Source organism: Papaver somniferum, chromosome 4 (genome assembly GCF_003573695.1).
Source record: "Papaver somniferum cultivar HN1 chromosome 4, ASM357369v1, whole genome shotgun sequence".
NCBI lineage: Eukaryota > Viridiplantae > Streptophyta > Magnoliopsida > Ranunculales > Papaveraceae > Papaver > Papaver somniferum.
Window position 1 is genome coordinate 4282079 of NC_039361.1, and position 144179 is coordinate 4426257.

At 37.0% G+C, this 144179-nt stretch overlaps 10 protein-coding genes and 2 long non-coding RNA genes across 16 annotated transcripts; 5 read left to right on the top strand and 7 right to left on the bottom strand.

Moving 5' to 3' along the window:
* Positions 1–33143: 33143 nt before the first annotated feature.
* LOC113274611 (putative septum site-determining protein minD homolog, chloroplastic) lies at positions 33144–34774 on the top strand. Its single transcript, XM_026524006.1, has one exon. It carries the CDS (start codon positions 33256–33258, stop codon positions 34255–34257), a length of 1002 nt encoding a protein of 333 aa, XP_026379791.1. The 5' UTR covers positions 33144–33255; the 3' UTR covers positions 34258–34774.
* Positions 34514–39427, bottom strand: LOC113274610 (UDP-N-acetylmuramate--L-alanine ligase-like). 2 transcript variants are annotated; one of them, XM_026524004.1, is made up of 14 exons: positions 39123–39427; positions 38834–39036; positions 38686–38756; positions 38468–38556; positions 38219–38269; positions 38041–38136; positions 37887–37963; positions 37464–37650; positions 37178–37252; positions 36798–37048; positions 36598–36667; positions 36435–36527; positions 36143–36221; positions 34514–36010 (listed from the first exon to the last, which is right to left on the bottom strand). In XM_026524004.1, the coding sequence occupies exons 1-14, from the start codon at positions 39411–39413 to the stop codon at positions 35949–35951; spliced, it is 1695 nt and encodes a 564-aa protein (XP_026379789.1). In that variant the 5' UTR covers positions 39414–39427; the 3' UTR covers positions 34514–35948. The 2 variants fall into 2 exon arrangements, with proteins under 2 accessions (XP_026379789.1, XP_026379790.1); XM_026524005.1 differs by having other exon boundaries at positions 38834–39026; positions 39123–39260.
* Positions 39428–41280: 1853 nt separating this feature from the next.
* Positions 41281–42864, top strand: LOC113271840 (zinc finger CCCH domain-containing protein 17-like). Its single transcript, XM_026521764.1, has 4 exons — positions 41281–41334; positions 41504–41779; positions 41979–41983; positions 42126–42864. The coding sequence occupies exons 1-4, from the start codon at positions 41281–41283 to the stop codon at positions 42862–42864; spliced, it is 1074 nt and encodes a 357-aa protein (XP_026377549.1).
* Positions 42865–43103: 239 nt separating this feature from the next.
* LOC113274612 lies at positions 43104–44974 on the bottom strand. Its single transcript, XR_003323098.1, has 6 exons — positions 44675–44974; positions 44435–44594; positions 44276–44346; positions 43955–44047; positions 43600–43820; positions 43104–43356 (listed from the first exon to the last, which is right to left on the bottom strand). It is a non-coding gene; the product is annotated as an uncharacterized LOC113274612 (long non-coding RNA).
* A 5446-nt stretch (positions 44975–50420) lies between these two features.
* Positions 50421–53257, bottom strand: LOC113271841. The gene is made up of 4 exons (XM_026521765.1): positions 52797–53257; positions 52600–52735; positions 52188–52515; positions 50421–51457 (listed from the first exon to the last, which is right to left on the bottom strand). The coding sequence occupies exons 1-4, from the start codon at positions 53255–53257 to the stop codon at positions 50421–50423; spliced, it is 1962 nt and encodes a 653-aa protein (XP_026377550.1).
* Positions 53258–59322: 6065 nt separating this feature from the next.
* On the top strand, positions 59323–60876 carry LOC113273444. Its single transcript, XM_026523159.1, has 2 exons — positions 59323–60450; positions 60610–60876. Exons 1-2 carry the CDS (start codon positions 59798–59800, stop codon positions 60641–60643), a joined length of 687 nt encoding a protein of 228 aa, XP_026378944.1. The 5' UTR covers positions 59323–59797; the 3' UTR covers positions 60644–60876.
* Positions 60877–74508: 13632 nt separating this feature from the next.
* On the bottom strand, positions 74509–76471 carry LOC113274613 (beta-carotene 3-hydroxylase, chloroplastic-like). The gene is made up of 6 exons (XM_026524007.1): positions 75783–76471; positions 75618–75689; positions 75387–75521; positions 75171–75296; positions 75022–75078; positions 74509–74745 (listed from the first exon to the last, which is right to left on the bottom strand). The coding sequence occupies exons 1-6, from the start codon at positions 76296–76298 to the stop codon at positions 74659–74661; spliced, it is 993 nt and encodes a 330-aa protein (XP_026379792.1). The 5' UTR covers positions 76299–76471; the 3' UTR covers positions 74509–74658.
* A 7252-nt stretch (positions 76472–83723) lies between these two features.
* On the bottom strand, positions 83724–86014 carry LOC113274615 (mitogen-activated protein kinase 4-like). Its single transcript, XM_026524008.1, has 6 exons — positions 85670–86014; positions 85432–85561; positions 85095–85232; positions 84485–84817; positions 84200–84383; positions 83724–84108 (listed from the first exon to the last, which is right to left on the bottom strand). The coding sequence occupies exons 1-6, from the start codon at positions 85840–85842 to the stop codon at positions 83936–83938; spliced, it is 1131 nt and encodes a 376-aa protein (XP_026379793.1). The 5' UTR covers positions 85843–86014; the 3' UTR covers positions 83724–83935.
* A 959-nt stretch (positions 86015–86973) lies between these two features.
* LOC113274616 (UPF0496 protein 4-like) lies at positions 86974–89751 on the bottom strand. 4 transcript variants are annotated; one of them, XM_026524009.1, is made up of 3 exons: positions 89617–89741; positions 89416–89531; positions 86974–88345 (listed from the first exon to the last, which is right to left on the bottom strand). In XM_026524009.1, the coding sequence occupies exon 3, from the start codon at positions 88333–88335 to the stop codon at positions 87277–87279; it is 1059 nt and encodes a 352-aa protein (XP_026379794.1). In that variant the 5' UTR covers positions 88336–88345; positions 89416–89531; positions 89617–89741; the 3' UTR covers positions 86974–87276. The 4 variants fall into 4 exon arrangements, with proteins under 4 accessions (XP_026379794.1, XP_026379796.1, XP_026379795.1 ...); XM_026524011.1 differs by having other exon boundaries at positions 89472–89531; positions 89617–89740; XM_026524010.1 differs by lacking the exon at positions 89416–89531 and having other exon boundaries at positions 89617–89751.
* A 16395-nt stretch (positions 89752–106146) lies between these two features.
* Positions 106147–106703, top strand: LOC113273445 (luminal-binding protein 4-like). Its single transcript, XM_026523160.1, has 2 exons — positions 106147–106250; positions 106359–106703. Exons 1-2 carry the CDS (start codon positions 106210–106212, stop codon positions 106567–106569), a joined length of 252 nt encoding a protein of 83 aa, XP_026378945.1. The 5' UTR covers positions 106147–106209; the 3' UTR covers positions 106570–106703.
* A 160-nt stretch (positions 106704–106863) lies between these two features.
* On the top strand, positions 106864–109903 carry LOC113273446. Its single transcript, XR_003322404.1, has 10 exons — positions 106864–106894; positions 107401–107625; positions 107845–107937; positions 108066–108194; positions 108292–108359; positions 108482–108554; positions 108642–108741; positions 109042–109114; positions 109478–109681; positions 109808–109903. It is a non-coding gene; the product is annotated as an uncharacterized LOC113273446 (long non-coding RNA).
* A 16606-nt stretch (positions 109904–126509) lies between these two features.
* LOC113274617 (probable serine/threonine-protein kinase At1g01540) lies at positions 126510–129402 on the bottom strand. The gene is made up of 7 exons (XM_026524014.1): positions 128530–129402; positions 128084–128188; positions 127850–127972; positions 127587–127757; positions 127369–127498; positions 127064–127282; positions 126510–126888 (listed from the first exon to the last, which is right to left on the bottom strand). Exons 1-7 carry the CDS (start codon positions 129168–129170, stop codon positions 126712–126714), a joined length of 1566 nt encoding a protein of 521 aa, XP_026379799.1. The 5' UTR covers positions 129171–129402; the 3' UTR covers positions 126510–126711.
* Between the last annotated feature and the right edge of the window lie 14777 nt (positions 129403–144179).

The window sequence follows — 144179 nt, forward strand, 5'->3', positions numbered from 1 at the left end:
CAAAACCTAAATTCTGATTGGGAAAACCTTCGTATGGCAGATGAAGATTCATTTTATGAGTTTAATCACAAAGTGTCTGAAATTGTTAATGCATCTTTTGCATTGGGCAAGACTATTCCTGAAAAGGACGTTGTGATGAAAATTCCCAGATCGCTGCCATCTAGATATGATTCTAAGAAGCATGCCATCGTTGAGGGAAATAACCTTGATGCTCTCTCCATAGCTACATTGGTTGGAAAGCTAAAGATATTTGATCATGAGCATACATCCAAAATCGGAAAGGATGTTGCTTTCAAAGCACAGAAAAATACTAAAATACTTGATAAAAGTAAAAGTGTTTGAATCTCTGAAGAAGATCTTTTTGAGACTGATTCATCAGATGAAGATCTTGACAAGTCAGTATCGTTGATCACGAGACATTTTAGGGACCTTCTTTTGAAGAGAAGTAAACGTTTTTCCAGAGTTAAATCCAGGTCATCAGATAAACCCCATAATCGTGTTCCTCTTAAAAATAGGGATAATGATGAGACTGATGACGAGGATATGCCTCAGTTCTTTAAGTGAAAAGGTTTTGGTAATTTTGCAAATGAGTGTCCAAATCGGAAGAAATTCACTAGGAACATAGGTCTTGCTGCAATTCTTGATGAAATGTCTGACAACTATGATTCTAATGAAGACGAAAAATCAAGTATTGCACTTCTTTGTGAAAATATTAATTTGATAATTGTAGCAATACTTACATCAATCTTGATATTCTTCCAGAAGAAAACTCAACCAATCTGGAAAAAAAATTGATATGTATGTTGGAAACTCTCTGTTTAATTTTTCAGGATCAACTATGTGCTTAGCAGCTTGCACATCACAGGCGCCTGAATCATCTTATGCGTTGACATGCTCTTACTGTTCACTCAAGGTTCATGAACTTTCAAAGTGTTTCAAGTACAAACACAAGATGATATATGTCAACAAGCTTCAACGAAGAGCAGATCGTCTAGCAAACAAGCTTAAACTTTCTCAGAAAACTGCTTAGGTATGTAAGATTTTATCTTTTTCAAAGAAGTTAGTTTCCAACGATAAGTCTAGGCCACTAAATAAGAAAGTATGGTTTAAACATTCAAAAAGACAGGGTTCTATGGATTCCATCGAAAGAGGTTATGGTGGACAGGTTATTTTTCACCGCAGCACAACTTGATTGTGTTGATTAGTGCATTTTTATCATAAGCCTGATCAAAAGAGACAAGATCGTGCACACTTCAGGCTTTAAGAAAAATTTGAGTTTTCTTTCTTAGCATTGTGTCTTTGGAATTCCTCCATGTCTAATTGATATTGGAAAGGACTAACCTATTCGGTCAATAAAAGAGGGTTATTCTTGACAATTCTAATCTTCATAAGGTTGTGAGTTGTGTGTACGAACCTGTTTAAAGGCTTCGAAACCCTACATTCCTTTTTCCTTCTCTGATAGTCTTTATATCTTAAGACTGCTTCTTGAGTTTAAATTGTGAATTTCTCTCACAAAACCGTTTTCATATGGATACTCCAAGCATCATATCTTCTGATGAAAAAGATGTCAATATGATTGTTAATCCATCAATCACTAATGAAAAAGAAAGATCTCTGTTACCTCCAACTTTGAAAACAAAAAGAAGGAATGCGAGGAAGCCAAGAGTTGTTCCTTTAAACTCTCAGAAGTTTTCTGATGTTCTTGAAGAGTTGAAGGAAACAAGGAAGGAGATTCAACAAATAAAGGCTTTTGTGTTAAGATCACTAGAAATTCAGAAGGCCCTGGTTCGACATCACTGATGAGTGCCAAATATTGTATATATTTATCCCTTTTTGTTGGCATTTAACTCATCTTTTGTGCACTAACGCTCCATTTTATCCCATATTCTGTGTTTTCGTTGTTTTCAAGAATAAATACTTTTATTAATTAATTTTGCATTTTTAGGTACCAAATAAAGCCTGGTTAACTCACGGAGCAAAAAGAGCAAAGAAACGGCAAAGGCTCCCCGCAGAAAGGCATCGAAGAATGATGTTCGCAAGAGCCGGATCAACTAGAGGTGGGCTTGAAGAGGAAGAAATTACTCTTAAGAGAAGAAGTGGGCTAAGAAAAATTAAGGCCCAAGCTCAAATTCTAAACCTAAGTCCAAGACCAAGCCCAAAAGCCCGCCTCAGCTCTCATCCGTCCGATCTGATCCATCATCTACGCATCCTACGGTTTCGTATTCGTTGGACATCAAACTTGCTGCTCTCGACACATACTACAGCACCTAACTCCATCTGGATCCATCAGTTTTGTTGTGCTACACAATCCAACGGTCAGTCAGAGCACGTTCTATCGTAGTCGTTCGATTCAGCCCAGTTGACGAACCATCATCATCCACTCGCTGCGCATCAACTTCAGATGATCCGCTCAACACCGTATCATCAAATATCCCATCACCTACACCAGTCGAGCCAACATTCGTTTTCACCCAAAAACCCTTCTTCCCCCGACAGTTGCAGACCCCTGCAATTTCTCCTTCTCGAACTCCTGTACCACTTCACCATCTCGAGCCTCTCCAACCACACAACCCCTCTACCCTTCCCCCATAAACATCACTCTACTTCTCTCACCTCTATCTCATTCACCCTATGAGATAAATCTAAGAGAACTAGGGTTTGAGTACGAGTAGCAGATGGCTTTCATACACGATGGAGACGAGTGGCAGAGCAATTGGGAGCATGGGTTGTCGACAAAAGGCAGAGGGGACAACGAAATCAGTGAGTAACTTTGGGAATTTGAGAAAACCCTAATTTCAATTTAGGGTTTCGAAAAATTAGGGTTTGTTGTAAACTATAAATATGGATGTTGTTGCCACTGTTAAAACTTGTTCTTGGACTAGCCAAGTTTCCACCCAATTTGGGTTAGCTTAATTTCAATTGTTACTGTTATTATCTTGCTCCTGTTACATTGCACTGTTAACCATTTGCATATGTTTTTTATTGATGTGTATGATGTTGTTGTGTGTATCTGTTTGATGTTTTAGCATGTTCTAATTCACCACTAGGGTGAAGATGAAACCTTAAAGCCACTGTGTAGGAGAGTACAATTTTTGCTTTTCATCACTTTGCTCTCACATTGTATGTCAGGCATACTCTGTAGTTAGGATACCCCTGTGACTGAAAGTGCAGCAACCCATGTGAATTGCTTATGGTCCAAACCTCAGACTAGTTATGCTTTAATCAGATAACTAGTACCTTGGGAGGACATTTTGGTTGCAATTGGAATATCCAACTTAGTCTAGGTTAAGAGGTGGAATCAATGCCCTAGTTTGCCATCCATCTTCAACTGTTAGTATTGTTTTCTTTCATTTGTTTGGTTTACATGCATTTTCTGTTTTGCATTTTCACTGCTTACTTTTGCTCCTGCTGCATTTCTTCTATTTGCTACAATTGCTGCTGCAGCTCTTGTGCTGCTGTGCAGTTCTTTTTCTGTCACTTTTGCTGCTGCTGCATTTCTGCAACTGCTGCTGTCAAGCTGCAGCTGCCTTTCTCTTCTACTGCAGCACTTGTGCTGCTTTGCTTCCTCTCCTGCCCTGCAACTGCTGCAGCCCTTGCTCCTGCTGTTGCTTCCCCTGCTAGTGCTGCTGCTGAAGCTGCTGCTGCAATCCCTGCTGTGCACCTGCTCCTGTTGTGCATTTCCCATGCAGTTGCCAAGCCAAGTCCAAATCACTCCCAAAGGCCCAGATTCTTTACTAAAACAGAAGCCCAAGGTCTAGACCAACTGTAAGACCAAGGCCAAAGCCTAGTTCTCTGTTAAGCCCAACTCATAGTTGAACTGCTGAGCCCAAAGCTCAAATCAGCTCACTGAAACAGAGCCCAACTTTCAAAAACCAAGCCCAAATCAAATTGAACTGTTGAGCCCAAGGCTCAAACCAGTTTCCCAAAACCAAAGCCCATTTGCACTTTAAATATAACTGAGCCCAAGCTCAGTTCATTTTATGTTTAACAAACCCACTAAGCCCAATCCATTCAAAGGGTATTCAAACCCAGTAGTACATTAAGCCCAACACTTCCAAAGGGCTTCTAAGCCCAAAGCAAACTTAGGAACCCAATTAGCTAGAAACACTCTCTAAAACACACCCGATCTCTGTGGATCGACCCGTACTTGCACGAGCTACAACTGACGACCGTGCACTTGCGGTATTACTGTAGGCCCGCGTTTTCATCGCATCATTTTACACACTTTTTAGAGCCTGCCAAGTTTTTGGCGCCGCTGCCGGGGATTGGTGCTGTGTTTTATCTGTGTTTTTCTTTAGCTATTTTGCATTTCATTTCATAGCATTTGCTTCTGCATCTGCTTCATTTCATTTGCTGTTGGACCTGCTGATTCTGAACCTGTTTTTCCTCTGCTGGGACGCCACCAAGGAAAAGAACCAAAACCCAACTGGGTTTTTGCAACAATATCAGAGCAGCTGGGCTGTGCTAAAAAGGTAAGCCTAAACCCATTCAATTGAGAGAACCCAACCTGTGGGCTTCCAAATTTCTTTAATTGTGGGCTTGTAATAATTAACCCAATTCTTTGGGCTTTTTATTTTTCTATTTTGGGTTTGTAATAATTTATTTGTGGGCTTGTTTGTTTAATTTGTGGGCTTGTATTTATTTTGTGTGGGCTTGTTTAAATTCTTTCATTGGACTTGTATTTTGGACTCTGGGTTTAAACCCAGCTGAGCTTATAACCGATTGTGGACTTGCTTCCACTCGAGAGTGGACCTCGAAACCAAAGTTTTAAAACAAACGTCGGGCCTTAACCAACTGGGCCAAATTAAAATTTCAAAATTAAAACTTGGATTTTCGTAGGCCGCAGCCTTCCTTCCATTTCATTAGAGGCTTGCACAGTGGGCTTGCTCCCATTCAAAAACCAAATTTTATTTTCTTAAAAAAAAAAAAAAAAAAAAAAAAAAAATACTTTTCTCCCATTTTAAACCAAATTTTTTCTTTCTCCCATCTTAAACCAAAAGTTTTCTACTTTGCTCCCATTTTAACAACCAAATTTTTTCTAAAATATCCCATTAAAACCAAACTTGCCAAAAAAATGTCTCCCACCAAAACCAAATTTTTCCCAAAAATCCAAACCCTTTAAAAACCAAATTTTGGGCTTTGTAACATAGTTACTTAGCTTTTGAGCCCAATCATGTATAGATCTTTTTCTACAGTTGGGGAATACAACAAATCCCTTAGAGAACTTGCGTGTGGACAAACTTCACGTTATGAACCTTCCACGGACCATGATGTCAATAGTCATAGGAATTATTATGGACATTTTCAAAGTCCCGAGCCTCAATACATGAACCCTAATGACTATTCACACATGCATCGTTTGCCACAACGTGAAAATGAACATTTTGCTAGTGCCTCACTCACACAATCATCTCTTGTGGATCAATTAGAAGCTCGAATCGCAGCTTTAGAAATGCAATCACATGAGGAATCTGTCACATCTAATTTTCTTAGGCAACCTGAAATCTATGCATGTCCCGCATGTGGTAGTTTAGACCACCCTGTTGAGCATTGTCATATTTTGCATAATTTTAGGCAATCAAGAGAAAATCCAATGTATGAAATGCCCATGAATTGTGAGAATGGTAGTCATTGGGACCATAATCAATCCTTTGAGGGTTGCGATCAATATTTTGTAGACCCTAATGACCATGCATACATGTACCATTCACCACAATTTGAACATGAAGAATTTTGTACTCCCATGAATTTAGACTCCACCACGGAAGCTTTAAGACTTAGTGAGCAAAACTTCGATAGATCTACATCACGAATTCAGGCATATTTAGATCAGATTTTGCTTCACCTACAAAAGGAGGAAATTCATGAGGAAATGTATGTTGTCCCTAATGAAGTGTCTAGTCCCATTCATATAAATAATGTTGAATATGAACCTAATTTAGAGGAACATGAATCGACTAACGACACCACCACTTTTAATGAGGACCAATATGCATGCTACCATGATGATGATTATGATGATTATGATGATGTGTTAGAAGAACATGAAAATATTGTGGAACCTATTGGTTCAATAACATATGGCTTCTCGCCCTCGACCTTCATGAATGTTGTTTTTTCTAATACTCATTGTAATTCATATGATTTTGATATTGACATGGGATTCGTACAATTATTCTGTGAAGATGAACATGACATAGGAATAGTTGAATCTTCTGTAGACACTAATATGCATGAAAATATATTTGATGTGTCTGATTCTCTACCTAGGTCACATTGTGATATTTCTCCTGATTTGCCAATGCATGAGAATGAATCTGTTAATGATGTTGATGACTCTGATTGTGATCTTGCCAATGTGTTTGATGATTGTGAGCATGATGTGACATGTGTAGATGATTTAGAAGATTTTGATTTGATTGATAATGATATGCCTATTCTTCTACCTAAGTCACAATCTGTTGGCCTTCCACCCTACCTAGATTTGGTTTGTGCCAATATTGTAAAACCAATTTTTCTGAAAATTCCTAACCTAGGTTTGGAACTGTGTGCTTCCCAAGTCCTCTTGGACTATTTTGCTTCCAAATATAATACAATTGAGGAACCACAGTTGGAAATTGCATGTTTGCCCGTCCCTAGCACAGTTCATTTCGAGCTAGACCTTTTGCATGATGAACCCCCGAAACTGCGCGATTTTGTTTTCAAAACTATATCTTCTGTAAAATCCAGGTTTGGGGGTAGCTCATTTTGTTTCACAGTTTCACTTGCGTTTCTTTCCTGTTATATATGTGTGAAGCTGTTGAAATGTCTACACTTCGTCTTTTGGGTTGATCCTCAACTCTTTAGATTGTTAGTGTATGGTGAATTTTTTGTATATAATCCAGTAGATAAAATTTCTTAAAAACCCCTTTTGTTCGTTTTGTATATATTTTGCTAATCCAATATGATCTCGGCTGAAATATGTTGGATTTTTGCCTTGAATAACGGAGTTTTAATTCTGCTTTCGCCGAAATCGGGTATTCTCTCTCTTTTTACTCTACTCAGCATGTCCCTTTCCATATGTTGCATTTTAATTCTTTCCATGTTTTGAAACATTGAGGACAATGTTTAGTTTAGGTTTGGGGGTATAGAGTAGATACCATGATAATTTGCCATAATTGAAAACAAACTCCTTCTTTTTGAAAAATTAAAAAATTCCATCTTTTTGAAAAAAAAAAAATTGAAAAATTCCAAAAAAAAAAAAATTAAAAAATTAGAAAAATCATAAAAAATGGAGCTCATTTACCTTGAAATGTTGACTCTTGTGCAAATATGTATTTTTATTAGGAGTCTTAGTCTAGATATTTAGGCACCCTGATTCTAGCACAATTCACATAGTGATAAGAAATTTGCACGCGCACGATCTACCAATACATGTATGGCCTCGATCTTCAAGGTGTTTGATAGGAAGTTACGATTGCCAATCACTTTAGAATACTGAACGAAACTTGACTAGCTTGTTCTTTGGTTGGTTGGGATAGAAGGTGGAGGTTACATTAAGAAAGACAACCATCGAATTTAACTAGGTGCATCAAAAAGGGCTACCTCTTGCAAAGTGTCATGTAATCTTTTGTTTCCTTTTGTAATTATATCAAAAGTGTTTCCTTCTTCTAAAAAAAAAAAAAAAAAAAAAAAAAAAAAAAAAAAAAAAAAAAACGATGTATATATTCAGAAAAAAAAAAAAAAAAAAAAAAAAGAGAAAAAAATCAGAAAAAACAAAAAAAAAAATTCAAGTATTTATCAATTCCATCATCTCTTGTTCCAAAAATAAAAGAGAATAGTCAATGTAAATAAGAGTCATGTAAATAGTCATCTTTTGTTATTTCTTTTGTAATAAGCAAGGAAGGGTGTATGCCATTGATGTACAACGCGAGTAATTGTGAAATACCTCCAACTCATTCACAATTCTCGTAAAGTCCGGACAGCTAGCTAGATTTCGACCTCAGTTCTTAGCCTGAGAAACTATCTCTTGGTGATTAGTAGTCATGATTTCAAATCTTTCTTTACACATGTGTAGATACACTTTACACTCTTATCACATGTCCTTATTTGTTATCAGTGCTAGGATTGTGCCTTCGATAGCTAGATTGACATCTCCATTTTGCTGTGAGCTTAAACTGTTTTGCACATGTCACATTTGACGGAATATGAGCTTATATTTTGTCCTTAGGTTTTGTAGGCACACCTCTGGTAAACCTTCACGAGACTTCAACTCGTCCACTAGGGACACTTAGTGGTTTAAAAGGCTTAGTGCATACGCTAAATGCATTCGAGAGACCAGCGACAGTGGTATAGTTAGGATTTCCTTAGTTTTGTTTTACTTGAGGACAAGTAAAATTCAGGTTTGGGGGTATTTGATGAGTGCCAAATATTGTATATATTTATCCCTTTTTGTTGGCATTTAACTCATCTTTTGTGCACTAACGCTCCATTTTATCCCATATTCTGTTTTTCGTTGTTTTCAAGAATAATACTTTTATTAATTAATTTTGCATTTTTAGGTACCAAATAAAGCCTGGTTAACTCACGGAGCAAAAAGAGCAAAGAAACGGCAAAGGCTCCCCGCAGAAAGGCATCGAAGAATGATGTTCGCAAGAGCCGGATCAACTAGAGGTGGGCTTGAAGAGGAAGAAATTACTCTTAAGAGAAGAAGTGGGCTAAGAAAAATTAAGGCCCAAGCTCAAATTCTAAACCTAAGTCCAAGACCAAGCCCAAAAGCCCGCCTCAGCTCTCATCCGTCCGATCTGATCCATCATCTACGCATCCTACGGTTTCGTATTCGTTGGACATCAAACTTGCTGCTCTCGACACATACTACAGCACCTAACTCCATCTGGATCCATCAGTTTTGTTGTGCTACACAATCCAACGGTCAGTCAGAGCACGTTCTATCGTAGTCGTTCGATTCAGCCCAGTTGTGACGAACCATCATCATCCACTCGCTGCGCATCAACTTCAGATGATTCCGCTCAACACCGTATCATCAAATATCCCATCACCTACACCAGTCGAGCCAAACATTCGTTTTCACCCAAAAACCCTTCTTCCCCGACAGTTGCAGACCCCTGCAATTTCTCCTTCTCGAACTCCTGTACCACTTCACCATCTCGAGCCTCTCCAACCACACAACCCCTCTACCCTTCCCCCATAAACATCACTCATCACTCTACTTCTCTCACCTCTATCTCATTCACCCTATGAGATAAATCTAAGAGAACTAGGGTTTGAGTACGAGTAGCAGATGGCTTTCATACACGATGGAGACGAGTGGCAGAGCAATTGGGAGCATGGGTTGTCGACAAAAGGCAGAGGGGACAACGAAATCAGTGAGTAATTTTGGGAATTTGAGAAAACCCTAATTTCAATTTAGGGTTTCGAAAAATTAGGGTTTGTTGTAAACTATAAATATGGATGTTGTTGCCACTGTTAAAACTTGTTCTTGGACTAGCCAAGTTTCCACCCAATTTGGGTTAGCTTAATTTCAATTGTTACTGTTATTATCTTGCTCCTGTTACATTGCACTGTTAACCATTTGCATATGTTTTTTATTGTGATGTGTATGATGTTGTTGTGTGTATCTGTTTGATGTTTGTTAGCATGTTCTAATTCACCACTAGGGTGAAGATGAAACCTTAAAGCCACTGTGTAGGAGAGTACAATTTTTGCTTTTCATCACTTTGCTCTCACATTGTATGTCAGGCATACTCTGTAGTTAGGATACCCCTGTGACTGAAAGTGCAGCAACCCATGTGAATTGCTTATGGTCCAAACCTCAGACTAGTTATGCTTTAATCAGATAACTAGTACCTTGGGAGGACATTTTGGTTGCAATTGGAATATCCAACTTAGTCTAGGTTAAGAGGTGGAATCAATGCCCTAGTTTGCCATCCATCTTCAACTGTTAGTATTTTTTTCTTTCATTTGTTTGGTTTACATGCATTTTCTGTTTTGCATTTTCACTGCTTACTTTTGCTCCTGCTGCATTTCTTCTATTTGCTACAATTGCTGCTGCAGCTCTTGTGCTGCTGTGCAGTTCTTTTTCTGTCACTTTTGCTGCTGCTGCATTTCTGCAACTGCTGCTGTCAAGCTGCAGCTGCCTTTCTCTTCTACTGCAGCACTTGTGCTGCTTTGCTTCCTCTCCTGCCCTGCAACTGCTGCAGCCCTTGCTCCTGCTGTTGCTTCCCCTGCTAGTGCTGCTGCTGAAGCTGCTGCTGCAATCCCTGCTGTGCACCTGCTCCTGTTGTGCATTTCCCATGCAGTTGCCAAGCCAAGTCCAAATCACTCCCAAAGGCCCAGATTCTTTACTAAAACAGAAGCCCAAGGTCTAGACCAACTGTAAGACCAAGGCCAAAGCCTAGTTCTCTGTTAAGCCCAACTCATAGTTGAACTGCTGAGCCCAAAGCTCAAATCAGCTCACTGAAACAGAGCCCAACTTTCAAAAACCAAGCCCAAATCAAATTGAACTGTTGAGCCCAAGGCTCAAACCAGTTTCCCAAAACCAAAGCCCATTTGCACTTTAAATATAACTGAGCCCAAGCTCAGTTCATTTTATGTTTAACAAACCCACTAAGCCCAATCCATTCAAAGGGTATTCAAACCCAGTAGTACATTAAGCCCAACACTTCCAAAGGGCTTCTAAGCCCAAAGCAAACTTAGGAACCCAATTAGCTAGAAACACTCTCTAAAACACACCCGATCTCTGTGGATCGACCCGTACTTGCACGAGCTACAACTGACGACCGTGCACTTGCGGTATTACTGTAGGCCCGCGTTTTCATCGCATCATTTTACACACTTTTTAGAGCCTGCCAATCACCAGCCAAGAAGGTTTATTTGTATTGACTCCTTTCTCCATGAACCATATTTCCAATGGCTGTTGACGACAAGGAGTTCGGGGACGATAAATAATTCTTCAAAGGTCTTAATGTCTAGGAAATATTCTTATGAGAATTTTATTCTTGTGTGTTTTAGGAAGAATAACTAGAGGTCGGAATAGCCATTATTGTGATTACACATATCTATGTCCAACGTTTTTCATCTTCAATGTTTTTAGATTTATTTGTTTAAATTCTAAAATTTGTTTGGAAGATGATTTTTGCAGTATTAATCTTTATGGTTTTATATATTGCAATTTGCTATGGGATATGTGTTTGCGTCCGTGAAATTTGATTGTCCCATACTTTGTCAAAAGTTATCTCGTTCATATGTCGATATGCAAGTATTGATAAAAGATTGAATGAACTTTTGACTTACAAAAGTTAAGCCTTTCTGTCATTATTTGATAGAAGAAAGATAAAACTTTTGTTTACAGGGATTATGTCTATTGTATGTCATTGTGCAAATAGTGATGGAAAATAGAATGAATCCTTGTTTATTCTGCAGTATTGATTTTCCCTGATCCATTTTTTATGTAAATATTGTGGGGATCCGTAAGTTCTCTTATGTGAGCATTTCCATCTAGATTAATCATGAACCCTTTTGTGGTTAATTTGGTTGAGTATTCCAATTAAATTAATCATGGGTTTCTTGTGGTTAGTTTAATTGATATTTTTGGATACAAAATCATTTCCTTTGTGATTTTTGGGTGTCCAAAGAAATCCTTCTTTTCTCGTAAAAAGTAAGATCACTCTTGTTGTTCTTTCGGGAATGACATTTTATGGGGGAGAGTTCTTTTTGAACTTGCGCTTAATTTCCATATCTTTGTGGGGAGTGCGGTTGTGGAATATTATAGGGGTTATCTTGTATCTTTATAAACTCCTTGATGAATGCATTTAGCTTCGACTTTATGATTGCATCTAAACAAGTTGATATGTGTTTTTCTTTGGTCTTGAAGCATCTCCATGGAAATTTCATTAGGATTCCACTAGTTTTCGTACCTTCGCCAATTTTATAGACAAAAAGGGGGATAATTAATGTGTAGTTCACATTACAAATACATATTGTTTTCGGATCATTATGTAAGGGGGGTGGTTTTCATGTTGAGATGAAAGTATTGACTAAGGGGGAGTGATACATATCACCATAGTATTGTTGTCGAAGTTGTGATACAATTGAATTTTGAAGTTGTGTAATAATACTATGACATTGTATAACAATAATTGAGAGCACTTATTTTCTAATTGTTATGGCTACGGATTTTAAACAACGATGATGCTGAACTTACAACCTTTGGAATCATTGGAGTACTTGGAAGTGACGAAGATTTCGAGTAATGTTGAAGAACCAAGGAGATCATGCATGTGAACGACAAGCTATAAAGTTTTACTTATTTTGTAATCCATATGTATTGATAGTTTTGTCACTAAAATTGACAAAGGGGGATATTGTTAGAGCATTTCTCGGTCGAACTCGCAAGTGTTGCTATCTCAAGCTTGTTTGTCAAATTTAGTTGTCAAAACTACATGTCTTGATTTCTAGTCTACTTATAGCTAAAGTCTCGGACTAGGATAGTTAAGTGTAGTTGAGCTCCAGACTCCACCGCGATCATCATATGAAGACTAAGAACTACTCAAGGAACCAGTGGAACTTCATCGACTAAAAGGTATGTGGAGACTTGAACTTATCTATCACTCAAAAGTCTATCTACTCTATCTCCTACTCTTGAGACAAAAGTCGTATAACTATATAGATTTCAATTATACACATTTGTTATTTCGAGCCTTAAATCGCCTATCTATTTTCTCGAAGTATGTGTTGGTAAGCTTTCGCTTTAGCCAAGTTCATCTTTACTCGTGACGAAAGTCATGATGATATTTCAATATCTTGAAAATCGCTTTGATGAAAAATAGTTTGTGAAGTGTAGAGTTGAGATTATGTAACCATCTTTGGATAGAAGCATATATAGTGTGTTCGCACATTAATGTATAAATCCATGAACCGGGAACCAAGTGTATGCATATGTGTGTGTACGAAATTGGTGAAGGAGACGGGTTAAGTATGCATACCCTACGCATACTGGTGGAAGTTCACGTCCGTGAATATCTATTGAGTTTGGGAATTGACAAACTCTTAACCAATCACCTTAAGTAAGCGTACCCGTACGCATACTAATGGAAGTTTTCTACCCGAGAATGTCTGCTGAGGTTGGAAACCAAAACCAACTCAAATCTGGTTGCTTAGGTACGCATACCCGTACGCATACTTAAGCTGGTTACTTTATCAAATCGGTCAGTTCATGAACTTAAACATTTAAATTATAAGGAATGCAATCTTTGCAAACCGTGGCTATAATGTTCATGAATCGATTCAAGTGAATCAAACCGATTTTGTTTCAATCGTGTCTTCCAAAAGATCTAAGCAATTGAACAACTCTTTAACTGGTTCATTTGAGTCATTTGAACTAGTTATGGTAAATAAGAATATGGTTGATATGAAAGTGCTCATATGGATAACCATTTGGTTAACTGTTGTGAACCAACTAAGTGTACACGTTTAGGTACGGTTACTCAAACCTAAATGAAATACATTTCATTTGTGTATAACGAGTTAAGATTCGATCTAACGGTTGAAATATATTAGCTTGAAGCTAATCAGGTTTTCATCTAACAGTGGATATTTAATGTTTTGTTACTAAGGTAACATTGATTGCAAACCCTGATTTGAAAACTATATAAAGGAGAACTCTAGAAACTGGGAAAACTAATCCCCACACCTCCTGTGTGATACTAGTTGTGTTAGCTAGAGTCGATTCTCCTTTAACCTTAGGTTTCTTCTCGAGACCCTGTAGGTTAACGACTGAAAGACTTCATTAGGATTGTGAAGCCAGACTGGACTAATTTTCTTGTAGTTGTGTGATCTGATCTTGTTCTATCTATCGTACGAGTACAATCGTAAAATTATCTTGAGATTGATATCTCCGATTGTCAAGATAGAAAAGAAGTCACAAACATCTTCTCTCATCGTTTGTGATTCCGCAATATCTTGTTTCGCTAGTCGATTAAGATTATTATGAGGTAATCGATAATTCCAGGCTGTTCATCGGGAATATAAGTCCAGGTTATCGATTGGTTCCTGTTCACCTTGATTTATCAAAAGACGGAACAAAACTCGTAGGTATTTCTGTGGGAGACAGATTTATCTATTATCGTAGACTTTTCTGTGTGATACCGATTTGTTTATTAAAGTCTTCCACTTTGGGTCGTAGCAACTGATTAAAGATTTAATGGGGGTTGTAGTAATGAGGTTCAAACTCTCGGACTTGCGAAGGATAATTCTTTTAGAAAATAAATATATATACAAACATTGACAAATTGGTAGAGAGTTACTGGGACTAAGGACTTGGCCAATTATCATGCATATGGTACATTTTATTTATCCTTAACAATTATCGCTCAAAACATAAAATGTAAGGACTCTTATTTTGCCAATATAGATTCTCAGAATATTAGTTATAAATCATAAGCATGGGACATCAAACATTTAAGCAAGCATGCCGCATCAAATAAAATGATAACTAATTAATCAAAATCATTTTTCAATTTTAAATCAATGCAAAAGTCATAAAAAGAATAAATTAAATTTACCAGAATGACGAAAATCGCCTCCTCCGTTGTCCCAATGTTGGGTTTAGCTCATCATGGTGAAATACCTCTCAAAATATTTTATTAAGCTCAATTGGTGTTTACAATAAAGAGAAGAAAAGAAAATGGTGTGAAACTGTAATCTGCGACGCACAAAAGGCGTCCGGAGTAAACGATAAAATCTAACTGCTGTTGTCGCTATGGTTCTAAGACCCACACCTACGACCCACGAGCCACTGTCGTTGTCACTGTTGAAGAACGACAGTTTCTGAGAGTCTGTTCTTCGTGTTCTTCATCTTCATCAGCAGCATAAAACAGCAGCAGGAAGCTTGCTGTTCATGGTGATTTCTTGCTCCTCAGTTCTCCTCAAGCCCCCAAACTCTCGACAACCTTTCTCTGACCTACAAGGACTCTATTTAAACCCGAAGCATGCATCGAATCTCCTCCATAACTCCACAAATCCTCGGTAGTGAAAGAAAATATTTTCGGATATTTTCTTTCCTATTTTAGCTTTTCACGCGTTTGCTCTGGTCCAGCACGCTCCAATTCGACTTATTCACGCCTCAACACTCTTCCAACTCCAGCAGAACTCCCCCATGCACACAAGAACTTCAATTTTGCTCGTGTTACAGTCCACATGCTCTGTTTTGGGTGTGTGAATCATACCGAAAATTCCAGCCAAATTTGATCGATCATGTCACCCATACTATGTTCCTTAACCTATATCACATCTCTATACCAAATTTCAGCCATTGAATCGACCCATAACCCCTTCATTTTGACGATCGAAATTCTGCCAGAACTGTTTAGAAATTTCCCGCCAAAATCGTTTCAAATGGGGAAGAAACTGGTAGCCCCCTATCCAGAGTAGGGGTGTGAATAGCAGCTGCCTTGGGGGTGACCTGGGGGTTCCCCTTAGTGATTAGGTTACCCCTTATCCAAAAGCGAGAGTCCGAATAACACTTGTCCTCCGGGTGCCAAAATCAACTTTTCGAGCCGAATTTTCCAAAAATGTTTATTTCCTAAAAATACATAAAAACACAATATTAGTACAAAAATAGAGTTCCAACAATACGGACATTGAGGACAAATTAGACACAAAAATGTGTCTATCAAATACCCCCAAACTTATTATTTTCTAGTCCTCGAGCAAATTTATTCTAGAAAGGAAAATCATTTGAACCCCTAGGTGGCCCTAGTGGCGGAGTGTTGTCTCCGGAGGGTTTACCAGAGGTGTACCCACAAAACCTTTACTCCAGACCCTAGCTATCTACGCAGAACCTTGGAAGGCACTAAAGAATCTCCTTGGTTGGCATACTTATTGACTACAAGAGGAAGTACCCTGGTGCGAAATTCCAATTGATGTACACGAGTTTGCACTCAAGCATACTAAAATTCATATATAAGTGACAGAGCTCTACTCAGATAGTTGCACTATAGACATCATATTCGGATTTAAACTAATCACATGGAAATATTAAGAGATGGATATAGAAAAACATAGATGGTTTTGATGTTTACTAAGTGAACGGCGTTTCCCATATCTGTCTGAAGGCCTCCGCCAAAATGAACCTATCCTAATGGATTGAGATACTAGTCTGACTAATATCAACACACTGGCATATACAAGGGAACCAGTGGTCGATAACCTAACTCTAGGTCAACACAACTGGCATATACAAGGGTACCAGTGGTCGACTTTATTGAATTTATTCCTTTTGGTCAAATGGTCTGGTCTCAATTTTTTTTTTTTTCAACTTTTTGGTAACTACCATTTTTTTTTCATGGTATCTCAATCACTCTAATTCACCCTAGCATTGGTAACAACTTGAATCGTGGGTCCCACCTAATCACTTAGAGTACATAGTTTAAAAACAAAATAAAAATAGAAGTGAAAAGGACTCAACGAGATATGGTGCAACTATCATGTTATTTCTAACACATGAGCTCTCTTCTTTTATGAATAGACTCTTTAGATGTTTCCATCTATTCAGATTGGTTCCTCAACTCATACAACCAAAATGCTTCCATCCACTTAGATTGGTTAGTGCCATCCTAAATACGCATAAATTTCTAGGCTCTGGAGTTTATTTATTGCAACTAAAAAGTTTCTCCCGTACCCCCAAACTTAAATCTAACATTGTCCTCAATGTTCTAAAGATGAAACTAAAAGCATGAACAAGGAGAAACTGTTACCATTTGAAGCAAAAAGAGTTAAGGAAGGATATTACCGTGTTGCATGAGATTGGGTTACCTCCCAAGAAGTGCTAAGTTTAAAGTCTTCAGCCATACGTAGGAAAGGTTTAGTCAACTCGAACCGTATAACAATAGCCGGAATAACTGTGGGTCTTTAAAACCAAAAAGAGCTGACAAAAGGAAACTGTAGTGAACCAACGAAATGAACAACACTAGCATGCCCTTACCTAGTTTCCTGATAACTATTGCTAATTGTGGTTCAGGTTCAGGTTCTATGAAAGGGTCTAAATAGAATATTTTCATTGGCTGCGTTTCTTCATAGGTTGGATCCAAATTATAAGGTCCTAGAGTCTGGAAAAACTCAAATATGATCTTAGAAGCGCACAATAATAACCTAAATAACTGAGGATCCTCTAAGTCAATAAGATTTGACTTACATAATTGACCAAAATGAGAGTAGTGGTCATTCTTAAGCAAATGTGTCGATTCTAATTTCCTAAAGCATTTAGGTTTAGTCTCACAACTTAATATTCGACACATTTGGAATATAAACGTTCCCACAGTTGGAAGGAAACTATTTGGTGGGAAAACAAAGTCAATCTGGGGATCATAGCTTGGGCAAACCACATCAACCAGAGTATGGGTTTCTAACGATTGAACTCCTTCATGGACATCATTAGGCTCGGGAAAACGAGTATGAAGGTAATCCTGTAAAATGGACGAGGCACAGATATCAAGTCCTAAGTGTGGGGACTTTCTGAGAGTTAAAGGTAAGGCACTAGGGAAGTGTTAATCACCCCCAAACTTAGAGTTTTCAGTGTCTCTAGATAGACCTCTAATTATTTCTTGAATTTCCGTATCTTCAGAGTCCTTAAAATATTCAAGAGATTCTTCTAAGTTATTATCAGGTAGTGCATCTTTACTCATCTCTACGGGTATATCTTCTTCTTCCAAGACTATTGTTTCTAAGTCGCGAGACTCTAAAACAGTATTTTCGAAATGAACCCGTTCCTCTAAACCACTATCGGCTTCGTAATCAAAAGGAAAATCTACATCGTCTAAAACGGTGGTATCCCTAATCAAATCCTCGTCCTTTTGAATAGGTGAATAATCATAAAAATTATTTGGATTTGAATTAGAAATAATATAATCACTATACAGCTCAATTGGAATACTAGACTCCTGATCACTATACCTACATATTTCAGATTCTTCATCAATACTATCCTCAGCACAGTCCTCATTATAATAACATGAAAAAGGTCGAACCTCATCAAAACAAGTAGTGTTACCAATTCTAACCTCGTCATCTTGATTATGTGAATAACTATCTTCATTATCAAGGGTATTATTGGATACACTATATTGGCAATTCAAGTAATTTCGAGCAATTCTTTCGTTCGTCTCAGCTATCCACTTGAGGTGGTCTTCTAAAGAAGGTTCACTCATTATTGTAGTTCTTTCGTCTATAATTATACTATTCATCTCAGCTAACTTACGCGTCGACTCAGCTAACTTCCTGAGGGACTCTTCTAAAGGAGGAATATGAACAGAGGGATCATAAAAAGGACTACTTTTCAATAGTTTGATTGTATACTCTAGAGACGAAGAACTCGTACTATAATCTTCTTGCTCGTAAGACTGATGCATGTGTGGATAGTAATTGGGCTCACCAGGGTATGACCCATATCCTTCCAAAAGATGGCGTTCCCAACCACTATTCCCAACACGGTCATAAAAAGGATGATGTCCATATTCAAATTCAGGTCGATACTCATTGTATTGGCTTCTATCATACCAGTTCGACATTCTTAATTGCAAGGGAATTCTACACAATCACAAACAAGGCTGACTCGACCAAATCAAACCTATAAAATCTAGCAAACAAAAAGCATGATGGCTCCACTTAGATTGTTTCTAGACCAGCTTCTATCTTTCGAAAGGGAATTCGTTGCAATTTGAGAAAACCCCTCTGGAATCAATCCGAGCTAATGTAAGTTGAATCGAGGCGAGGGAATCTTAGTAGAGCTTTGATACCCAAGGCCTCACCGCATTAGAAGGCGGCGCAGTCACGCATTCAACTCACAGAAACCATCATGAACTTTGAAGTGTGCTTAAAGAGCAACCAATATTTTTCGAACGAGTTTCCTATTAAGCTCGTTACCCTATAGGTCTCGTTCTATTCCAAATTTTAAAGCTTGGGTTCGCGTTAGGTTTCGTTTTCCTAAGGCGGGCAAGAAGGGAGCGGTGATGAAATCCGAACCCTTATCTTGTATTTGCCAGGCCTTGCCCTTTACTAGGAATTTAAAAACAGTCCAAATTCGTCCTCAATCAATGAATCACCTTAAGGAATACAGTAAACCCGCTGACAGGAGATTCGCGAGTGTTTCGATGGACTTACCTCCCGTACCAGACGGGGGATGAACCGTTGAAGTCGACTCGGGCCACGACTCCTATGTCATATACGAACCCGAGGGGCCGAGACGATATAGTAATCGTCGTCCTTCCCTGCACACAGTTTATATAAATTTTTTCTTTTTTAATAATACCCTTCCGTAGGGTTAAAAAAAATTAAAGTCCAAATGTCCAGTCCAATTAAAAAGTCCAAAAATTACAAAAATTATGAAAAATAAAGCCTATTTACAAAATCTAAAAAAAATAAATAAAAGCTATATACAAAAAAATAATAATAAAAAAATTAAATCCTAAAAAAAAAATTATGTCTTTTTTTTCTTCTCTTTTAGCTTTTAGGTTTAAGTTTTTTGTTCCCAAGTCCTTATTATTCCACTTCGAACCTGTAAATCAAAGACACAAAAATAAACGTAAAAAGGAACAAATAATAGTAAAAAAAAAATAATAATAATAAACCTAAAAATTCTACCTAAGTACAAATCCGCGTCGGCGGCGCCAAAATGATTAAAGATTTAATAGGGGTTGTAGTAATGAGGTTCAAACTCTCGGACTTGTGAAGGATAATTTTTTTAGAAAATAAATATATATACAAATATTGAAAAATTGGTAGAGAGTTACTGGGACTAAGGACTTGGCCAATTCTCATGCATATGGTACATTTTATTTATCCTTAACAATTATCGCTCAAAACATAAAATGTAAGGACTCTTATTTTGCCAATATAGATTCTCAGAATATTAGTTATAAATCATAAGCATGGGACATCAAACATTTAAGCAAGCATGCCGCATCAAATAAAATGATAACTAATTAATCAAAATCATTTTTCAATTTTAAATCAATGCAAAAGTCATAAAAAGAATAAATTAAATTTACCAGAATGACGAAAATCACCTCCTCCGTTGTCCCAATGTTGGGTTTAGCTCATCATGGTGAAATACCTCTCAAAATATTTTATTAAGCTCAATTGGTGTTTACAATAAAGAGAAGAAAAGAAAATGGTGTGAAACTGTAATCTGCGACGCACAAAAGGCGTCCGGAGTAAACGATAAAATCTAACTGTTGTTGTCGCTATGGTTCTAAGACCCACACCTACGACCCACGAGCCACTGTCGTTGTCACTGTTGAAGAACGACAGTTTCTGAGAGTCTGTTCTTCGTGTTCTTCATCTTCATCAGCAGCATAAAACAGCAGCAGGAAGCTTGCTGTTCATGGTGATTTCTTGCTCCTCAGTTCTCCTCAAGCCCCCAAACTCTCGACAACCTTTCTCTGACCTACAAGGACTCTATTTAAACCCGAAGCATGCATCGAATCTCCTCCATAACTCCAAAAATCCTCGGCAGTGAAAGAAAATATTTTCGGATATTTTCTTTCCTGTTTTAGCTTTTCACGCGTTTTCTCTGGTCCAGCACGCTCCAATTCGACTTATTCACGCCTCAACACTCTTCCAACGCCAGCAGAACTCCCCCATGCACACAAGAACTTCAATTTTGCTCGTGTTACAGTCCACGTGCTCTGTTTTGGGTGTGTGAATCATACCGAAAATTCCAGCCAAATTTGATCGATCATGTCACCCATACTATGTTCCTTAACCTATATCACATCTCTATACCAAATTTCAGCCATTGAATCGACCCATAACCCCTTCATTTTGACGATCGAAATTCTGCCAGAACTTTATAGAAATTTCCCGCCAAAATCGTTTCAAATGGGGAAGAAACTGGCAGCCCCCTATCTAGAGTAGGGGTGCGAATAGCAGCTGCCTTGGGGGTGACCTGGGGGGTGCCCCTTAGTAATTAGGTTACCCCTTATCCAAAAGCGAGGGTCCTAATAACACTTGTCCTCCGGGTGCCAAAATCAACTTTTCGAGCCGAATTTTCCAAAAATGTTTATTTCCTAAAAATACATAAAAACACAATATTAGTACAAAAATAGAGTTCCAACAATACGGACAATGAGGACAAATTAGACACAAAAATGTGTCTATCAGCAACTCTTAGTTGTGGGTGAGATCAGCTAAGGGAATCAAGTGCGTAGTATCCTGCTGGGATCAGAGTAAGGAGCACAACTGTACCTTGGATCAGTGTGAGATTTATTTGGGTTCAACTACAGTCCAAACCGAAGTTAGTTTGTAGTAGGCTTGTGTCTGTAACGGCTTAATACAATGTGTGTTCAATCTGGACTTGGTCCCGGGGTTTTTGTGCATTTGCGGTTTCCTCGTTAACAAAACTTCTGGTGTCTGTGTTATTTTTTTTTCGCATTATATTTTGTTATATAATATAAATATGACCGGTTGTGCGTTTTATCGATCAATTGTGAAATCCAACCTTTGGTTGTTGATTGAAATTTATTGATCCTTGGATATTGGTCTTTGATACCATCCAATTTATTTCTCGTGTATTCAATTAGACTCGCATATTTCTGTTTGCTTGAGTAAGAATTGAATCGAGAAATTGAGATATTAACTCTTTGATATATCTTTCTTAAGATTGAGTCTAACTGTCTAGTTGATTCTCTGTATATTGGAGTTAGTCCATACAGATTGCTAATCGAAATATTATGTGAGGTTGTTAGACCCCCGCTTTTTCAATATTAATCTACTTTGAAATTCTTCATATGATTATCATTTGTTTATACTATAATGAATATTTATGATTGATTAATAGATTGTTTAGGTGGCTAACTAAATTGATTTGTTGATTCAATTTATTGCTAGTATTGAGTTAAAGAATAAGTAATCGCCGAATAACTTATACACAAGTAGAGAACACAAAACCTTACAGAGATATTTTGTGGAGATATTGTATGTATAAACAACACTAAAAAGTGGACCTTGATCTAAGAGTCTAACTAGTAGGATCAACCTACAAATTCACAAAAGATAAAGCATTCGACTAAATTACACCTTGAGTGATCTACTACTAGGTGGTTTAGGTGAATAGAATCTGGTAGGCAAGAACTTCTGTATCCGGTTATATAAGGAATTTAGGGGATAGCACTGATCTAGCTGTTATTCCACGGTTGGTGATAATCTATGATTAACAACGAGTTGGCAACTATAATAACTCATTGGCGGTTTATTAACGAATAAGGATTCATTGATCATATCTCTGTCTATTGATTACAATACAATTTTATTTTCTTCGATTATTTATTTTGTTCACAATCTAAAAAAAAAACCCCGTTTGTGACACTTTGACAACTAAAACTCACTTCTCTTCGTGGGAACGATCCTTGCTTCCATTATATTACCAGTTAATTGTATGGAAATAAGATTATTAATTTGTTGAGCCTACGACACCCATCAGATTTTGGCGCGCTGCCGGGGAGCAGTCAGTAGCTTTATTTGTTATTTTTATTACTTTTATTCTTTTTTTTTAAATTTTCTTTTTATTTTTTAATTTTTGTTTTCTAGGTTTGTGGTTCCAGGTACTTAATCTCTGGCACCAAAAGACTGGGAATACCAGAGGTGCGGTATTCAAACTCGTAAAGGAACGGTACTTCAGGCACGACAGCAGTTGCAACAAGAACCTCCTTCAGAAGAGATGGTAGACGGAGCACCACCTCCTCCTCCTCCTCCTCCGAGAGGAAAATGTTGAGAGATATAACATCCCCATGTTTGGATTCTCAACCATTGTGTATTACTTTAAATGACACAGTGGAACTTAAGTCAAATCTTCTTCATTGGATTCCAAAGTTCAAGGGACTACCGAGTGAAGATCCTAATCGACACCTGCAGCAGTTTCAGAATACAATAAGAAGTATGAAAATGAGCGAGGATAATGAGGATACAACTTTTCTACAAGCTTTTCTGTTTTCATTAACGGACCAAGCAGACCCATGGTTATATTATCTCCCTCCTGGAAGTATTACCACATGGAACAGAATGAAAAAACTGTTTTTGGAGAAGTATTTTCCTGCTTCTAAAGTTGCATCTATTCGTAAGGAGATTAATGGAATTGTGCAAATTAATGGAGAATCTTTGTATGAATAATGGGAGAGATACAAGATATTGTTGGCGAGCTATCCACACCATCAAATACCACCGCAACTTATTATCACACACTTTTATGAGGGTTTAGTACCACATGAGAGACACTTGATTGATGCGGCTAGCAGTGGTGCAATGGTTAATAAAACTATCAAGGAAGCTACTAGTTTGATTGAGATCATGGCTGCAAATACTCAACAGTTTACACTCGAGATTCCTCAACAGTTAGAAGAGTTAGAGAAATGTGAGATTCTTCACACATGGAGTAACGAATGATTAATACGGAAAAAATGGCACAACGTATAGCATCTGCAGTTGTTCCTTCATATGAAGAAGATGCCGAGGTAAATGATATATTTCCTAATCAGAGGCCAAGGTATGTTCCCTACTCTAATACTTATAATCCAGGTTGGAAAGATCATCCTAATTTCAGTTATGCTAACAAGCAAGCAGCAGCTCCTAATCCGTATGTTAGACAAGGTTATTTTCAACAATCACAATTCTAACCACAACTTCAAGCTCCAAAGGAGGAAACCTTAGAAAAGATGATCACCATGATGCAAGGTCTCACATCTATGTTTCAACAGAATCAACAAAAGAATGATACCATTATTAAAGAATTGCAAACTCAAATGGGGCAATTGGCTACAATAGTGAGTAAGTTAGAAGAACAAGCATCAACAAAGTTGCCATCACAACCTTTTGTGAACCCAAGAGAGCACGTTAATGCAGTAACTTTAAGAAGTGGGAGACAAACTGAAGAGCCACATAAACAAAAAGAGGTTAGTAACGACATCGAAAAGGAAGTAGAGGAGGAAACCATCCCAAAGGAAAAGCCAACCTCAAACGGCCAACCTAAGGACACGGTTCCCAATTTTACCATACCACCTCCTTTCCCTAGTCGTTTTTCCAAGTCGAAGAAGCAAGCTCAAGACAAGGAGATCATGGATATTTTCAGCAAGATACACATCAACATTCCATTTATTGAGGCCATCAGAACCGTAACCAGGTATGCTAAGGTTTTGAAGGATTTTTGTACAAGGAAAGATAGGTTGATTGCTAATGAGATCACTCAAGTGGGGGAAAGTGCTACATCTATGTTACTTAAGAAGATGCCTATAAAGTGTGAAGATCCTGGTGGTTTCGCAGTACCGGTTACCATTGGTAACCGACAATTTGAGCGTGTTTACTTGATTTGGTAGCATGCATAAGTGTTATGTCAGCCGATGTTTATGATTCTTTGAATCTCGGACCTTTAAAAGAGGCAAAGATCACTATTCAATTGGCTAACAAGTCCAATACATATCCTAAGGGAGTCGTGGAGGACGTGTTAGTTCAAGTGAAACAGTTAATCTTTCCAGTTGACTTCTAAATTGTGGATATTCACAATGGAGATAATTGTTCATCTACTTCGTTACCTCTTGGGAGACCGTTCATGAAAACTGCAAAGAAAAAGATTGATCTTTATAGTGGTGCACTCACTATGGAATTTGATAAGGAGATTATACGGTTCAATATTTTTGAAACCATGCGCTATCATAGTGATGTTCACTCAGATTTCTCCATTGATGTTATTGGTTCGTTAACACAACAAATGTTTAATTTGAATAGTGAAGATGAACTTGGAGTTGTGCTACGGAATAACATTGATTTGGACGTTCATGGACAGCCGAACCAGGAAGTTTAGGTAGCTAAAGAACTGGTGGAAATGTGTGGTTCATTAACAGCACTACAAGAAGCAAAAACGGGCAATATTTCTTATATTTTGTTTCCCATAACTAATGAGGTTACTTTACCTTCTATTGTGAAGGCACCGAAACTAGAATTGAAGCCGCTTTCAGACCACTTAAAGTACGCGTACTTGGGTGATAATTAAGAATTTCCGGTGATTATTGCAAACAACCTCACCCCAATAAAAGAAGAACGTCTCCTTAGGGTTCTGAAAGAGCACAAAACGGCTATTGGTTGGACAATTGCTGATATCAAAGGCATTAGTCCATCCATGTGCATGCATATAATCCTAATGGAAGATGATTTTAAGCCTGTACGTGATGCTCAGCGTAGGCTTAACCCCCCAATGATGGAGGTCGTGAAGAAAGTGATCCTCAAATTGTTAAGTGTGGGGGTGATTTACCCAATTTCTGACAGCTAATGGGTTATCCCGGTTCAGGTGGTGCCTAAGAAATCAGGTGTTACCGTTGTTAGAAATCAAGATGATGAACTTGTTCCTACAAGAGTTCAAACTGGATGGAGAGTATGCATTGACTACAAAAAAGATTAATACAGCAACCCGAAAGAATCACTTTCCTTTGCCTTTCGTTGATCAGATGTTAGAGAGGTTAGCGGGACATTCACATTATTGCTTTTTGGATGGTTTTTCGGGCTACAATCAGATTGTCATTTCACCGGAGGATCAAGAGAAAACTACTTTTAACTACTTGTCATTTTGGTATGTTTTCCTATAGACGGGTGTCGTTTGGTTTTTGCAATGCGCCTGCCACTTTTTAGAGGTGTATGGTTAGTATATTCTATGACTACGTGGAACGCATCATTGAGGTATTTATGGATGATTTTAGTGTTTATGGTGATTCATTTGATATTGTTTTACAAAATCTTGAACTTGTGCTTAAAATATGCATAGATACTTGTTTTAAATTGGGAGAAATGTCACTTTATGGTAAACCATGGAATAATGCTCGGTCATATTGTGTCCTCTCGAGGGCTTGAAGTCGACAAAGAAAAGATAGACTTAATAAGAAACTTACAATATCCCACTTCGGTGAGATTCGTTCTTTTCTTGGCCATGCAGGATTTTATAAGCGGTTTATCAAGGATTTCTCCAAAATCTCAATGCCGATGTGCAAATTATTGCAAAAGGAGGTTATTTTTGACTTCAATAAGGAGTGCAAGGATGCCTTTGATAAATTGAAAGAATTGTTGACAACTGCACCAATTATCAAGTCATCGGATTGGAGTTCACCATTTGAATTAATGTGTGATGCAAGTGACTATGCAACCGGAGCCGTTTTGGGTCAAAGAGTAGACAAGTTGTCTCATGTGATTTATTATGCATCTAGGACCCTAAACAATGCACAAATCAACTATTCTACCACCGAGAAAGATTTTTTGGATATAGTGTTCGCACTACAAAAATTTAGATCATATTTGGTGGGTTCAAAAGTGGTTGGTTGTGTATTCTGATCATGCAGCACTTAGGTACCTATTAAAGAAGAAATAAGCTAAGCCAATACTTATACGGTGGATACTGCTATTGCAAGAATTTGATTATGAAATCAAGGATAAAAGAGGTGTTGAAAATACTGTTGCAGATCACCTTAGTAGACTTGTTGTTTCCGAAGAAGAACTTCATTTACAAGATCGTTTTCCAAACGAACAACTTTTCTCAATTGAAGATTCAACACCTTGGTACGCGGATATAGTAAACTACTTGGTTACAAGACAACTACCTAGTACAATGTATCTAATTTTCAAAAGCTTAAGCTTAAGAAAAGAGCCAAGCAGTATGTGTGCGATGAGCCCTACTTGTGGAAATACGGTTCTGATCAAATCATCCACAGGTGCGTACCTAATTCTGAATTTCAATCTATTTTTACTTTTTTCCATACTTATGCATGTGGTGTTCACTTTGGTTCTAAACGTATCGCTTTCAAAGTACTTGAAAGTGGATTTTATTGGCCTACCCTATTTGAGGATGCATATATTTTTTGCAAATCTTGTGATAGATGTCAAAGAACGGGCAATCTGGATGCTCGAAATCAAATGCCACTCACACCAATTCTTGTTGTTGAAGTATTTGATGTGTGGGGAATTGATTTTATGGGTCCTTTTGTCAATTATAATGGAAGATGTTATATACTTCTTGTTGTGGATTATGTTTCGAAATGGGTGGAGCTAAATCCACCCCTACTAATGATTCTCAAGTTGTTTGTGAGTTTGTGAAGGAATATGTTTTTTCTAGACATGGTACACCCATAGTGGTTATCAGTGACGGAGGCTCACATTTCCAGAAATCCTTCCATGTTCTACTCAGGAAGTACAACATAACATACAAGGTTGGTACGCCGTATCACCCACAAACTATAGTGGCAAGACGAAATCTCAAACCATGAGATGAAATTCATTCTTGAGAAAACCGTAAACACTACACGGAAAGATTGGAGTTATAGGCTTAACGATGCGCTTTGGGCGTATAGAACGGCGTACAAAACACCGATTGGTATATCTCCATGTTGTTGGTCTATGGAAAATCTTTTCATCTTCCGGTTGAACTTAAACACAAGGCATATTGGGCAATAAAGATGTTTAACATGGATTATGACAATGAAGGGAAACAAAGAAAGTTACAACTTAACAAGCTAGAGGAGATACGTAATGATGCTTATGAGAGTTCTCGTATATACAAGGAAAAGACGAAACTTTTCCACGACAAGATTTCTCGAAAGAATTTTGTTGTGGGGAAAAAAGTTCTTTTATTTTATTCTTGTCTTAAACTATTTCCTGATAAGCAAAGATCCAGATGGATTGGACCGTATGTTGTTACTAATGTTTATTCTCATGGCGCAGTTGAAATTTCTAGTCTTAGAGATGGAACAAATTTAAAGGTGAACGGCCATTGATTGAAGCCATATTATGAAAGAATTGCTTATGTGGATATGTATGTGCAAGAATTTCGTGATTATCTCCCTCTGGAGGAGTAATTGAAGGAATGCCAAGTCGGGCTGAGGACATTAAACTAAGCGCTACATGGGAGGCAACCCATCGGTTTTGTATCTCTATCCCTTTTGTTTTTAATTTTCTTAGTTATGCATATCATATCTTGCATTCCCATCTTAGATTTTACAAGTCTTATATCTATAATGAAAGTTTTGACGAATTCTCGTCAGAAAATTCTGACTACGCAGTTGTCACGAAAATAGCTCTTAAGACTACATATGGAGTCCGGTTTGAGTGCTTGACTCCAAATTTTAAAGAGGACATACATACCTTTCTTTTACAAAATTAAAATATGAATTCAGAGTCTGTCAAGTTGGAGCGATAGGCCTGGACATTTGAGTTTCGGTATTTTTCCAGAACTTTTTCAGATTGCATGTCTTTCAGTACGGAGGACATAAAAGTTATACCGTTTATCGAAATATTGTGAAACTTTGACACTTTATAAAAAAGACGTAGGAGAACAACTTTCTTTTAGGATGTTTTTCCTAGTTCCCTACCCATTGTTACATTTTTTGAGTTTTTCAGGGATGTTATGTCAGCAATCAGAATTTTCGGTTTTGAACATTGAGGACAATGTTGAGTTTAAGTGCGGGGGAGTAGTTAAGCATGTTTGGATTGCATATAAAAAAAATGTAATACTCTTTGATTTCTTGCATTCTTGAGACTTCATATTTTGGAGTTAATTATGAGCTACTTAGGATGACACTCTAAACCTTTTAAGGTTGAAACAGTTCTTATGGCTATAGATTGAGTTCCACTTTATCATTCTACAACACTTAAATATATACGTTCATAATTGATTGTGAAACTAAGTTTCTAGCAATAGCATGGTAGTCGTTTGAAAGATTCATCCTCGCAACTAATCATTACTGAATCACTTTCTTTTTTATTTTTGCAGTTATATGTTTCTCTAAAGTGATTTGGTAGGATCCTGATACTTCCATGGATGTTGTAGCAAGGTAATCATTGGTTGAGTATATAAAAGCCCCATAATACAATTGTCTTACACTCATAAATAGTGATCCGGAAAAAGTAAAAAAAAAAAAGCATATTTATTTAAGGCTCCTATTCTTTTATCGACATTAATAATTCTATGATAAGTCCGGAATTTCGGAGTAATCATGAAGTCGATGAAAACAAAAACCTATCATCATTATTTAGCAAGTCAAAAAGACTATTGATGAGGTTCTCGACACTTGGATAGCAGTATGTGTGAGACGTTGTCCCTGTCTCTGTCTCCTAAACAAGCGTGGAACGCAGGATCCAAGGTAACTATCACATACTTGCTGAAAAGGAACATGCACATAGAGTATCTAATCATGTGGTCGAGTTAAATGGGTGCTTCTCTCAACTATTGTGTTATAAATAAGAATTCTTTGACGACATTCATACAAGTATTTTGGGTAACATCTCTCTCTTTAGTCAACATTTGCACACTTCACTTTTCTATTTCCATTTTCTTATCTATCCATGTGATTTCAGTATGCGAATGTTGTGACAAACGTTGCAACAAGTACGATGACTATATTAGTAGAGTTTTGCAATCATGTTGAATGTCACACGTAAGTAATTGCTTGTGTATGATGATTGGAATGTATGTGGGATGTTTGCAGCTAAAGAACATATGTAGGATGATTATCTTATTAGCTACTACTGTGTGTATATCCTTAGTGGTCCTTACAAGGCGATAATTTGGAGTAAGTTTTGTGGGTATACCTCTTGTAAACCCTCAGGAGACTATAACTCGTCCACTAGGGACACCTAGGGGTTTAAAGGCTTGTTATACATGCTAAGTGTAACCGTTTTCTCAACGACATGGAGTTGTTGTATTTAGGATTAGTTTTATTTAGTTTTCTCAAGCACTAGCAAAAGCTAAGTGTGGGGGAATTTGATAAGTGCATAATTCATATGATTTTAGTGTTCATTCCATACTTGTTTTAGCTATTATCCTTAAATATTTTCGTACTATTACTCTTGTTTTCTCTTATTTTCCTATATTAGGTGAATCATACAAAAAGGAGCTACAAAGTGATGAAAATAGCTAGGAAGAGAATTATTCCAAGTATCCAAGTGCCCAAGTCCAAGAGAAGTGGAAGAAGTGCGACGAAAAGGAGCAACACGCTCAAAATCAAGAGAAGGGCCAAAAACCAATCTTAGCTCATTCAAATTAAGGATTTCTCATCAACAACTTGAATATAATTGAAAGATGAAAAGAATGCAAAAAGAATGAGGTCATTCCGAGTTCGGACGAAGAAGTTGTGGCCAAAACAATCTTTTTATCCAATACCGAAGGCAAGCAAGTATGCAAACGGCTACGCATACTTAGTTCTGAAAATTCTGGAACTTGAGGTACACATACTTAACAAGTACGCAAAAGGGTATGCATACTTATGAAGGCCTAAGGTCACGTTTGGGGTCGTTATTTCGTATTTTCTGGTCGGGATCTTGAACCAAACTAAATACGTGAACGCCAAGCAATGTAAACTTATAAAAGGAGGTATTAGGTCATGAATGAATTATCATCAAGGGATCACGAAATTGTAAGACTTGGAGAGACGAAATCACACACGGATCGAAAGCTAGGGTTTCAGAGCGGTTCTTCAATCGTAACGATATCTCTAAACTTCTCTTATATGTATAACATGGATGTTTGTACATCCATGAGTAGCTAAACACCTATTCATTGATGATGAATTCTAAGTTGTAAACAAGATTTGAGTTATTATATTAATCTACTTTGAAGTTCTTCATATGATTATCGTTTGTTTATACTATAATGAATATTTATGATTGACTGATTGTTTAGGTGGCCAACTAAATTGATTTGTTGAGTCAATCTATTGCTAGTATTGAGTTAGGAGATAACTAATCGTCAAACACAAGTAGAGAGCACAAAACCTTAGAGAGGGATTCTGTGAAGCGATTGTGTGTATAAACAACACTAAAAAGTGTACCTTGATCTAAGAGTCTAACTAGTAGGATCAACCTATAAATTCACAAAATATAAAGTATTCGACTAAATTACACCTTAAGTGATCTACTACTAGGTGGTTTAGGTGAATAGAATCTGGTAGGCGAGAACTTCTGTATCCAGTGATATAAGGATTTAGGGGATAACACCGATCTAGTTGTTATTCCACGGTTGGTGATAATCTATGATTAACGACGAGTAGGCAACTATAATAACTCATTGACGGTTTATTAACGAAGAAGGGTTCCTCGGTCATATCTCTCTCTATTGATTACAATGCAATTTTATTTGCTTCGATTATTTATTTTGTTCACAATCTAAAAAAAAACCTTTGTGACACTTTGACAACTAAAACTCACTGCTCTTCGTGGGAACGATCCTTGCTTCCATTATATTACCAGTTAATTATGTGAAAATAAGATTATTAATTTTTTGAGCCTACAACACCCATCAGAAGGGTACGTAGGCGGCCGCAATGAGTTGCAACATTGACGGTCCAATACATTGTCGCTCATATCATATAATTACGAGATGATTGTGGCATATTTGCCTCTCAGATCGTCTAAGCTCGATGATGCGATGCAAGAGATGATTGTGGCCATACTTGAAGAAGTTAGTTGTATGTCATTCGATGGATGCTAATACTACGTATCGACCTACATGGAGTAGGCATATACGCCAATTGCGAATTGGGCATGGCCAAAAGAGTAAGCTAAATCAGGAAGCGAAGTAAGGGAATTACAATAGGCTTACAGTGGTCTATGTGCAAGTCAGAGGCATGCCTTGTGCCTGGGAAAGACTCGAAAAACCAATGATGCATGAAACATGCATTCGCATCAGCCTTTGTGGCTTTATACCCTTCGCAGAAAAAGGTTAAGCTGGAACGGTATGTAAGCTAAGTTTATGGAAACATGCATGCCAAGCACGCTTGTAAGAGAAAATGAACGTGCACTTACGAGGCTAAAAGAAAAGCTTTAAGGCCCGATAGTTGGCATCAGAATAGCGCACCGGGGAGTCATGGCATGCGCGTCCTGACGGTAAAAAACCGAGAATCCTCCTTAAGCCGCATCTTGATAAATAGGTTTTAAAATTCTTAGGGTTGCCACTTCTTTAGCTTCAATAGTAATGTTCATTTGTTTCATTTTCTTTTCCCAATTAAAAGCTAGCCAGAATTGCTCTGTCCACAATCAACCTGTCTGTAGTATCCGAAATCGCTCAATGCAGTTCCATGTAGAATCATGAGCTATCAATGAGGTGTATATGTAACGTTTGGGTATGAGGATCATCAAGGGTACATACTTAGAAAGTAATCCCCAAAGATCCTATATACAGTAATAGTAGAAGAAAAGTCATTGAATTGGAAAATATTACGACCTTGGTCCTTTAAGTCCACATCATGATTTTGTTTCTAAATTGAAAGAAAATTTGTTGAACTCATCCATTTTTTTTGAGCATCGGAGATGAATTTTGGATAAAAAGTTTTCTCATTATTTTTTCCTGTCATATAGTAATGACCATAAAAGAAAAATACCCATTATTTAGACTTCCAGATAAGATAATCTTTTTGTCATTTAATGAGGACCATAAAAATAAATACGTATAATTTACACCTATATTAAGGAGGCGAACTATCTAGTAGACTGATGGTTGGCATGCTCCTTCCCACTGTAGAGATAGAGGTAGGAAACCAACTATCTAGTAGTCTGACGGTTGGCATGCTCCTTCCTACTGCGGAGATAGAGGTTTGAACCCTCTAATTATCCGAAATAACTCCTCCAGGAGTTAACGATGTAGTTCAAGACAAAAGCAAAAATGAAGATAAATACTAACGACGCTTGGAATCTAAACTCTAAAGAAAAAGGAATATGGTTCATTATCAGAAATTCAGAACTGGAGTTCATTTTTGCTCAAACAACTTACTTTGACTTCCCAGCAAAAGAAGCCGAGATTCGAGCCATTAGAGGTGCTCTTAAATCATGTGTGGGAGAACAAACAGGATCAAATTATCATTGAAAGCAATGTTATGAATACCTTGCAGCAAATCAATGAGAAGACATTTTTGTGAAATTAGAGAACTCACTTTTTCAAGATGTGGAAAACCTAATCCCTAAATTCAAGTCTCTTCGTTTCACTTGTGTAAATCGAACTGCTAATAAAGTAGCACACGATCTGGTGGGCTAAGACTAATGTGAGTTAGATGGTCTGGTCTATCAGCCACCGAGGGCAGTGTAGTCTAGTTGGTGCCATTTAGCCGAAATTGTGCCCTATATCCAACAAAACTATTCCGGTTTAGTGTCCTTTGGTCATTTTTCTTATCAGCCATCAAAATTATGCCCTATTTTAACTTTCCCCTTCCTCTCTGAGCTCTCTCAGTCCCTCACTGCCTCAGAGCAATGTTCTCACTCTCCTCCATGATTTCTCTCACTACAAAACCAAACCCACTTTCATTTCACTCTTCAATCCCATCTCCTCAACTCTTCAATCCGAAAAAGCCATTCAAAACCCCCAAAAATCCAACCTTTAAGCCCTCCACAATCGTTTCAGTACTTCAATGGAACAGAAAGCCAGAACTATCAGGCGAAACACCAAGAGTGGTCGTAATTACATCAGGTAAAGGTGGTGTTGGTAAAACAACAACCACAGCAAATGTAGGTCTTTCATTAGCTCGATTAGGGTTTTCAGTTGTTGCAATTGATGCTGATGTTGGTTTGAGAAATCTTGATTTGTTATTAGGTCTTGAGAATCGTGTTAATTATACTGCTGTTGAGGTTCTGAATGGTGATTGTAGATTAGATCAAGCTTTAATTCGTGATAAACGTTGGTCCAATTTTGAGTTGCTTTGTATTTCGAAACCTAGATCAAAATTGCAATTAGGGTTTGGTGGAAAAGCTTTGATTTGGGTCGTCGATGCGTTGAAAGCGCGTGCCGAAGGGTGTCCTGATTTTATAATTATTGATTGTCCTGCTGGTATTGATGCTGGTTTCATTACTGCTATTACACCTGCTAATGAAGCTGTTCTTGTGACAACACCTGACATTACTAGTTTGAGAGATGCCGACCGTGTAACGGGTTTGTTGGAATGTGATGGGATTAAGGATATTAAAATGGTTGTTAATAGAGTTAGAACTGATTTGATTAGAGGCGAAGATATGATGTCTGTGTTAGATGTTCAGGAGATGTTGGGGTTGGCATTGTTGGGTGTGATTCCTGAGGATTCTGAAGTTATTAGGAGTACGAACCGTGGGTATCCGCTTGTATTGAATAAGCCACCTACATTGGCTGGACTTGCATTCGAACAAGCTGCTTGGAGATTAGTTGAACAAGATAGTATGAAAGCTGTTATGATTGAGGAAGAGCCGAAGAAGCGTGGATTCTTTTCGTTCTTTGGCGGCTAAGGATGCAATTCTGAAATGGGTTGGTTAGTAATGCCAATGGTGACGAAGCAATCAGTTCTGTTCTTCTTTGCATTGTAAGTTAGTTTTCAGTCATGGGTTTTGTTGGGATAGACTCGGTATGTTCAGGGGAAGAATTGGAAAGGTGCATCTTTGTTTTTTCTTTTTCGTTCTTCAGTGGGTAGGTACTAGGAATTGAAGTTGAATGGGTTACCAATCAGCACAAATCGATCAAGTTCTGATGTTTTTTGGTTGTAGGCTTAGTTTTAAGACATGGGCATTGCTGGATGGAAGGTAGTATCATTTGGGTTTCTTAAAGAATGTGTACAGTGAGGTGTAAGCTTTAAAATTTTCTTCATTTTGATGATTCTAAGCATTTAAAGGTTTGTTTCTATTGAATTTTTCGGTTTCCTTTTTTAAATTTCCACCCCCTGTATTTCTGTGCTTTTGGTAGAGATTTTAGATCAAATGGCATTGTAAATGAACACGGCAGAAATGCAAAAAACTGGTCCTTTTTTTTGTCAGTGCTCTTATTTTGAACATTCTTGAGCTTCTGTAAGCATTGTCATACAACAGAAACTTCTATATAAAACTGGAAGGCAATTGAATTTCTAATAGATTTATTCGTTTCAGTACATACAGAATTGGAAACAGAAAATTACATGAATCCAAAGTACTGCCTATGTGGCCACTCTAAAAATCTGACAAAAAAAGAAGGCTTTGTACTACATTCTCTGCAGAAGCCCTAGCTAGTATGGTACCACTTTTTTGCCAGTCTATTCTGCAGAAAAATTGGTCTCATGGCAACTGTGGAAATTCCAATTCTACAACGGACTCCTTAATAAATAATAACTCCCCATCTTGAAATCACTGATCAGCAGCTTCTCAGATTCAAAGGCGGCAATGACAGAACTGGAATCTGATTGCAGCAGAACTTTACCCAAATGTTTGTAGAGAATCCAGACCAGAGCACATATGATGGCCAGAAATTCTGTAATAGAGATAGTGGCAATAGCAATTCCACCTGCAACAGCTTCTAAAACAACACCCACACAATTTCTGATGATGAAACCACGGCCGGCAGGACCAGGATTACCTCTATCTGCACCATCAGAACAAAGTACAAACTATGGACCAATCTGGAGGAGGTAGTTCCCAGAAAATATGTCTAACAACCACGATACACTTCAAACAAAAAAAAATTAAAGATCATACACCCCATTCCACATCCAAACCATTAAATCTAATCCCACCGTCCTTTGTAAGTAAGCAGATTTTCATGTTAACTCCTCCGCTTGAAGGCTGAATACGACCAAATACCACTCTTTCTTTGATTGTGCATAAAGCATACTTAACCACGATTTCTTTAATAGCTGGACTAGAGTATGCTTAGCCAGTTTCAGCACCTCATCAAAGTTATCTGGACTTCTAAATGAAAGATTGCACCAAGCCAATTCCAAATCACCCTACTAAACTCACACCCCGTAGAATAGGAATCATATGATCAATGCAATCAATCCCAATACCAATTGAACATTCTTCCATGCTGCTGATGTAGGCTAGCTGGATATGGTTGACGACTGAAATCCTGCTTTATACTGATCGCTGGTTGCACCATTCATTGTCTCCTTCGATCTTGATTGTGAAGGGTCCTGGTCTGAGGACTGCAGTTGCAGATTTGTTTTGATTGCCAGTTATACTGGGAGTTTTGATTTTAATCTGTGGAGCAGCTTTGGACCTAATGCTGTAATATCACCTGGTACATTCATTCAGATGCAGAAAATCAATAGGATGAGAAACTCATCTTTGGTGACCACCAGAAAAAAAGCCACGCTTCTGATTTTATTTAAATTGCTATTAGAACTGTTATATGGAGAGATATGAATACCTGCTCCAAGTGTAAAGACAACAATTTCTCGCTCAGGGTAGGTGGAGATCTCCTGAACCAACTTGTCTATGATGTCTTCCTATATAAAGTGCCAGTTATAACAAATGACACTAAAGAGGATAAAACAGAAAGTAACAAAGAGAAACCAATAGGTTTTCTAGACAGGTTTAATAAATTGGACACCAGAAGCCGAGAGTGTAAGGAATTCATGGGCATGCTTCAGCAGCAGTGTCCAGAACTGACATTCATATTTAATCACATGGAATTTAAGCTAATTATTATTCTGGCATACCGTGAAAGGGATGTATTCAGATGGAGGGCCAATATATGTAGCCAGTTCTCTTCCGCTGACATCGCATACATTCATTTCTCTAGCAGCCCAAACCTAAAATTGAAACTAAATTATTGAATTTGCTGTACTAAGAAATGTGGAAGAAGGGGTTAGGATAGTAGACCTGTGTAATTACAACTCGATCTGCATTACTTAATGCATTTGAAAATTCATCCATAAATGCTGCAAGTCGGCTGCCAAAGTGAAAAAGCGAACTGGATGAGTAATTTTACTACATGTAAGAGTAACAATGTTGAAATCACATATGAAATATCTTTCGTAATCACATATGAAATATAATTCATTTCAGATTCAAAGTCAAACCTGAACGTATGTGGCTGAAATATCACCCATAGATCCTTGTGTGGGTATCTTGTACGAGCGGCTTGAAGAACTGCACGAACCGCTGTTGGATGATGAGCATAGTCATCGTATATTTGGCATCCATATATTTGACCAATCATCTCAAACCGTCTAGAAACACCAAGAAAGTTGCTCAAGTGTGACTCAACTCTATCAACAGATTCATAAGATAAGCTTTTATCACCTATCAGCGCAGTAACAGCAGCTATCACCTTCGAATTCAGAAAAATGAAGTCAAGCAAACATATTTCTGAAACAACTTCAAAGACCTCATTCACCCATCTGACGCCAACTGTATATAATGACAAAAGGTTGGGATAGAGATTAAAGGTTGAACTCACTGCTAATGAGTTGAGGACATTATGAGTTCCTGGTATTTTTAAGCTGATGTTTGCCACTGGATACCCTTTGTGATTCTGCAGGCACTTAAAAATAGTCAGAATGCACCACCAGTATCTATACATATCATTAGCAATCAATAAGCATCAGATACTTACAACAATGGAGAAATGAAGTTCTTTACTGCTATGAAATATACTTTTAGTAATGCAAGAGAAAACTCTGAGCACTTCTACTTCCTGTTAAATTTCGCAAGTGAACAGATATGGTAGGGACGAGGAATTTTACCAGGACATAGTCAACACCACCTTGCGAGTTGGGGACAATAAAAGATGCATTCCACTCATTGAGACTTGAAATTCCATACGTGGTAACTCTGTGGTGTGCAGTCGACTCTGTGGAACTTGGAACAAATTGCTCATCATTGGATGCAGTTTCTATATCTGCCTCCCTCAGCAGAGAATATGCACCCTCACTGCAAGGCCCCTTACAAAAAATTTTGAATCAGAGACTAAAGAGAAGATCCAGTATTGTGAGGCTGTTTTCTTTAGGCCCCTTAAAAGTCGCATTTGACAACAAAAATATTCCAGTCTCTGGTTACATTATAGGACTAAATGTAAAGCATACGTAGCTTGCTACAAGACTTGAAAGTTGTAATAGTCTAGTATGTGCTGGTGTACTGTGATGAGGAACGAGTTAGACAATTCATACCTATCCCCACATAAGATGAGATATCCTCCTACTCTGATCTGCTTCAAAAACTTTCTGAATGATTTTCTCACTGCTTCCTAATTGAGAAAAGCGCGTCAACAAGACCATGGATAGATATAATATGAAATTCAGGCCGAGTTTTCAAGTAGCCAACCTCATTTTTAAATTGGTCAACATGCTCCCATTCAACATTTGTTACCACAGCAATGTAAGGTGATAATCCCAGAAAACAGTCATCATATTCATCAGCCTGCGTTGTATAAAAAGTGTTTAGGATACAAACCATCAGCATCTAGTAGTCGAAATGGTAAAAAAGAGACACTACAACTAACCTCCAAGACAAAATTGTGCCCCTTCCCTGAGAGAATATTACCTCCTGAAAACTGAAAACAGAAAGCTTGATTAGCTTGATTTAATATTGACAAATTCAGCAATCCTTTTCTAATATGAAATCATTAATCTGAGAACCACAACTTGAAAGTAAAACCAAGATAGTTATACCATCAACTCCTGTTACCTCCAAACTTCTGCCTTGAAAAGAATATAGTGTTTCACGCTAAGAAAATTAACAGGGAGAATACCTGAGGCACATTTGCACCAACAACAGCAGTAAGATCATCTCCCATTGATTTCAAAACATAAGCAAGCATAGCAGTAGTTGTACTTTTTCCTACAAAATATCAAAGTTCAGAAATGTCAGAGAACTTTGGATACATTATGCATGAACTGCAAACATTTTAAACAAGAATCGCATCAAGGGTGTTCAAATTTACACTCGAAAGAATGAAATCTTGATTACCATGAGTTCCACTGACAGCAATAAGATTGTAATCCGACGTTACCATTCCTAACCACTTATCCCTCTTATATCTGTATTCAAAGCAAAAATGCATCACATTCTACTGGTATTATGAAAATGTTTGCAACTGAAGTAAAAAAATACTCACACAGGTAATCCGAGCGACTTCGCGTGCAAAATCTCAACATTATGTGAAGGAATCGCACTTGAAAGAACAACAAAATCAGGTAAATTTCCAACCCCGTTTCTTAAATTATTAGCTGAATGACCTAACCATACTTTTGCACCAGCTTCTTGTAATCCGTTCAATGACTCATTCCATACAATATCTGATCCACTGACTTCAAAACCCTAACAAATCCATAAAATCAGTAAACAAAAAAAAAAAAAAATTGACCAAAATTTATTATAAAGACATAAATGAATTTAACTTTTACTTGATTGAGAGCAAGTTTAGCAAGTGCTGATAATCCAGACCCTCCGATTCCAATGAAATGAACCCGTTTTCTTAAACTAGGGTTTTCAATTTTGAGAGGAGAATTGATGGTTTGATCTTGATTGGAGACTGATATAAGTTTTGCTGGGGCATGGTAAAAGAGGGATTTGAATGGGGTGGAATTGAAAGGAGAGTGATGGGATTCCTTAATACTAAGTTTAGGGTTTCGGTTGTGAGACTTCGGTTGAAAATCGGATACTGATCTTGAGATTGATATCGCCATGGATTTCATTGCTGCTCTTTGATTAGAAATTTTTTGCTTTGTTTTCATTTCCCGGTATTAAATTTTGTATTTTAATACGGTGTGGGTGGGCTTGGGTTAATTTGCAGTAATTAATTTGGATTCTCAAACTCTTGTCTTTATTTGTTTTATACCTCCTTTATCCAAAAGGCTTCGACATCTACTCTTCCAGAAGACTGATTTTTAACCCGAGTTTCGGCGTGCCATGCTTTGGTGATGGATAGATGTTCATTTGAATCAAATGATGTCATTGTTGTATGTATTGGGAGAGTTAGAAAGATTCGATTATGATATGAGTTTTGGATAGTATATGCATCTGCCTCGAGATCCGTATCTGGATCCGAGTCTCGCATAGAGGCAGATGTCAGACCCGTTAATATATTAGTTTTTGTCAGAACCGATTCGCTGATTCAGACCTAATCTCTTATTCAGACCGAACAAAATACTCCTGACCAAACACATTTTTGTGTTAGATTTAACTCAAAAGAAAAAACATTGAGTCAGAACAGGCGAATCGGGCAATTTTTGTAAATCCATACAAGTCAAATCCGGATGCATCGGGTAATTTTTGTAAATTCAAATGAGTCAGATCCAAAAAAAAAAAAAAGATTATGATGTTAGAGCATAGCAGAGACTTGTGTGTCTCAATAACTATGAGGATCGGATTCTCGTATTTTGAAGTCAGTGGTTTGAGTTTTTTTTGCTGAAATGCTTAGTTGATGAAAATGTCGAGAATTAAATTTATTCTTTATTGTTCCGCAAAGACCTATTATTGAGAGTGATGCTGAAAGAACAGTGAAGGTGCTGATAGATGAGAAAGACTCTGATACTTACTGATTAAATCACTTAACTTTTTGAATCAAGAGCTCAAGTTGAGAAAGTTAGCTGATGTTAAATTTATGTTTAACAAAAGAGATATGGGCCTATGACATACGATGGATGGGCCTTTAGGTTTCATTTGCACAATTTTGGGCTCAATAAAGTTTCATGTACATAGGTACGGGGTCAGCATTTGGCCCGTAATCCGAGGATTTAACCGGGACCAACCGTTCATTTGCGGATGGATGCACGGACCGTTCGTTAATGGTTGGATGCGGATGGAATTTTTGAAATCCAAAGGCTTACGGATCGGACCAGGATGCAACTTTGAAAATCCGTTGGACATCCATATCCGTTAAATTAAGTGCATTTATATAGTTCTATAAAATATTATGGGTCATCTAGGAATTCATAAAGTGTTTACTTGTGGTGTTGTACATGGCATTTTTATCTTCCTATACATATATAGGATATGTAGGTTTTATGAGGAGTCATTTGTGTTGGCTTTATTTTTTTTATTATAAGTTTTAACTAAAACAAATTCATTGGATTATCCGTATCCAATCCGTCCATCCGTGTATCCATTGGATGCAAATCGGTTGGATGTAGATTGGATGCGGATGCCAAATTGAAATCCGTAATGTACTGAATTGGATGCGGATGGGGTGAAAACCGGTCCATACTTGCCCATGCTCACCCCTATACATAGTAAGGAACCAAGAAGGCAAGAATCCGAGATTCAGAAACCTACATAAACTCAGAAAGGGTCTGTATTTTTACTCCTCAAGTTAGCGTCATAGTTCAAACTTCAAGATTTAGAAGCTTACTTAAACTCAACAAAGGACTTACTAAACAGAGAAAGGGCTTACTCGTAATTAACACAAGTCCATCCCTATATAAGGCAAACTGAATATCCGAAATCCACAGTTTTACAATTCCAGTTTTGGTTCCGAGGCTTCTTTATTTTCAAAGTTTAGCATTTTCATTCCGTCAAAGGTTAATTCAGATACTGCCGATCGGATTTTATTTCAAATCAATAATGGATGTCAACAGATTAGGAGGAGGAGGTGGAGCCGTCTGCATTCATTGGAGGGCAGGTAGATGTACAAGGAATCCGCGTCGGTTTAGCCAGTGAACTACCTTCAGATCAGGTGAATTTCTCTGCTCCGAATACCTACAATCGAGCAGATACACAGGCTTCAAACTCGGGGAGAGATCAAGGAGGACCTAGAAGTTCATGATTAATTACGGATCCTCCGAAGACTATTTGCAAATTTTGGATGGCTGGTAAATGTTCTTTCGGTAAAAGATGCAAATTCTTGCATCAGTGGTTTGTCAGTGATGATTTCACAATGTTGGCGCAACTTGCTGGGCACGAGAAGAAGGCCATTACTGGGCACGAGGAGAATAAGGCCATTACTGGGATTGCTTTCCCAATGGGGTCTAACAAATTATACTCTGGTAGCAAAGATGGAACTCTTCAGGTCTGGGACTGTCAAACTGGCAAGTCTGCTGCTGTAATTAGCCTTGGATCGGAAGTTGGCTGTGTCTAGGGCTGCACAACGGGTAGGGTGGGTAGGATATGGACTATACCCGTCACCCTACCCGTTTACTGGCGGTTAAAAAAATCTTTACCCGCCACTCTACCCGCCAAATAATGGATAGGGTAGGATACGGTTAAGAAACTGGTGGGTAGGGTAGGGTTGGCGGGTATGGGTAGGGTATGTGCACTCCTAGGTAGGGTGGGTAGGATATGGCATATATCCGCCACCCTACCCGTTTACTGGCGGTTAAGAAAATCTTTACCCGCCACCCTACCCGCCAAATAGTGAATAGGATAGGATACGGTCAAAAAACTGGCGGGTAGGATATGTGCACCCCTAGCTGTGTCATCAGTGAAGGCCCCTGGGTTGTTGCTGGAATCAATAAGTCTGTCAAGGCTTGGAACATTCAAACACATAATGAACTCAGTCTTAGTGGTCCATCTGGACTAGTTTATGCCCTGGCTGTGGAAAAAGAAATGCTATTTGCTGGAGCACAGGATGGTAGCATATTGGTCTGGAAATTTGTTGCTGCAACCAATGGTTTCGAGCCTGCTGCTGCTCTAAAGGGTCATAGTGCTTCTGTTCTTACCTTAGTGGTAGGCAATAAAATACTCTACTCTGGATCCATGGATAGCACAATAAGGTTGTGGGCACTTGAGACATTACAGTGCATTTATACTCTGACAGATCACACATCACCCGTAATGTCTGTTCTTTGCTGGGATCAGTTTTTACTGTCATGTTCTCTGGACAAAACAATAAAGGTCTGGGCAAAAACCGAGAGTGGAAAGTTAGAAGTCACTTACACCAAACAAGAAGAACATGGTTTGTTAGCGCTCTCTGGGATGCCTGATGCACAAGGAAAACCTGTGTTGCTGTGCTCATGCAATGACAACACTGTGCATCTCTATGACCTGCCATCATTTAAAGAACGAGGAAAAATTTGTGCCAAAGGGGAGACTCGAGCTATTCATACTGCACCTGGTGGTTTGTTTTTTACTGGTGATGGAAATGGTGAATTAAAAGTGTGGAAGTGGAATGAACAATCACCAGAAGCTGCAACAACAATCCAACAGTGACATAAACTGCAAACTGACAGTCGGACAATATATCATCGCAGGGAGTAAGAAATTTTTTGTCTGAGCAGTAAACACCAAATGAAGATTTAAGGCAGATTGAAGATTGTTGTCAGCAATTAATAACTACTTTCGGTGAAGTTCACAAAAGTGAAACATTTTTCCGATGAACCAAGAATGAAGACAAAAAGATGTGGCAAGGAAGACATGAAAACATCAAAGCTTCTTTCTTTCAGTTTGGCTTTCATTATTGATGAGAGTTTGTAATCTTTATTCTCATTTACATGTAAAATTGTATTAACAGCAAAAAGCAGAAAGACGATGAATGAAAGCAATTCTTTCTTTCTAAAGAAGTTGTTTTAAGAGTGAGACATTATATTACCATATTTATTGGCCCCTAAGATACGTACATTCTCCTGTTTCAGTTATCCATTCCGTATGATAGCCTTGAGTCCAGCAATACGCTCTCAGCCTCCTCTATGCACGGGCATGTTCCTGCATTACAATAAAATATTTAATCCACTCTGTTCCTTAGAAATCAGATTTCTTTCATTGTGCAAAGCAGAAATAACCCAGATTTCTTTGATAGCTGAACTAGGATGCTAATTAGCCAGTTTCAGCATCTCATCAAAATATCTGGACATCTAAAATGAAAGATTCACCAAGCCAATTCCAAAGTCACAGCTACAAAGAATATGATCAATGCAATCTATCCCAATACCAATTGAACATTCTTACATGCTGCTGATTTATGCTAGCTGGATATGGGGGACAATTGAAATCCTGCTTTATACTGATCATCAGTTGCACCATTCATCTTCTCCTTCGATCTTGATAGTGAAGGGTCCTGGTCTGAGGACTTCTGTTGCAGATTTGCTTTCGTTGTCACTTGTCAGTTATACTGGGAGCATTCATTTTTAAGCTTTGGAGCAGCTTTGGTCCTAATGCTGTAATATCACCTGATACATTCATTCAGATGCAGCAAATCAATAGGATGAGAAACTTATCTTTGGTGACCACCAGAAAGAAAAAATCATGCTTCTGATTCTATTTAACCTGCTAATAGAAGTGTTATATAGAGACATATGAATACCTGCTCCAAGTGTTAAGACAACGATTTCTCGACCGGGGCAGGTTGATTTCTCCAAGACAAAAAATTTCCCCTTCCCTGAGAGAATATTACCTCCTGGAGACTCATAATATAAAGGTTGATTAGTTTGACTCACTGTTGACATATTAAGCATTTTCCTCTATCGTAACACTAAGAACCATGACATGACTTGGGAGCAAAACCGAAATGGTTATATCACATTAGCACCAACTTCTTGTCACCTCATGACTTAGGCCTTGAAAAAGAACCTGGTATACGATTTCGTGCCCAGAGAAATAAGAGGGAGAATAAGATTCTGATTACCATGAGTTCCGATGACAGCAATCAGATTGTAATCCGATGTTACCATTCCCAACCATTTACCCCTCTTATATCTGCATTCAAAGCAGAAACGCATCACATTCTACTGATATTATGCAAATGTTTGCAACTGAAATGAAGAAATCGATCAGAAATACTCACACAGGTACCCGAACGTGCAAAATCTGAAGAAATAGCACTCGAAACAACAACAAAATCAGGTAAATTTCACCCCATTTCTTAACAATACTTTTGCACCAGCTTCTTGTAATCTATTCATTAGCTCATTCCATAAAATATCTGATCCACTGTCTTCAAAACCCTAACAAATACATAAAAATCAGTAAACCAAAAAAATTAACCAAAATTTATTACAAAGACTTGAATGAATACAAGTCTTACTTGATTGAGAGCAAGTTTAGCAAGAGCTGATAATCCACACCCTCAAATTCCGATGAAATGAACCCATTTTTGAAACAAAGGTGTTCAATTTTGAGTGGAGAATTTATTGTTTGTTCTTGATTGGAGACTGATATCAGCTTTGCTGAGAAATGGTTAAAAGAGGGATTTGAATGGAGTGGAATTGAAATGAGAGTGATGGGGCTTCTTAATACCAAGCTTAGAGTGATGACGAATATCGGATACTGATCTTGAGAATGCCATGGATTTCATTTACTGCTCTTTGATTAGAAACTGCTTTGTTTTGTTCCCTGGTACTGTATTGAATTTTATATTTCAATACGGTGTGGGTGGGCTTGGTTTATTTGCATCACTTACAGCATGTTGTTTGCATATGCCTCGTAATTTTTTAGTTCTTGTCGGATCTGACTCGGTCAGACATAAATTTTAACTTGCTTGAGTAATGGAACAAAGTACCCTCAAACAAGGAAATTGAGTGTGTTGTTAAGAGTACTAGGTGTTTTGCCCGTGCGTTGCACGGACTTGAGTTTGGATTTCTTGGATATTAAACGTTTTTTGTGTTGTTAAGAGTACTAGGTGTTTTGGATTTCTGCTTTAAATTGGTTGGCAGGGTCCTTCTACAAACTGTTGGACAATTGATCTTTGTGCGATGAATTAGGAGTACCAAGAAAATAGTGAACACACAAATAAATTCATGGACTTAACTTCAAATAAAAAGCAAATGTTACACATAATTAAAGTTAAAAATACGTACAATTTTGCTTAACAAATTCTGCTTGACTTGTCACTCTGCAAAAGAAGGGAATTACCTTCATTTCTCAAGGATGCCGCATAAAAGAACTTGGAGAGTAAGTAAGATTCAACATCTCACGGAGAAGGATCTATAAATTATAAATTTCGTTGAGTAGTATATAATTTAGAAGTAAATTAAATTCCTACTGGAGTCAATTGATAGAATATCTCTGCCGCATCTCATACACAATCATTTGATGGAAAGCTTGAGAAGAGGTTCTTCTGAAGGGTGTTACCTTTACTTCTTGGTGAGATGAATGGTTGTTCATAATTATGTTTCTTCATTTTGTCACTTTGATTTTTGATGTTGAAATGAATTGTTGCTGATAACTAACCAGTATAATTCTTCTTTTTATAGCCTTGGTTTGCTGAGCATTCAAAGAAATTAGAACCCAAGTGGCAGGTGAAGGAAAAAGTAGACTACCGTTCAAGATTTGCAAGGTGTAAAATAGATACCATTTGAAAACACTTAACATCCAAGATGAATGTTGAAGATTTTGGAGAGGTAAAGATCTAGTTTAACATGGTACCATTATATTGTACTCAATTTCACATAATGAATGAACTATGCTACAAGGAATGTTTAATGAGTATGCAGTTGAGTTTGTTGGACTTCATTTTTAGAATGAAGTCTAGAAAAATACCATGTTTTATGAGTTTGCTAGACTTCATTTCTAGAATGAAGCCTCTAGAAAAATACCATGTTTTATGAGTTTGCTGGAATTCATTTCTAGAATGAAGTCTTATTTGATGAATAATACCATGTTTTATGAGTTTTGCTGGACTTTATTTCTACAATGAAGTCTAGAAAAATACCATGTTTTATGAGTTCATTTAGTTAATGTTGATTTCTCTGACATTCTGGTTCATTCTCCTTATAATGGATACCTACAAGGAATGTTTAATGAGTATGCAGTTGTGTGTTCATTGTGTGAAATGAACTCAATTTTTTTTTTTGTGTGTGTGTGCAGCTGTCAGATAATTTCTTGGAAGAATATACAGATGCTGAAAACAAGCTCATGCAAAAGAAAAAAGCCAAGACAAAAGCTGAGTTGCTTGAGGAAGAATTCAATCAAATGAATGCCCAGATAGAAGAAATGAAAGCTACACATGTTCAAGAAATAGAGGACCCGAGAGGTAAACATGCTCAAGAGATACAACTGTTGACAACGAAGCATGCTGAGGAGATGAGGGATCTTTTGTTAAGGCAGGAATACCTTGACAAATCACTTGCAGAAGCCACTACTAAGAAGACACTCTTTGATAGAAAGATGGAACTCCTTCAAATATACTTGGCTTCAAAGCAACCTGAAGGGATGTATTGCTAGCTCAAGGAGGGAATGTGGTGAAATTCATGGCAGACCAAGCATCGGAGTACATGCGTACTACACTTTTCGTTGATGAGCATAAGAGTGCATTATCGAATGAACCAGTGGAAGCTGCTGCTGGAATGCACAGTACTGCTAAGGATATGCAATTAGTACCAGATGCTGGTGTGGATAAAGACTTGGAAGCTGCTGTTGGAAATGTGAATGATGATGTTGCAATTCTGAACCCAGATGCTGTTTTGGATGATGGAATGCAAGCAGTACCAGATGCTGTAAATGAAGCTGCTGGAGGTTCTGTTCATCTCTTTCCTGTTTTATCTGTTGGAGATCCTTCTGTAGAAGTTGATCCAAGTCATATTCAGAACCTTGATGAGATGACTGAAGTAGAGCTTCCTTCAATCCCAACAAACAACACCACAGCTCCTTTGAGTATTGATAAATGTATGAACCTGGGTAAGAATTCTAAGTTTTCCCGTCTTATTTAAGTTTTTTTCTTTCCAAATATTATGTGAAATGAACTCTTACTTTTCAAGAAGTGGTTGGAGGTCATTCTCATGGATGAACTCTGGCTACAGTATAGAAGTTGGATGAATAATACCATGATGTTTAATGTTTTTGAGTTCATTCTTCTGAATGAAGTTGTATACCATGTTTTATTAGTTTCTTCTTTGATGTTTGCTGGACTTCATTTCTAGAATGAAGTCTAGCAAAATTGTACAGTGAAACATGTTTATTCTTTGATGTTTACTGGACTTCATTTCTAGAATGAAGTCTAGCAAAAAATGTACTGACTTCATTTCTACATTTGTATACCATGTTTTATGAGTTCATTCTTTAAAATGAAGGTCTATACCATGTTTCTTCTTTGATGTTTGCTGGACTTCATTTCTAGAATGAAGTCTAGAAAAGGTTGTAAAGAGTTCATTTCTACAGTGAATCATGTGTTCTCCTTTGATGTTTGCTGGACTTCATTTTGTATAATGAAGTTAGTAGATCTATATGACGAAGTTGTAGAACGAAGTTAGATATATTTATGAGTTCATTCTTTAGAATGAAGGTGTATATCTGTTTGATTTATGCTTCTTGAATTATTTTTAACAACAAGTAACAAATATGATATATTCATGAGAGAAGAGCATGTGAGTCTGCAGCTTATTGATGACAAGAATGAGAAGAATGAAGATTTGAATGATGAAGAAGCTGACACCGTCATCAAAGCTACACTAAAGGCAGTCACAAACGACTGTAGTCCTCCTAGTTTTTCGATTGGAATGACACAGTACCAGCCTTCCCCTGTGTCACGAGAAGCACCTGGAGTGGTTACTAGGTCAAAGAAAGCAAAGACAACTGTCGCAGATGTGGAATCACACCACATCATATAGATCAACTGCCGCAGATGGCTACTAGATCAAACAAACCAGTGAAATGGATAGGGAAGGAATTCATATCAGGATCATATTACAGTTCAAAGAAAACAAGAATCGGACTGACATTGAACAAAGAAGGGAATGTAGTGTCAAAAAAATCACCTGAAGCTGATAGAGATAAAGAAGAGAAGAAGAAAAATGTAAAGAACCCTGTTGGTAAGAGGAAAAGAGGATCCGAGCCTGCAAATGTTCAGCAAGAAGATCGGATTCAAGAAGCAGCAGCACAGGCTCCTCGAAGAGTAAGACAAAAAAATAAGCCAAATCTACCAGAACTGAGAGGATCTCCTTTTTACCACAGTTTTGATAATGTTGCGCTGGCGTATTTGGTGATTTCTTCCGCAAAGCTATGACTAAATATGTTTCTCTTACTAACTCTTTATATGTTTCTCTTCAACAATTCTTTTTTGGTATAAACTTTTAACAGTTCATTTTTCATTGTATTTTTGCAGTCAAGAAGCTTGGAAAGCAGAGAATCACAAGCAAATTCCAATTTCAGATCAAGGGAGTGAAATCTTTTCTCTGTTGTTCAATGATTACTTGGACACCACCTTGTTGGACTACTATATATACAGAAAGTATAAAGCTGCAAACAACGATAGAATGCTCAACGATAGCGAGGACAGTGAGACTCGAAGAAAATATATCAACTTCGAGATTATGAATTCAACAACATTTGTAAGTGTGTTTCTTCTTATTCATTGATAAAAGTGAACTATTTTCAAAGCATGGCTATGAAGGTTATTTGATTTTTATCTATTTGAACTGTATAATCCAGCATGCATAGAATGAACTGCTTATCTAGTTCATTTCTCTTTTTGCTTTTCAGACATTTTTTGCGCAACACAATGAACTTAAGAGAACAGAAGAAGTTGATCAGTTTATAAGTGGCATGCCTGACAAAACCAAAAAGCTGCTCATCCCTATAAATACTGACCCACACAGTGGTAATGTGAAATCAAAAAGGCCTCTAGGTGAACACTGGCATCTGCTGGTTTTTGACGTTGGCAACTACACATGGGAGCATTACAACTCCATCAGAAAGGGAGAGCTTGGTAAGCAATGCAAGGCTGACGCAGAAAGAATGGCTATGTACTGCATGAAACACAACAACTTGTGGCTAGAATCTCATGGTAGGGAGAGATGCACCAAAATCAACTATGAAAATCTGCCAGGAGTACCAGAACAAGGAGCATTCCCAGATTGCTTGTTGTACACCTGCTATTAGATCAAGAGAAGTGTCAAGTGAACCACAAACAAGTCGCAGAGTGTGATGAAGAAAGTTGACATGATACAGAAGATGCAAGCAAGAAGAGTTGGGATGGCCTACAAACTTCTTACTGCATTAGGAGATGAAGAGAGCTGGGTGAATTTTCCAACTCAGAATTCCTTAGAAATTGCTTACTTGGAACACATTGAACAGAAAAAACTCTTTTTAACTGTAGTATATTGTACAGTAGATTACTTGTTACTGCAACAGAAAACTCTTATGTCTAATATCACCTGAATTAGCTTCTAATGTAATTGATACTCAAGTATGTTTTATATTTTCATCTATCATATTTTGGATAGTAGATAACATCAATGTTCTATCTTATGCCTTGTCTTACTGTCTAATGGATACTTTTTCATTCCAGTAATGAGCTTCATTCCAGAAATAAAGTGGGCTCATTCCAGTATTTCAGTGTTTTATCTTGCTGTCTTATGTATACCAGTTCATTTACAAAATGAACTCTATGGAATACAAGTTTATTCCAGTAAATAACCTGATTCAAAAAAATCAGTACATATCCCATTGAATAACATTATCATTTCAGTAACAATTCTAGGAAAAGTTGTGTTCATTCCTGAAAATGAAGTTCATTTCAGTAAATGAACTGATAGAGTGGTAGTTCATTCCAGATAATTAAATACATATCCCAAAGAAAATCACCTTTAAAAAGGTAGGAAAAATACCATAACCTGCTACAAAATACAATAATGAAATACATATCCCAAAGAAAATCACATTTAGCAGTTCTACAGAAAAAAAAGGGAGTTCATTACAGACAATGAAGTTCATCCAGACAATGAAGTTCATATCAAAAGTTGAAACAAAAAAATACAACCAGTACATAATCAAAAAGTAATAGAAGTTCATAAAACATAAAAAAACATAAACTAGAAATAAAATGTTCAAGCATACTACTGCAGCATTAATACACGACAAGTAGCTTTGTTGTGGTTCCCAATCTTCTTGCAATTTGAGCACTTCATAGGCCTCCTCTCCTTCTCATAGGAACTGCGAATACGCTTCTTTGGTGGTCTTCCCTGAGGTGTCCTTGGAATACCAGGAAGGACTCTCTCTTCAGGTTCATACGCTTCTGGCCTGTCATAGTTGGGAATGGGTCGAATTGCAGGAGCATAAGAGTTGCGAAAGTGGTTTGAACCAAAGTAAGGCTGAACCAACATCAACATATCAACACCACTCATAGTAATAGCAGCAGTGGCGTGAGCACGGGGGAAACCAAACACTTTCCATCTCTGGAAAGTGCACGTCATATGCATCACATCAACAACATGAGAGCTGGGAGAGTGAACCTCATCTATACCATTACCTGACTCTGTAACACTCCATGGACGCCCTATATCGACATGTGACTTGAGTAAAGCTTTATAGATGGGAGTCAAACTATCACTATAATTTCTATCGAGCTCACGCCTTTCTGCACTCATCCTCATAATCTTTATCCTGATCTCATCAACAAGAGCATCTGGAGGCAGATCCCTTTCAGGAAGAATCCAATTATTGAAAGACTCTACAATACTTGATGAGTGTGTCCCATACCTACATCCTACGAAGAAAGCATTTTCCCAGTGCTTGGGATCGATATTTCTAATGTACTTGGCAACCCAACCACATCGTATGATACACATCTCATTTAAAGCAGACTCATATTTAGCAACACTATAGCAGTATGCGGCTTTATGGAACAAATCTTGAACTTGTTTATACTTCTCATGTGATTTCTTGATAGGGAGGTTATTATTCAAATGATAGAAACATAAACTATGATAAGGGTTGGGAAAATATTTGGGAATACTTTGCTTAATCCCTTCATGACGATCAGTGATAAAGGTGATAGGACGAGAGTCGACACAGTGCTGCAAGTTCTCCATAAACCACTCCCACCCTTCAATGTCTTCTTCAAGAACTAAAGCATACGCAAAAGGAAAAAATCCTACAGAATGAAAATAACACAAAAAAGAACTAAAAGTGTCAGTTCGTTAAAAAATATCTACAAAAAAATGAAGGTTTCATTCTTAAAATGAAGTCCATTCTGTAGCATGAACTGTATAATCAAAATATTTATAACTTTTCTACACTTCATTCCAAAAATGAAGTCCATTCTGTAGCATGAAATGTAGAATCAATATCTATAACTTTTCTAGACTTCATTTTCCAACAATGAAGTCCATTCTATAACATGAACTAAGACCTTCTTCTTCAAAAAATAACAAAGTAAAACATAAATAAAGCAGCAGGAGTTCATTCCCCGCTTATGAACAGCTAAAAAACTTAACAGAGAAAGTTTTATTCATTCACATTGCTATTAAAAATCAAAAAAATAAAGGTTTCATTCTATATAATGAAGTCCATTCTGTAGCATGAACTGTATAATCAAAAAATCTATAACTTTTCAACACTTCATTCCAAAAATGAAGTTCATTTTATAACATGAACTGTAGAATCAAAGCAGCAAGAGTTCATTCCCACTTATGAACAGCTAAAAACTTAACAAAAATAAGGGTTCATTCTTAAAATGAAGACCTTCTTCTTAACAAAATAACAAAATTAACTGATAGGAATTACTTCTTCTTTAACATAAAATGAGTTTCATTCATTCACATTTCTCTTAAAAATCAAACAACAAACTAATATGAGTTATTCATAAAAGAAAGAAAATTTACCTTGGTTTCCATTCACACCAGTGGCATCCATCAATGTTCCCTTGAATCTCCCATTGAGAAATGTTGCATCACAGTAAAGCATAGGGCGAATGAACCGGTATCCTTCCATACAGGCAGCAAAACATATAAAAAGCCTCTCAAAACGTTTAGTCTCTTTATCATACTCAAACTTAATATAGCTGCCAGGATTGGTAGCCTTTATTGCTTCAACAAACCAAATAAGATCTGTATAACTTTTTACATCATCGCCATATATCTCTGCCTTAGATGTTTCCTTCTCTTTATAAGCATGATGGTATTTTACGTCAATACCGTAACAACTCTTCACCTGAGCAACCATATCATTAGGCTTTATCGACGGATTTCACTGTATTTGATCCTTAAATAGATGCTTAATCAATTTCTTCTTCACATGTGGGTTCTTCAAATTATAAGCACCACCACATTTATGCTCCCCATTGAATTCCTTGATAGAAAAGACACTTTTAGCGGTATCGATTGGAATACAGTCCAGATACGAAAGACATTCTGCATTCCTACCACACTTGCTGCAGTATTTGCAACTGTATAACCAGACTTGCTGCAGTATTTGCTGACAGCTAAGCGAACCTCATCAACACCACCATAAAAACTTGACTAACACCTTTAGAAATATCCTCCCAACCTTCAGATAAAAGAGGTTTCAATTGCTCATGACCTTCCGTCAGGTAATTAATCTTTGAAGTCTCAGTGAACCCAGTACATGATTCGTCGTCACTGAGCGACTGCGTGGAAATAACATATGGAGATCTAGAAGCAACACCATGACAAGCCTCCTCCACAAACAGATCAGAACTTGACAATTCCCTTGAACAAGCAACAACAATTAGACCATGAAGAGAATAATCACAATTGATGAGAGTTTTATCATAACCTTTGCCACTAATAAATCTTATGCTCCGAGGAGTCAAGTTTCTCCAATAATCACAAACAAAGATTTTAAAGTCACGAATCATAGTATCTAAAGAAACTTTCAACGGAATACAATCCCCTTTGTAGTACACAACAACATAACAACTGGATAAGGCCATACTGAACCTGAAAAATGAACACACTCACATAAAATAGTTCATTATTGGAATGAAGCTAAAACAAAATAGCTTCATTCAATAACATTCTAACAGATAAACAAAAGCATCAAACCCTACTTCTCAATTAACAAAACAAAAGCCTTAACAGAATGATCTCATTGATTAACATCCTAACATATAAACAGAGCAGCAACAATACTTCTTCCATGGAAAAATAAGAGTTCATTCTCGGAATGAAGACTTAAAAGAATGACTCCATTCGTTAACATCCTAACAGATAAACAAAGCACCAACAGTACTTCTTCCATGACAAAAGAAGAGTTCATTCTCGGAATGAAGCCTTAACAGAACAACACTAATAGATTCTTCCTTAACAAAATAAAGAGTTCATTACAAGAAATGAAGCCTTAATAGAATGACTTAATTTCGTTAACATCCTAAAAAAGATAAAAACAAAGCACCAACAGTACTTATTCCATGATAAAAGAAGAGTTCGATCTTGGAATGAAGCCGTAACGCTATTAATAGCTTCTTCCTTAACAAAATAAAGAGTTCATTCTAACAAATGAAGCCTTAACAGAACGACTTCATTCATTCTAATCAAAGTAAAACTTGGTTGATCTATATAATTCAAGGAAAGGATTAGCGTGAAAACTCACTAGAAACAAGAAAAATTCAAATCAAAACTCCAAAAAAAAAACACCGATCTACGAATCTGTAATTCCAAAAAATCAACTCCAACTAAATCAAATCTTCACAAAAGCCTCAATCAATCTTCAAAAAGCCTCAATCAAATCTTCTGTAATGAAAGCCTCTGAATCAAATCTTCTGTAATCAAATCTCGAATCAAGCCTCGACTTAACTCAAAATCAAACACCGTAATCAAATTCACTCTGTAACCAAATCAATCTTCGTAACCAAGTCAATCTGCTGTAAATCGAATCGATCTTGGTATCAAAAACGAAATCGATGAAGATTTCGTAAACCCTAGAAAAAAAAATCTGCAGCAAAAGAAGAAAACCGAGATCGGAGTAGGAGAGAGAAAATTTTCTTGAACTTGAAATTTATTGTTGTTGTTTCTTGTTTATATATGTTGGTAAAAGGACCAAACAATAAAATTTTAGGACCATATCATAATTTTTGCACGTGCAGGGATATTTTGGTAACAGAAAAAGAGTATTCCGTGTGGATGGACAAAACCCTAGGACCAAACTATAAATTTCATGACCAAACTACAATTTATATTACCAAAATGGACCAAACAGACAATTGACTAGATCAATTAAATTAGACTCTTTCTAATATATTATTTCTAGGACCAATTGGTATTTCCTACAAACACAAACTTCCAAACCGTAATAACAAAGAAACTGCATTTCTGAAGGCCCAAAAAAAAACCATTTAGAGCTACCCAGGGGATTGGTATTTTAAAACGGTAGGAAGCCGGAAAAAACCTTAGAGACTGAAAACCTAATTGACAACAATCTTCTCCACCTGACTTCGTAATGGGCAGAATAGCGGATCGATATCCCTTCAGCGTATTTTTCAAGAAAACTGATGATGGTAAAAGAAACAATGAGTCTCCTATGGTTAAAAAAATCTTTCATGATACTGATGATGATAAAAGAAACCATGAGCCTCCTATGTTAAATATAATACTTCATGATATACTTGATGATAAGGAGTTTATGGCAAAAGTTGAAAACAGTGCGTCTACTATGTTCCAAGAAATCGTTCGTGATACACTTGAAGATGAGCAGTTCATGGCTAAGGTTAGACATCAAGGGGTAATTTTTGTAAGAGAGATATTGAATGGTATAGTTGATGATATGGCTAAAGTTAAAGATCAAAAGGTAATTTCTGTAAAAGAGAAAGTGAATGAACCGGAAATTATGATCCCGGCTAAAAACACTGGGTTTGTAAAAGAGAAAGTGAATGAATCGGAAATCATGATTCCGGTTAAGAACACTGGGGCTATTGCGATATTGAAAGAAAAATTGGCGGATCCCTTTTTTCAAATAACGGCTCCATTGTATATCATTGCAGGTTTATATGGTATTGAAACAGCGTTATTTGTATTGAAGACAAGGAAGAGGAGGTATCTTGCTGTCTTTTTTCTTAATCTTTTTATCTTTTCTTTTCTGAACGTCCCTTTATTTTTATGAAAAGTTGGTTCTTTACAAGAGAAGAGATTCATTATTATTGGCACCATGCTGGCATATATACATATGGGATATTTAACATAACGAAATTGATATGTACATTTTGGTGAAAATGAGGTAAATTGGTAAATCATAGATGAGTTGTGTTGTCAAGTAAATAAGAGAGAATCGAAAAAACAGTATGATGTGGTTACGTACTATGATATGAGCTCCCTAATATGTACATGGGTGTCCATTCAAAACAATGACTTACACGAGCTTTATTTACATATCCATGTCACCACAATGATGAACATCGTTTGTCTACAATGATGCCTGATATCTGCTAGTCTATCCTAGTATAACATTTCTAGTAGAGGAGATAGCAATATTGTGTTCTGGGTTACGGATATTTAGTCGACTAGTTCAATGTTTAAAGATTGATGCATCGTGATTTGTTTTGTTCACCTAATGTTAAGGTTAATTATATGGTAATAGGCCCCGGACAACCCTATTTTGCAAGCTGATTTTCGAGGATAGTTAGGCACATGGGTTGCTAAGGCTTTCATTTATGGTTACTTGTTTTATTTTAACCTTTTATGACTTAAGCGGTGGAGCTGCGCCATCGGTTAGTGGAAGATACAGATCACTATCGCAAGGAAGGGCCGGAGCTGCTTCAGCACCATCACCACAAAGCAGAGGGGCTGCACCACAAACACCACAAAGTAGAGGCAGAGTTGTCGCACAACCACCACCTCCACAAGGAAGAGGCAGAGCTGCTTCACCACCACCACCACAAGAAGGCAGAGCCAGAGTCGTTGAACCACCACCACCACAAGGCAGAGGCAGAGGTTTTGAACATTTGTTGTTTGGTACAACGACAACAGTACCACAAGCACTAGGAAGAGGCAGAGGGAGGTCTGCACCACCAATGTCTCCTACAACAATTGGTAACCTGATGGATTGAGATAACTAAACAAGACACGACCTCATGTCTTCAAACCACCAAGATTGAGTTATTAGTTCACTTATTTATTCTAGTTCATTTAGGATTTATTTTGTTCAAAAGAAAACTATAGAACTTTATTTGGAGCTTCCTTTTTTTATGGGTTACAGATCACATTTCATACTAGATATAAGACATGAAATTTAACTAATAAATACATTTTGTTTAGATGATCCTTGAAACTTGTCACAAATTTCTCCAAGTATCACTAACACTTGATTCCATGATCATTTTGATTGGAGTTGTTTTTTTAAATAATCATAAATATTCTTGCTTGCTTTCTTGGATGCAGGTAAAATTTTGGACATTGTAAAATCCAATATAAACCACTATTGCACATTTGAAGCACCCATTAGTTAACTGTTGCCTGGGAGTTCTTGGTGATTCTACATCTTTACCTTTATTTTTTTAACAATCGAACCCGTACTTATATGAGAACGGAGGCATCTGTTGGAATTGTTTGTTGATATCCAACAAGTATCGTAAGTGCTCATTCACTTATGTTAGTTGGAATCCATTCAAACTGAATTAAGGTTCCAAGATTTACACAATTCAGATTGGGAATGGTTGCCGTTCCTTTTTCCCATTGAAAATGATGATGAAATGAGCCTCCTTTTTCTTTTATCTTTGTTCCTTGATAGGTAAATAATTTCCATCGCAGCGTACCATTGCCATTCGTAGTTAGCTAGGAATAGCGCATGTATGGCTTGGCAAGATAGTATCAAGATGCGACATACTTGAACCGCTCAACGCAAATTTGCAAGATAAATCGAATCGTGGGTGTATTTAAAACTACGAGTAAGTACCATTAAAAAATATCTCTTCCTAGGTAACCATCAGTCTTTAAAGACACACGTCAATTAAAAGTTCACAAAGTCTAAGGTTTTTGTTTTGGTTTAGTTTTATTAAATTAAATGAAAGATAGCAGCATTCATGAGTGAACCATAATGCCCGTGTCCACGTTGGTCCATGTCAGTCCTTTAACACCTTAAAAGGTTCTGCAACAACCACGTCAAAAACCCTACTAGCTTAGTAATAATATATTTAGTGTAATGCGGTGGTGGTGGTTTTACTAGTATTTTACATGGCTTGAACTTCTTTGGACGGTAGTGGATTCATTCGCTGGCATAACTCCTTCCGTCATAAGCTTCAACTAGTGCTAGAGAACCCAAATATTGCGATTAGAGATCTTAGTAAACTACAATTCTTGCCTCTTTTTATCATTTCTACCGTCACTTTATGTGCTTAAAACCTTTTTGCACCATTTATTTGGCTTGTTTTTGCCCGCAAAATTTTTCTTCAATACTTCTTTATGTGTTTGTGCTTAAATGCTTACGGGGCAAAGTTTTTGTACCAAGTTGTTTTGCAAACAAGTCTGCTCCATAGACTTGCCGCTGGCTTTTGGTATACCGGTTGCCTGTCGGTCGAGAAATCATGCTACGTTCCAAACAAAGAAGTGATTCTTAATGACCTTTTGGATGACCTTTCCTCTAAGTTAGAAAGCCATCTCTGAATTCTTATGGGTAAACATTGCTCTTCTTCCCTCTCTCCTCTCTAAAAACACTACTAACGAAAAAACAAAATCAACCGCCGTTCCTTTCTTGCTCGGATTTAGTTTAATCGGACTAGATCCGAGCAAGACATCCGTTTTAGTTTAATGTAGTCTTTAGTTGTTTGTTGGAAATCCCAGGGTTGTTGTAGAGAATCAGGTAGTCATGATACTTGACTTCTCTCTCTCCTATATCTCTCTTCTTCCCTGGATTGAAGAAGATCCCCTTTTCTTTTTCCCAAGTCTCATCTCACCTCATCTTAGTTTGAAGAATGGTGGTATATTTACCTACCACTTCTTTACCTCGTCCATATATTCTCTGAAACCCCGTAATCATCTTCATTAATCAAAATTGATACATAAAAACCACTTAATTTTAACCTAAATCAAATCTCCTTCAAACATTTCTTTGTAATAAAATCTTGCTCCATCAAAAAATCTTATTCCATCAAAAAATTGCTTCTACCACCCATCTCATAGATCTCCTTCACCCATCCACTACACATCCCTTCACCCATTTTCAGTTCTAAATCAACAATAGTGTTGGATTCTGATGAAGAAAAGGCATGGATCAGTTCTTAATAATCATTAATTGTGCTGGTTCTGTTGATATTCAGGGTAAAGTCCTCATTTTCAGTTCTAAATCAACAATGGTGTTGGTTTCTGAAGAAGAAAAGGCTTCCATCATCAGTTCTTAGTACTCATTAATGGTGGTGGTTTCGTCCATACTCAGGGCAAGTTTTTGCAATGGTGGTGCAAAGGGTGGCTTGGTAACGATTAGGGTTTCATCTTCGCTGGACTTCTACTTTATGGGCAGTTGCTATCCGGGTATCTGGAACTGGTCTTGGGCTTCGATGAGTTTGTGTCCCCTGGGCTTAGTTTTCTTACGGCTTGCAATTGTAAGGATTCTTTTGATCTCCTTGGTCATCTCTGCCCTTTCGATTGAAAGGTGTATCCATTTGTAATTTGCTATTCAAAGTCTGGTTGTAACAATTCTTATTTCTTCAATCAATATATTCCCCTTTCACGATCAAAAAATAAATAAAAATCAAATGACAATTTTGTTGCATTATGTTAGTTTGAGTGACGTAGTTAATAATCTCTTTTGTTATCATTCTTCTTCTTTCTCTTTTGATATTACGTGTTGGATTTGTGTTCTCACACTTCTTAATCATACATACACTGTTTGACGCTCTTTCTCTAATAAGAAAAGAAAAGCGACATATATACTAGTGTTACTGTGGTTGATCCATAGATTGGGTTAAATGACTCGCTAATGATATTGGGTCTTGGTTGGTTAGTTATAAAATTGACTGTGAATTTAAAATGAGATTTGTTTGGTTAAGCAAAGAGTCAAAGTTGGAGCTTTCCTAGCCATCATGTACAAACATGTTGGCCATGCCAAATACTGTAATTCCTAGCCCCTGCATTAACAAAACTCAGTGTCAACTCGGTTTTTCTCTGAGTTGATTTAGTGAGTTCGTGGTGAAAAGCGAGAGAAGAAGACTTACAGCTCCGAAGCAAAGACCAGGAACGAGACCTTTATGAAAGAAACCATATTTCACAGTGAAACTAAGAGACGGGTGTTCACCTGCCAAAATAGTGAATGATGTATCCAAGAGTATGATGTTCTGCTCATCCCTAGCTCACGGATGGGAGGTGTCCAAGGGATTTTAGAGGTGTCGCCAAGTTGCGAGTTGGGTCCGGTGAAATCTCCGGAATTTAGTGTTTTGCTCAGCCCTATATATATATATATATAGGGATTGTTTAAAACGGATGGAAGCCGGAAAAAAAACTCGTCGAGATTAAAACCCTAATAAACGTCAATCTTCTCCATCTTCGTGATGGGCGGCCGGCTGGCGGATCGATTTCCATTCAAGCAAATTTTGAAAAAATCTGGTAACAATACACTTGAAGATGAGAATGTTATGGTTAATAAAGATACACATCCAGAGGAAACTTTTGCAAGAGAGATAGTGATTGATGAGAAATCGGTGAAAAACAAGCGGGCTACCATGTTGAAAGAAATTGTTCGTGATATAGTGAATGATAAGGAGTTTATGGCTAAAGTTAGACATCAAGGGTGTATTTTGTTGAAAGGAATTGTTCATGATATAGTGAATGATGAGGTGTTTATGGCTAAAGTTAGATGTCAAGCGGTAAACTTTGTAACAGAGATATTGAAACGTATAGTTGCTGATATGGTTGAAATTAAACATCAAGAGGTTAAAAGCACTAGAGTTGTAAAAGAGCAAGTGAATGAACCGGAAATCATGAATCCTGTTATAAACACTGAAGTTGTAAAAGAGAAAGTGAAGGAACCGGAATTCATGATTCCGGTTAAAAGCACTGGGGCTATTGCTACATTGAAAGAAAAGGTGGATATTGCACTGGGATATTCACTTGTTCAAATGATGGTTCTATTATATATGATTGCGTTGTACATAGAATATTGTCTTCAAACAGCCGTATTTGTACTGAAGACAGTGAAGAAGAGGTATCTTGCTGTTTTTTTTTTCTTTTTTTTGAATTTCCCTTTCCAAAGTTTGTGTGCCTAGGAAACCCATACATTTGAAAATCCATGACTTGTTGTTCGTTCACATTCGATGAGAGCGTTTTATTATATGACACTGATCTAATACTTGATTTTATGCAGGTGGATAGATGTGGAAATAAAGACATCAGATTAGGTCCTTGGGAATTTCGGAACATCGAATAGCAAGTTCAGGCAAGACGAAACCATGAATAGTAAGGTAAAGTCATTTTTCCCCACTTTTTTACATCTTGGAAAAAAGTATGGACAGATGATCTTCCCTCTTTTGTTGTTAGGGAGGATGAAAAATACATAATCACATTTTAAATATGTCCAAACCTTTAAAGTATATGAAAACCAATCTTATGGGATGCCTGTCATTTTAACCTATATTTGTGTTGATCTTGTATTTATCCAAATGAATTTTAATGGTCTTGGTGTGTGATCGAGATTTTTTTGCTTGGATATACCATTCATGTCCCTTTTCGTAAATTCTTAGAAACAAGACATCTTTTTTGAAATTGGTACTGTAAGAAAATTATATTGGTTTGTGTATGATCCAACAATGTGTAAGGAATCCTAGATCAGTTTAAGTGTTCCATCTCTCCAGGTCCAGGGTCTACACTTGAGTTGAAAATTCAGGGTCTACACTTGATACTAGCAGAATGGTATCACCAGTCAGAGCAACATAGAACGTTGAAGGAATGTTTGTCTCCATAGTAGACTGTTCATTTTTTAGAACGACATATCCTTTAAAATGGCGAACTTTCTTTTCTTCACCACTATGCTTAGATCCGTCAGAGAGTGTGGAGACCATCCTCCATGAATGAGTTGAGTTATTGAATTGTTGAAAAACAAGTTAAATCTATAAACAAATGGTCAACAATGAGAACAGAATAAGGGAAGATACGCACAGGATTCACCATTGTTGACCTTATTCAAGACGATGCCATAGTTGAAGAGGTAAGAGAGAAAAATGTGTTGAAGTCGTTATAAACAATGTTGTTGCTTATAACGCTGCGCTAAATTTGCTTATGTGGAAAAGGAGAAGATTATATTGTACCTCTACTCTGCACATTGATCTAATGATTGAGAAGTTGTTTGAATTACCTCAGATGAAAAATGCTCGTCTAAAATTGACGAAAGTAGTTAACAACATGTACTTGCATGGTAACATATTTGCTAGTGAGAGCTTTACAAAGAGAGAGTCGATTCGTGACAGAAACACTCGATCCACTACTGCAAACCCCAGCATCTTTGGGAGAATGGTCTTGCTTTCTCTAATACACTTGGATCAGTTGGAGAGTATTGTCGTGGGTTGAGACTGCACCTGAGTATAGTTCTTTGATTCTTAAGAAGTGGTTAAATCGGCAAACAAAACGGTCTTTCTTTGGCTAATCAACGAAATGGTTAAATACGAATCCACTACTTTAAGTATGTTTGTTTACTGTTAAAAATACAAATTAATTTGTGATTATTATTCTAGAATAATCTTGAAGTTCCCTAGACTAGGTAAAGCCCAATACATTCTAGAGTTTTTGGGCCTCTAGAGTCTTCTTTTTAGTCACATGTAATCTAGAGAATTCTTTCTCTAGAATTCTCTTAAGGCATAGTAGATCATAGTCTCTAGAATTTTCATTTCTAGAGTTTTCTTCACTAGGCCTATAAATAGGCACTCCATGGTTTCATTTTGATCATCCACAACTCAAGTGAGTGAGTAAGTAGTAAGAGTGAGAGCTAGAGTTTAGAGTAAGAGCCAAAGTGCCTCTTTGTAAACAACTAGTATAAGCCAAAGTTGCTACACAAGCCTCTTGTAATATTTTCATTTTCATATTAATATAAGCCTCACCTTTCAATTAACCAACCTCTCTTCCTAAATACATTTCCATAAACCCATCACATTTCCGCATTGCGCCAACAAATTTGGTATCAGAGCAAACCTAACCCAGTAATCCTAAAACTCTACCCATGGCAATTAACCAAAATATTCAAGGTTTCAACTATGCCCAAAGTCTAATTCCAATTTTTGATGGTGAGAGTTACGATTATTGGAGTCTACAAATGAAGACAGTATTCATTTCACAAGACCTATGGGATTTTATAGAAGAAGGTTATAAAGTACCAGAGTCGGCAGAAACTCTGTCGTCATGGACGGACGCAGAGAAAAAGGAGTATAAGGAAAATAAGAAGAAAGATGCTAAAGCATTACTGTTTCTACAACAGGGCGTAAGCAAAGCTATTTTTCCTCGAATTTCGGTGGCAAAAACTTCACAGGAGGCCTGGAATATTCTCAAAGTAGCATTCCAAGGATCAGAAAAGGTAATCTCCATTAAACTACAAAATTTATGGCGAGATTTTGATAATTTACTTATGAAAGAAAATGAAACTATCCAGAACTTCTTCTCAAGAGTTACTGGCATAGTAAATCAAATCAGTAGTTATGGAGATACCATTGAAAATAAAAGAGTGGTAGAAAAGATATTAAGAAGCTTACCATTCAAATTTGATCATATCGTCGCTGCCATTGAGGAATCAAAAAATTTATCGACTCTCTCGGTACATGAATTAATGGGTTCACTCGAGGCGCACGAGAAAAGAATAAATAGGTTCGCGGAGCAACCATTGGAGCAGGCATTTCAATCAAAAATAAATTTCAGTGAGAAGAAAAATACAGAAGCCAAAAAAGAAAGCTCTAGAGGGGGATCATCCAACTCGCAGTATGAGAAAGGGTCGACGTCAAATCAAGGACCCAGAAATTACTCCCGCGGACGTGGAAAAGGAAAAGGAGGTTATAGAAACAACAATCAAAGGTACGGAAAAAATAACTCCTCAAATCTCCGATGCAATGTTTGCAAAAATTTTGGACATGCAACTGAAGATTGCAAGTATAAGTGCACCAAGTGTGATAAATTAAATCACATGGAGAAAGATTGTTGGCTTAATGAAGCAAACTATTCCGAGAAAAACAATTCTCAGAATCAAGTATTCTATTCCTGCCTCACCTCGCAACAAGAATCGCAAGGTATATGGTACGTCGACAGCGGATGCAGCAGCCATATGACAGGAAACAAAGAATATTTCGTAAAATTGGAGGAACAAGAGATTCCGCCAGTCAAACTTGGAGATGGAAAGTTCCAGAATGTTGAAGGAAGAGGAGTCATATCCGTACGTACAAGGTCAGGTAAAACTCGATACATATCTGATGTTCTTTATGTTCCTGGCCTAGCTCAAAATTTATTAAGTGTTGGACAACTTATAAGAAAAGGGTACTCACTACATTTCGAAGACGGAGAATGCACAATTTACGATAAAATTAATAATCAATTGGTGGCAAAAGTAAAAATGTCAGGAAATTTTGTCTTTCCTCTATCTATGCCATCAATTGAAAATTGTGCAATGAGTACCAACCATATTGACGAAGGAAAGCTATGGCATTTGAGATACGGGCATCTCAACTACAGATCCTTAAAGGTTCTAAAATCAAAAGGCATGGTAATTGGTCTTCCCAATATCGACGGTGGAGATAAAGTATGTGAAGGTTGTATTCTAGGGAAGTTTCATAGACTTCCATTTACGAAGACATCGTGGAGAGCAAGAAGGCCCCTCGAATTGGTGCACGCTGATATATGCGGTCCGACAAGAACAACTTCACTCAACAACAGAAGATATTTTCTCTTATTCGTGGACGATTATACCAGGATGATGTGGGTGTACATTCTTGAGCAAAAGTCCGAGGCATTCACTAAATTCCTAGAATTCAAGGCGTGGCAGAGAAGCAAAGTGGCCATCAATTGAAAGTTTTCCGTACAGACCGTGGTGGAGAATTTACTTCAAAAGAGTTTATCAACTACTGCAAAGAAAATGGAATTAAAAAGGAGCTCACCGTCCGATACACTCCACAACAAAACGGCGTCGCGGAAAGGAAAAATCGTACGATCGTGGAAATGGCTCGCAGTATGCTAAAAGCAAGGAAGCTACCCAACACCTACTGGGCGGAAGCAGTCAACACAGCAGTGTACATCCTTAATCGCTCGCCAACAAAAGCGGTTCACAATAAAACTCATACGAGGGATGGCATAAGAAAAAGCCTGAGGTAACTTCTTTCAGAATTTTTGGTTGTGTAGCATACTCACATATTCCATCCCAACATAGAGAAAAGTTCGATGAAAAAGGAGAAAAGCTTATATTCATCGGATATAGCGAGGAGTCTAAAGCCTATAGACTTCTAAATCCAGATACAAAGGAACTGGTAATATCAAGAGATGTTATCTTTGATGAATTCAAAGCTTGGGATTGGAATGATGAACCAGATAACCACGAGTCTCCACTACTCATCGAAGAAGAGCCATATCTGTCACACCAAGAAGAAACTCCACCAGCAAGCCCGAGATCTCCTAGTCCAACACAAAGTCCAAGCTCATCTGACTCAAGTGCCCCACCTAGAAAGGTGCGTTCCCTAAGAGATATTTATAATGTATCTAATTGTGCTTTTATAGCACTAGAACCTCAAAAATATGAGGAAGCGGCAAAAGAAGAAAAATGGAGAAACGCCATGGACGAAGAAATGCGAGTAATTGAGAAAAATAAGACATGGGAGCTCGTCAATCAGCCAGTTGATAAAGAAATAATTGGTCTGAAATGGGTCTACAAGACAAAATATAATGAAGATGGGTCAATTCAAAAGCACAAAGCAAGGCTAGTTGCAAAAGGATATTCCCAGCAACCAGGAATTGACTACAACGAGACATTCGCCCCAGTCGCTCGCATGGAAACAATTCGGATGGTGTTAGCTTTGGCAGCTCAACTCAAAATGAAAGTCTACTAATTAGACGTAAAGTCGGCGTTCCTAAACGGAGAACTTGAAGAAGAGGTGTACGTTGAACAACCTCAAGGATATATCCGAAAAGGAAAAGAAAAAATGGTATATCGTCTCCGCAAAGCACTATACGGTCTTAAGCAAGCACCGCGTGCATGGAACAGCAAAATCGACAAGTATTTCCGAGATAATGGATTTGAGAAAAGTCCAAGTGAGCCATCCACTCTAATCAGAAACAGGACGGACTTACTAATTGTCTGTCTCTATGTTGATGATTTAATTTTGCCAGTACAAACACAAGAGATGACAGAAATTTAAGAAGGAGATGATGAAAGAATATGATGACAAGACTTAGGACTTATGCGATATTTTCTTGGGAGTCAAGTTAAAACAATCTCCAGAAGAAATATTCATTTCTCAAGAAAAAATATGCGGAAAAGACTTACTGAAAAGGTTCAACATGATGGATTGCAAAACCAATTGCAACTCAATGGGTACCAATGAGAATGTTAAAATGATGGGAGCGAACAAAAGTGATCCCCTTATTCAGAAGTCTAGTCGGATCACTGATCTACTTAACAAATACAAGGCCATAGAATCGTCAATGCAACCAGTATTGTTTCTCGGTTTATGAGCGAGCCAAGAAGTTACACTATGCAGCCGCGAAAGAAGATTCTTCGGTATATCAAAGGGAAGGAAACGAGGATTGGCATCAAGTATACAAAAGAAAAAGATAATGATTTAATTGGCTTCACAGATAGCGATTGGGCAGGTTCTATTGAAGACCGAAAGAGCACATCAGGCTATGTTTTCTGTATGGGAACAAAAGTTATCTCTTGGAGTTCTAAAAAGCAAAGCACGGTGGCATTATCGTCAGCCGAAGCAGTACATAGCATCAACAGTGCAGCATGTGAAGCAGTGTGGCTAAGAAGAATAATGACCGACCTACAACAAAGGCAAATGCAGCCGACGACTATCTACTGTGACAATAGGTCTACAATTGCAATGACAAAAATCCAGTCTTCCACGGAAGGACGAAGCACATAGAGCTACGACACCACTTCATCAGAGAGCTTGTAGAAGACAAGGAAATCGAGCTCCAATTCTGTCCAACACAAGAACAAAATGCAGACATTTTCACGAAAGCAGTCACGGTGGATAAGTTCAATCATTTCAGAGAAAAGCTCAACATCACAAATTAAGAGGGAGTGTTAAAAATACAAATTAATTTGTGATCATTATTCTAGAATAATCTTGAAGTTCCCTAGACTAGGTAAAGCCCAATACATTCTAGAGTTTTTGGGCCTCTAGAGTCTTCTTTTTAGTCACATGTAATCTAGAGAATTCTTTCTCTAGAATTCTCTTAAGGCATAGTAGATCATAGTCTCTAGAATTTTCATTTCTAGAGTTTTCTTCACTAGGCCTATAAATAGGCACTCCATGGTTTCATTTTGATCATCAAAACTCAAGTGAGTAAGTAGTAGAGTGAGAGCTAGAGTTAGAGTAAGAGCCAAAGTGCCTCTTTGTAAACAACTAGTGGAAGCCAAAGTTGCTACACAAACCTCTTGTAATATTTTCATTTTCATATTAATCAAGCCTCACTTTCCAATTAACCAACCTCTCTTTCAAATCATTTCCATAAACCCATCACATTTCCGCATTGCGCCAACAAATTTGGTATCAGAGCAAACCTAACCCAGTAATCCTAAAACTCTACTCATGGCAATTAACCAAAATATTCAAGGTTTCAACTATGCCCAAAGTCTAATTCCAATTTTTGATGGTGAGAGTTACGATTATTGGAGTCTACAAATGAAGACATATTCATTTCACAAGACCTATGGGATTTTATAGAAGAAGGTTATAAAGTACCAGAGTCGGCAGAAACTCTGTCGTCATGGACGGACGCAGAGAAAAAGAGTATAAGGAAAATAAGAAGAAAGATGCTAAAGCATTACTGTTTCTACAACAGGGCGTAAGCAAAGCTATTTTTCCTCGAATTTCGGTGGCAAAAACTTCACAGGAGGCCTGGAATATTCTCAAAGTAGCATTCCAAGGATCAGAAAAGGTAATCTCCATTAAACTACAAAATTTATGGCGAGATTTTGATAATTTACTTATGAAAGAAAATGAAACTATCCAGAACTTCTTCTCAAGAGTTACTGGCATAGTAAATCAAATCAGTAGTTATGGAGATACCATTGAAAATAAAAGAGTGGTAGAAAAGATATTAAGAAGCTTACCATTCAAATTTGATCATATCGTCGCTGCCATTGAAGAATCAAAAAATTTATCGACTCTCTCGGTACATGAATTAATGGGTTCACTCGAGGCGCACGAGAAAAGAATAAATAGGTTCGCGGAGCAACCATTGGAGCAGGCATTTCAATCAAAAATAAATTTCAGTGAGAAGAAAAATACAGAAGCCAAAAAAGAAAGCTCTAGAGGGGGATCATCATCCAACTCGCAGTATGAGAAAGGGTCGACGTCAAATCAAGGACCCAGAAATTACTCCCGCGGACGTGGAAAAGGAAAAGGAGGTTATAGAAACAACAATCAAAGGTACGGAAAAAATAACTCCTCAAATCTCCGATGCAATGTTTGCAAAAATTTGGACATGCAACTGAAGATTGCAAGTATAAGTGCACCAAGTGTGATAAATTAAATCACATGGAGAAAGATTGTTGGCTTAATGAAGCAAACTATTCCGAGAAAAACAATTCTCAGAATCAAGTATTCTATTCCTGCCTCACCTCGCAACAAGAATCGCAAGGTATATGGTACGTCGACAGCGGATGCAGCAGCCATATGACAGGAAACAAAGAATATTTCGTAAAATTGGAGGAACAAGAGATTCCGCCAGTCAAACTTGGAGATGGAAAGTTCCAGAATGTTGAAGGAAGAGGAGTCATATCCGTACGTACAAGGTCAGGTAAAACTCGATACATATCTGATGTTCTTTATGTTCCTGGCCTAGCTCAAAATTTATTAAGTGTTGGACAACTTATAAGAAAAGGGTACTCACTACATTTCGAAGACGGAGAATGCACAATTTACGATAAAATTAATAATCAATTGGTGGCAAAAGTAAAAATGTCAGGAAATTTTGTCTTTCCCTATCTATGCCATCAATTGAAAATTGTGCAATGAGTACCAACCATATTGACGAAGGAAAGCTATGGCATTTGAGATACGGGCATCTCAACTACAGATCCTTAAAGGTTCTAAAATCAAAAGGCATGGTAATTGGTCTTCCCAATATCGACGGTGGAGATAAAGTATGTGAAGGTTGTATTCTAGGGAAGTTTCATAGACTTCCATTTACGAAGACATCGTGGAGAGCAAGAAGGCCCCTCGAATTGGTGCACGCTGATATATGCGGTCCGACAAGAACAACTTCACTCAACAACAGAAGATATTTTCTCTTATTCGTGGACGATTATACCAGGATGATGTGGGTGTACATTCTTGAGCAAAAGTCCGAGGCATTCACTAAATTCCTAGAATTCAAGGCGCTGGCAGAGAAGCAAAGTGGCCATCAATTGAAAGTTTTCCGTACAGACCGTGGTGGAGAATTTACTTCAAAAGAGTTTATCAACTACTGCAAAGAAAATGGAATTAAAAAGGAGCTCACCGTCCGATACACTCCACAACAAAACGGCGTCGCGGAAAGGAAAAATCGTACGATCGTGGAAATGGCTCGCAGTATGCTAAAAGCAAGGAAGCTACCCAACACCTACTGGGCGGAAGCAGTCAACACAGCAGTGTACATCCTTAATCGCTCGCCAACAAAAGCGGTTCACAATAAAACTCCATACGAGGGATGGCATAAGAAAAAGCCTGAGGTAACTTCTTTCAGAATTTTTGGTTGTGTAGCATACTCACATATTCCATCCCAACATAGAGAAAAGTTCGATGAAAAAGGAGAAAAGCTTATATTCATCGGATATAGCGAGGAGTCTAAAGCCTATAGACTTCTAAATCCAGATACAAAGGAACTGGTAATATCAAGAGATGTTATCTTTGATGAATTCAAAGCTTGGGATTGGAATGATGAACCAGATAACCACGAGTCTCCACTACTCATCGAAGAAGAGCCATATCTGTCACACCAAGAAGAAAACACTCCACCAGCAAGCCCGAGATCTCCTAGTCCAACACAACAAAGTCCAAGCTCATCTGACTCAAGTGCCCCACCTAGAAAGGTGCGTTCCCTAAGAGATATTTATAATGTATCTAATTGTGCTTTTATAGCACTAGAACCTCAAAAATATGAGGAAGCGGCAAAGAAGAAAAATGGAGAAACGCCATGGACGAAGAAATGCGAGTAATTGAGAAAAATAAGACATGGGAGCTCGTCAATCAGCCAGTTGATAAAGAAATAATTGGTCTGAAATGGGTCTACAAGACAAAATATAATGAAGATGGGTCAATTCAAAAGCACAAAGCAAGGCTAGTTGCAAAAGGATATTCCCAGCAACCAGGAATTGACTACAACGAGACATTCGCCCCAGTCGCTCGCATGGAAACAATTCGGATGGTGTTAGCTTTGGCAGCTCAACTCAAAATGAAAGTCTACCAATTAGACGTAAAGTCGGCGTTCCTAAACGGAGAACTTGAAGAAGAGGTGTACGTTGAACAACCTCAAGGATATATCCGAAAAGGAAAAGAAAAAATGGTATATCGTCTCCGCAAAGCACTATACGGTCTTAAGCAAGCACCGCGTGCATGGAACAGCAAAATCGACAAGTATTTCCGAGATAATGGATTTGAGAAAAGTCCAAGTGAGCCATCACTCTACATCAGAAAACAAGGTACGGACTTCCTAATTGTCTGTCTCTATGTTGATGATTTAATTTATGCCAGTACAAAACAAGAGATGACAGAAAAATTTAAGAAGGAGATGATGAAAGAATATGAGATGACAGACTTAGGACTTATGCGATATTTTCTTGGGATTCAAGTAAAACAATCTCCAGAAGAAATATTCATTTCTCAAGAAAAATATGCGGAAGACTTACTGAAAAGGTTCAACATGATGGATTGCAAACCAATTGCAACTCCAATGGGTACCAATGAGAAATTGGTAAAAAATGATGCGACAAAAGTTGATCCAACCTTATTCAGAAGTCTAGTCGGCTCACTGATCTACTTAACAAATACAAGGCCAGACATCGTCAATGCAACCAGTATTGTTTCTCGGTTTATGAGCGAGCCAAGCAAGTTACACTATGCAGCCGCAAAGAGAATTCTTCGGTATATCAAGGGAACGAAGGATTTTGGCATCAAGTATACAAAAGAAAAAGATAATGATTTAATTGGCTTCACAGATAGCGATTGGGCAGGTTCTATTGAAGACCGAAAGAGCACATCAGGCTATGTTTTCTGTATGGGAACAAAAGTTATCTCTTGGAGTTCTAAAAAGCAAAGCACGGTGGCATTATCGTCAGCCGAAGCAGAGTACATAGCATCAACAAGTGCAGCATGTGAAGCAGTGTGGCTAAGAAGAATAATGACCCGACCTACAACAAAGCAAATGCAGCCGACGACTATCTACTGTGACAATAGGTCTACAATTGCAATGACAAAAAATCCAGCTTCCACGGAAGGACGAAGCACATAGAGCTACGACACCACTTCATCAGAGAGCTTGTAGAGAAGGAAATCGAGCTCCAATTCTGTCCAACAAAGACAAAATGCAGACATTTTCACGAAAGCAGTCACGGTGGATAAGTTCAATCATTTCAGAGAAAAGCTCAACATCACAAATTAAGAGGGAGTGTTAAAAATACAAATTAATTTGTGATCATTATTCTAGAATAATCTTGAAGTTCCCTAGACTAGGTAAAGCCCAATACATTCTAGAGTTTTTGGGCCTCTAGAGTCTTCTTTTTAGTCACATGTAATCTAGAGAATTCTTTCTCTAGAATTCTCTTAAGGCATAGTAGATCATAGTCTCTAGAATTTTCATTTCTAGAGTTTTCTTCACTAGGCCTATAAATAGGCACTCCATGGTTTCATTTTGATCATCAAAAACTCAAGTGAGTGAACCAAGTAAGAGTGAGAGCTAGAGTTAGAGTAAGAGCCAAAGTGCCTCTTTGTAAACAACTAGTGGAAGCCAAAGTTGCTACACAAACCTCTTGTAAATTTTCATTTTCATATTAATCAAAGCCTCACTTTCCAATTAACCAACCTCTCTTTCAAAATCATTTCCATAAACCCATCACATTTCCGCATTGCGCCAACAAATTTGGTATCAGAGCAAACCTAACCCAGTAATCCTAAAACTCTACTCATGGCAATTAACCAAAATATTCAAGGTTTCAACTATGCCCAAAGTCTAATTCCAATTTTTGATGGTGAGAGTTACGATTATTGGAGTCTACAAATGAAGACAGTATTCATTTCACAAGACCTATGGGATTTTATAGAAGAAGGTTATAAAGTACCAGAGTCGGCAGAAACTCTGTCGTCATGGACGGACGCAGAGAAAAAGGAGTATAAGGAAAATAAGAAGAAAGATGCTAAAGCATTACTGTTTCTACAACAGGGCGTAAGCAAAGCTATTTTTCCTCGAATTTCGGTGGCAAAAACTTCACAGGAGGCCTGGAATATTCTCAAAGTAGCATTCCAAGGATCAGAAAAGGTAATCTCCATTAAACTACAAAATTTATGGCGAGATTTTGATAATTTACTTATGAAAGAAAATGAAACTATCCAGAACTTCTTCTCAAGAGTTACTGGCATAGTAAATCAAATCAGTAGTTATGGAGATACCATTGAAAATAAAAGAGTGGTAGAAAAGATATTAAAAAGCTTACCATTCAAATTTGATCATATCGTCGCTGCCATTGAGGAATCAAAAAATTTATCGACTCTCTCGGTACATGAATTAATGGGTTCACTCGAGGCGCACGAGAAAAGAATAAATAGGTTCGCGGAGCAACCATTGGAGCAGGCATTTCAATCAAAAATAAATTTCAGTGAGAAGAAAAATACAGAAGCCAAAAAAGAAAGCTCTAGAGGGGGATCATCATCCAACTCGCAGTATGAGAAAGGGTCGACGTCAAATCAAGGACCCAGAAATTACTCCCGCGGACGTGGAAAAGGAAAAGGAGGTTATAGAAACAACAATCAAAGGTACGGAAAAAATAACTCCTCAAATCTCTGATGCAATGTTTGCAAAAATTTTGGACATGCAACTGAAGATTGCAAGTATAAGTGCACCAAGTGTGATAAATTAAATCACATGGAGAAAGATTGTTGGCTTAATGAAGCAAACTATTCCGAGAAAAACAATTCTCAGAATCAAGTATCCTATTCCTGCCTCACCTCGCAACAAGAATCGCAAGGTATATGGTACGTCGACAGCGGATGCAGCAGCCATATGACAGGAAACAAAGAATATTTCGTAAAATTGGAGGAACAAGAGATTCCGCCAGTCAAACTTGGAGATGGAAAGTTCCAGAATGTTGAAGGAAGAGGAGTCATATCCGTACGTACAAGGTCAGATAAAACTCGATACATATCTGATGTTCTTTATGTTCCTGGCCTAGCTCAAAATTTATTAAGTGTTGGACAACTTATAAGAAAAGGGTACTCACTACATTTCGAAGACGGAGAATGCACAATTTACGATAAAATTAATAATCAATTGGTGGCAAAAGTAAAAATGTCAGGAAATTTTGTCTTTCCTCTATCTATGCCATCAATTGAAAATTGTGCAATGAGTACCAACCATATTGACGAAGGAAAGCTATGGCATTTGAGATACGGGCATCTCAACTACAGATCCTTAAAGGTTCTAAAATCAAAAGGCATGGTAATTGGTCTTCCCAATATCGACGGTGGAGATAAAGTATGTGAAGGTTGTATTCTAGGGAAGTTTCATAGACTTCCATTTACGAAGACATCGTGGAGAGCAAGAAGGCCCCTCGAATTGGTGCACGCTGATATATGCGGTCCGACAAGAACAACTTCACTCAACAACAGAAGATATTTTCTCTTATTCGTGGACGATTATACCAGGATGATGTGGGTGTACATTCTTGAGCAAAAGTCCGAGGCATTCTTGTACGTCAAAAACCCTACTATGGTTATGTAATGCGGTGGTGGTGGTTTTACTAGTATTTTGTAAGGCTTAAACTTATTTGGACGGTGGTGGATACATTCGCTGGCATAACCCGTTCCATCATATTCTACACCTAGTGCTAGAGAATCCAAATATCCCAATTATAAATCTTTATAAACTCCAATTCTTGTCTCGCTTTTTCATTTCTGTTGTCACTTTCTCTGAAAAAAAAAAAAAAAAAACCTTTTTGCACCATTTATTTGGTTTATTTTTGCTCCCACTGTTTTCTTGTTACCTTCCCGCTTAAATGCTTATGGGACAAAGTGTGTACCAAGTTGCTAGTTTGCAATCAGTCTGCTTCATAGACTAGCTAGCAGCTGATTTTCGGTATACCGGTTGCTTGTCGGCCGAGAAGTATCATGCTACAATCCAAGAACACAAGTGGTTTTCGATGACCTTTCCTCTTAGTTAGAAAGCCATCTCTGAATCAAATGCCAAATTCAATTGCATTATGTTAGTTGGAGTGACGTAGTTGATAATATCTTTTGTTATCTTTCTTCTTATACTTCTCCTTGGTCTTTTTGATATTACGTGTTGGATTTGTGTTCTCAAACTTCATAATAATACACTGTTTGACGCTCTTTCTCTAATAAGAAAGGGAAAAAGTGACACACTGGTATTATTAGTGTGGTCGATCCATAGATTAGGCAAATGAGTCACTAATTGTGTGGAGGGTCTATGGTCGGTTAATTATAAAATTGATTGTAAATTTAAAATGAGATTTGGTCGTTAAACACAATCCAATACAGGTAACCTCATTTTAATCAAGATTAATTAATCACGTTTTGCAGGGATAAGAGCTCATTAGTGATTTGTTTACCAGTAAGAAGAGTCAAATTTAGAGCTTTCCAAATCAATTTGACTCATTTCATTCGCTGAATCCAGATTAGTGCCCCCAAATAAGAAAAGGGAGTGGAGTGACATAACATTTGAATAATTCACGCGCTTTCTTCCTTTGAGTCGATCATTTAATCCAAATTCATGTTGTTTTGTTAATTTGATTGATAAAATACTTCAAAGGAGTTTTGAATCGGAATAATAATTATACTATTCTATTAAAAAGACATCTGTCATATCGGTTAAAGATTAGATTATGAACAATCATATATGACAATTGTATTAAAAAACTATTCGTCATATATTTCTTATTTAACTCTCTAGATTTTTTGCATGATTTTTTTACATTGTACCAAAAATGCACCCCCAAACTCCCACCAATTAACTATTAACTAGATTGTGAGTTTTGTGATGATTTAATCCTACGTTGAATTTCCTTTTTTAGTTCTTCCATTCCTCCAACTTCTTCTAATTCCTGCAAGAATCAAATCAACACAACCTTGATCAATACCGATTTCTATAAATACTATGAATGACTAAGGAGTCATTTTACATCTGAAGATAACTAGTAAAAAGAAGGTTTCTTCTTGGAATGGAATTCTATAATGAAAATGTGGCTTAATCTAAATTGTGAATATCATCGATCATCGTAATCAAATTATCAAAAAATTATCAAATCAACCGTGGTCAAAAAATTATCAAATAACATTATTACTTAATCAAATGGGAGACAAAAGGGTGTGGGACCCACCTTAGGACCAAGAAACAACCCATATGGAACTCCATTAAATTTGTCCATGTGATGAATCTACAGTACAAACAAAACCAAAGATCTGACGGTCAAAAAACAATACAAACAAAGAAGAGACCATTCCAGTGTGACAATGCTGTAAGACTCACTTTATGTGCGGCAGCAACTTCCCGGAAATATGGAACATTAGCTATAGGCCCGACCGGAAATCGCCGGTGGACAAGACCATCATGTACAAACATATAGGCCATGCCAAACACTGTAATTCCTAGCCCCTGCATTAACAGAACTCAGCGTGTCAACTCGGGTTTTTTATGAGTTGATTCAGTGGGTGAAAAGTTCAAAGTAGAGATCAGAAGACTTACAGCTCCAAAGCAAAGACCAGGAAAGAGACCTTTATGAAAGAAACCATAATTCAGAAGAGCTATAGCTGGAACAGCATTGATAATGGCAAATACATCATTCAGCTCAAATGGACCTTCTCTTGGTTGATGATGAGACTGTCAAATTCATCATAAAATTTCATGAATATTGATGTAAAAAATCAAGCCCCCATCATCAGAAATTACATGAATTTGGTTAAGAATTGAACATACCTCATGCATATGCCATAAAGAAGCATGCCAGAGAACTCTATGAGCCCATCTTGCCCAGAATTCCATACCCACCTGAAATGAAATTTCAAAATTTAATTTGGATTTTTTTTTCATTGAGGAATTAAAGCAAACAGTGTTGTGATGAGAAGATAAGAATAGACTTACAGCAGCTCCAACAGATAAGGCAAATGTACCAAACATTTCAGCAACAGGGATTTCACCACCACCTTCCATTTGCCATGAAAATCTTAAGTAAACGGAAGCAATAGCCATGGAAGTGATACCAAGAGTTGACATAATTGCAGCAATTAGATAAGTATGTCTTTCTGATTGTTTTCTTGCTAATTTCTCTGCTATTCTTATCGATATTTTGTTCAATTCTTCAGAATCCAACGAAGAAGAAGACGATGATGTTGAAGAAGATGATGAATTTGTTTCTAATTCTTGGAAATTGTTATTGATTTGTTCAGTAATTCTAATAATTTCTGATTGTTTCTTCTCTTCTAAAATGAAATAAACAGTAAATGGAGACTTTTTTTTCTTAGAAAACTTACACGATTTAGTTCGAATTGGTAATGAAAGAAATGAAGATGGAGGTAGTATTGAAGAACCCATGAAGGGTTTTTGATGAAATGTTGTTCTTGTACTTGTGGTAGTGGCGACGGAAAACCCTGCCGCCATTGTTCTCAGCTTGTCTGAAACAAAGAGATATGGGCTCTTCTTCTGGAGAGGAAGAAAGACAGAGATATTGTTGTTCTGAGTTAGGGGATTTCAGCCTTTAGTTTTAAGGGAGAGGGGAGAGTAAGTGATAAGTTAGCACAGAATAGAATCTGAACGAATGGTCTAAAAAATGTGAAATGCAATTGCTTTTTTTATACTCTCATTTGGGATTGGGATAGATCAGTAAAAGTTGTAGTGAAACAGACCACCTCAATATGTGGAAATAAAATACGCATGAAATATTTATAATCCGCATGTTTTCAGGGTCACGTAATTCCACACTGCAACACAATATAAATTTGACACTAATGTTTTAGTATAATTTCTTGATTACCATTTGGGTTTTCCTTTTTTCTTGGATGAGAATGGTGCTAGGATTCAAACACCGTAACCTGTTATTTGAGAGTTGGATCCTTGGCCAACTGGGTTATTTCTCGTTGATTAAAAAGTAAATATTCAATGGTATTTGAAATTTAGAATTCTAGAGTACTTCTGTTATGCCCACATAGGTAAATTTGATGGTTTTTTTATAGATAATGTTTCAAAGGCCTGGTTCGATATAAGGATGTGAATGTTACGGATCAGTAGGCATGTTTTTCAGGTCATGCTCACAAATTTTTATCACCGATTCAGTTTAATGTACAGAGAAATACATAGTTAATGATAACGAATATTTTTTTACAAATTTACTTAATCTATATTTTTGATGAGTGAAAAACTTAGTTATTTTTAACGTATACGACATCGGTCAAATTTTGGTGTGGCTGCCAGGGAGGCATGGTTGATTGTGATTTGTTTTCATTTTTTTATTTTAACCTCGTTTTTGAGAACCTTGTTTCAGGTACTTACTTGACCTTTGGCATCCAAACGTCGAAATTATCCAAATTGTGAAATTCAAACTCGCAAAAACAACAATACTAAAATAACCTCATAACCGCAACAAAGAAGAGATGGTTGGTGAAAGAGATCCTTGTCCACCTTCTCCACTTACTTATTCGGGAACAATCAAAGATCTAACATCTCCATCATTAGCTTAATAACAACTATGCATCAATTGACATGATTTGGTTGAGCTCAAACCTCAGTTCATACGCTGGTTACCAGAGTTTAAAGGGGTTTACAGAGACGAAAATGTATGTTGAAATTAGTTTTGGTGGATTTCAAATTCAGATAATCAATAAGAAGAGAAACCATTATGGTATTCATTTCTCACCTCACGTGAGTGGTATGAGTAGGAAAATGCTAGGTACCATGATACAAAAAAAAAAAAAAGGCAAGAACATATGACATTTTGGCACTGTCGATGGTGGAATTTGGATAGGAGAAAAAATTATCATTTCAAGACAAACTCAACTCTTACGGGAGAGATTAATCTGTTGGCCCTGAAGGAACTATAGCCACGGTTTCTAATATACATCCCAGCGAGTCACTGCTAGTCGTGATGCCGGGATTCCTATCATACATCCTCGACGAGATACTGCTGGTCACGTAGGTTATGTATAGCGTAAAACGTCCCCGACAGACTTATGAACCATAACAACTACAATCCATCGTGTCTTCGCTAGACGTAGCTGGCTATAATGCCATGATTTCTAGTAAACATCCTCGATAAGATACTGCTGTTAATGTAGGCTCTATAGATGCGTAAAAGCGTCCCCGATGAACTTATGACCCCCAGAGCGAAGACATACATGTCTCTTGTAAGCACGACTCACCCTATTTGAGATCAAAGACTGATTCCTAGTACACCATCGCGAGATGCACTAGTCATATCTACTCTAAGCTCTGACTCGAATTGCTAAGGCTTCCGAATAATTCCTAGGACATCCCCGCGAGATACCCTGGTTATTCTGCCTTTGGGCACTTTCGACAGACTCCTAAAACATCCTTTCGAGATACACTGCTCATGTCAGCCCCACAATACGAACACAATTGACTCCTAGCACATCTCTGCAAGATATGTTGGTCAAAGACAAGTGAGCCGAAGTCTCGCAGAGACATTATTAGCCGTGCAAGATTTCTTTTCTCTCCCGAACATGTTTCAACTGACTTTAGAGAGACTCAATCGCGTCAGCCAAATCTCAGAAGACCTCAGTCGCGTCGGCTAAATCTCAGACAGCCTCGGTCGCGTCGGTTAAATCTCATACAATCTCAGTCGCGTCAGCCAAGCCACATATGGCCTTATCCGATCCAGCTCGCCTGAAGAATCTTATACAGGCGTAAGACTCAGGCACAAGCTTCACCTAGGGATCGAGCCTATTTCTCATCGTATCTCTATCTATTCCTTGAGATACGGGAGAAGCATTACACACGGCAAGCAATCCCTATCTTCGCCTACCTGAGATTAGAGAATTCAGTTATAAATAAGTCATCTATTTCTCTAAGCGCAAAACATGACTTTCTCATAAACTCCCAAATCAATTACAAGCTCTTTGATCTCTCTCTCTTCATCTGCTTCCCTCCCTAAGACCAGCTCTAAGCCTTTTTTCCTGTGAGTGAAGCATCTTTTGAACGACCACACTGTGCGTGGTTTAGCTAAGACTGTTCCAGATGGGCGGACCCTATCCCCATATGAAGGGATCAGTTTTTCTAGTGTTCGAATTGGTGTCTATGCAGAAGTGTTCATTCCATAAATGAATACTCAGTGTCCACCCAATATTGATTTAATCAAATATAATTTACTTTCTCAATTAACTTATTTTCTTCAATTAAAAATATATCGGTCAGATACTGACTAACAGACTAGATACTGAGTATTTGAATATAGCCATGTCATATGCATTGTAGTGAATCTCAGATCTTGGTCCTGACCGAGACGCCGAGACAACTTCATCTTGGTGAGATTTCAGTGAAATCTCTGAGACCTTATTTTCAAAATCTATACCACTTAATCAAGTGTTGACGTTGAGTAGATGAGATTTCAGACTAATTTAAACTTTCCAATCGCTAATGAAACAAAATCGAGTCTTTTAGGACAATTTTGATTTCTTTGTAACGAAACTTCCCCATTAAACCTCAACTCGGCTACTTGTCTCGACGAAATCTCGACCATCTCTGCGAGTTTTTTGGCTCGCCAAGATTGAGGGCTTCATCTCGGTTATGGACTGAAACCCGAAATCTCGACGAGACGATGGCACGTCCCACGGTATTTGCTTTTTTACCCCAAAAAAGTTTCCTTACTCTATAAATACTCTGATGTGCATTAATTTTACCATTGCACATGCAACACTGTGCAAGTGGTTTGGTAATTAAGATAGAGATGAAGGGCATTAAAACTTGAGAAATGGGATGACGTGTTTACAACACTAGCAAAGAGTTTCGATCACAAAGAGACGGGCAAACAACCAATGGTTACCAGAGTTTAAAGGGGTTTACAGAGACGAAAATGTATGTTGAAATTAGTTTTGGTGGATTTCAAATTCAGATAATCAATAAGAAGAGAAACCATTATGGTATTCATTTCTCACCTCACGTGAGTGGTATGAGTAGGAAAATGCTAGGTACCATGATACAAAAAAAAAAAAAAAAAAAAAAAAAAAAAAAAAAAAAAGGCAAGAACATATGACATTTTGGCACTGTCGATGGTGGAATTTGGATAGGAGAAAAAATTATCATTTCAAGACAAACTCAACTCTTACGGGAGAGATTAATCTGTTGGCCCTGAAGGAACTATAGCCACGGTTTCTAATATACATCCCAGCGAGTCACTGCTAGTCGTGATGCCGGGATTCCTATCATACATCCTCGACGAGATACTGCTGGTCACGTAGGTTATGTATAGCGTAAAACGTCCCCGACAGACTTATGAACCATAACAACTACAATCCATCGTGTCTTCGCTAGACGTAGCTGGCTATAATGCCATGATTTCTAGTAAACATCCTCGATAAGATACTGCTGTTAATGTAGGCTCTATAGATGCGTAAAAGCGTCCCCGATGAACTTATGACCCCCAGAGCGAAGACATACATGTCTCTTGTAAGCACGACTCACCCTATTTGAGATCAAAGACTGATTCCTAGTACACCATCGCGAGATGCACTAGTCATATCTACTCTAAGCTCTGACTCGAATTGCTAAGGCTTCCGAATAATTCCTAGGACATCCCCGCGAGATACCCTGGTTATTCTGCCTTTGGGCACTTTCGACAGACTCCTAAAACATCCTTTCGAGATACACTGCTCATGTCAGCCCCACAATACGAACACAATTGACTCCTAGCACATCTCTGCAAGATATGTTGGTCAAAGACAAGTGAGCCGAAGTCTCGCAGAGACATTATTAGCCGTGCAAGATTTCTTTTCTCTCCCGAACATGTTTCAACTGACTTTAGAGAGACTCAATCGCGTCAGCCAAATCTCAGAAGACCTCAGTCGCGTCGGCTAAATCTCAGACAGCCTCGGTCGCGTCGGTTAAATCTCATACAATCTCAGTCGCGTCAGCCAAGCCACATATGGCCTTATCCGATCCAGCTCGCCTGAAGAATCTTATACAGGCGTAAGACTCAGGCACAAGCTTCACCTAGGGATCGAGCCTATTTCTCATCGTATCTCTATCTATTCCTTGAGATACGGGAGAAGCATTACACACGGCAAGCAATCCCTATCTTCGCCTACCTGAGATTAGAGAATTCAGTTATAAATAAGTCATCTATTTCTCTAAGCGCAAAACATGACTTTCTCATAAACTCCCAAATCAATTACAAGCTCTTTGATCTCTCTCTCTTCATCTGCTTCCCTCCCTAAGACCAGCTCTAAGCCTTTTTTCCTGTGAGTGAAGCATCTTTTGAACGACCACACTGTGCGTGGTTTAGCTAAGACTGTTCCAGATGGGCGGACCCTATCCCCATATGAAGGGATCAGTTTTTCTAGTGTTCGAATTGGTGTCTATGCAGAAGTGTTCATTCCATAAATGAATACTCAGTGTCCACCCAATATTGATTTAATCAAATATAATTTACTTTCTCAATTAACTTATTTTCTTCAATTAAAAATATATCGGTCAGATACTGACTAACAGACTAGATACTGAGTATTTGAATATAGCCATGTCATATGCATTGTAGTGAATCTCAGATCTTGGTCCTGACCGAGACGCCGAGACAACTTCATCTTGGTGAGATTTCAGTGAAATCTCTGAGACCTTATTTTCAAATCTATACCACTTAATCAAGTGTTGACGTTGAGTAGATGAGATTTCAGACTAATTTAAACTTTCCAATCGCTAATGAAACAAAATCGAGTCTTTTAGGACAATTTTGATTTCTTTGTAACGAAACTCCCCATTAAACCTCAACTCGGCTACTTGTCTCGACGAAATCTCGACCATCTCTGCGAGTTTTTTGGCTCGCCAAGATTGAGGGCTTCATCTCGGTTATGGACTGAAACCCGAAATCTCGACGAGACGATGGCACGTCCCACGGTATTTGCTTTTTTACCCCAAAAAAGTTTCCTTACTCTATAAATACTCTGATGTGCATTAATTTTACCATTGCACATGCAACACTGTGCAAGTGGTTTGGTAATTAAGATAGAGATGAAGGGCATTAAAACTTGAGAAATGGGATGACGTGTTTACAAACACTAGCAAAGAGTTTCGATCACAAAGACGGGCAAACAACCAATGGTTGACCCCCCCCCCCCCCCCCCCCCCCCCCCCCCCCCCCCCCTCCTTCGTGTGTGTGGTGTCCGCAAATCACAATCTAATGCTAACGTGTACGTATCTCATTCGTTGAAAAAAAATTAATTCTTTGTCTTGCCATTAGCATGATCAAAAACGTCGGAGAGTCGAGACGAATTAAATTAAAACCTTGCCTAATGCCCAAATTCATATTCTGTATCCTGACATTTTTACAATATGCAATTTATTAATTATTTTTGTCTTGATTATTTGGTTAGAAATAACAGAACATTAAATTTTTTTTGTGCATGGATGTACATTATAGCAAAACCTTTCGTAATACCTTACGGATCCAAGTTCCTATACAACAAAATCTCCACATTAGGAGTAGCGGGAGGTATAGACCAAGCAAAAGGGTTACGTGAGTAATACCGTGCGGTAGCATATGAGGATGACACGTATAAGAAAGTGGCATTTTGATCTTCTCAGCAAACGTCGCCACGTTTCCCACCACCACCCATCACTCAGTTTATCTAACATTTTCTGGATGAGCATTCGATCATCTCCTCCCCCACTCATGTGGTGGTATTCTCTATTTTTGACCTAAATAAACTTTTTTCGACACTTTCTCTGTTCCTCCCAATTATACCCATTTACTGTTATGCATCTCGTTTTCAGAACCAAAACCTCAAATAATTTGATTTGATGTATCTCATTTGGTCGTTAAATTCAGTTATTTTTTGATGCAGATGGACCCTCCTGGTCGGTCCTGGCTCACACCGATTTCTATTTGCTCTCATTCAATGAACTTATTAATGTGAACATTAAATACATGTTAGACTGGAATTCCTGGTGCTACTGTGCAATCCTGACGACTCACTTGATTGATCTTAGAGTTTGACCGACAAAGTCAGCTTCCAGAAATAGTGACAGTTCCGTTAAGACATTCCGATACGCGTAATTATGCTAAAACTGGTCTGGTGCTTAATTATGTAGCTGTTGAAAATGACCCGATTGAACTGGGGTTTTCGTGACTGTTTTTTAATATAGAGTTTATGTATTATGAGCAAGACTCAACTCTTGAGTACACGATAAAACTAAGATAAGATCAATGTCAAAGCTTTGAGCGCGATTGATTCTTACATTTTTATTTCAGAATGCGTCTTACAGCCTTATGGTTTCTTTGTTCCATAGCTCTGCTGCTCCTGTTGCACCGCGGTGGTGAATCCGGAGCTTTACTAGTACTCTACTAAACTTAGGTTCTTAGAAGCGCAGCAGATTGCATCATTCGGGCAAGTGCTGTCTGAGTAAGTACGCCAATGAAGTTGTTCAGATTCCTAGTATTTTGCTTACATAAATGACCACTACTGTAATACGCGGTTTGCCTGTGCTGAACACTACTCTATATCTACATGTGACATTTGATTTGATAGTTAGTACCTTAATCACTTTGCTTATCTGCAATGCATATAAGCTTATCTATTGCGAGCGTGACCCTTACCTCTTAAGTGCAACGTAAATGGTTTTGGAATGTTTGAATTACAATATAAAGCTAAAGATGCAATATATCTAAAAGAAAGAAAAACAATTCTGTAGAGATTCGTTCATTTTACTTCAAATGCATACAATTCAGAAGATTATTTGAGTCTTACAACTTCATGCAGTCTCTATTCCTTAACGAGACAACATGTAGTCTGTAAGGCAAAGAGTAACCTCTACTCTTAGGCTGCAGGTTACTGGAAACATGTAATAATTAAGAACCTGAGTTAATATAAAACTTCAAAGGCTGTAGCTATATTGATCTTTTCTGGACCGTAGTTATAAAGTTGCAGTAAAGTTGAATAATATCCAGAGCGAGTTTGCACCCAATATCCATATCTTGCAAGATATATATAATACAAGATGTTATGGGAACTGATAACTGAATATCTTTCTAACACACTGAAGATAATACAAATATAATCGAACTTATGTTAGTTCTAATGGGAAGTGTCCGGATTGAACTTGACAGATTCTTTCCAAATGAGCTCCTTGATAATCTCTTCAGTCAACGATGGTTGATCGAAATTAAAACTGAAAGGACTAGGACAAATGGGTTCGTCATTGACCGCGTGAAGAGGTGCCAGATATGGGTGGCACAGTGCCTCTTCAGCTGCAGGTAGTTCAAAGAATAAGATTACAGTGCAATCGACTTATGATGCTCTAGTAGATAAATTACAAGTAAATCATGAAACAAAATATACCTGTAATCCGCTTGTTTGGATCAAAGACAAGCATTTTTTCAAGTAAATCGATAGCGGCTGCTGGCTTGTTAGGAAACCTTGATGAGAATTGCTGCTTTGGATACTGTGGGAATTGCTTAACATATCTTCTAGCGTTATCACTTCGGAGAAATCCAAGACTAGATACTTCAGGTGATCCCAGTAGCTTGAAAAATAAATCACAGCTTGTCATACAATAATTATGTTCAAAGCTCGACACATATTTAATGATAGAATAGCAGCAACAGTAGGCTAACGAAATCATACCTCAGTGATGAGTCTCAGCTGATGAACGTAATCTTTGCCCGGGAAGAGCGGTTCTCGAGTCATAATCTCACCAAGTATGCAACCTGCTGACCAAATATCAATTGCTGCAGTGTACTCTGAACAATTGAGGAGCAACTCTGGTGCACGGTACCAGCGAGGGACAACATATTCCGTCATCATATCCGTTTCAGATGTTGTCCTAGCTAGTCCAAAGTCTCCAATCTTCAGCTCACAACTTGCATTTAGGAGCAAATTACTTGGCTTAAGATCACGATGCAAAACATGTGCCGAGTGTACATATTTCAGTCCTCTTAACAACTGATACAGGAAGTACTGCAGAAATCCCAAACAAAATCTGTGACACCTCATAAAGGAATTGATATCACAAGTCATAACACAAGTTGATTGCAAAATGATCAGGACGGAAATGTTAGTAACTTTCTAGTTTAAGGAGCTCATGTCGTTCACCGCTTTCTGGTGAGCAAGAATACAACCAAAACCACTTCTTGTAATGCACTGCTTAACAGTGAATACATAGATTTAAGGTTTCTGATATTAGAAGGTGATGAGGATAATGTCCTGAAGGCCCTAAACAAGGTAAAAGTCATACCTGACAATGGTCATCGGTCAATGGATGATTGGAGTGTATAAGATGATAAAGATCAGTTTCCATCAACTCGTAAACGACGTATACATCGTTGAAGGTCTCCCTCTTAGGAGGCCGTATTATGTCTTTAATTGCAACAACCTGCATTCGGATTAAAAAAACTGAGAAGCCATACCATTCTATTACGGAGAACAATACCAAGTTCACATATATATTGAGTTTATCTAACGAAATTGGAAAGAGAGACACTAAGAAATTGTTCTTATCACTACAATTGTAAGTGAAACAGGATATAGGACATTGAATATTTTTGCTCGATATGAAACGATACTAAACTTACATTTTGATGATCCATGTGGCGTAGAAGCTTGATTTCTCTTAGTGTCTTTTTTGCATCTATCATGTTGTCAAATGCATTGCCAATCTTCTTTATGGCAACCTCTTCATGTGTGTCTGAATTCACAGCAGAACTACACAAAAAGAGAAGAACCTTTAATCTGGAAGTTTTACGCAATCATGAATCTTAGGTTGGAAAGCTTATGCTAATCGAAAAACAAGATGAACCGTATTTTTCTTACCAGACAATGCCATAAGCTCCTCTACCAACAGGTTTGATAGGACCAACATACTTATTTGGGATTTCAAATAAGTTCCCATGAACGTTATACTGAACATAACGACCACCATGACTAAGAACTCCTTTTATATTAAAATCACAATCCCCTGAACCAAAACAAGATTTTCCTGACATTTTTTAACTCTGAAAATACCAATAAGAAAAACCCAGATTCAAACTATGAAGTTCAGAACTGAACAACCCAAGTGGTTTGTAATGAAGGGACTCGCTGCATTTAGCATATTAGATTTTCTCTTTTTTCACCAAAAAAGCCTTCACAAATCCGTGAAACAAAAAGGGATTCTCATCTTTGTTTTTCTCTCTTTATCTAAAAAACTCACGGAAGGTTGTTGAAGATCACACGATCTAAAACTCTCCCATTAATCTACATTCCACCTGGCAGTTTACATTAATGGTGAAACGCTGAACATGTATTACTTCAGAAACCAGCATTTAGCAACAGCATTTTGGAAGGGTCATGATCTCATAAAGAAAGGCAGAGAACACGATTCACATGACAAGTTCACGGATTTACGGAAGGCGGAGTTACTGGAGGTATCTTTTTAGCATCCGGTGAATCTGCGCAAGGATAAGTTGGTGTCAACGTTTATACAGCTAGTGTACTTTGGAGTTTTCTGGGTAACAATTGCCTGAGGTACAATTTGTACCGTAGAAGGAAGGATTGGAAAGGACTGTCCCTATGCCGTATAAGAAAGGTTAATGAGGTCTTCCAGACTCTGTGAGCAAGACACAGGACTTTGCAGCTTTTCTTTCACGAGGAGAAGCTGCAATGTTATGGAACAAGACCAAAATCCCAAGTAGAAACACTAGGACCTGATGACCTGCAATGTTCTGTAAGAGATTTAAAACCTAACCAGTTGAAGTCTTTCTGTACTTTCATTGATGACTGTCCTGAACATCGTCCATCTTGAACAAAGGGACCTGCTGAGATGGGAAGGCAACCAAATTGAATGGAGGTGAGAAACACTCTCCAGAAACGCATTGCAACCTGCCAAGATACAGAACAGTCGGAACCATCCAAGAGAAAATATCAGCAATCACCTTGAGAACTTACTCAAGGCCGAGCAGTAAACAACACAGATGGATGAGAGTACAACACATTCTTCTGTAAAGAAAAGCTTAATCCACACATACACAACACGAGCAGATAAAATCCCCCAGAAACAGTTCAGAGGAGAAATCTACAATCCTCCTCTCCAGTAAATCGCTTTGGCCTTGTCATCCAGAAGAACAGAACAAAAGAGATTCAGACATAGCGATATCATAAGATTATGAAACAAATAAAAGGAAAAAAAGATTCAAAATGGTTCAAATATTCCAATAAATTAAGATTACAAACCCCATACATATAGCAACACAACTATTTATACATTAACCACTTGGACTTGCAATATTAAGAGGCCGACAAACAAGAACAGACTGAGTGCACACACAATACCCAAACGCAAGATCTTCATCTTCCATTAGTCAAGCCGCAAAGATATATATTTTTGTATTTGTATACAAAGCTATGTGTCTTTTCACTAGATCAACATCTCACTAGTCACACTACCTGTACTGCCCTTTTTTTTGTTTCTTCGACTGCACATCGCTGACTCTCAAATTACATAGCAATGCATCGCGACCGGATAAAACAATCTGGAAAAAGTTTTCAACTTCTTTTGAAAGAATGTCAAGCCCTGCAGAAAATTTTTCGGAACTGCTTCCCAAATCCAAGACAGAGTGCTTCAACTTCTCGGCATCAGGTTGATCTGCACCAGTGCTAGTCAAGGGATGTAAGTTCTTGACACATGAGTCGACTGCCTCTAAATCCTTCAACACTGTTTTACTTCCATGACGAAATAGATCCCTAACCTCTCCATTTACATCTAGCTGCAACCCGTTAAAAGCTTCTGCCCACAAAAACTTGTCAGGAACTTGCAAGTCAACCAATGCCTTCTCAGAGCCGGAGAAACCAGCTGAGAAGACACCACAGACAAATATTGTCTGGACCATAACCCCATACATTGCTCGCATGAGCACTTTCCCTTTGGCAGAAGTCTTAGCCTTACCCAAATAAAGAGAACCAGTGAGCTTACTCAAGATCACGGAACAGTTCTCAATTTTCTGATTCTTTGAAGTTATCTGCAGCTTCCAATCATCAAGGGAATTATGACTCCTCAAAAGCTTTTCTGAAGAAGGAAAATCACTTGAAACATCCAACACGTGGCGAACGCATTGAAGTAAGAGTTGGCTCTGGTTAAGTCGAGAAATCTCAGAGCTAAAAGCAATGCAAATATCCAACACACTTACACTGCTGTCTAGATAAACATCCATCCACTTGTCTTCCCAGTCAGATACAGGGAACTTCAGATCAGTGATAAGGGATTTGATATCTGTATGTGTTTCACATAGTGACTCCATTGCTGATCTCATCCATGCCAAGCTAAGGACTTCACTTTTGTCCTTCACATGGAGCTTTCTTAGCCTTTTGGCCAAGGTTTCCTCAAACGAATTCAACAGCTCAAGAATTCTTGGTGAGAGGTACGTATCCTTGGGAAAAATCATGCGGAAGGGGTTTCCGAAAGGGAAGAAGGAAGGCCTGTGCCCATCATGTGGTAGACTCATCTCTATATATCTGCAAATAGAACAAAAAACAGATTTTCAGCGAAAGATATATAGCACAACGTACTAACATACTAAACAGTATGTAATACATATGCAATACATACTAACATACATTCCAACTTCTCATAATACATATGCAATACACGAAGAACGTATATTCTGTTGACAGATACAGAGGTCAACTTTAAGAGCAATTAGATATGGTCATCAAACCAATCTTAAGGAAACCCACTGTAAGAACAACCAATCATACAAGCAGACTATTGAACAACTAAACACTACCAAAGTAATCTGAATAGACAAATTTCACAGAGCATAGATCTAAGGCCAAGCTGAGCTTACAATCTTTTCTTTTTTTTGTCATAAACATACATCTACTCATAGTATTTCCAAATTTCAACATCATCTATATTTCCAAATTTCATCATTATCTATCTTTCAGGAACAGCTACTTAACATATAGTTGGACAAAAACCTCAGAAGATCTAAAGAAAAAAACCAGATTTCTAAATAGATCAAGCATCAAACATACCTCAAAATCAATTACCTCATATTCCTTCCTAACTCCTAAATCTGGTAATCTAGGAGACCAACCAAAAAAGATAAACAAAGAAATCCACGAAATAAAAGCTGAAAAAACAATTTGTATATGATTTTTATCACATCAAACGTGTTAAAATCTCAGCCAAAATCCAAACTACTCATTCTATTTCAAGATCATACCATTCACATCTCAATTTCAGAAGCAAAATCCAAACTGTTGTTTCAATTTCAAGCTCATACCATCGATAATATCTCAATTTCACAATACATCAAATAAATCATGGATCTGAACTAAAACATGACCAAATCAAACAAAAAACTCAACAGATGACCAAATCAAACAGAACTTTCATATATTATCATCAACAAATACAATTACAATCATACAAAAACAAAAACATGAAAAATTAAACATAAAACACAAACAATTAATCCAAATTCTTTCTCAAAAACTTAATCAAACCAACTAGATCTACTAAAATCAAGTCAAAACACAAGTCAAACTGAAAATCGAACTCAAATTCAATGAAACCTAACATGATTTTAAACAGCCAACACAAATTCAATCAATTTCTCCTCCGATCTTCACGAACCCAGAAAATCAATTCGCTCTTCTTTTTTTCTTCAAGACTTCAAACAATTTGTTATTCAAGCTAATCAAAAAAGTTATATAGTCAGTAAAAAGGAAACTCTAAAACAGATGAGAGTAATAAAGGAAAGGACAAGTATGGTATGTACCTGAATCGGTACTAACAAAGAAGAAGATATTTCAGTTGCAGAGAACGCGTGAACGTAATTGGAAACCCTAAATGAAGCAGGAGCGTTGAATCGCTTTTCCCCACTTGTTTATTCTTTATTTGGTGCATCACCAGCCTATCATATCTAGATGTTGAACGCGTTTGCTTGAAGAAACTCATTCTTAGTCACCTAATCGGACGGTCAAGAGGAAGATAATTATTTTTATTACTAGACGGGTGAGATTGTAACTATTTTTTGACCGGTCAATAAAAATTAGGATGTTTGACGGGTTTGGGATAAGTTGGTCTACGCTTAATATTTGATTTTTTTTTTTTTTGAAGCATAGATTTTATTTAAATAAGTTTAATTTGCAACTTGTCGCGCGTATGTGGTACCCATAGAGTCTATAAAATGTGACTGATATTGCCTGGTCCCAGATTTTGGTTGAATAGTTTCCTGCCTGGCTTCCATCCGCTGCATGGTTTGTTAATCCATTTGCTGCTTGATTTCCTTCTTTATAGTTGTGTTGTATAGCGACTTGTGGGATTTGCCTAAGTCTACTTTTTATTTCTTCTATCATTCCTGCTATGTGCCAAGGTGGCGATGTGGTTGATGTGATGAAGCGCAGGAGATTCTCCGAGTCTGTTTCAAAAAGGATTCTAGGCCATTGTCTCTCTGATGCCGTTCTTGAAGCCAATAGTAAGGCCCAAGTTTCTGCAGTTAGTGTTGTTGTAATTCCTAGCGGTTGATCCATAGATATTAAATTTCGTGCATCAGAGTCTCTACAGACGAATCCAGCTCCTGCAAATCCCGGGTGCCATCTGGCTGCTCCATCCATGTTAATCTTAATCCAATTGATATTTGGAGTGGACCAACCTACCGATATTGTTGATATTCTTTTATCTGTTATCGGGTGGTTGAATGTTGGTGTATCTCCTGGTATGATTGGTGGTGACGCGTGCAGTGCCCAAAAATATTCTTGTTGTGGTTATTGTGCCCAGGCTACGACTTCTTCTGGAGTTGTTTGTTTTTGTTGGTAAATTAGATCATTTCTGGATAGCCATAGGGTCCAGAATAGAAAACATGATGAGGAAATCATAGAAGTTGATGTTGGATGCTGCAGGATTTGGGATATGGTTGTTTGTGGAGTTAAGGTGAAAGTCGGGGTATGGTTGGTGTTTGGTGCATTTGAGAGTTGATTGAGTAAGATGTTCCAGGAAGAAGCTGTCGTTGGACAATGAATTAAAAAGTGGCATGCTAATTTCGTATCGGTATTGCATCTTGGGCATATGTCTGAGTTGGTCAAATGGATTCGATGTAAGAGAGAGAAGGTCGGTAGTCCTTCATTGATGGCTTTTCACAAGAAAAGCCGAATTTTTGGTGGACATGGTAAGGTCCATAAGAATTTGGTAGGTGGTAGAGGTGTGTGGGTTGGTTGACCATGGGTTAGACATTTGTATCCCGAAGATGTGGTGTAGTTTCAAGATTTTGAGTGTGGCCAGATAATTTTATCTGGGGTATTGTTTTGGGGGAGGTGGATGTTGATGATTTTCTGAATTGTTGGATTTGGAATGGTGTTCAATTTTTCATGATTCCAGGAGTGGGAGATTGGGTCAATGATATCTGCTACCATTTGGATTGGGTAGAATTGTGTTGGATCTAGATTGGGAGAGTGTGGAATCCAATTATCCTCTATCGGAGTTGATAAACCATTTTCGATACGATGGGAAAATTAAATTTTGCATGGTAGGGATAATTGATGCGAGTTGTCTCCATTGAGGACTGGAAGAGGAGGGAATGGAAACGTTTCCTTGTAGAATTGGTTGTTCATTAAGGTATTTTGCACTGAATAGACTTCTGCATATGGAGTTAGGTTGTTCATGCAAATTCCAGATTCTCTTCATGAGAATGGTTGTATTATGATCACTGTTTTTCCTTATTCATAATCCTCCTTCGGCTAATGGCTATGTTACTTTATCCCATCCTATAGGGTGTAGTTTTTTGATTGTTGAGCCATGTCCCCAAAAAAAATTCTTGGTTATATGATCTATTTGTTTGTCTATTTTTGGGAAGGTTTTGTGTTTGCATTATGTAATTGGTGGTCGGGGTTAGGGAGGTTTTTATGAGAACAAGTCTTCATGTCGGAGTTAGGCATTTTGTCATCCAACCTTTTGCTTTTCTGTCTAATCTTTGTAGGAGAGGATTGAAGGTTTGATTTGATGCTCTTCCTTGTTTAAACTGTATGCCTAGATAGGTTGGCGGTTTTGATGTGGTCGGCATATTAAAGAATTGTTGAAGATCATTTATTTTGGTTGGGTCTAAATTAGGGTGATGGATGATTACTTATTTGGCAGTATTAATTACCTGCCATGCAGAGGAGCTATAGGCCTAGAGTAGGGTTTTAAGTTGTTGGTTACTCTGATTTGAAGCTTTATATGTGATCAGGAGATCATCTGCATACATTAGATGGATTATGGGAGGTGCTTTTTGTGATATATAAAGTCCTGGAACTAATTTTTGGTTTTGAAGGTTTCCCAGGTTTGTGGATAGGATTTCGGCACATATGATAAAAATATAGGACGATAGAGGATCTCCTTGTCTGATGCCTCTACTTGGGGAGATGTATCCATGAGGTGTACCATTTATTTTGATGGAGTAAGTAACTGTTTTGACGCAAAGCATAATGTAGTGTATAAAGGCTGATGGGAATCCGGGTTTTGTAAATGAAGTTTTAATGAAACCCCAGTCTATGCTGTCATAGGCTTTTTGGATATCTAGTTTGAGAGCTATTTTTGGATCTTTGGTGGGTTTTGAGGTTCTAATGTGATGGAAGAGTTCCCCCTGCAATTGTTATATTGTCGTGTATTGATCTCTGCGGCACAAAAGCACTTTGGAAAGGGCTTATTAAAAAGGGTAGAATAGGTCTAATTCGGTTGACTAATATTTTTGAGATGATTTTATATGTGACGTTGCAGAGTCCTATTGGTCTGAATTGTGAAGGTTTTGAATGGTGGTCTACTTTAGGTATTAGTGTTATGTTTGTGTGATTCATGAGAGGGTGCATATTAAGATTATTAAAGAAAGCTTTAACCATCGCTATCAATTGAGGGTAGGTTGTATCCCAGAAAACTTTAACAAACTTACTTGTATAGCCATCCGGACCCGGAGCACTTTCAGAATTTATGGAGAATAGTGATTTTTTGATTTCTATTGTAGTTACTTCCTTCGTAAGTTGGTCTGATTGTCTAGGAGTCAACCTTAGTCTAATGTTTGTGAACAGTTCTTCATTTATTTCTGTAGGTGGGTTTGTATATTGCTGAGAATAGTGATCTAGGATGAGCTGAATAACATCTTCCTTTTTGCTAATCCAGTTGTTTTGTGGGTCTTGAAGTTGTTGTATATTGTTACAAGCATTGTGAATGGTAGCTTTAGTATGGAAAAAAGGTTGTGTTGAGATCGCCTGATTGAAGCCAATGAATTCTAGATCTTTGTTGCCAATATGTCGCATGACATTGTAATAGTTCTTCATGTTCTGTTCTCAGTTGTTTTCCTTGAATCAGCCAAATTTCTTGCTCTGATCCTGTTTGGGATGCACATTGGTGTTGGGCGTTCTTTATCTTGGTTGTTGATTTCTTGATTCTACTTGGTAGGTTGCCAAAGGTTTCCTTGTTCCATTCTAAAATAGTTTGTCCTATTGTAATGAGTTTTAGCTGGAGGTTGAGTGTAGGTTCATTGTCGTATTGTTGTTCCCAAGCCGATTCGACTATTTGTTTGAGTTGTGGATGAGAGAGCCAGAGGTGTTCGACTTTGTAGTTTTTTGTCCCTTGCCAATCTATTGCTTTCTTCTGAAGTAGTATTGGGGCATGATCAGATGCTATTCTTGGAAGGTGAGTAACTGCCGCATGGGGGTTTGTCGTCCTCCATAGTTGGTTTGCTAAAGCCCTATCTAATCTTTCTAGGATATTATCTTGCCCCATTTGGTTGTTTGTCCAAGTGTATGGGTCACCTCGGAATCCTAAATCCATAAATCCCATCTGATCCATCAGAGTGAGGAGAGGTTGAGATTGAGCATATATACTTGCCTGCCTTTTTTTTCTGATTGATTTAAGACGTCGTTGAAATCTCCTATTAATATCCAGGGTGTAGACGGATTAATATTGCTGAAGATTGTTGGAAATGCTTGCCACAGATTTTTACTTATATCCGGATGTGGAGGGCCATAGATACCCGTGAAGAACCATAGTTGTTCTGGAGGCGGTGGTGTAACTTTTTTGTGTATGTAGTTTTGAGATTGAAGTAATATTTGGATATTTAGGTTATCTTCCCACATTAAGCAAAGTCCTCATCGTCTTCCAATTTTTGGGATGTTGAAGTAATTATTGAATTGAAGGGATTGTGTTAATCTTCTTATGTGTTGATCGTTAGCAAGAGTTTCAGATAGGAATAAGATGCTAGGCTTGTGAAGATTAACTAGTCCTTTCAAATATTGAATTGAGGGCGGTAGGTTTATGCCTTGGAAATTCCAAGCGAGTATAGTCATAATGAAGAGGATGAATTTTTGGGTGGGCTTTGCACTCGTAGAGAGAAGGGAGGTTTAAGTATGTTTTGAAGATAGGTTTAAATGGACTTTGAGAAGATGAATATTTGATAAAATAAACAATGGTTAATTATGAGGAGAAAAATAACGAGTTTTTTTTTCATGCGGATAAATGTGATTGTTCGTTGTAAAAGTCGAATGCCACTGCCATTGCAACGTAGTTTTACATGTAGTAGTTTTTTCATGAGAAATTTTGGAATATCTTCGATTGGTAAAAATGATTCATTGGAGATTTGTGTTGTTATCATGAAACATGATATGTATTTATTAGGTATTTTCATCAATTCAATCTTTTTTTGAAAATATCTAGTTTTTTCATACAAAATTTAGAATAATGACAATAAAATTACAACTTACTATTTATTATATTTTTGATTTGTGTCATTCGGTTTTGGTAATGTTTGTTTTTCTAGGTCCTTATAGAATCATTGAATACAAAATTGATTTTGCTCGTATGACTCGATTGATGTCCATATCTAATGCTGATGTACCACGGCTGTAGTAAAAACTTATCATAGCATAGTCTAAATTGGAGATAAGAACCAAACACGTCTCATTGGACTATGACTTTAAGGTAAACGACAAAAACCCAAAAGAGTCGTTGTTAGTGGATGATAAGGTACACGTGTTTGAATTGGTAACGTTCTTTTTATCACTCGTAGCCGCAGGAAAATACTTTCCGTGGGGAAAACAAAAGTTTCCCGAATTGTTTATTATTCCCATAACAAGGAATACATTTGCCGGGAGGATATTACTATTGGAGTGTTTCACATTGAGAAGTTACAGGGAAATTAGAAAACTGTTCTCTCAAACCGACTACACTCAAACGAGGGGTGGTGACAACTGACTAGATAGGTGCATTCCTACATACTGCTCCACCGCCCACCGTGTGTGTCAACACGAGTCCCAGTATCAAGATGGGATGGACATGCAAAGGTGCAAGATTTCCACTAATGTGGGACTAGTGCATAAGAAATCCGCGTGATGTAAGCGGATGCATATGCTACTGTGGGCGCGGTTGGCTTGTGAGTTCTCGTAAAACGTGATAATTTTTTTGTAGCAGCACTGTTGAATTTTTATGTCTAATGTTGTGTTTACTTGTGAGTCCTGTAATAAAGACAATTCATGTTAATTTGCCTCGCTTTTTAGGGGCCACTCAAAAGGATTTAGGGGCCAACAATAAAACAAAAAAGGTCACCCAAAGAGAAAATGTAGCCAGTCCGTATCTCGCGTAATTCGTAATGGTAAAATTACGTTTATATATTCGGAGGATATGATAACATTTTTATCCTCCGATTTCAATCGGAAGACAAAAATTTACCCAGACTTCTGATTGTAGTCGGTGCAGTATTAGAATGATTTTTGTTTCATTTTTTCCATTTCTTTATCATTTTTGAGTTGTTAGAGTTATAGAGAAGAAGGTGAAGGAAAAAAGGGAAAACCCATTTTATCACTACAAAAATGGATGGACATGAAGAAGAAGGTGAGAATCATGGCGAAGACGATTTGGGGTATATGTTGAATGATCCAAACTTTTGTGGAGAGGAAAACCTAGACGACCCTTTCATGGAAGAAAATGGAGAATCGCCTGATATTGAAGCTAACGATGCATGTAAAACACAGTTATTGTGTTAAGAAACTCAAATACTCGATTTGCATGCGTTTGTGTGCTTTTGTAAACAAGAAAAACCGATTATTGCATGCATTGAATGCCATGAACTACCCAGATTCGGTAGATAATTTCTCGAATAAACTTACGAATATAACACACTGAGTACCAAATATGTATATTCGGTAGTTCCAAGATAGTAGTTTACTGCCGAATATGAGAAAAAACCCCAAACTGGTTTTCCAAAAAAATCTACATTCGGTAGTTATGTAGAGTTATTTACCTCCGAATGGCCCCAAAAACGAATTCCTCAAAAAATTTCAAAACTCAGTATTCTTATCCTTTACAATCGGTAATAGTTTAACATTATTTGACTGCCGAATATAAAAGTGGCGTCAAAATAAAATTTCCGAAAACTTGAAAATCGGATGTTTATCGGTTAAAGTTATTTCCCGGTTATTTATATTCGGCTGTTTTACTATATATTTTAGATTCCGATTATATCATTTTTTGCACTCAGGAAACTGTGTACATTCATTTGCATAAATCGGGTGTTTTGGGTAACCGATAGGATTCCGAATATAGTATATTCGGCAGTTTGACTTATTTATTAACCTCTGATTATTGTATAACAATTTGTTGTTTTCATATGCAGGCCGTTGAAGAGTTTGTTGATGATTTCTATTTGAGGCCCGACACTTCGCTTGCATCTTCGAAGTATGTTGTCGATTGATGATGGACTTGCCATTGAAAAGGTTTTTCATTCTGATTTTTTACTCAATAATAACAGAGAGGGGTTACCCTCCTTATATAGATTAGAGTTCCAACGGCTCTAATTTTTGAAAATATGGCCGATGAGGTTTCGTATCAATGATGCACTACAATCGGTTGCTAACGATACACGTATTCCCTCCGAATAGGACATTCGGTAGCGAACTTAAATTTTTATCTACCGATTAGGTTGGTATTTCTAAACACGACTATATTATTCGGAGGATAATTTTTTTTTGTAAAGTCCCGAATGTACGATGGCCCAAAATTCAGAATTTGGGAAAAACTAATACTTTTCAAATTTTGAACTTGCAATAATCGGAAGTAAACTTAGTTACCCAAACTTCCGAATATGGGTTGTCTAACCTTCTATATTGGCCATTGGAACCACCTAGAGCCATGGAATGGTTTGTTTTGAACTTGTAATATTCGGAGGATAATTTTTTTTTGTAAAGTCCCGAATGTACGATGGCCCAAAAATCAGAATTTGGGAAAAATTGATACTTTTCAAATTTTGAACTTGCAACAATCGGAAGTAAACTTAGTTACCCAAACTTCCGAATATGGGTTGTCTAACCTTCTATATTGGCTCTTGGAACCACCTAGAGCCATGGCATGGTTTGTTTTGAACTTGTAATATTCGGAGGATAATTTTTTTTTTGTAAAGTCCCGAATGTACGATGGCCCAAAAATCAGAATTTGGGAAAAACTGATACTTTTCAAATTTTGAACTTGCAATAATCGGAAGTAAACTTAGTTACCCAAACTTCCGAATATGGGTTGTCTAACCTTCTATATTGGCCCTTGGAACCACCTAGAGCCATGGCATGGTTTGTTTTGAACTTGTAATATTCGGAGGATAATTTTTTTTTTGTAAAGTTCCGAATGTATGATGGCCCAAAAATCAGAATTTGGGAAAAACTGATACTTTTCAAATTTTGAACTTGCAATAATCGGAAGTAAACTTAGTTACCCAAACTTCCGAATATGGGTTGTCTAACCTTCTATATTGGCCCTTGGAACCACCTAGAGCCATGGCATGGTTTGTTTTGAACTTGTAATATTCGGAGGATAATTTTTTTTTTGTAAAGTCCCGAATGTACGATTACCCAAAAATCAGAATTTGGGAAAAACTGATACTTTTCAAATTTTGAACTTGCAATAATCGGAAGTAAACTTAGTTACCCAAACTTCCGAATATGGGTTGTCTAACCTTCTATATTGGCCCTTGGAACCACCTAGAGCCATGGCATGGTTTGTTTTGAACTTGTAATATTCGGAGGATAATTTTTTTTTGTAAAGTCCCGAATGTACGATGGCCCAAAAATCAGAATTTGGGAAAAACTGATACTTTTCAAATTTTGAACTTGCAACAATCGGAAGTAAGCTTAGTTACCCAAACTTCTGAATATGGGTTGTCTAACCTTCTATATTGGCCCTTGAACCATCTAGAGCCATGACATGGTTTGTTTTGAACTTGTAATATTCGGAGGATAATTTTTTTTTGTAAAGTCCCGAATGTACGATGACCCAAAAATCAGAATTTGGGAAAAACTGATACTTTTCAAATTTTGAACTTGCAATAATCGGAAGTAAACTTAGTTACCCAAACTTCCGAATATGGGTTGTCTAACCTTCTATATTGGCCCTTGGAACCACCTAGAGCCATGGCATGGTTTGTTTTGAACTTGTAATATTCGGAGGATAATTTTTTTTTGTAAAGTCCCGAATGTACGGTGGCCCAAAAATCAGAATTTGGGAAAAACTGATACTTTTCAAATTTTGAACTTACAATAATCGGAAGTAAACTTAGTTACCCAAACTTCCGAATATGGGTTGTCTAACCTTCTATATTGGCCCTTGGAACCACCTACAGACATGGCATGGTTTGTTTTGAACTTGTAATATTCGGAGGATAATTTTTTTTTGTAAAGTCCCGAATGTACGATGGCCCAAAAATCAGAATTTGGAAAAAAATGATACTTTTCAAATTTTGAACTTGCAATAATCGGAAGTAAACTTAGTTACCCAAACTTCCGAATATGGGTTGTCTAACCTTCTATATTGGCCCTTGGAACCACCTAGAGCCATGGCATGGTTTGTTTTGAACTTGTAATATTCGGAGGATAATTTTTTTTTTGTAAAGTCCCGAATGTACGATGGCCCAAAAATCAGAATTTGGGAAAAACTGATACTTTTCAAATTTTGAACTTCCAATAATCGGAAGTAAACTTAGTTACCCAAACTTCCGAATATGGGTTGTCTAACCTTCTATATTGGCCCTTGGAACCACCTAGAGCCATGGCATGGTTTGTTTTTAACTTGTAATATTCGGAGGATAATTTTTTTTTGTAAAGTCCCGAATGTACGATGGCCCAAAAATCAGAATTTGGGAAAAACTGATACTTTTCAAATTTTGAACTTGCAATAATCGGAAGTAAACTTAGTTACCCAAACTTCCGAATATGGGTTGTCTAACCTTCTATATTGGCCCTTGGAACCACCTAGAGCCATGGCATGGTTTGTTTTGAACTTGTAATATTCAGAGGATAAATTTTTTTTGTAAAGTCCCGAATGTACGATGGCCCAAAAATCAGAATTTGGGAAAAACTGATACTTTTCAAATTTTGAACTTGCAATAATCGGAAGTAAACTTAGTTACCCAAACTTCCGAATATGGGTTGTCTAACCTTCTATATTGGCCCTTGGAACCACCTAGAGCTATATCATGGTTTGTTTTGAACTTGTAATATTCGGAGGATAATTTTTTTTTGTAAAGTCCTGAATGTACGATGGCCCAAAAATCAGAATTTGGGAAAAACTGATACTTTTCAAATTTTGAACTTGCAATAATCGGAAGTAAACTTAGTTACCCAAACTTCCGAATATGGGTTGTCTAACCTGCATGGTTTGTTTTGAACTTGTAATATTCGGAGGATAATTTTTTTTTTGTAAAGTCCCGAATGTACGATGGCCCAAAAATCAGAATTTGGGAAAAACTGATACTTTTCAAATTTTGAACTTGCAATAATCGGAAGTAAACTTAGTTACCCAAACTTCCGAATATGGGTTGTCTAACCATCTATATTGGCCCTTGGAACCACCTAGAGCCATGGCATGGTTTGTTTTGAACTTGTAATATTCGGAGGATAATTTTTTTTTGTAAAGTCCTGAATGTACGATGGCCCAAAAATCAGAATTTGGGAAAAATTGATACTTTTCAAATTTTGAACTTGCAATAATCGGAAGTAAACTTAGTTACCCAAACTTCCGAATATGGGTTGTCTAACCTTCTATATTGGCCCTTGGAACCACCTAGAGCCATGGCATGGTTTGTTTTGAACTTGTAATATTCGGAGGATAATTTTTTTTTGTAAAGTCCTGAATGTACGATGGCCCAAAAATCAGAATTTGGGAAAAACTGATACTTTTCAAATTTTGAACTTGCAATAATCGGAAGTAAACTTAGTTACCCAAACTTCCAAATATGGGTTGTCTAACCTTCTATATTGGCCCTTGGAACCACCTAGAGCCATGGCATGGTTTGTTTTGAACTTGTAATATTCGGAGGATAATTTTTTTTTTGTAAAGTCCCGAATGTACGATGGCCCAAAAATCAGAATTTGGGAAAAACTGATACTTTTCAAATTTTGAACTTGCAATAATATAAAATGAACAAAAGGATGTGATACGTTGTTATACCAACTCATATAGTCTGGAGAATTTTCATCACCTCGGGTGGTTCGTCTACCAGTGTCGATAATGAAGTCTTTCCTCTTATCCCAGTTATCAAGAACAGTAGGTGGGCCTGTGTGAACAATCGTGAGATTATCACCACTAGAAGAGCACAACTCCAACTCCAATTTGTAGTAATCCCCCATTTTCTCCACAGGTTGATGTTGTCTATACCCGTGTTGTCACATCACCCTAGAGGGGTTATACATCACATATCCTCTGGGGTGCCACAATGGTCCAAAATAAAGGGACAAGTCCGACCAAACATTTATATGCCCACTGGCTCGATCTTCCTTGTATGGATCAAAGCATACGTCTGAGGCCTTCAATTGGTCCAAAATCTCCGTCATGTGAATCAACTTCTGCTCTTTTTTCCTTGAACGGTTGTCTTCAAATATATACTTTGTTCCTCTAGGAGTACCTTTGCACCACCCCGGGTTCTCTCCGGCCAACTTCAGGATAGGGAAGTGGTCATAGATCCATGCCTATATACATAAGAAACCAAGTTTTAGTAAATAGATTGTGTATATTCGGTAGTAATTTCCAAACATTATTTCCGATTATATATAATCGGAAACAAAACTGAGTACCTATCCACCGAATACCCAACAATCAGAAATAGATATGGATCATTTCCTAACGAATATGCGTCATTTGGAGTTCAGTAACCTATAGTTTTTCTGGCCTGTATATTCGGTAGTAATATCAAAAGAATATTTCCGATTATATATAATCGGAAATAAAACTAAGTACCTAGCCACCGAATAACCCACATTCGGAAAAAGAGATGGATCATTTCCTACCGAATATGCGTCATTTGGAGTTCAGTAACCTATAGTTTTTCTGGCCTGTATATTTGGTTCTAATATCAAAAGAATATTTCCGATTATATATAATCGGAAAACAAAATAAGTACCTAGCCACCGAATAACCAACATTCGGAAAAAGAGATGGATCATTTCCTACCGAATATGCATCATTTGGAGTTATGAATATGCATCATATGTATTGTCTACCGAATAAATATAGAGTGAGTTATAGAGTTAAAGAAAAAACCTGCAATAGAGCCACGTTCCCGGCAACTTGGCAGGTTCCTAGCCTCGAAGCCTTTCTTAACTCTTCCATCAAGAATGCTAGGCATGCCGTGCCCCAAGAATAGTCACCGACTTCATGGAGAGGATCCAAAAGTTGTATAAGGTTCGCGTCGATCCGGTTTCCAGAAGTATTGGGGAATATGACACATCCCAATACACAAAGGAGATATGCGGTGGCAGCGTGGTTCACTTGCTCATCAGTTAACGTTCAATTCTTTTCCTTCTCCAAGGTGCCTCAGAACATATTCATCAAAGATGTAATGTTGATCTGTCTTGTTCTGTAACTTGCATGCCTCCTAAACTCTGCTGTTGTTGTCTCTTCATCCCAACCTAAGCACTTTTTAGTTAGAGCATAAAGTTGTGCCCAACTTAACTGCTTTGTGTAGTTAAACTTCACAGCTGTGCCTTGGTCGGGAAGGTTAAGAATCTGCACAACATCATCCGGAGTAATTGTCATCTCCCCAAACGGCATATGGAAAGTATCGGTCTCAGGATACATTCTCTCCACGAACACCGATATGGCCACACGATCATGTTCCAACAATGAATTCTCGGCGGCATTAGCTAACCCCGAGTTGGCAACAATTGACTTGAACCTTTCACATTCACCGGATAAAGTCCACGCAAGCATTACGGACCGCATCTTGATGAACCTATTAAAGTACATAAAAAATCCTTAATACAAATATTACGATATAAAACATAGACAATACATTAATAAAAAATAGTAATTTTATTACCTCGGTTACGTATATTTCTCTGGCCCATGAATCTTTGTATCCAAATAGCAATTTTCCTCCATCCGCCGGTAGCCCAAGGATTGTGCCAGCTGGAATATCCTTCTTCTTCAAGTGCTGAGGGACAAGATGTGATGCTTTCTTAGAAATATCCTTCTTTACACCATATTTTCCTTTTTTGGCTTTTTGGGTACCACTTGGTTGTCCTTCTTCTTCTACTCTTGGCACTGGATCAACTGGTTCAATTTCGTGGTCGGGTGTAACTTGTGGAGCAGTTGGATCTGCACTTTGTTGAGCGTCTTGTTCAACACTTGGTTGCACCCCTTGTTCACTGCCTTGTTGTTCTACACTTTGTTCAGCACTTGGTTGCACTCCTTGTTGACTGCTTTGTTCTTGTAAGCTTTGTTGAGCACTTGAATTATCTTTGGCACTCCTTACCCTCCTAGCACTAGCTGTCACTTTCTTCCTCATTTCTCGACTTTGTCTAAACAACAAAGAAAGGAACAATATTTACAAACTATACAATCGAAAGACAAAGTATGGAAATATAACCCGAATAGACACATTCGGACGTAAAAAGACACATAATGTTCCCGATTACAAAACAATCGAAAGCTAACTAAACATATTTACAACCGAATATGCATCAATTGGAGTTCATAAGCTCTTAATTTTTCATCCTACATAATCTGAAGAAAAAGTACAAAACTATAACCTGAATAAACAAATTCGGAAGTAAAAAGACACATATTTTTCCCGAATGAAAAACAATCGGAATATAACTAAACATGTTTACAACCGAATATTCATCAACTGGAGTTCAGAAACTCTAAAATTTTATCCTACACAATTGGAGGTATAAAACATTATATTGTCTTCCGAATAAATATTGGCCCCAAAATGAGATTTTTCCTATATCAGAAATTTTGAGATTTTTTCAGTATATATATATATATATATATATATATATATATTCGGTAGTGAGTGTACTTCCGAATACTTTGTGTCTACTTAAATATATTCGGGAGCCAAAAAATTCATTAAACTACCGATTATTACCAGTTTGTATCCAGGAAGATATGACCAACAATATTCGGCCGATAACCATCAAATATTTCTCCCGAATACTGTCGATGTTCTTGAGAAATGAAGAACACGACTACATTCAGAAGTAAATAAGCATGAATATCGGTCGAATCTGGATAAATAACCGAAAACCCTAGAAATTTTTTTTCTCGATTCGTCGAATTAAAGCGAAATAAACCCCAAAAATGATAGATTCTTACCTAATTGGGGCCATTTGAAGTTGACGAAGTGTTTGACTATCGGAATCGCAACCACCGACTACATCGACGGGTACTTCTTTTTCGCGTTCTTCTTCATTTGCAGAAACAATTTCTTTATTTCTTGCTAAAATCCCAATCTTTGGATCGATACCCCGAGCAACGTTTTTGGTTCTAGGTATGTGGGTTTCATTTCCCTTATCCATTGTTTTATAAACGAATCGACGATGTTTTGATTTTACGATTCGCGACGATGTTTCGGTTGAACACAAGAACGACGAAAAGTTTTTTTTCTTCCACAATCGGAAGATAATATGAAACTGGAAGAAGAAGAGTTAAAATGAGTAGAATTTTTTTTGATTTGGTTTTTATACAGTTTTACCAGAAGGGCATTTATGTAACTTCAATATCATATAGGGTACCCCTTAACTAGAGTCTTTGGCTGGGTATAAATTGATGGCCCCTAAATCCTTTCGGGTGGCCCCTAAAAACGCGAGGTTTATTTGAAGCAGCTATTAGCTGCAAAGACAAAGCAAAAAACAAGAATAGCATTGTGTTGACTGTGGTGAGCTGTAATCAACAAATAAGGAGAAACGTTATGAAGCCTAGTTAGCAATTCGGGGTACGGGAAACGTTCGGGACGACATTTGCGGTTTTCTGTATTTGCGGTTTCCCTCGTTACCAAAATTCTAGTGTCTGTGTTATTTCTTTTCCGCATTATATTTTGTTATATAATTGAAATATCACAGGTTGTGCGTTAAGATCAATCAATTAGAATATCCAACCTTTGGTTGTTGATTTACATTGATTGACGCTTGAACATTGGTCTTTTTTACCGTTCAAGTAATTCCTCTTATATTCAATCGGGCTAGCAGATTTCTATTTGCTGATTGCGGATTGAATTAAGATTTAGAGATATTAAAATCTATGATATAGTTTATTCTGGATTGAGTCTGACTATCTAGTTGATTCTCCATAAATTGTATTGGTGTAAGTCCTCTCAGATTGCCAAATGAATTATTGGGTGTGGTCCAATCATAGGAGTTATAAGCCTCCATGATCTAATCATAGGAGCAAAAGAAGTTGCGGTTCAACTGTATGAGCTACGACTGATAGTTCACAGTAGTCCAACCTTAAAAGTTATTAACCTCCCTGTTCCAACCTAGGAGCGAGGGATCATTGTTCTACCCGTAGGAGCAAGGGGTATGTGTATGTTAGGACAGATATGTTATTAGGTCAAAAAAGGAGTTGTGCCAATAACTAAAGACCCAAGATGATGTTGGGGATCTCTTTAGTTTGCTCAAGACCCGGGATATTGCTGAGAGTCTTGAGTGTGACCTGGATATAACCGTACGCAAGGTGTAGTTTGACTTACCGAGGTTACGAGGCTTCTGTATGGGTAAAGCAACTCAGCAATGTATGCAAGGTCCAGTAAGGGAAGCAAGGCTCAGAAGGGTAACAAGCCTCAACATAAATTGCAAGGCTCAGGGTAGCAGCGCCAGTAGGGGTAGCTAGGCTCGAAATTGGTAGCAAGGCTCGGCATGGGTATCATACCTCAACATGGTATGTAAGACTCAATAACTATCTTGGACCTACTTATCTTCACCTTCCTTGGAAATTGAATCACCCCCTTTAGAGTTCAAATTGGAAACGCAACGGTACCAAATACAACACCAACTTTTTCGTTCGACAACCTATATGGAAAAAGTCTAATACAATGGCAAGTAGACCAACTGCATGATCCTTGACAATATGTATATAGATTTATATTATTACCTATTCTTAATCAGTATGTATATAGAAAAAGGAGTCCGTGAACTTGATTGTTAAAAAGAGTACTTGAACGATCACTAGTGGAAAATGAGTGTTTACCGACCCACATCAGAGACCCCCAAGTAACGGTAGTTAGGCCGCAGACCCGTAAAAGCGGTCTCTGATTTAATAAAAAACCGTAAAACTTCTGAGAGGATAATTAGCCGTCTCTGAATTGAAAATTATATTTATCATTTTGCCATCATAAAACTACTGATTCACCGACCCTCAGCTTTCGATGCAGATCTGATAATGGATTTTGGGCCCCACATTTTATATGGTCACGATTTGCCTATTGAAAAGAACGGCTGGATGAGAACTTCTTTGTTTTTATCAATGTACTCGTCTTTATCTTTTATCCCAGTATCTTTATTCTTTCTTACCTATTCACTAGCTCACATCGAACTCATCTCCATCTCCATCTTTTTCTTGTTTGGTTTTTTTTCCAATCTAAGTTTAAAAACATTTGCTCTCCATCGACATCCATCACCTTCTTCTTCTTCTTCTTCTTCTTTTTCTTCAAAGAATCGATTTCTTCATCTCGATCCAGATCCAGAAGGTGAAACAAAAATCAATACCCTCAAGCTAATAACCGATGTCATCGGTAATCTGTGTTTTCAATGATGAAATACTTCTTATGATTCATTGGGGTAATTATCTATGACTCAATCTTGTTACATCTTCAATTTCAGAAATTTAATTTTTAATATTAGGGTTAGGGTGAATTTTCAATCTCTTGATTTTCCTGGTAATAGTTTCGATTGTAGTGTTATTTTTATGAATAGGGTTGTGGTTTACTTCAACTGGTTCTTATAATGATTCCTGATGATGATGGTGTGGTAGTGGTGATGAAGCAGAAGTTGGTCGCATTGCTTATCAGTTCTGTTTGTTTTTTTTTACTTTGATTTTTTTTTTTTTACTTTGATTTGGTGTTCGTTGATTTGATGGAATTGTAATGAGAACTGTCTTTGATATCAAGAGACTTATCAGAAGAAGGTAAGTCAAAAAAATACTTAGATTTGGATTAGATTAAGATTTTTTGTGTAATTGGTAGTGGAGATTTTTCTGGGTTTGTGATTTATGAGTGATTTTGGTTTTGTGTAGGTTTGATGATAAAGAGGTACATAGAGATATGAAACTCTTACCATACAAGATTGTCAACAAGGAAGGAAAGCCATATGTTGAGGTTAAACTTAAGGATGGGGAGACTAAGGTTTTCAGTCCTGAGGAAATTAGTGTTATGATTCTGACCAAGATGAAGGAAACCGCTGAAGCATTCTTAGAATGCTGTCATTACTGCTCCTGGAATGATTAAGAACCAAATCAAATTAATTCATGTTTGATTCCACAATTTATTATGTGGATTTGGAAGAATTTGAAATTTTTTATGTGGATTTTTTAAATGTAGCTGAATCGTTGTCGTGTTCTTTGTTCTACAACATACTTTAATGATGCTTACTACCAAGGATGCCGATGTGATTGCTGGATTAAATGTAGCAAGAATCATCAACGAGCCAGCCGCAGCATCTATGGCTTATGGTTTGTACAAAAAAAACGGAGAAAAGAACATCCTTGTTTTTGATCTTGGTGGTGGTACATTAGATGCCAGTATCTTGACTATTGATAATGGAGTTTTTGAGGTATAATTCTCACATAGTTTTCAATATCTGTTTTTGTTCTATGGTCTGTTGTATAATTCTGCTTAGAGGCCACACTATGCTAATAATTCATTAGTTGATTTAGCATAATTGCTCTAATTACGTGCAACTTGATAGGAATTCGTTTCCATTTTCAGAATTATGCTATCAGTTACTGCTAACATTGTATAATAATAAATATGGTAGAAAAATTATTATTTAAGAAATTAACTTGATGGCTATAAATGTGATTAATTTTTATTTCCTAATCAAACTGTCAAAGAGATTTATTACTAACGTGAATCACGAACATAAAAAGTGATTCAGATTAACGTGATTGATTTTTGTTTCCTAATATTCGTCAGTAATTGGTTTTATTACTTTTATAGATTTTATTCCTAAGATTCATCAGTAATTGGTTTTATTATTACTTTTATAGAAAATTTCATTCATATTATGTCCTAGCTTTCCTAATATATGTCTTGTTTACCAACAAATCCTTGTCTTAGATGTAGAGGAATAAATGATTCTGGTTTTGGAGAAGTGATGATGATGAAAATGGAGGAACAAATGGTTCTGGTTTTGGAGAATTGATGATGAAGAAAATGAAGGTGGTCACCACGACGATGATAATAATGATTCGTTCTCTTTGTTCTGTGATATATACTAATATTATAGGTTGGGATAACGTAGTTGATGTAGAACCAGGGAGAAGAGAGTTTGAATCTTTCCATGTAAGTTCTAGTAATGATAATAATGATTCTTTTTTTGTCCTGTACATCGCATAATGACTTAGTGTACATGAAAGTAATTAAAAAGGATACTTACTTTGGATTTTTGTTTATGTTCGCCTAGAGCGCCTAAGTCGCGCCTAGGTAACCAGGCGTGAGGCGCTTCGCTTGGCGCCTCATACAACACAGATCTTATATACATGTAATTTTGTTCTGTTGTAGCTAGAGACGCAATACTTCCATGATCATGCAACTTTCACAGTAGTTGTTGGCCTGAACCAGCAGTGCGAGCAAGTGAATGCTCCTGATCCAATTGTGAGTTCAGTTTTCCTTGAAAAAATGTTTTAAATGAGTTGAAGTTTTACCAATCAAGATCGCAAATCCATTGTTTGTTGATTACACTATGATTACCTGACATTGGTTATATTTACAAAATATCGCAGATCAACACTTGCAGTGACTTTTACAAATTCTGGCAGGCAACCCATGATTTGCACGAGGCCATAAATCTCTGTTATGCAGCATCGATAGCAACTAATCCTATGGAAGATAATCTTGGTGATAACTTAGAGGTAACATTTTATCGTGCATATGTCTTCAATTATTATATTATTTTTGAAGGGGTCTAATTTGTGGATACGTAATGCTCATTGTGCATCACTGATGAAGTTTCTGTGCTTATGGAATGTTATGACGTACTGAGATTCTCCATGGAAAGTGGTGCCAAGGGTTGCAAGGTTATTTCCTTAACTGCGTGCTTCACTGAGACTAAGTTGTTCATGATTGCATCTTCTATTATTCATGAATGTTACCTATCCATAAACTTGAAAGATCTGAATTTTTGCGTGCTAATATGTAGGTTCTGTTCATGTCCTGGTTACTTTGGGGATTATACCATTGTGAGAGGCATGGTAGTCTCAATGGTAGAGAAGGTCAGTTGTTTGGTGGAAACTCATTTTTAGTGGACTTATTTCATACAAATAAATATTCACTAGTATGTTGACTGTAACTTTCATTAGTGTCTTAGGGCTGTGGTAACAGGCAAGAGGGTTGAAGAAGCATTTGAAGAGGATCAATGCGCTTAAGCATTGCATGCTTGGCAAGCTTGGTGGTGCCTTTGTAAGAATCAATAGTCCCTTTCTTGTGTATTCATATATTTATATCTGATGCTTATTTGGATTTGGTTTTAATGGAAGATTTTTATCTTCATAGGCTCCAAAACCATCATCTGGTCCATACAAATCTAGGTTTAGTTTTGGTATTTAGATGGAGTAACATGTTATTAGGTTTAGTTTTGTGGATTCCAATTTATGTAAAATGATTTTTGATTTGGGGATTTGCTTATATCATGCAGTACTCTGCAACCATTTTTCCATTCCCAGTTCACCATAGAGATAAGTTTCATCTCAAATCTTGCAGATAAGTCCTGCTGGAATCCTCCGTTGTGCTCAAGGATGTGTTTTGCTTGACAGAGACGGGGTTCGCAGAAAAGGTAGCAAAGTTTTAACTCCTTTAGTTTTTGTTCTTAAGATGTTAATTACTCCTTATTGCACTATTTTTAAGAATTTTTTCATAATATTTGTGCCTTGTAAGATACTTTACTAGTGTATTCATGTCTAACAAACTACTTGAGTGGGTATCTCTGGTAACTATTTGTCATTTGTGCATGAAGACCATTAGCCTTTACTTGGGGTTGACTGAAACTTGATAGGGATTTATTGCATCAAATGTCTTGTGATTAGGTGTATTAAATGCTTACAGAAAGGTTAGGCATTTGGTCCAATTTAATTTAATTTGTTTTTTTTATTTCGTCTGATGTGCGAGTATTAAACCTTGGTACTTCCCTGTGATGCAGAAAAGCTACACATTTATTACAATTTATTCTCAAACTCAAAGAAGTAGCTGAAGATATTTAGAAGGTTGTTGCTGCCTATGACCGCAAAATTGCTTATGGTGTGCTCAGCCATCAGCTGAAGCAGTTTGTGGTAGATGAGAACAAGGTTGTACTCATTATTCCAGGTCCCGATACCAGATTCAATGATGCTGAATTTCAAGAAATGTATGACTTTCTTACTGCTAGATCTCAGTCATCCTATCTGATCTATTTGGCTATGTAAATATTTATATCCCTTTCTTTCTTTTATTTGTTGTTTTCTGAATCATAACTTATTTTGCTTTGCTACAGATAGCTAGCTTGGACATGTGTTGTTCTGAACTAAGAATTTCATTCTTATGTGTAATTTAAACCCAATGAATGAAAGAATGGAAGTTGAATTCTCAATTGGAGTTTAAACTTGAGTTAAATTTGAATTTCAGTTTGACTTCGACTTGACTTTGCTGTGACTTTGACTTCGACTTCCATTTGATTTGACTTTGACTTGAGTTAAATTTGACCTGACTTGACTTTGATGCAGTCAGATTTTTCAGATTTAGCCATTCAGCCATTTCAGCAAATCTGAATCTATACTTTTTATATATTATAATTTAAATCTGAGACCCACGGTTAAGGGTCTGTACCTCGTTACCATTAAAATACGTCGTTATTTTGAGACCCACGGCTTAAGGTCGTACAAGACAGCGACGCTTTATCAGAGACCCCAACAGAGACGGTTGGAAGTAGTCGTATAATACGTATATATGACTTGTTCTGACGGTCGCGGAACTTCTGTTTTCCACTAGTGGATCTCGAAAATAAATATCCAAGATCAATCTAGTCGTATCCAAATATTCTAATCGGAATTCTGCTAAGTAATTAAACTTGAGGTTATCTATCTTTCAATATACGAATTCTATAAGAAACGATTCGCATAATAAATCACAATTAGATGGACATATCTAGTAAGATTGAATACGTCCAATTATAAAGATAACCAATATAATACAGAAAAGGTAAAACACAAGACACCAGAAGTTTTGTTAAAGAGAAAACAACAACTGCAGAAAAAAACCGAGACCTCGTCCATATTTGAATGCCAAACTGTATTAAGCCGCTACAGACACTATCCTACTATAAGACTTCGGACTGGAATTTTGTTAAGATCGAATCCACCTTACAAGTGATTCAGTTACAGTCGCGCTCCTTACGTATCCTGAACCTCGCAAGATTGTACGCAATTGATTCCCTTAGCTAACGTCCTTTACATCCTAATAGTTGTTTCAGCCGAAGTGAAGACTTTTGATACCAATCTGCCTATAACTGATAAGCCTTTTTTTATCTCCGCTTAGATCAAAGATCAAGGTGAGGAAATATGTTTGCAATAAATAAAGCTAGCAAACCTCACAAATCCGAAACTTACGACTCCCGAAGAGCATCCTAGATTCTTAAACACCTCTCAAAAACAATCTTCAAGATATCAATTAAGATCAGTTTTCGTATATCTATCTTGAGGAATCACAAAGTCTGGGACGAAGAGAACTTTGCAAGCACTATCTATCTTGCCTGAAAAAGATTACAAAAACCTCGATAGCAGAAAAGAAAGATCGTGATACACGAACTACAAAGGTAAAGATAGTCGGAACTTGTTATACCACTGCTCAGTCAAACTCGCATGCGTTGCTATCTCAAGCATGTTTGTCAATGTTAGTGATCAAAACTATAAGTCTTGATTTCTATCTTATTTATAGATGTCTCGGACTAGGACATAGTTTGTGTAGTTGAGCTTAGACTTCACGGCGTTTATCACTTGAAGACGAAGAACTACTAAGGAGAGCTTGTGGAACTTCATCGATAAAACGGTATATAGATACTTAAACTCATGTATCACTTGGAAAATCTATTTATACTCTATCTCCTATATTGAGACATAAGTCGTATTACGATATAATTTATATATACACATTTCAGATTTCAAGCTGAGTATATCTCACTTACATATTTCTCGAAATATGTGTTGGTAAGCTTTCGATTCGACCAAGTACATCTTATATCACGAGAAAATTGCCGAGTAATATCGTACATGGTTTGTGTGATACAATCATCTGGTGGAAGACTTTGAATGTTTCGATAATGATTATTTCAATATCTTGAAAATTGCTTTGATGCTAATAGTGTGTGAAAACGGCTATTGTCATTGTAGAAGAATGTTTCAATGATTGAAATAAAGAGGTTAGAATCGTGTAACTTTCTTTGTATATAAGCATAGAGTATGTTCACACATTTGTGTGTAAGTCCAAAACCGGGAACCTAAAGTATGCATACTTGTGTGTATACAAAATGGTTGAAGGATACTGGATAAGTATGCATACTGGAGGAAATTCACGTCCGTGAATTTTTGCTGATGTTGGATTTTCAAAACCAACTCATTCAATTACCAAAGTACGCGTACTGGCGGAAAGTTCACGTCCGTGAATTTCTGCTGAGTTTGAAAACCAAACCAAACTCAAATCCGGTTACTTAAGTACGCATACCCGTACGCATACTTAAGCGGTTACTTTCTAGAATCGGTAGTGTACATGAACTTAAACATTTATTAATAAGGACTTCCATCTTTGAAAACAATGTCTATAATGTTCATGTATTGTTTTAAGTGAATCAAACCGATTTTGCATCAATTGTGTTCTTGTATAAATCCATGAGAATATAGCAATCGAACAACTCTTTAACTAGTTTCATTTGAGTCATTTGAACTAGTTATGGTTAAGATGAATAAGGTTGATATGAGAGTAATCATATGGGTAACCTCGGTTAACTATTTTTGAACCAACATGGTGTACACGTTTGGGTACGGTTACATAAACCTAAATGAAAGTACATTTTATTTGTGTGTAACAAGCTAAGTTCGATCTAACGGTTGAAAGATATTAGCTTGGTTGAATCAGGTTTTTCATCTAATGGTGAATATTGAATGCTTTGTTACCAAGGTAACTTGGATTGCAAACCCTGAATTGAAAACTATATAAAGGAGAACTCTAGCAACTGGGAAACCTAATCCCCACACCTCATGTGTGTTACTAGTTACATAACTAGAGTCGATTCTCCTTTAACCTTAGGTTTCTTCTCGAGACCATGTAGGTTAACGACTTGAAGACTTCATTGGTATTGTGAATCCAGACCCAACTATTCTCTTTGTAGTTGCGTGATATGATCTTGCTGTTTCTATCGTGATTGAGTGCAGTTGTAAAATTGGCTTGAGATTTATATCTCCGATAGGAAAGATAGAAAAGTAGTCACAAACACCTTCGTCTCATCGTTTGTGATTCCACAATAGCTTGTTTCGCTAGTTGATTAAGTTTATTGTGAGGTGATTGATAATACTAGGCTGTTCTTCGGGAATATAAGTCTGGTTTATCAATTGGTTCTTGTTCATCTTGATTTATCAAAAGACGGAACAAAAACTCTTGGGTATTTCTGTGGGAGACAGATTAATTCAATTCTATATACTTTTCTGTGTGATATAAATTTGCTTATCAAGTCTTCGACTTTGGGTTATAGCAACTCTTAGTTGTGGGTGAGATCAGCTAAGGGAATCAAGTGCGTAGTATCCTGCTAGGATCAGAGACTTAAGGAGCGCAACTGTACCTTGAATCAGTGTGAGATTGATTAGGTTTAAACTACAATCTAGTCCGAAGTTAATTGGTAGTAGGATAGTGTCTGTAGAGGCTTAATACAGTGTGGCGTTCAAACTGGACTAGGTCCCGGGGTTTTCTGCATTTGCGGTTTCCCTTGTTAACAAAATTCTGGTGTCTGTGTTATTTCTTTTCCGCATTATATTTTGTTATATAATTGAAACATCACAGGTCATGCGTTGAGATCAATCAATTAGAATATCCAACCTTTGGTTGTTGATTTACATTGATTGACACTTAAACATTGGTCTTTTGTACCATTCAAGTAATTCCTCTTATATTCAATCGGGCTAGCAGATTTCTATTTGATGATTGCGAATTGAATTAAGATTTAGAGATATTAAAATCTTTGATATACTTTATTCTGGATTGAGTCTGACTGTCTAGTTGATTCTCTAGAAATTGTATTGGAGTAAGTCCTCTCATATTGCCAAATGAATTGTTGGGTGTGGTTTTTAGGCCCCCGCATTTTCAATTGGCACCAGAGCAGGAAAACACGTTAAAGACCTCATAATTCTGTGTTTGTAGTGATCTGAGGATGGACGATATTGTCTCTGATAAACGCATTTCCAAAAATAAAAGTTATGTTTCCTTAAAGTCTATTAAAGAGAAAGATTTGTCAATCTCGAATATAGAATAACCTTGTGTTCATATGAAACAGACATACATTGACAAGTGTTTTCCTGACCACCTTACCGACGAGTCTGACTCTGATGTTGAAAGGGATGCAACGAAAGAGAGTGAAGTGATTCTAAAATTTGTTAGAATCTAGGCTGATAATGTCAACCGGTTGAAACAAAAAGTGAATGTCCTTGGTGGTATGATATGTGAGCGTGACTCTCGTTTAAAGATTCTTCAAGAGGGAAATATGAAAAAGGATGCTTTGAAAAATTGAACATCTCTTAAGTAAACTCTTATTTCAAGAGTGTTCAAAAGAGTTCGCCATACCAACTGCTTCTGATTTAACTGAAAAAATTACTGGTTCAGAAGCAAAACCGAAAACCCTTTCTGTTGAAAAAGATGTGCATGTATCTTCTTTTAATCAAGGGAAGCCCACATCACACGGAAGGAAGAGTTCTCCCGACAATGGTGTTAAGACTGTTCTGGCTAATCACTCAGGTGATCAGAAAGTGTGTCTCTTTTCTGATTCAAAAAGGTCGTGTAAACAAAAGAGGCATTCTGGGTTGAATGATAATTCTATTATTCGTCTTCAACACACCTTAGATTTAATTCTCAAAGGTGTAACTGACATTCGTATGTTTAAACTTATTGGTTTTAGTACTCACCCTGTGTACCCCACCAGGAAAGTCAGTTCAATGTGTTCCTCAAATGTTCAAACACATAACAGTCTTCTAAAGCCATATCGACGAAGAAGAACTCATGGATATTCTTAAATTAAGAAGGGAGATTATGTTGTTCATGATTTGAATAAGGTACCAGAAGAAGGAAGCAATGGAAAAATGGAAGCCAACCTAAAAAGGATAATTGAAGGATATAAAGAAATTATCAATAGGCTGACAATTCCCTCTGGCCAAAATTCTTCAGGTAAGAATCATCACTATGTGTCATACTTTGATGATAATAAGTTTTATGATAACTTTTCACATCATAATGGCTTTCATCCAAAGATCAGGAAAAAGAGGCTTAACCATAAGCAATGTTCATTTAATGAGCTCAAGGCTCATACTTGTGCTAATTAATCACAAGGTTGAATTCTCACTCACAAAAATCCTGGTTGAGTGAGATATAATCAGGTATACTTTATGGCAAAGTGTTTTCTGATTCTCTGGCTATTTTCTTATCGCTTCTAGCCGGATTATCTATCACAAACATGTTTGCATAAGTATTTTTTTTGGAAAAACATTTGTTCTTCATTTTTTTTGTTTGAAACAAAAGTGCCACTCTTGCTCTAAAAATTGCTCTTCTTTAAGAATTCAATGTTTTATTGAGCAACAATCTTTGAGTGTTCTCACATAGGCATACATCATCCTTGTATTGAATTCGAGTACTTCTCTTTTCGAGTCGCGTATTAAAGGGTCAAGCTAGTGTTCGTACGGGTATCCTTGTTTCTTGTCACGAACCTACTTTGGAAACCCTAACTTCAGGGTTCCTGTGAAACCGTTTAAATACGAAACCCATCTTTTGAAAAGTACGCATACTGCAGGCTACTTTTTGGTCAAGAATGGTATCATCTTCAGGAACTTAATATTTTTCCAAAAGGTTTTCTTTATAAGGTTTTTGATCTCTCACTCGAGGAGAAGGAAAAAGGAACTCTTGAGGAAATTGATGATGCGTCTTCTCAATCTCCTAATGTTTCGTCAGATTTTGAGGATGATGAAGAGATTTCTAATGAAGTTGTTCAAAACTTTATTGATAGGTTTAATGATGCAAATTCGTTGCTTGTTACTCTCTAAAAGAGCTAGATGGGTTAAGAACTTATTTGATAAAGGTCAACACCGACCTTGCTATAATGAAGACACGACTTAAGAATCGTCTCGATATCGTGTCTGAAGCTTCGGTCAACTCTGTCTGTCACAAGCTTGAAGGTCTTGGTACCAGTGAAGCTTTTGTACCATAACTCTAATTATTGCTTGTGGTTGCTCTTTTTTTTTAGAGTTGTTTTTGATTTTTTCTAGTAAATCTTATTTTTATGTTTTTAGAAGAATAACTAAGGTTTGGAATAGCCATTATTGTGAGTACACATAGCTATGTCCAACGTTTTTCATCTTCAGTGTTTTTAGATTTATTTATTTAAATTCTAAGTTTTTTGGAAGATGATTTTTGAAATTTTAATCTTTATGATTTTATATATTGCAAATTGTTATGAGACATGTTGTTTACGCCCGTGAACCTGTGACTGTCCCATATTTGTTCAAAAGTTATCTCTGTTATGTCGGTATGGAAGTGTTGATAGAAGATAAAATGAACTTTTGACATAACAAAAGTTAAAGCCTTTTATGTCATTTTTTGATGGAAGAAAGGATAAAGCTTTTGTTTACAAGGATTAAGTTTATTACATGTCATCGTCCAAATAGTGATGAAAAATAGAATGAATCCTTGTTTATTCCGCAGTATTGGTCAATCTCTGATCCACATTTTTGTGCATATACTGTGTTGCTCCATAAGTTTTCTTATATTTTAGAATGACCAATTGAATTGATCATTCTCTTGTGGTCAGTTTAGTTTTTGTTTCGTAAGTTCTCTTACGACGATCATGACCAAATAAATTGATCACTTTCTTGTGGTTAATTTAGTTGTGTAATTCCGATTGAATTAATCATGGGTTTTCTTGTGGTTAATTTAGTTGTGCATTTCGATTGGATTAATCATGGATTCTCTTGTGGTTAATTCAATTGAATACTTTGGATTCAAATTCATGTTTTCATGTGATTTGGTTATGTCCAAAGAAATCCTTCTTTTCTTGTGAAAGTAAGGCCGCCTTTGTTGTTCTTTCGGGAATGACATTTTATGGGGGAGAATTCTTTTTGAACTTGTGCTTAATTGCCAAATCTTTATGGGGAGTGCGCCTGTGGAATATTATAGGGGTTATCTTGTATCTTTGTAAACTCCTTGATGAATGCATTTAGCTCCGGCTTTATGATGACATCTAACTAAGTTGATATGGTATTCTCTTTTGGTCATGAAGTATCTATATGAAAATTTCATGAGGATCCCACTAGTTTTCGTACCTTTGCCAATTTATATTGACAAAAAGGGGGAGAATAATGTGTAGTGTGATACTACAAATACATATGGTTAGGGGGGGGGGGTTTCATGTTGAGATGAAGTATTGACTAAGGGGGAGTGATACATATCACCATAGTATTATTGTCAAAGTTGTGATACAATTGAACTTTGATGTTGCGTAATAATACTATGACACCGTATAACAATAATTGAGCGCATTTTTTTCTCATTGTTATCGCTACGGATCTTCAACTAACGATGGTGCTAAACTTACAACCTTTGGAATCATTGGAGTACTTGGAAGTGACGAAGATTTCGATTCATGTTGAAGATGCCAAGGAGATCAAGCATTTGGATGAGAAGCTACAATTTTTATTTATTTTTTAATCCATATGTATTGATAGTTTTATCACTAAAATTGACAATGGGGAAGATTGTTAGAGCACTGCTCGGTCGAACTCGCATGCGTTGCTATCTCAAGCATGCTTGTCAATGTTAGTGATCAAAACTATAAGTCTTGATTCCTAGCCTATTTATAGATGTCTCTGACTAGGATATAGTTTTTGTAGTTGAGCTTAAACTTCACGACGTTTACCACTTGAAGACGAAGAACTACTAAGGAGAGCTTATGGAACTTCATCGACAAAAAGGTATATGGAGACTTAAACTCATATATCACTTGGAAAGTCTATTTCTACTCTATCTCCTATATTGAGACATAAGTCGTATTACGATATAGTTTTTTATATACACATTTGAGATTTCGAGTTGAGTATATCTCGCTTACATATTTCTCGAAATATGTGTTGGTAAGCTTTCGCTTCGACCAAGTTCATCTTATATCATGAGAAAATTGCCGAGTAACATCTTACATGGTTTGTGTGATACAATCATCTGGTGTAAGACTTGAAATGTTTCCATAATGATTATTTCAATATCTTGAAAATTGCTTTGATGCTAATAGTGTGTGAAAACGACTATTGTCATTATAGAAGAATGTTTCAATGATTGAAATTAAAGAGTTTAGAATCGTGTAACCTTCTTTGGATATACGCATAGAGTGTGTTCGCATATTTGTGTATAAGTCCAAAACCGGGAACCTAAAGTATGCATACTTGTGTGTATACAAAATGGTTGAAGGAGACAGGATAAGTATGCGTACCCGTACGCATGCTGGCGGAAGTTCACGTCCGTGAATTTCTGCTGATGTTGGATTTTCAAAACCAACTCATTCAGTTATCTAAGTATGTGTACCCGTATGCGTACTGGCGGAAAGTTCACGTCCGTGAATTTATGCTGAGTTTGAAAACCAAACCAAACTCAAATCCGGTTACTTAAGTATGCATACTTAAGTGGTTACTTTCTAGAATCAGTAGTGTACATGAACTTAAATATTTATTAATAAGGAACGAAATCTTTGCAAACCGTGGCTATAATGTACATGTATTGGTTCGAGTGAATCAAACCGATTTTGCTTCAATTGTGTTCTTTTATAAATCCATGAGAATATATCAATTGAACAACTCTTTAACTAGTTTCATTCGAGTCATTTGAACTAGTTATGGTTAAGATGAATAAGGTTGATATGAGAGTAATCATATGGCTAACCTCGGTTAACTATTTATGAGCCAACATGGTGTACACGTTTGGGTACAGTTACATAAACCTAAATGGGGGTACATTTCATTTGTGTGTAATAAGTTAAGTTTGATCTAACGGTTGAAAGATATTAGCTTGGTTGAATCAGGTTTTTCATCTAACGGTGAATGTTGAATGCTTTGTTACCAAGGTAATTTGGATTGCAAACCCTGATTTGAAAACTATATAAAGGAGAACTATAGCAACTGGGAAAACAAATCCCGACACCTCCTGTGTGTTACTAGTTACATAACTAGAGTCGATTCTCCTTTAACCTTAGGTTTCTTCTCGAGACCATGTAGGTTAACGACTTGAAGACTTCATTGGGATTGTGAAGCCAGACCCAACTATTCTCTTTGTAGTTGCGTGATATGATCTTGCTGTTTCTATCATGATTGAGTGCAGTTGTAAAATTGGCTTGAGATTTATATCTCTCCGATAGGCAAGAGAGAAAAGTAGTCACAAACACCTTCGTCTCATCGTTTGTGATTCCACAATAGCTTGTTTCGCTAGTTGATTAAGTTTTTGTGAGGTGATTGATAATACTAGGCTGTTCTCCGGGAATATAAGTCTGGTTTATCAATTGGTTCTTGTTCATCTTGATTTATCAAAAGACGGAACAAAAACTCTTGGGTATTTCTGTGGGAGACAGATTAATTCAATCCTATATACTTTTCTGTGTGATACAAATTTGCTTATCAAGTCTACGACTTTGGGTCATAGCAACTCTTAGTTGTAGGTGAGATCAGCTAAGGGAATCAAGTGCGTAGTATCCTGCTGGGATCAGAGACTTAAGGAGCGCAACTGTACCTTGAATCAGTGTGAGATTGATTAGGATTCAACTACAGTCCAGTCCGAAGTTGATTGGTAGTAGGCTAGTGTCTGTAGCGGCTAAATATAGTATGGTGTTCAAACTGGACTAAGTCCCGGGATTTTTCTGCATTTGCGGTTTCCTCGTTAACAAAATTCTGGTGTTTGTGGTATTTCTTTTCCGCATTATATTTTGTTATATAATTGAAATATCACAGGTTGTGCGTTAAGATCAATCAATTAGAATATCCAACCTTTGGTTGTTGATTTACATTGATTGACGTTTGAACATTGGTCTTTGGTACCGTTCAAGTAATTCCTCTTATATTCAATCGGGCTGGCAGATTTCTGTTTGTTTATTGCGGATTGAATTAAGAGTTAGAGATATTAAACTCTTTGATTATACTTTATTCTAGATTGAGTCCGAAGTTAATTGGTAGTAGGCTAGTGTCTAGTTAATTCTCTAGAAAGTGTATTGGAGTAAGTCCTCTCAGATTGTCAAACGAATTGTTGGGTATGGTTGTTAGACCCCCGCATTTTCAGACCTGGCTTCACGAGTCCCCAAAGCGAAGTCTTTTAGTCGTAGACCTAATTATGTTTCTCAGAGGAAACCTAGATCTATAGAGGACGACTCTAGATTCAACTAGGACACAAAGTGTCGGGGATTGAATTTCTAAGTTGAAAGAGCATCTTTATTTATAGTTTTCAAAGACCAAGGATTACTTAGAATTCAAGATAAGATAACTTGAGAATCAAGCAAACACTTTTAGGTCTTGAAAATACAATAGAAGAATATACACTATGGATCTGTTCTGGAATCGTGTATAATGACTGTTCGGTTTAGAAAGTATGTCAAAGAACTAAAAGCAATTTGATGTTCATTTATACACCTAAGAATTTAATAATGATGCGCACACGTAAGTGTTTGAGTGATCAATGAAGTCTTATAAATATTTTTGACAGAGTTCTAGTAATGCTAAACGTATTTAAAAAATAAGTCTTTGAGCATCTGCTAAAATCTATTGGGACACTTGGAACACGGTTCGTGAACCGTTAGGCTTGTTCACGAGACAAGGTGCAAAGGTTCGTGAACCGTGTTCACCAACTGCTAGCCTATAATACCAACTTCAAGAAATCAGTTTAAGACGGTTCGTGAACTGTTCCCAACTGAACTCACAGCTGGGGAACTGGTTCACCAACCTTCCTGTATTTCTGAACTCAGATATCTATGGTTTGCGAATTGATTCACCAACCTACCCTGGGCACAAATATCAGTATTTCTGAATTTCTCTCTTTTGATGTTTGAAACATTCCCAAGTGATAAATTGCATTAGTAATTTTCAATTGTTCCACAAATTAATTCACACAATAAATTATTTAGAACTAATATCGTGAAGGATCATTGAACATCTTTGCTAAAGTCATATTTTGAGATTGTTAATAAGAAGAGCTCGACTCGAAACTTCTTCTTTGTAAATCTAATAAAAGTCATATGACATCGTCTCAACAGATAAAATGTAATATAGTGAACAAATTAGAAAGGTTTAGTCTTCATATACATTATACAAAAGTTCTTCAAATGTCTTCGTCGATCTTCAGTCTCCGAGGGTGATGTCTGATACTCAACTACCAAATTCTAACCCAGTCCAAAATTTGACTTAGTAGATTAGAAATCGAGATATGTTTTTGATCATTTAACATTGAAAACAGGCTTGAGATAGCAAAACCTGCGGGGTTCAACCGAGCATTAATTAATTGCTCTAACACAAGTGTTGCATAGGTTATTCGATCTCGAATATGTTATTCATAAAATGATTGTTTCCCTTCGTCCACTTACCTCTAATCAAAAAATAATCACAACTGTATGACTTGAAAATCTGTATTGTAACGCAAATCTACAACATGTATCCTAAGTTTTCCAGGCAACATAGAAAAACGTGTCGTGGCCTAAAATTTACCCAGTGATTTATAGTTTGTTTAGCGATCAAAATTTAGATTCATGAAGTAAATTTATTTTATGTTTTTTGTGGAAGTAATTTTATTATAATCTCAAGGCTCGATGTGTGCATCAGAGACGGGCTTATGCAAGGGGTTAACCTAGGCTATAGACCATCCCTAATTCTAGCATAACTTAACTTTTGTATTGAAATTGTTTTAAAGTTTTGTTTTAGTCCATGCTTATCAAGTATTCCATCCCTTTAACTGTATTTTTAGCCCACTTATGAGATAATTTTAGCATACTTAATATAGATTTTAATTTATAAGTAAAAAATAGCTTCCGATGAACATTCAACAAACAACAAACAACCAAGAGTTAATTTATTACAGAATTATGTCACTAACGAATTTGGTGTTGACGAGGTTTAAAGTCAAATCATTGGTAAAACCAAATGACTTTACTATATCGCAATTTAATAAAAGGCATGATCCATTGACATGGTTATATTGACATTGTCATGACATGGTTTGGCATTCCTACCAAAAATGAAAATTTACGAAACTTCACCATCCACAAATTTTAATTTCAACCATTAATCTTTGACGATTGATATTCAAAATGGTAGTCTTATACGTCTCAGAATGCTCTCATTTTCTATTGGAGTAGAGATATTTACTAGAGGAACATGTCACCAAGAAATTAGCACAGCCGTATGACTTGAAAATTTGTATTGTAAGGCAAATCTACAACATTTATCCTAAGTTTTTCACACGACATAAAAAAACGTGCCATGGCCTAAAATTTACCGAGTGATTTATATATTTTTAGCGATCAAAATTTAGTCTCATAAAGTAAATTTCCTATATGTTTTTGTGGCCGTTTCTTTTATTATGATCCAGAATATATCTCAAGCTCGATATGTGCATCAGAGACGGGCTTAGCAAGGAGCTAACCTAGGCTATAGCTCGTCCTTAATTCTTGCATAACTTAAAATTTTTTATTTGAAATTGTTTTAAAGTTTTGTTTTAAGCCCATGCTATCAAGAATTCCATCCCTTTGAATGTATTTTTAGCCCACTTATGAGATAGTTTCAGCCTACTTAAGATAGATTCTAATTTATAAGTAAAAAATAACCGATGAACATTCAAACAAACAACAAATAACCAAAAGTTAAATTAATAACTACGGAGTTATGTCGCCAACGAATTTGGTTTCCACGAGCTTCAAAGTCAAATTATTGGTAAAACCAAATGACTTTACTATATCAAAATTTAGTTAAAGGCAGAATCCAATGACATGGTTATATTGGCATTTCCATGACATGGTAAAAAATCCAAGCAACAATGAGTTTGAAGCTAACTTTTTGGTGACACGTTCCTCTTATATAGCTCTACATTCCTGCCAAAAATGAAATATTCTGATATACAAAACTTCACTATCTTATATTCTGAACGATTGATATTCAAAATGGTAAATGGTAGTCTTATACGTCTCGGAAGGCTCTCATTTTTTGTTGGAGTAGAGACCTTTACAAGAGAACATGTCATCAAAAAAAATTACTTCAAAGTACATTGTCGTTTGGATTTTATAGATAAAATGGCATGATAATGTCAATATAACCATGTCATCCAATCATATCCTTCTAATAAATACACATGGGTTTTGTTAAGAGGATCATCCCAACTTGTTAATATCAGCACACTGATTTTTCCCTTCAACAAAATCCCGAAGTTGGATATCAAACTGTTTGTTGTCCTTCCTTCCTGAAATGTACTAGGATTCTTTAGGAACCTTGTGGGCAATATTTGTGAGATCCAAAAACAATTAACCATAAAAAGGAGGAATTTTATGGGGACAATGGCCGAGGCCTACTCATTTTTCATGGCTTTTGGAGTTACCAAAGACCAAAGTCATTTTGTTTGAATGATTTATTATGGATCAAGGTTTTTTTGAGGGGACCATGATTTTATTAGGCCACCTTTCCTATAGTGATAAGAGGTGTCCTAAAACGTTGAAATGACTAACCTATCCTTAACCTATTTTAATTTAAAACCAACCTAATAACCACCTATATGTATATAACCACCACCTCCTCCCACCACCGCCGCCCACCACCGCCGATTACCACCACCACCAACCACCGATTATCACCACCACCTCGTCCCACCACCACCACATATTTAAGAAATGTAACAACATCAATGCAATCACAATTAAGTTCTGTTACATGATAATTTTATCAAGTATAAAAGACGCCAGCCGCAGCCTGATTCTGCCATGGGACTACTCCGGAGGTATTTTCCAACAAACCCTTCACTTTAATTTGATTTTGATTGCTTCAATCGAATAAAAATCATCAAAATAGGGTTTTAGTAGGAATTACAGAGCCATGTTCGGTTAGGCCGATTTTCCAAAAAACCCTAATTTACTAACCGAACTTCTTGAAAGTGAAGAACACGAAGAACAGTTCGGTTCTATTGGATTTAAAACTAAGTCACCGAACTCTCTGTTTGGTTGTTTCAAAAAAAATTTTAAAACTACAAAGTAACCGAACTCCACCCTTAGAACCGAAAAAAAATAAATCCAGTCTAACCGAACTGTGTTATTGTGGCCACTATCTTGAGTACCAAAATAACCGAACTTAGCCAATATAGTTCGGTTTTTTCGCAAAAATTTTTAAAACTACAAAGTAACCGAACTTAGCCAATAGAGTTCGGTTGATTCGCAAAAAATACTTTTAACCGAATTCCTTGTATTAGAACAACAGAAGTCCATAAGTTCGGTTCCTTCGCAAAATAAGGATATCACCGAACTTTAGTTTACGAAAATAATGAGAAGTCCACAAGTTCGGTTCGTTCGCAAAAATGTTAATTTTTCTTTGTAAACGAACTCTACCTTTGAAACTTCGTAACCGAACTCTACCTAATTCGCCAAGAAATAAATTTCGTAATAACCAAACGTTTTCCTAATTGCATATATGCATATATAATCCCAGTTCGGTTGATTCGCAAAATATGTTGAAGTTTGCGAACCAACCGAACTTCTAACACTAGGTTACTTTTAACCTGCAGTTCAGTTGGAAACTTGGTTGCGTTGAAGTTTGCGAACTAACCGAACACACAAGATGTACCCAAATAAATTGTTAAGTTCAAAGTTCGGTTACCTACCATTTTATCCTAGGTAACCGAACATTACACTGTACGACCAAAACCTCCATTAACGAGCGACTTCGGTAACCTGCGTGTTTGGAAAACGTAACCGAACTACACTTTCAGGTGTGTTGGGTTACATGTTCTTGACATATGGTAACCGAACTGACCCAAATCTACATAAAAAATTTCATTTTTTTTGAAAGTTTGGAGCAATTCAACCAACATTATCTAAGTTTGAAGCACACGTGGGTACCCAAATACCCTTCCTCCGGTTATGGTTGGTAAAATCCATCGTTTTTCATGTTTTCCTTCTTCATCTTCTCTAACTTTACTCTCTCAATAATTCTACTTCTTTAAAAAAAAACCATCTGATTTTTTAATCTCACTAATTATCTTTAACTTAATCATCTCACTAATCATTACACTAACTATTATTAACACTAACTAATCATCACCCAAAATTAATCAGGAGGGTAATTTAGATATTAATATAAATATCCAGATAAGAGGTGACCTAGATTTATTTCTAATGTCTTTACCCAAAATAAAACCATGGTCCCCAGAAAATCGTTCTTTTCTTTACTCAACAACTGCAACAAAGGTACTCATATGTTCTACGCTTGTTGCTCCTCACTGCAGAAGTATCCAAATCCCCCAAGTCCTAGAATTGGACAACTGCCGAGGATTTGACAAGCCGGTGGCAAACAAACAAGTGTGAAACACACATCTGTTCAACATTACCCATGACATGTTGCTTCCGGGCTACAATTTGCACTTTTGAACTAAAAGTCCTAAAAGTCATTGTGCCATACTGCAATTGTCATATTGTCCCACTACATGTACATAATTCAATGTTGGCCGTATAGACTTGGAGAACAAAGAAAATGTCAAAGAGATCGGAATACTAGAAGTCTAATGTCAATATTCAAATCGGAAAAAAAGAGAGAACCAAAATCAGTCAAGAAAATCTTCTTTTGTTTGTTGGAAACCAAAAGTTAAAGAAAAGAATAAACATTAAACAAAGAACAATCAAACAAAAGATTATTGAATGGTTTTTGTCAATCCATTAAAATGAAATCAAAATTCCTCAAGTCCCACCACTACCACCAACAAGTGGCCATTTTTCTTTTGTTACAAAGAATCTTCAAAATTATTGAACAACCATTTTTCTCTTTAGCCACCAACCTTTTGTAACGGTTGAAAAGAAAAAAGAAAAAATGAATTTAATGAACCCTGTTTTTCAGTTTTGTTTTCCCTCAAATTCTAACCCTACGTACAAATACAGCCTGTAAACAAGAAGAAGAAGAATGAATGGTTTCATTAAAACTTCACAACCACCATTAAACAAATTCACGTGAACTCAAGCTCATTCACTGAACAGACAACATGTCTGGTGTCAGCCAATTTAATCTCTAGGTGTTCTCTCATTTTAAAATTTGCCAAATTGATTGTATCTTATTAATGTCTTCTCATCAATACAAGATCAAGATCAAGATGCAATCTTGAATATCCTAATTTATGATTACCACATGGATAATGTCAATGCTTTGCTAATTTTTACTCCATCTAAGATCAGCCTGAGACAAAACTAGCAAAAAGAAAAAGATAGGCTCCAACTCGGACCAACCGGGTCGCCATCCAGCATATTCAGCGTGCAATAGTGCTGGAAGCTTTCATCCAAGTATGAGGTCTGCAAAAGTTATCACTGGGGTAGGGCTGCTAGTGGATAAGGTGCAAACAATAGGAAAAGTGGAGGTTCAGCAGTTACAATCATTGCCAGCTTTAGGGATTTGTTGGCATTCCATCTGTTTGTATAGGAGAATCCAAAATGCAAGCTAGAGTTTTTCTGTCATTGATGGCGAAACAAAAGGCCCTACTACTTCCTGTTTTTGCGTGCTGTCTAACTAATTTGCTGTAAAGCTTTTAATCCAACCAAACAGACAACTGATCATACCTGGGACGGCAAGGACGGACAAGTGACAACCAATTTGCTGTGACATTTCTACTGTAACATTATCGCCATCTCTTAACAAAATGCAACAGTCGGTGGTTTTGAGGCAGACTAAGCAAAAGATAAAATGCAGGAGAGATCGGAATTCAGAACATGTAACATATATATCGTGATCTTATTATTACTTGTATGTGGATGAATGAATTTTTCTATGGTACAAAATGCATCCGAAAGGAAAAATCTACACTAAAAATGGATAAGAGCATACAACAAATAAAAGCAAAATAAAACATTTCGTAAACATATAGCCAAAAAAATTTGAAGTCACCTATTATACTTTTTCTTTCTTATCTCCACTTCATTTGTTGGTGATGGCTGCTACTACTTTCTCCTTCACTTGTGTCAGAAGTTGTTTCAGCCAACTTTTTATCACCCAATTTCGCGCCATCTTGATTATTTTGTTGGCTATCACGACGTGATTGAGAAGACTCTCGTCCAACTCGGCGTTCTGACTGAACATTAGACTGTTGATATAAAAAGGTTAATAGGTTGAAATTGCAAAGAAACAAAGTATCTATGATTTTGAGGTGTTTTCCATTTTTGTAATCACTTTAGAATGTTAAAGCAGTGTTTTCTGGCAAGAAAATCAAACTGGAACTCAAAACAGATGAAAAATAAAAAATGTCTATATGAACTTACATGAGTGACGTCCCGAAATAGCAAATCATCAGCTTCGAGCATGTGGATAACATGTCCCATTTTAGGCCTCTTTTGTCCATCAGGATCAACACAGCGAAGTGCAACCAGTAGAACACGTTTCAGTGCCTTTGAAGGAGGTTTTTCAGGCAACTTAGGATCCAGTACTTCCTCGGATTTCCGGCTGCCCACCATGTTTTTTAACCACTCAACTAAATTCACCTGCAAGTTGATCATTTGTTATCATCTACTAAATTCAGCTTCTTGCACACACGAACAAGTAAAATGCAATTATGAAGGCAACAAACCTCTCCAGCAGGTCTACTATAATCAACAGGGCTCCTTCCTGTAATTATCTCCATGATAAGTATTCCAAAGCTGTAGACATCGCTTCTTTCATTCAACATACCAGTGCAAGCATACTCAGGAGCTACATATCTACAAGATTCGCAGAAAAGTTAGCAACAGGGTCACAGATTCTCCGGTGTGCTAACTGCGAAAAAAATTAAACTAGGCAGATACTAACCCAAATGTTCCCATGACACGAGTTGTGACGTAACTGCTTTCCGAGCATAAGAGCTTAGCAAGACCAAAATCAGAGACCTTGGGATTCCATTGTCGATCAAGTAGTATATTGCTAGACTTGACATCCCGATGAACAACTTTTGGTTCAAGACCTTCATGAAGATACGCAATACTGGAAAAAGAAATCCATTGAACTACATCAGCTTAAACTCCAACCCGAAAAATCTACACAAAAATTCTTTTACCAGAAAGAAATAATCATACCCTTTCGCTGTTCCAAGAATAATGTTCATCCGATTATCCCATGTCAAAGGACTGACTAGCCCTACATCCCCATGGAGCCACTGTTCGAGATTACCATTGTCCACATACTCATATACAAGCATCCTAATCAGGAAAACCAGATAATACAGTAAGAAATCTCAAAACTAGAAAAAAAGTCAGCTTCATACGGATTCATAATTCGGCGAAAACCAATCAAGTAAATGAAATCAATACCTGTAAGCTCCCTCCACACAGTACCCAAGCAATCTAACTAAATTCTTATGTCGAACACGGCCAATTACTTCCACCTCCACTTTGAATTCCTTCTCCGCTTGACCCCTAAAAAATTCATCACTCTCACATTAATTCTTCATCACAATTTCTTAATTCATAGAGATCAAATTACTCAAAATCTTTTAACCAATGACAATTATAGAAACTAACTATCAAATTCAAACATCATTAAGTAAATAAAACCAAAATTAGAACAGACCACAGACAAGTCAACCAAATTGAATTCATAATGAACAACAAAACTATAACTGCAATCAATGACATTAATCATAAAAACCACCAGCAAATCAATCCAAAATCAATTACCTAATTATTACTCTTTTTCGATGACAATAATACGAAATTCGTTGAAAAATAATAATTACTTCAAAATTGAGTAGTTTTACCTGTTATTTAACAAATTCTTGACGGCAACAATAGTATTATCAGGTAAAAGGCCGCGATAAACAATACCATAACCACCTTCACCGATAACATTCTCATCAGCTAATCCATTAGTAGCTAATTCAAGCTCCCTCAATGTATACCAATGTCCCCAACCTAAATGTGATACTTCAGGCAAACCACCACCACTACCACCACCGGCATTATTCCCAGACATCGAAACGGAATCGGTCGCATTTGTTGATCTACTCTCACCACTAGCATGTGATGAAGGTCGGTGTTGTTGATCAGAAAATATAACTCTATGTTCAGTTTTACCAATATCAATCTGGATCTCTGGAACCTGTTGTTCTGGTTTAATGATTTCTTTGATCTCTTTAGATACTACTGGAGATGGATCTATCATTCCAACTCCTCCGCCATTATACGATTGTTGTTTCCTCTTCTTTGATGATGATGATGAATTTTTCTTGGGAGATTTCCAGATACATAGTGAGAGTAAGAATAAGATTAGTACTATTGCTGCTCCGACGCAAATTCCGATCACTACTCCTAATTTTAATCCGAAAATTGATGTTGATTTTGATAATTCCGTGTTTATGAATGCTGTGTTATCACTTGAGGATGATGATGACGGTGCCATTGGATGGAGAGAATGAGGTTAAAATCTTAAAGATCTAAGAAATTGAGGTTCTGAGAATTCATGCATGGTTATAAATTCCACCGTCAAAAAAATAATGTGTGTTTACCGGAAAATGTTTTGAGGTTTTCCGGTAAGTGGGAAAACGGTGGAATTGCAGAGTGAAGAAAATGAGTGTGAGAGAGAGAGGAAGGAGAAGAAGAGCGAGAGTGTGGTTTTTCTACTGTGATTTTAAGAGAGTTGGTCAGAATTACGGAAATGTCCAGTTTCCAAAGCGGAATTATATACTGTAACACGTCAGAAAGATTAGGGCTGGTAGTGGGACCCACTAGATGTGGGTTCAATAGTCAAGAGACTCAAGACCGTTGGTTAACGCGGTTCCAATTGTTTTTGAAAATGGGACCCCCGGTTAAAGTCACGCCGTATCGTATGTACTACCAAGCCTAGTTAGTAAGTTCGCGAATTTTTCCGTATCACGAATTTTACCGTCTTATTCGCGTACGTTTGCAACTCCGAACCCAAATCGTGTATTATGTGACATTTCCGATTTATTCGCGAACCATTCACGAATTTTACGTATCCCGAATGATACATCCGCTTAATTCGCCATAAATTCTTTAGCTTTTACTTTTCAAAGACTCCATTTTTTGGGCTTTACTGCCTCCCGAGCATACACGACCGAATATTAGACGTGTTGTGATTTTTATGAAACAAAAACGACTGAAGAGATTTGAAGGTGAAGGTGAGAGAGATCTCAAACTCACTAACCAAGCATCTAAACCACCATACGACGTCCTCTTGGATAACTAATGTTGTATATATTATTAATATCATCATATTAAGTTTATTTTTTCTTTAAATAACTCACACATATGCATAAAAATTGGTCTATGACCTTATAAATACAAATTATTTGTTATATATAGATACCGAATTTTCAGAACCGAACTCACATTTATAAATCGAATCATACACGTACGTATGACGTTCCGAATTACTGACGAATCACGTCCCTTTGACCGAATTTTGGACCGAATCTGAATTTTACAAAACCGTATAATACTCGTGCGTTTGCCGTTTCGTATGTTTACCGAATCCCGAATTACTAACTAGGCTACCAAGCACTCGATTTTGGTCTGTGGCTCAGTGGTCCAAAGAGCTCACCATAAGTCCATATGTGATTTTTGTGCGTCACTCATGGTCTAGAAAGTACTTTCCACTGCTTATGGATGCAATTCATTTGAAATCATAGATTTGCATCGGTGTCAAGATTTCGGATTTGGATCTGGGGACTGGAAAAATGTTGATATTGATACTGGTCCGTCGCTTGCGAACCACTTGAGCTACATGGCCTATTTTTTTTTTTGGTAGAAATTGACGTTTAGTCCCAGATTTATTGGGTTTTGGACATTTTAGTCCTCTCATCAAAAGCCTAATACTAGTTAGTCCAAATATCCCCGGCTCGACAGTTTAGTCCAAAATTCCTACGAGTCAGTCCAAATTCCAGCCGATCTAGAAAATACATATTTTTCTCATTACCTCAATTATCCTTTCCAGGTTTCCGTATTCATTTCATAAATTTTTGGAGAGAAACAGTATCAAAGGCGATTTGCAGATCGGAGAGTAATGAAACAAAATGAAATCTCTTAACCTTCAATAGCGGTAGTAGAAGTAAAAGGGAAGAAGGTAGAAATAAGTGGATGAGCATCATCATTTTCTGATGCAGTAAACTTAAAGAATATCACGACTGCTACGCGTAACTCAGGAGAAGGTCTTGGAAAATATAACATTCATCATCTTCACTATCTCCAACTTCAAGTTCGACCGAAGTCCCATTATTTAAATCGTCTTGAAGCTCAGCATATTGATCTCAATTCTAGAGGTAATAATCTAATTGACTTCTCTTGTTAACATCACTACCTAAATGGCTAAACCTAATTTCAAATATTCGTCAAATTAAAGTTCATTTTGCTTAATTTTTGTGGTTTTGTGTTAGGTTTAGGTGATTTTACTTGTTCTACACTAAATTCATTGTGGATTTTTTTTTTTATCTTCAATTTTTTGCTGAACTACGGTTTTGATAGTTTATTATATTATGGGTTTTGATTAGGGGTGCACATACCCTACCCATACCCGCCAACCCTACCCTACCCGCCAGTTTTTTAATCGTATCCTACCCTATCCGCTATTTGGCGGGTAGGGTGGCGGGTGAAGATTTTCTTAACCGCCAATAAATGGGTAGGGTGGCGGGTAAAACTCGAAATTATCCTACCCTACTGGTCTTCGAGCAATTCCTACTAGGGGTGCACATACCCTACCCATACCCTCAGCCCTACCCTACCCGCCAGTTTTTTAACCGTATCCTACCCTATCCACTATTTGGCGGGTAGGGTGACGGGTAAAGATTTTCTTAACCGCCAATAAACGGGTAGGGTGGCGGGTATAGGCCATATCCTACCCACCCTACCCGTTGTGCAGCCCTAGTTTTGATTTTATTAACGGAAGAGAGATCTTAGAATTTCATGAGTAGGGTGGGGTTTTAGTGTGTTTGGAATGAAATTTTCTCTTATGATATGTGTGTAGTTACGACAGTAAGCATGCTCAAAGAATAATTACAGTTTCTTCAGGAGCCTGGACCTTATGTCGGAGAAGGGGTGAAAGTTATGGGAAAATTGAAGATGTTAAGGTAAGTTAATGAGTTTAGATTTTTTATGTTCTGGTTTGATTTGGTGATGTTATAAAAGTATGGCAGCAGGGTTGATGCCCTACTAGGATAGCTAGTAATAATCAATGTTTAAAGGAAGGGATTATATTGAAAGATGAGAAGAATACACAATGATTTAGTTTGCTTGAAATTTAGTACAATTGCAAGCCTTATAAAAGACAATCACTAAAGGATATATTTTCATTCCGAGAATAATTATTAATTTGTTTACTACCATAAGAGTGTACATTATTGGCCAATCAAAGCGGATATTGTGCGTGTAAGTGTGTATCTCTGTACAAACTGATCATATGAGTGTACATTATTTACTACCACTTTTTCTTTGTTGCAGCATTAAAAAATGAAGAGTATCTCATTTTAGATACTCGTTTTTGTTTCAGCATACAAACTACTTCATTTTAAAATTTACTATGGCGATAGATTTCAGATAATTCGAACTGATTACTCTGATGGGTGTTGGACTGATTCATTTGGGGACCTGCCACTGTTGAGAAATGCAATGAATTTTCAAAGCAAGTATTTTACACTTGCCTTGCAGGGTAATTTCTCTCTTTTACAAATATTGTCTCTTTTACTTTTCTATAATGTATCTGTTAGATTGTTACCTTACTGATTTTGGTCTGCCTATTTTATGCAAGACTAGAGTGTATTCAGTCCTTGTTCCTCTTTTTGTAGGGTTGGAACCTGGAAGTACAGATGCAGTAGCATTTTAAGACTTCGTCAATAAGGATTCAATAATAAATACAATTTTTATGTACCGTTTGATGTACCGTTACAGACCATTGAGTGTGAAAATGACACTGTAAGCTATATGTATCTTGTTATTAATTCCGAGCTGCAGGATCACGTTAATCAATAATAAATACAATTTTTATGTGGTCAATAAGGATTCAAACAGAGCATTAAGTGGTGATTAGCATCTCTAATAGGTTTGATTTTGATACCATCTTATCTGATAGTGACCTTAAAAATTGGTTGAGATCATCCTTAGAGTAAGTCAATCCTTAGATCATTTATGTGGTCCGCAGAGGTTTGTTAGCTCAAAACCTTGGCTGATGTGCAATGAAATAAGAATCCAAGAACTCTCTTTTCTTTAAGTAAATGTTCATATTGTTGACAATTTTATGTTGAATCGAGTACTCTCGGCCTATTGTGATGTATTAGGAGATTTCCTTCGAAGCTAGTCTCTTGTATTCCAGGTTTAAGATTCATTGATTTTTATGTCTGTACACATGTTGATTTTTAATGTGTACATAGTTTTACACCTGTTGATTTAATGTGCACATGGTTGTACACATGTTGATTGTTAATGTGCACATGATTATACACCCGTTTATTGTTAATGAGTGCACATGTTGATTCTTAGATTAGATATGTTATCTTGATTCTTAGTCGTATGTTTAACTTTACTGGTTTTGAATTACTGACTGACGCATAAACATTGTAGTTCTGGTATCAATATTACGGACTTCAAATACTCGGCAACCAAGCTGCTAAACAATTATTTTAGAAATAAAACGAGCTAGTATGTGTTAGGCAAGGTGGGAGTTGTTGCGAAAAATTATCATGCATGGCCCACCGACAGGTATGCAGTTCCTATCGCAGGTATCTGTTTTGCCTACTGATGGTTCACAAATAAACATGTACAAAATCTGTAATCGCTTCCCTTAAAGTTAATTTGTTCGGTATTCAAAATGTTTAGTTTTTCCTATTTTGTAACGATAGTAGTTGATTTCTAATATTCCTTGATGACTAGATCATCTCTCATTGATTTCCTTACGAGCACATACGTTGGACTGGACGTCAAGTGTAACACTTTATAGCAGATTAATGGGCTAAGTTTTCCACTGATAGTACTCCTCTGTTTTATCTCATTCGTGAAGAATTATGGACCATGTAATTTTAGCTTGTAAGAGGAATAGTTTTGTTGGCGAATGTGTATTCAAGTTCATTCAGCAGTTGTCATGTTTAACTTTTGAGCTCCATCAAAATTTAACTTAATGAGATTGAAAGTCGGCATGGTTCTTCCAGTGGGTGTTTCAGGCCTTGGGCGGTTGGGAAGGTGAACTTGATTACTGTCTCCAGCTTCTTGAAGATGATATTTTTAATAATTCTGCTTGGAATCAGGTAAGAGACCTTGAGTTTCTTCTTGAACTTTATATACTTTCTTTTAGAGACTGCACTAAATGCAGATCAGAAACATCAAACTTCATCAGTACATGCTGCAAAGTCCCCAATCGACATATATATACTGGGTTCAATTGCTAATACAATCTTCTTCTTCTTTTTTTTTTGGTGGGCACACCAAAGATATTTCGTAGTGACAAAGATATCCTCTCTTTGGAGGCCTTCAGACAATGAGCATAAGGTTGTCAGTGATGGGATTCAAGCTCTTATATTTGTAACTTTAGCCACTATGGTAAGTTCATATTGATTCTTAACGTGTACATTTTTGTACACCTATTGATTGCTAATGTGTACATAGTTGTACACCTGATTGTTAATGTGTACATAGTTATGCACATATTGATTCTTTTTGAAGTTCACCATAGTTTTTGAATGTATGAAGACTCTGATTTGGTTTTCAATATATGATTACGATCCAAAATTGGACTTCAGATTCGAGATCGATGTATCTTAGTCTCTATTAGCAATCAAAAAAATTTGAATTTCATCTATTTTCAATTTTCGATCTCACCTGAATAAATATCTGCTTTGTGGAATGTCTTGGCATTTCTTATTTCCTATCAGATATTAGGCTTCCAATATAAGAGTTAGCTTGGATAGATGAAGTATAAGTGTACATTGTTGTACACATGTTACAGAATTACGTGTTTACACAATAGCCCACTCTAGGATTCTTAATCATATTTTAATGGATATCTTTTTTCATTTCTTGGATTTATATGAGTCACTCACTGTTGTTTATGACAAAAATTAACATATTAGTACACCTATAATATAAGTGTACATTATTGTACACATGTGACAGAATTTACATGTGTACATATTATTACACCTATAATACAAGTATATTGTTGTACACATGTGAAGGAAATTACATATGTTTTTAGTAGCCCACATGCCCCACACTAGGACTCTTAATTAAATTTTAGTGAACAATCTGTTTTCGTTTCTGGGTTTGGACTTTTCTTCTTTGTAATTTTGGATAAATGAGTAGTTCTCTAAAATGAGTAGTGGATGAATTCTCATCTTACAGATGAAGCATTTATTGGAATGTCAAAGTGGTCTTACATGGAGGTGGTAATGAATGGTTTCAACTCCAACGACTCAGTTGATGCTGGTCCAATCTCTGCATTAGTGTTTCAATTCCAGGTATGTAAGAGTGTTTGTATATTCAGTTTTTTTTGTTTTGTTAGGATCGACTGACATTGGAAATAAGAGACGTGAGAGTAGTTGATATTGACCTTTCTGGCAATTCTCCTATTGGGATGGTACTTTCCCATCCCGAAGATCTGCAAGTAGTTGCTTTAATTTTTCTTTGTTTATATTATTTTTCTTGGATTTTGTTAGATTTTTGTGTATGTATACATACTTTTACTCCAATGTGTTATGCCATGGATGAAAGTAGATATAGTCAATTTTTTTGAGCATGGACGTTAAGCTTGTTAGATTTTGTAGATGTGTACTTTATCATACACCGGTGCATCATGTGATGGACATATGACCTGTATTGTAGTTTTCAATGTTGGATATGTGTCATTTCTGTAGGTGTGTACATGTACACTAATGTCTTATGTCATACTTGTATACATGTATATGTGCACATGTTGTTAAATGTGTACATAGTAAAGTAAAACAATGTCTTGATTCTTCGTAAGCTTTCTGTAGGAGCATGATACAATAATAGCTTGAGTTTAATTACAACTTTTCATTTCATCTCCGTGTATGCTTGAGCTTTCCTGATAACAAAATGTTGCAGAACCTTTGGCATACTTATGGCTTTATATGTTCTCAGTTCTTGTTAGTTGTCGTTCTTTCCTGGAAAAATGTTCACTCTTTATCCAACATGTGTAGGTAGTTTTACATATGTATATTTTTAATGTGTACATAGTTTTACACATGTTGATTGTTTTTGTAGCTGACTATAGTTTTTAAATTATGAATCCCTTAATCTGACTTTTATGATTACGGTCGAAAACTGGACTTCAATCTCATACATTGGGGGTGACTTATGGGATGACATAACCTAAATCTTGTTTTGTATATGTTTCTTTTCGATCAAATTTACAAAGAACATCTTGACGGCATGTATGTAACTGCAGTTTTTCTTTACTCTCTGCAGACGCCCAGGTGCTGATAAAATCTACAATGTTTTCAACAATCAACTTCATGCAGTTTTTCGTGATGGAGAACGTATGAAAGATAATTACTGAATCAGATGGTTACTAATTACATCTTATCGCCCTGAACAAGGATATCGCTGTTTCATTGAATCTTTGTTAATTACTATTAGAGGTCGTGCATAGGTAGCAGTTGATGCAGTAGGCATTACTTAAACTCACTGCCTATATTCCCTGTCAAACATAGCTGTACACACTAGCGTAAATCAACATTTTAAAAAAATAAAAATTATATAGTCACATGGGTACTCTTTTTGTTGATCTCGGAAAGAACTTTCCGAATATATAAAGTTTGTGAATTTTGGATGAGCGTTTCAAAAGATAAATTGGTTTTTAATTATTTTTATATTATTTAAAGCTGCTGACATCACCATGAGTCATTTTGGACTAAACTGTAAATATTTGGACTAAATTGTAAATCAGCAAGGTTATTTATGTATTTTCCATATTTTGAATAACTTTTGGACTAATATGTACCTAGTTGACTCGGCCTGGACTAAATTGTACTTTTTGACGCGTTTTTGGACTAAACCGTATTTTTTCCATTTTTTTTAATATGTAGTTCTGTTGTTTATGTACTTTTTTGTGTACTTCAATTTTAAATGGAATTTCCATCTGCTAAATTAACATAATTTGATAATGACATGAAAATTTTATCATAGGGGAGACAAAGATGGTAATGGAGGAGCAACATCTTGTTTGGGTTGCAAGTACGCAGAAATGGGCTTGGAAGCGCATCTTCTTTAATATTTTAGGTTTGGAAGCCGATCGGCCTCGGTGTGTAGTCCATGCTTGCAACTGGTTCCGTCCCCGCATACAAACAACTCTAACAAGAAAAAATTGCTTATTTGGCGGACCTTGCGTATTCTATTTTTACACTTGCCATGACATGACATAAATGTATGTTTTAGGCGTATCACACTTATACCATATTAATAAAGTCCACAACCGTACAACTATAGGCAAGTGGGAGCCTAGTGTGGACTTATAAATTTGCGAGAACTTTATCAAGGTATGTAAAGACTGATCCATCCTATTTACTCATGACATTTACCATTCGATCTTATGTTACTATGTCGTATGATTTTCGTGGATTTAATATTGCAAAGAAGAAATTTCGAGTTTAAGCTTGTCTTGGTTATACTCTCGAAATACGATTTAAGCAATGGATGCTCTAGATCCTTAATAATCTTAGTTAAAAATAATTTATTGTTCAAGACCTATTTTTGTTCCAAGTTGATCATTTGGAAATTTTCCAAGCAACAATGCATATTGCATATGGCTATTGGAGGTGTTTCAAATCAATTATGTGATAAAAAGAACTGCGCTAGGTAAACATACTTGTATGCTTTATCAAAGTCAATTTGAATTCATCAAACTATAGAGGTTCGCAAAACCCGGCTTAAAAATACTTCACATCTGAGTTCATAAATGGATGTAACGCGAGATGATCTGTGTAAGCTTTGTTTCTCCTTTGGCTTGCTCGCATATATGAAGATCTTTGCTTCACATTAATGTTTCTTTGGTTGGTACATAGCTTGCTTTCTTCATTACATCATTTTAGCATTGTAGGTGTTGTTTCTTTGCATTTAATTTTCGCATAGTGGATGTAACGCGACGGGTATCCTTTTTTCTTTCTTTCACGCTTTCTTTTAAGTTCAGGTGAAGTCTTGACTTCCAGCGTGGCCGTTTTTGTATATTTGTCCCGGAATTCCATTGTGTGATTCTTCATCCCTCCTTAGTGTGGAAGTGATTTGAGGAGTATCGTTCACACCTTGGTTTCTCCTTACTGCTACTTGGATATAGTTCTCGTGCCGAGTTAGCCTTGCCCATTGTCCACTCTGATACAACGCTCTCGTGCTCATTTTATTTCGTTTTCGCCTATATTGATACACTTCGACCTACAACTGTCCATCTATTTGTTTTTTACCTTCCTCTCTTTCAATATCTCTTTCTCTGCATGATCTTTTGTAACTTTCCCCATACTCTATCCCCAATTCGTATTCTCACACTTTCCTTTTTAGATTCTGGTTTTATATCATCAACCGTCCATGCTCTTCAGTAAGATTGACTCGTTCTTCGATCAACATTTTTTCTGTTTCTTTCCATTGTGCGAACCTGTCTTCGTATTCGCGCTGGGTGATGAGAATCTCTTCCTCTTGACTTTGTCAGTAATACTGGCTCTCTTTCCTTTTATCGTTCGTACCGACATCTAGCACCGGTCTTTCTGGATCGTATGGATTGATCCATTCCGTCAAATATTCCGGGTTTTCCGTGATAGTAGCCAGTTCCTTCCCACATCTCCTGTTAAATTCGTCTCTTTGCAGTGGTGAAATATTCAATGTTTTGAAGAGACGGGGTTTGAGAGTAGGTTTCTGAATCAAAATAAGGGGATGGAGCGGGACGACAGAGAGAAAGTTAAAATATCTTTACTGGATGTTTAAAAAAGCACATCGATATTTTGTCCAAATTTCATGGTGGAACGGAGAATGAAAGTGATGTAGATCTTTAGAGCAATGATGACTTCAAACAATCAGCAGGCGAGTTCTCATAGTGGACAAAAAATGATGGTAATGAAAATAACAAACGATCTTTGAAAGACAATTACTTCTAGCTGATAACTTGCAGGTGAGGATAAATCCTCCATGTTTCTAGCGCCAAAATGTAGTTGCGTAAAATCCCACAACTACACCCGTTGTAATGATAATAACATAAAGCTTATGTCATGTGTATCAACTCAAACATTAATGATATTATTCACCACTTTGACACTAGAATGATCTTCTCAAGCACTTTGTATTGAACGTATGAGGATCTTACAATAATTTCAAGATGAACTTAATACAACAACGGGGGAATACAAGATGAATGTTGAGTTCCAAAGATATTCTCTTGGTTCTCTAGATGATTTTCTTAGTTCTTCTCTCTTCACTGATCTCTCTCTCTATCATTTTTGAACCCTTATATAGGCCAATATGGCTAGTAGAAGACAACTGAGGATCACATGCAAGATCTCTGTTAGATGATCTTATTTCAGTTTGTCTTATTCGCCAGCAGGCTTTGGGAAGATGTCGCTGTCCTTCGCACTACTTACCATGTCTCACGTCTCCTTTTGTACTGATCTTCGTTTTTCCCTCATGCATAATTATTTCTTCGCACTCTTTCTTTATCATCGCGTTTCTAATATCCGCCTTGATCTTTGATTATCGTAGTAAATTCGTGTTTAATTAGGGTTGTCTTATCTGGGACGAAGTTAAGTTATGCCTTGTGTGATATTTCGCACCTACAAGAGTTATTACACTGCAAGCATTTTGGATACATAGATCACGAATACAAATATTGTACACAGAGAATCAGTGGATGCTCAAAGCTCGGTTGCAAGACTTTTATGCATTTGCGTAATTCTTCTGAGGAAGACACATATGGAAGGAATTTATGGGAATGTCCTAGGTGTTTTTTGGTGGAGTGGGATGATTGAAGTTGAATCACAAATCAATTCACTATGGTATTATGATATTGAGTTTGCTGTTTATTTGGTGTTATTACGATTATCTAAAACCAACCATGTGGATTTCTTCACATTTGCACCATCAATGTCATAATTAAAAACATACTGCATTGAAAAACCACATCATACGTGAGAATAAAAGAAATACATTAGATTAAAACAACTACTACATAGGCGTCAATTCTCGTTGGGTGGTGGAATTCCTAGGGCGATGCAGGGATTGTATTTGTTGAGCACCCTAAGAATGTCGAAACAAGCATGGAAGTCGAAAGAACGACCGTCGTGAGATACCTCCCACATCGCTAGAGTTCTGGGTTCCACTTCACGTACAACTTCACCGTTGAGCTTATTTTTGTGATTCTACATTAGCAAAGCGATGAATTCCGATACATGACTACTAATTGAACTAAAACGACGCGACAATAAGTGATAATCACGCCCATTAATGTTCCCCATTTCAGCGGTGAACATTCTATAGACTTTCTCCCAGAAAATCAACGTCGATTCGACCACATTCCTATCGACAACATCTTGTGTGTGAAAAACAAAGGCTCTACAAATAGCTAAATCCTCTTGTTGAGTGAATGTAACACCACGAACACTGGGAGGCATTTTTGTAGATGATTTGAGAGTGAAGAATGTGTGAATTTAGAGTTGGAATGAGGAGTATTTATAAAACTCAAAAATTACAGCCGTTAGATCACAAGAGTTTTCAGCAGTTGGCGGCTTTCGAAAAAACGCAACGCTTTAACCAGAGCCGCTGGAGAGTGAAGCTAAACCAGGAGATTGAAGGAAAAACACCAGCGCTTTTGGCTCACACGCCAGCGTTTGTGCCACGCTCGCTCGGTCTCCCATCGCGTGCGCTTATTCTTCCATCTCACTCAACAAACCAACAAATTTGTTTGTTTGTTCATCCTTTTTTCATGTTTGTTGAGTCCATAGTAGGATCAAAATCAACAAATTCTTGTTTTGTTGAGTTCATAGGAACTGCTCTTATGTGTGCATTTCTGATAATATTTTAGAATGATGTTGTAGTAATGAGGTTCAAACTCTCGGACTTGTGAAGATTAAATTTAAAGATTTAATAAAATTATATACAAAAATATTAACAAAGTGGGTGAGAGGTATGAGAAAATAACCAAGACACTGATTCCACTATTACACATGAATTAATGATGGTAAATAATCCAAAACTCTAATTATCTTTTAAGTCCTTTATATCTTAACTCACTAATAATCAAGCAAATTCTCAAACATCAATTGTATCCCTTAAGAATAGATTATCTAAACAAAGCATGACCTATCTAATTGAATCACAACTGATTAGGAAAATTACACAAACAATTTAAAACTCTGCAAAAGCAGTGATTGAGTGAATTATAATTAAATATTAGAGAAAATAAAATAGTTACCAATTATTCATGCGTAAATAACTTCCTCATTGCTTTGGTTGTGCGAGAATTAGCCTCTCATCATGTTGGAAAGACGCTCAAAAATCATTATTATTGCTCAAAGGGTGGTTACAAATGATGAAAATGGAGAAATAATTCAAAACCGGGTTTTGTAACAATTATATTTGTTACAAACAAAAAAAAGACGATACAGAGGATGTGTCACTGTTACTGTTGCTATAAGACCCACGGCGCTGTGTCACAAATGTAAATAAGTCTGCCTCTGATGTACGACCCACGGCTGTGAGTCGTTGTTATTGTTGGAAAACGACGGTCTTGGATGGTCCGTTCTTCGTGTTCTTCATGTTCATCAGCAGCAGCAGCAACAAAAACCAAGTTTGAGAAAACGCGAAGTTCTTCTTCTCTGGCTCTCCTCAGCCCCCCAAACTCTCGACCCCCTCTCTAGGACTCCCAGGGAATCTATTTAAAGAAAAACACGCGTTGAATCTCCTCCATTAATCCCAAATAATCTTCTTTTACTCGGGATATTTTTTTCTTTTTTTATCAATGATTTTGATTTTTACGCATCTGCAGCTGGATTAGATTCCTTATAAATCTTCTTCACGTTCCAAAGTGTTGATTAAGGCTTCCAAACACGTGCAGTACACGTTTAGATTCACCACAACTCGTGTAAGCTCATGTTTTTCCTCCAACTCCCTGTTTGGATTAAACCAAGTTATCCAGACAAATTTGATCGAAACAAACACCCATACTAGCTTTGTTAGGACATATCACAACTACCCATGAAGTTTCAGCGATTGAATCACATAAAAACTCCTCCAAAATCCGATCGAAAACTCTACCATTGTTGCTGCCATTTTTCCCGCCTTTTTTCATTTTTGAATTTTGGGAAGAAGATGTCCTCCCCTTAATCCTGTACGGGTGTCCCTTTAGCACTTGCTATGGGGTGAAAATAGTATTTTTGGACGTAAATAGTAATTTTTCTGGGATTCCTTCAGCGCATTTCTGGGGTGCCTTTAACACATTTCGGAGGTGTAAAACACCACTTTTCGAGCCAATTTTGCCGCAAGAGCTTATTTTTCCAAAAACATCTACAAAAACATAAAACACCATAATAAGTACGAAATCGAGTACTAACAATACAGAACATTGAGGACAAATTAGACACAAAAATGTGTCTATCAAATACCCCCAAACTTATTATTTGCTAGTCCTCGAGCAAAACTAATAAAAAATAAAACCGTGTTAATCTCGGGAGGGTTTACCAGAGGTGTACCCACAAAACCATTACTTCTAATTGGTCACAAGTATCCAAAGATCTATGAGGACATACATATTCTCAACCTATCTCCAAGTAACTAGAATGCCAGAGGAATTAAAGGTGTCAGCTCTAAAGCTGACTGAAGAAAAGGGGAGACCCATCCGAAACACTGCTAGATAAAGAGACATCCGCTACACAGCTAGATAAACATTGTAAGATGCGTCCGCTGCTTTACAGATGGATAAGATTAGGAGAGAGATAAAGATGAGAGGGACATCTGCGACACACATGGACTAATTACATGTGATGAGTTAAACCAGTGCTAGAAAGATCTTGTGCCAGATTGAAAACGGACTAACAAAGCAACCAAATGTATCTTTCTTCGACTCTCTCATAGTGCTCAGTAGAAACAACGTCTTCTTCGGTCTTCAACTGTTGATGATAAACTATCGAACCTCATAGAACCTTGACAATTAACTCTTCTCTTCGATTTCTTCCTTGACTTATAAATTTCTACTTCCCTTTGGCCTTATTGAACAAAACGTAACGATGATTTTTTTTCATTTTTATTGTTTTTTTTTTTTTTTCATTTTTTTTTCATTTTTTTTTTGGAAACAAAAATTACAAGACAACAATTTACATGGCCATGAGAGAAGGACTTCCAAAACTTGGATCTTCGCAACTTGTGATGTGTTGGTATCATGGATTCTAACAACTTATATCATTTGCTATTATAATTTCAACTTTGATTTTTGAATTATTCTTTTCTATTGTTGCTTCTAAACCAAAAACGTCTTCAACTTTCTTCATAGATTTTGATATCGCTCCGCTTGTTGATGATGATAAGTTTCTACTGAGAGAGAGTCGCAATCCAGTAACTAAGACTACATTGTGAGGTTGCTTTGTCTTTCTGGAATTTTCTGACCTACTTTCCTTTCCATCATGTATGGTTAGGTCCATCACGGTTACCCTCTAAAAGGAACAAGTTCTCTCCTGAATTTCAAGGATCTCAATTTCTTTTTCTCTAATGTCTCAAAAGGTTGTTATCCCTAGCATTCCAATTTCTATCTTTTCGGTGAGAAACAATATGTAAACTTAGCTAACCAGATACAATGTGACCCTAGAAGTTTCAAAAGTGCAACTAAAAAGTTCTTCCCCACCCCCAAACTTAAATCTAACATTGTCCTCGATGTTCTAAAGATAAAATTAAAAGCAGGAACAAGGAGAAACTGTTACCACTTGAAGAAAAAGAGTTAAGGAAAGATATTACCATGTTGCATGAGCGTGGGTTACCTCCCAAGAAGTGCTAAGTTTATAGTCTTCAGCCAGACTTAGGAAAGGATTAGTCAACTCGAACCGTATAACAGTAGCTGGAATAACTGTGGGTCTTCAAAACCAAATAGAGCTGACCAAAGGAAACTGCAATAAACCAAGAAAATGAACAAGACTAGCATGCACTTACCTAGTTTCCTGATTAAGACAACTACATCTAATTGTGGTTAAGGTTCTATAAAAGGGTCTAAATATGTTTCTTTAGGCTGCAACTCCTCAAAAGTGAGATCCGAATTAGGTCCTAGAGTCTGTAAAAACTCAAATAAAATTTAGAAGCACATAACAACAACCTGAATAATTGGGGATCCTCTAAGTCAATTAGATTTGACTCACAAAGTTGACCATAATAATGGTCATTCTTAAGAAAATGTGTCGACCCTAATATCCTAAAGTAATTAGGTTTAGTCTCA

Bases quoted from the DNA above. Each gene is read 5' to 3' on its own strand.
- LOC113274611 (XM_026524006.1), top strand. From the start codon at position 33,256: ATGTTCTCACTCTCCTCCATGATTTCTCTCACTACAAAACCAAACCCA.
- LOC113274610 (XM_026524004.1), bottom strand. From the start codon at position 39,413: ATGAAATCCATGGCGATATCAATCTCAAGATCAGTATCCGATTTTCAA. The intron at 38,757-38,833 runs GTGAGTATTTTT...CTTTGAATACAG, and splicing joins AAGTCGCTCGGATTACCTGT to ATATAAGAGGGATAAGTGGT. The intron at 37,253-37,463 runs GTAAAATTCCTC...AAGTGCCTGCAG, and splicing joins GTGGTGTTGACTATGTCCTG to AATCACAAAGGGTATCCAGT.
- LOC113271840 (XM_026521764.1), top strand. From the start codon at position 41,281: ATGGATGTCAACAGATTAGGAGGAGGAGGTGGAGCCGTCTGCATTCAT. The intron at 41,335-41,503 runs GCAGGTAGATGT...GATCCTCCGAAG, and splicing joins CCGTCTGCATTCATTGGAGG to ACTATTTGCAAATTTTGGAT.
- LOC113271841 (XM_026521765.1), bottom strand. From the start codon at position 53,257: ATGGCCTTATCCAGTTGTTATGTTGTTGTGTACTACAAAGGGGATTGT. The intron at 52,736-52,796 runs GTTCGCTTAGCT...CAAATACTGCAG, and splicing joins TTTATGGTGGTGTTGATGAG to CAAGTGTGGTAGGAATGCAG. The intron at 51,458-52,187 runs GTAAATTTTCTT...TTCATTCTGTAG, and splicing joins TGGTGTGAATGGAAACCAAG to GATTTTTTCCTTTTGCGTAT.
- LOC113273444 (XM_026523159.1), top strand. From the start codon at position 59,798: ATGGGCGGCCGGCTGGCGGATCGATTTCCATTCAAGCAAATTTTGAAA. The intron at 60,451-60,609 runs GTATCTTGCTGT...GATTTTATGCAG, and splicing joins CTGAAGACAGTGAAGAAGAG to GTGGATAGATGTGGAAATAA.
- LOC113274613 (XM_026524007.1), bottom strand. From the start codon at position 76,298: ATGGCGGCAGGGTTTTCCGTCGCCACTACCACAAGTACAAGAACAACA. The intron at 75,690-75,782 runs GTAAGTCTATTC...ATTTCATTTCAG, and splicing joins CCTTATCTGTTGGAGCTGCT to GTGGGTATGGAATTCTGGGC. The intron at 75,522-75,617 runs GTATGTTCAATT...TGAATTTGACAG, and splicing joins CTTTATGGCATATGCATGAG to TCTCATCATCAACCAAGAGA.
- LOC113274615 (XM_026524008.1), bottom strand. From the start codon at position 85,842: ATGTCAGGAAAATCTTGTTTTGGTTCAGGGGATTGTGATTTTAATATA. The intron at 85,233-85,431 runs GTAAGTTTAGTA...ATCCGAATGCAG, and splicing joins GCCACATGGATCATCAAAAT to GTTGTTGCAATTAAAGACAT. The intron at 84,818-85,094 runs GTATGACTTTTA...GGATTTCTGCAG, and splicing joins TGACCGATGACCATTGTCAG to TACTTCCTGTATCAGTTGTT.
- LOC113274616 (XM_026524010.1), bottom strand. From the start codon at position 88,335: ATGAGTCTACCACATGATGGGCACAGGCCTTCCTTCTTCCCTTTCGGA.
- LOC113273445 (XM_026523160.1), top strand. From the start codon at position 106,210: ATGAGAACTGTCTTTGATATCAAGAGACTTATCAGAAGAAG. The intron at 106,251-106,358 runs GTAAGTCAAAAA...GGTTTTGTGTAG, and splicing joins AAGAGACTTATCAGAAGAAG to GTTTGATGATAAAGAGGTAC.
- LOC113274617 (XM_026524014.1), bottom strand. From the start codon at position 129,170: ATGGCACCGTCATCATCATCCTCAAGTGATAACACAGCATTCATAAAC. The intron at 127,973-128,083 runs GTATTGATTTCA...TTTCCTGATTAG, and splicing joins TGTGTGGAGGGAGCTTACAG to GATGCTTGTATATGAGTATG. The intron at 127,499-127,586 runs GTTAGTATCTGC...CGAATCTTGTAG, and splicing joins CGTGTCATGGGAACATTTGG to ATATGTAGCTCCTGAGTATG.